Raw genomic sequence first — 127,892 nt, 5'->3', positions numbered from 1 at the left:
GGCCCCCGGCCTTGCCACCCTATAGTTACGCCACTGGTCGCATAAAAATCACGTCACGTCATGCCATATCCAAGGAACTTCTTTGGTCATATCAGAATATTGACAGAAACGTTGTCCAACGTCGAACAAATTTTTTGTTCACTGTCTATGCTGGTGCTGCATTCTAGCGTGAAAACATTGCACTAATAATATATCTTATTAGGGCAAACTGTCATATCGTTGGCAGTCACCCAAATATTTTAGCACTTTAGATTTTTTTTAAAGTACCTACAACTACGTATAATAAAAACTAAGGAAAAGTAACTCCGTCAAAAAACATGCTCCACAATACGTCTTGTCAAAAAAGTCTACCTTAGGTACACATTTCAATACATTTGCAATATTTAGGTGACCTTTGGCGGTACTAGGCTGACGTTACATGACAGATCAAAACAAACCAAATTTGAAACGGTAATAGTATGGGAGTTACGATTCCTTAGTTTTTATTATTCGTAGACCTACAAGCATTTTGTGTTGTGTGAAGTCCGAACTTTTATAATGTTGATGGATGGATGTTTTACCATACAATAATTATTTCAAAAAATGATCCTCATTATCTGTCAAACTCTTTATTAAATTGAAGGTAAAACGCACGTCATACACAATCCCTTAATCCGTCAATTATGATTACTTACATAATTTAAAGTCTCTGAGTGCGCCAGATGTGTTTGGGGGATTGTGATTTGTGGCCAAGACTTATAATGTGTTCACTTCTCAGAATAATTAAATTGATATGATCAACAGGAGAGTTTACTGTCAACAATTACTATGTAGTATATTATGTAGTGTTGTTGACATTTAACATGTCGTTTCGAACATGACATGATTACAGAACATAATTTTCGACATTAACGATATGTTATTTATGAGCCGAACAAGTGTTGTACGGCGGTAATAGGCCTCATAGCAGAGTCATTAGCGATGATGTCATAGCTGGCTGGGTCTGGGACCAAAGTATATCGGTTCGATGAAAATCGCTCGATTATATTAATTATCTTTTGAGGAAAACAGTCACAGTTAAGTTGTAGCAGAACTGGATTGTAACCGCTGTTGTTGCGGTCAAAAAGTCAAAAGATTATAAACTGGAGAGAAACAATTTAATGATTATTATGATTAAAGGTTTACCACAGACGAGAGATTAGAGGAACATGAAAGTTTAAAAACATTCGTCACTTCAGCTGATACAAAAATAATTTGCATAGAATTTATATACCGTATATTGTTGGTATAAAGAAGTCGAAACTCAAAGAGCTAAGCCAAGAGACTGCTTATACTGCCAGAACCGTGACACATTGGACGGAGCTTCATAAACAGAGTTATCATAAAGTTTTGTGTCTCGAGTCAAGTTTTTGACTACAGCAACTGTATCCGGTCCGAGATCCTCAAAGTTTGAAGCACGCGTAACTAAATTGTTTGACCCTAACCGGCAAGTTTTCGTCACCGCCATCGCTACACCGACCCGCGAAGGTCAGTGTGTTAGCGACAACAAATACACAATATTACAACTCCTCTTGTGGCGTGAGAGCCTGCTACTTGCCGACGAAATTTGTCCTTTCCTCATGAGGACACTCAAGTTGAGGTAGATCCATACTAATATTATAATGCGAAAGTGTGTCTGTCTGTTACCCCTTAACGCCTAAACCGTTTTATACGTGGGAGAGCCATGCTTAGCCATGCTAGCACGAATGGGCCGGCTCGACCGGAGAAATACCACGTTCTCACAGAAAACCAGCGTGAAACAGCGCTTGCGCTGTGTTTCGCTGAGTGAGTGAGTTTACCGGAGGCCCAATCCCTTACCCTATTCCCTTCCTTACCCTCCCCTATTTCCTTCCCTTCCCATCCCTACCCTCCCCTATTATCCTATTCCCTTAAAGTTGACGCTTGGCGCAAGTCGCAACTCTGTTGCGCCAAGCGCCGGAACCGTACATTTTCCGAGGATAAAAAGTATACTATGTCCTTTCTCGGGACTCAAACTATATCCATACCATATTTCAGCAAAATCGGTTCAGCGGTTTTTTTTAATGAAATAACACGGCAAACGAGCAAACGGGTCACCTGATGGAAAGCAACTACCGTCGCCCATGGACACTCGCAGCATCAGAAGAGCTGCAGGTGCGTTGCCGGCCTTTTAAGAGGAAATAGGGTAATAGGGGAGGGTAGGGAAGGGAAGGGAAGGGAATAGTTGAGGGAAGGGAATAGGGTAGGGGTTAGGGGATTGGGCCTCCGGTAAACTCACTCACTCGGCGAAACACAGCGCAAGCGCTGTTTCACGCCGGTTTTCTGTGAGAACGTGGTATTTATCCGGTCGAGCCGGCCCATTCGTGCCGAAGCATGGCTCTCCCACGTATAAAAAAAATGATCAAGTAGTTATAACCAGTTTGCGAATTGGACATACAAACATCACCCATATTCACAATATTACTAAGACTGAAAAAAGCAAATGCAAATGTGGATGTTTTTCCTATAATGTTGAAAAAAGCTATTGTAAATTACCTACCGATCTAAAAGAATGTTTAAATGACGAAAATGGATGTATTAAAACTCTACAATTTTTGAAAATGATAAATTTATACAAATGTATTTAAGTCTTCTGTAATGTATTCTTTGTTGTGGTCGCTAATGACCCTGATGTTAAAGCGACCTTAAATAAATAAAATAAATAAAAATTTTATAGTAGCCTGCATTTACGAGTTACGATACTTGCTTTACCAACTGTAGGATCAATAGAATTAGGAGCATCTTTGTGCAGACATGTATAATTGTTAACTACAACTACAATCACTACAAAATATGTAATATTATTACTTCGCGAACGAAATCTCCTAAACTTGTTCTAGGTACAGCACGAGTACATTGTCTGCAGAATTTTTAGCTAACACTTACATTTTTCCTGTACGTAACGCAAAAATGAAATCTCCATTCCGCGAAACGGCACGCCATTTTCCGGCGGTATAGTCCCGGCGTTAATGAAGTGGTTGACTTGGCGAGGGAAACTACTGGGTCACAAAAACACCAGCATTTTCCGAGCAAAACCGTTTACATGTGAATTCTTTGTATACTTTATCTAACGTTATTTAGACATGTCGTATTAATCAATTATACAAAAGAGTTTTTTTGTTTTAGGACATTTTGAGACCACAAAAGTGTGATCAATGGAAAGGTTTTTCGGGTACAGACAAAATCAAAATAAAATATGGCACGTTTTATTCAAAACCAACAAAACTTCGCCACCTTTATCGAAATAAAACATTGACGGAGATTTCATTTTATTCGACCTTCCTCAAAAAAGTTTCGTAATAAAAGATTCTGATAACTTCGAATTGTTATAAAATAAAATTATAATATTCTCTAGGGTAATCGCCACGGTTAAATTAGAGGTGTATATAAATATACAAACCAAACAAAGCCTAGGTAAATCCGGACAAACGTACGCAGGCTTTCCCGCGCGCACGCTGACTCACGGCGCGCGACACTCGGCCGGACCTAACCACACACATGCTGCTCGGGGCCCGATCTAGGGGGGGGGGGGGGGGGGGGCGTGCCCAGAGCGACAAAATTAACTTATTCCTATCTTCCAACCTATAGCCATCCAACTTTGAGAATTTTACCTTCCAACCTACTTCAGGTTGGATAGTGGAAATATTTAAGTAGTTTACTTAAATATTCGCCTCATCATCCCGTAACAAAATTAGCTCATGACTTATTATATGGTTTTCTGTATGAAAAGGGCGGCGAAAATGATCTTTGTCCGGAGGGACTAAATAGCTAGATCGGGCCCTGATGCTATACTGAATTGATTACCTTGGAGAATCTACCCCTATTTTCCAACCTAACTAACCTAACCTAAAAATCAGCCATACGATCCCTCTATCGAATCCCGCTATATAGTTTTATAAGTACGGAAGTATCGAATTTTTATGCGACAGCTGAAAAGGTGGGTGCAGTGAGCATAGGTCTCGGTCGAGAGGTCCTCCTTTGAGGCTTCAACATTTTAACCTTCAATCTGAAATATACCAACCTGACATAAGCTCCATAAACGCTATAGCCTGTACCACCTAAATCATAAAAGCAATAAATCTGGTAAAGTATTCTTCTAAAAGCGGACAAAAAATCTCCTTGAACTTACGTGGAGCGCGGCGCGGACAGAGGTCGACCGCTCATATCTAGTAATCATTTTCCTTTATTTGTAATTTTTTGCTGCTTCAAATCCGTGTTATATTATTATAATTGTCCGGTTATTTACCTACAGGCTACATTGAACATTTTTCCTCGCTGGTGTAAATGTAGGATTGAATTTGTAGCTTTAGTAGTTTGAAAAATAACTTTGGTATCTATACAATATATAAAAATTAAAAATGGATTTCCAATTGTGTTAGTAACGCTATAACTCGATAATGGCTGAACCGATTCTGTTAATTTTAGTCTTAAAATAATCCTTGAAGTCCGGGGAAGGTTTTCAAGTGATACGAAGTTCACCGGGACAGCTAGTAAGTAATCAATAATTTTGTGCGTGTTTAATTATTACAATCATTATTAAAGACAAGCGCTACTCATATTTTTTTTATTTTTTTTTTATGAAATAAGGGGGCAAACGAGCAAACGGGTCACCTGATGGAAAGCAACATCCGTTTCACGCATCCGTTTCGCAGCATCAGAAGAGCTGCAAGTGCTTTGCCGGCCTTTTAAGAGGGAATAGGGTAATAGGGGAGGGTAGGGAAGGGCAGGGAATAGGGGAAGGACAGGGAATAGGGGAAGGTAGGGAAGGGAAGGGAATAGGATAGGGGATTGGGCCTCCGGTAAACTCACTCACTCAGCGAAACACAGCGCAAGTGCTGTTTCACGCCGGTTTTCTGTGAGAACGTGGTATTTCTCCGGTTGAGCCGGCCCATTCGTGCTGAAGCATGGCTCTCCCACAATTAACAAATTTCTCTTGTCTTAGAGATTTTTAAACATTATTTTGATGACGCGACGTCAAACTCCACTTATTGACATAGATGAGGATATCAAATCGAACATAAAATAATATAAGAATAATAAATGATATTGTAATGATGCAAGAACAATAATTGTGTGCACAGTACAATGTGCAGTGGCCTGGGTGCACAAATCACAAGGGACACGGTGTAATTATACCTCGTTAAGAACATGGTTATTAAATTACAATAAAATAACGTAATCATTTTAATTAGTAGTTCGTAAGTAAGTAAATATTCGAAAACTGAGGAAGCAACTTGCTATTTATTTTAATGATATAGCACTATACTTATTAGTGTTTCTCCATAGGAACTGCATCAAAAATTCAAAATCTAAGTACTACTTATTATAGTAGGGGAGGTAGTGCTATCGTTTACTAAGTCATTTCATACCGATCAAATTTTTGTCCAGCGGTAGCTTAATATTTACCAATCAATATAATCAACGTCAGTCGCCGCACCCGTGGTGGAATGTTAACGGAGAGTATTTCAAAGTTGTAAAAAAAATAATTGCGAAAAGTGATTTTATACCGAATGAAAATTTTATGGATGATTATTGAGGTCATGCTTAACCAAAAATGCACCGTCAGCCGTATCACAGACGGGGGATTCAACGTCAGTCGCGTTACTGAACTATGTTAAAAAATTAAAATATAAAGTCATTTCATACCGTACAAAATTTATACAGGTGAATGTTGATTATAAAGACCACCGTCAGTCGTTAATATGCGGGTGGAAAGCCCCTCAGCCAGCGATATAAGCTATAACCAATATAGCCCTACTTCGCGCTCAATGTATCCTGGGGCGTCGCGTAGACGACATTTCCACCTGCAAATATTCAGCTGAAGGCGATTTTCGTTTGAATTAACCATAAAATTGTCTCACATAGCAATTTTAAGTAATTAATTCGATAGTCAATATTTGTGAAGAAGAATTATATACATTTTACTTTAAAAGCGCCATCTGTTGTTATATACTAAAATTAAAATAGCACCTACCAAACCTAAACGTGTATAATCTAGATATGACCTTTATTGGGTGCGAATTGGGATCTTTTTAATGTCAATTCAATACGATTTCCAACAACAACTTTGAGATACTCTCAATTTTTATTCCACCCATACTGCAGTAGCTGACGATCAAAACTCTTATGTATTAATAGAATAGTATTATTGTTACGATTTTCGCTCGGTATGAAATGATTTTTTAAAATGAGCGCGACCTCCCCTACTATTAGTTCAGGAGTTGAAATTCAGACAAACGTTCCCTGTGTTTCTATAAAATTAAATGTATAAGGTTTGGAGTTCTATTATCCTATAGTATGCTATGAAATATAGCGTTAAAAATGTATCAAAGTGTACATTTTACATTTAATTAGTACAACAATAGATCTCTACATCTCATCGTCGGCCTCGTAAGGTCGAGCCTTCGGCTTACAGTAATGAGACGAAAAAATACAACGGTAGCAGGAACTACGGGACTTAGTACAAGGTGACGTGCTACGACTGTAGACTATAATCAATAATCATTGAATGATCTTTACATGTCAATTATTATTCAAAGTAGCCAATGGCCATATACATTTTGATCGTAGATAAAACAAGTTATCAATGATGTAATAATACAATGGCTTAGATTCTAAAAATCCAATAAGATCTAGTAAAAATGTTATAGAAAGTAGTGCCCAAGTGTGTGCGCACTGTACACCGGATAACTCTATTTTTATGGCTGTAATGTTAAACGAAGTTTCTAAAGATTAGCAATCAGAATATCATTATCCTTATCAATATTATAAATGAGCGTCTGCCTATCTATCTGTTACCTCCATACGCTTAAACGTCTACATAGATTTAAATCTAATTTAAATGAAGTTTGTCACGGAGATTATTTGAGTTACGAGGAAGGGCAGGATAGTTTTTTTTTGCGTAAAATGTACGGTTTCGCGCGATAAACGAACTTCGGCGCAACTCCTTTGCGGCTGTCATGTAGCTAATACATGAATCTATAAAACCCAATGTCGCATATCGACGAGATCTTGTGATACAGTATCGCCTATGGCTCTATCTAATGATGTAATGTAGTGCACTTGGGGCGAGGTCAGGGCCGAATGCGGTTGCGGCCCCGACATGAGACACCCCGGTCGCCGGAGTATACAACTATACATAGGCCATCCATAAAGTAAGTCACACCTAAAGAACATCTTAAAATTCAAGACATAGTTTTAATTTTTAAATGGAAAATTGTAAATTTGTGACGTCACACTATGGAGGGGTCCAAAAATCATGAAAATCGTGTGACGTACTTTATGGATCTTATTAATAAAATATACATGAATCCAGTATCCACAGACGTCATCCAACGTTGTATCGTTGTCTGATACGATAGAAAAGCGGTTTAGCATACAAACAAAAAAAATGTATAACCGTATGCAAAATTCAGTATACAGAGTGTGGACCACATAATTATTATGAAGGTTAGAGGTGTGAGCAGTGACCTCGAAAATTAAAATCACAGAAAAGTTGAGACATTTTCGCATAAATTACATTATAAATATGGATGTCCTTTACAATTATTAATGAGAAATAAGAAAATTATCATTAAGTGAGTAATAAATCTGTGGTCGCATATGATATTTCGGTAACAGTAAATCTTGGAAATATATGTAGTCTCTCAAAAAAGTGAAGAAATTAAAAAGTGGCAACATCGTAGTGTCATCCCTTTCAAATCAATCTAGAAAAAAATCGGCCAAGTGCGAGTTGGACTCGCGCACGAAGGGTTCCGTACGCTTAAATTATAGAGCAATTATAGAGCAAAAATAAGAAAAATATGAGTGTTTTTGTACGGGGGCCCCCTTAAATATTAAATTTATTTTGTTTTTAGTATTAATTGTTATTATAGCGGCAACAGAAATACATAATCTGTGAAAATTTCAACTCTCTAGCTATTACCGTTCTTGAGTTAGAGCTTGAAGACAGACGGACAAACGGACAGACATCGAAGTCTCAGTGATAGGGTCGCAATTTTACCCTTTGGACACGTACAAATCCATTCCGTGCTAATTTTATAATTGCGAAAGTGTGTCTGTCTGTTCCCTCTTTACTGATATTGTATTTGATACAATGGCATCGAGATATTTCGAGTCTCGGGTAAAGAAATACAATAGTTTTAGCCCCGAAAATGTACGGTTTCAGATATTTAGAAATCATTTTTTAAGAAAGTAAAGGGGCAAACGAGCAAACTGGTATCTGATGGAAAGCGACTACTCTTGCTCGAGTAGGCAGTCTTGTAACATCAGAAGAGCTGCAGCCTGCAGGTGCCGGGAATACGCTTTCTTTTTGAAGGTTTACAGGTCGTATTGGTCCGGGAAATACTGCTAGCGAAAGTCTAATCTGTAGTTCCCTCACAGAAACGAACGTCCGCGCGACCGAAATTGCGGGTAGCATGCAGCAACGTATTTAACGTTGGGAAAACCGTCGGCTAACGAAATACCCGACCTTAAGTTTTGAAGAACACTAGGCTTTATTACTGAGAACATTACTACTAAGTAATAACATGTTTTTTAGAGTTTTGTATATTGAGGAAGCCATTAAACATAATCAAGCGCACCCATGAACAAGGCTATACATCGAAGTTAGGCCTTCTATTCGTTTACTGTCCCATATTATATTACAGTTTGTTTAGACAAGTTTGGGGACACGGCAACAAATCGTCACTCGCAAGGTGAAAGTCAAGTCTGTTAGTATGTATACTTTTATATTTTACCTCAATTGTCTTAAAAAAAAGTTAAACTCTAAATGAAGGAGAAGGACCGATTCGGACTTGTCCTCTTTCCTGTCAGAATTTGTTCTTGGAAGATGTGTTTTGTTAAAGTGTAAGTTTTATAAAGAATAAATAAAGAAAGTGATTAAATAAACATTTTTCATTCATAATTAACATGGTAGCAGAGCGTGGTTACAAGAAAAACAGTGAAAACAAAACGACTTAACAAGATTAAACAAGATTGAAAAAGTACGACGAGGACTATGGCCGCCACGATGTCCAAAGGTGATGCAGTAAATATTCCTTTATTTGATGGGGTCGATTATTCGAATTGGAAAATAAGAATCCTAAAGTTTTTGCAATTCAAAAAATGCCAAGACGTAGTCTTACGGCCTAAAGAATCGACCGATGGTGAAAAATATGACGATCGAGATGTTCAGGCAACAAATTACATTTATAGTGCCATCACCAATAAACAATTGGAATATGTTAGTAGTTTAAACTCGGCCTACGATATAATGCAAAAATTTGACCAAATGTACCTAAAGAAATCGACGGCATTACAAATCATATGCCGCCATAACCTAGAAAATATAAAACTCAATAATTATGCAGATATTTCGATTTTCTTCGACGATTTCGAGAAAGCCGTAAATGAATTAAAACAGGCAGGAGCATCACTAACTGAGGCCGAAAAGTTGAATTATATGTTAAAAGCTCTCCCACAAAACTTCAGCTATATAGGAGATTTAATAGATGTATTACCTGAAACAGAAAGGACAGTGGATTATTTAAAAAGTAAAATAAAACTAAAATGTACATCACAAAATTCTAGTGAAACATCTAATGTATTCTACACACAACCAAAGTATAAAAAATATAAATGCTTCAAATGTGGTAAAATTGGACACTTAGCAAAGGACTGCCGCACCCAGACATATGCATCTAGAGGTCGAGGACATAATTTCCAAAACAACAGATTTCAGCATAGCCAATTCCAAAGGGGCAGAGGTCATTCACACCCTCAGAATCCAAGTAACAGTTTTTATACTACCATTGCTAACAGCACAACAATTGTACCAGAGAATGTGCTAAATAAAAGTATGTCCGGTGAAATAGAATGGCTACTCGACAGCGGCTGCACCGATCATATAATAAACACTGATGAATACTTTGAAAACTGTAAAATTCTAAAGGAAACTCACGGACCTAAAAAAAATACGGACGGATCGCCATTAAGAAATGCGTGAAGCACCCTTAATAAGCCCAGGCGATCATATGTACACATCTTGCACAAACACTCGCACTGTAATAAGCCGATTGTACCGCCATTACGCAATTAGACTGCATCGCGGTGACACGTCTTTGTCATTCATAAATAAAAATAAATATGCCATCTTGTGTTGTAAAATGGTGCAAGAACAATACAACCTTGCACAAAAAACATCAAGGAATAATATTTCATAGGTAAGATAACATATTTTTAAAGTATTTTGATAAAATAATGTAAATATTAATTCAACTTCAACAGGTCAGTAATGTCCATAACAAAGTGGGGAAATTTTCCCCAAACCGGGGAAAATTTTAAATTATTTTTAAATAAAATATAATTAATTTTATTGTCTTTTATTAGTGTCATGTAAGTATTTAGCATACTATTGACCAGTAATTAGGCAGGAATACAATAATAGGGGTGTAGACAGTAAACGAAATCTAATACAAATTATTGTTTTTTTGAGAGTTTGTATTATAGAATTACCGAAAATGGACATATTTTACTTAATAACTTTATAACATTTTTTATATTTAAAAAGTGATTTTTTAAATTGAAATAAGAGTGTATTTATTTTTTATACATATTTTTAGGTGTGACAAAATACTTATGTACTATCAGAGAAGTTGATTCCTATGCAAATCGGGGACATAAGTAGTTTGGTTGCGTTACGTCAAACCCAGCCGACAGATCACAATTAACATTGAATTGACATAAGTATTCGACCAAATAACGTTGGTCTGTCAATTGCATAGGAATCAACTTCCTTGATGGTACATCTGTAAAATAAATATATTTCCTAAAAATAGTCTACACCCCTATTAATTTCTTAATTTACAAAAGTGGATATAATTGTTGTTTGACGACCTCTGTGGCTCAGTGGGTGGGCTGTCGGTGGCTCAAGCCGGGGGTCGCGGGTTCGAATCCTGCCGACGGAACAAAAAGTTTTCAAAGTTCCTGGGTCATGGGTATGTATTAAATATGTGTATCATAATATAATAAAAATCTTAAATATATGTATAGTATAACAGTATTAAATATATTTCCGTTGTCTGGTACCCGTAACACAAGTCCTTCAGGTACTTAGCATGGGGTCAGACTGACGTGGTGTGAAGCGTCCATAGATAAAATTGTTGTCTTAGATTTCCTTCAGTAGTAGGGGAGGGAAGGTGCTATTGGTGTAGTCACCCGAGCGTCATTGAGACCTAGTAGCAATGAAAATATTGAATGGACCTCTAGACCCGGAATAAATTTAACACCATGTTAGGTGATTTGATTTGACGTTAGCGCATGGTAGAACTCTCGATAGCTCTAACAGGCCGTTAACTAATTTAACAAGCCATTATTTATTTAAAATTACTTGATTGTTTGATGAAACGGGTTACGGGACTTAAGTATCTTATATCTTTTCGTATACAGGTTTCTTATATAGGTTTCGGGGGCGATAAATCTGTCTAGCTAGGAATTATTTTTAGAAAATGTCATTTTATTCGTGTTTTATCGAATACTTTTATTATTGTAAAAAAATTTATTATTGTAAATGTTTGTACATAATCATTATTACTAATAATGTTATGAAAATAATATAATTATCTGTACGTAATATGTGTTTTTTTTCTATCTATAGTGTCATAAAAATAATATTTTCATTATGACATCTTTAACAACCGCTTACATTTCTGAAGCGAAAAAACATAAAAATATGTTTAAGTATTAAAAATACATTTAACTTGTCTGAGTTTACAAAAAAAAGTAGGGAAATTTTACAAATTTATGATTTATATGGCAACCCTCATATCACGCACACGTCCTACACGGGCGGCCATAACTAGGCTTCACTCGTGATTAGAGAAGGTTACGTCCGTACTTTTTTTACGTCCGTGAGGAAACTATTAAAGTTAAGGTCGGAGACGGCAGACTATTGGAAGCGACTAAAATCGGAAATATAAGAGTAAGTTTTCCTGTCTTTGGGCAACAATCAGAAATAAACTTACAAAATGTATTCTTTGTAAATGGAATGAAGGCAAACCTGCTTAGTTATGCAAAAATTACAGATAAACATCATATCGTCTCAAAAGGAAGACTGTCAAAAATATATAACTCATATGGAACTATATTAGCAATTGCAGTCAAGGATGAAAAGTTATATAAAATGAAAAGTTACGTCGATCAAAATAGGATAGCAGCAAATGTAATCAAAAAAAGTATTATGACAGTAAAAGAGAAGTTGCATCGAACATTAGGCCACACTAATTTCAACAAATTACAGGAAATGTGCAGGAATGAATCATTAGCAGGAATTCCTAAAGAAATTGAACCTGACTATTTAAAATGTGCTACATGCATTGAAAATAAAATGCATAACTTACCTTTTCATAACAACCGAAGAAGAGCACAGGAGATTCTTGAAATTGTTCATACAGATCTGAATGGGCCTCATCAGACCATCGGAAACCAAGGTGAGAAATATTTCCTAACCTTTATAGACGACTACAGTAAACTAGTTAAAGTCTATTGTATTCAGAGAAAAGACCAGGTGTATGATTGCCTAGTACAGTATGTGAATGAAGTACATAACCTAACAAATAAAATGATAAAAGAGATAATATGTGATAATGGTACTGAATACATTAATAATAAAGTTTTTCACTTTGCAAAACAAAAAGGAATTGTAATTAAACCGTGCCCAGCATATGTACATGAACTCAACGGAACTGCGGAGAGGTATAATAGACTTCTAATGGACATGGCGAGATGCCTATTATCAGATGCCAAAGTAAATAGAAGATTCTGGCCTGAAATAATTAAAACGGCTGCCTATCTCAAAAATAGAATCCTAACAAATACTATAGAAAGAAAAACTCCATATGAAATATTCTTCAGAAGGAAACCAGAATTTAAGTTTTTAAAAATGTATGGCAGTAAAGTCTATGTAAGAATTCCAGAGGCAAGAAGAATATCAAAATGGGACAAAAAGGCTCAACCAGGAATACTATTGGGCTATAGCGACAATGGATACAGAGTGTTAATAAATAATAAAGTTATAATAGCAAGGCATTGCGACATTATAGAAGAGGGAGTTACACTATGTGGTATGGATGACGAGAAACAGGAAAATGTATATGAACAAAAGGAGGAAAGTGTTAAACAAGAAGTAAAAGAGATAAAGAGAAACAGTAACATGCCAGAAAGTGACACGATCAGTAATAAAAGTATAGAAAATGAAGGAAGAAATGATGATACCATACCAGAATATCCTGAAAGAAATATAGTAGAGTCTCGTTCAAGAAGACAAATTAAAGTTCCGAAAAGATTTGATGAAGAATTCGGGTATTACTGTATTAATGTTAATTATTGTGATGCTATGATTCCAGAAAATTTTCAGGAGGCGATAACCAGCGTAGATGCCAATAAATGGAAATCTGCTATGGACAAAGAGATGGACAGTCTAAACAAAAATAACACATGGACATTAGTGGACAAACCCAAGAACAAAAAGGTAATCGACGTCAAATGGACATTCAGAAAGAAGAATGAAAACGAGTATAAAGCAAGGTTAGTTGTTAGAGGTTTTCAGCAGACTGATTATTGTGATGATATATACTCTCCAGTAGCTAAAATGCCAACTCTTAAGATTTTACTAGCATATTGTTGTCAAAATTCATTAGAAATTCAGCAAATGGATGTAAAAACAGCTTTTCTAAATAGTAAAGTTATATCAGAAGTTTATGTAAAACAGCCCGTAGGTTATGAAGTTGACTCGGAAAAGGTTTACAAATTAAATAAGTCCCTGTACGGATTAAAAGAAAGCCCTCGTGCTTGGTATGAATGTCTTAATGAGTATCTGAGTAGCTTAAATTTTCAAAGATGCAAATATGATTATTGTCTTTATTTCAAACGAGAAAATTCTTTAGTAATTTATATTTTATTGTTTGTCGATGACTTACTAATATGTTGTACTGATATAAATGTTATTCATGAGATTAAAAGTAAATTGTCCAAGAAGTTTAAAATGAAAGATTTAGGAAAAGTTAAGAATTACATTGGAATTGACATTGATTATAACTATGAACAAGATGATAACATTTTAACTATGAGTCAGAAAAAGTACATTGAATCTTTAGCAAAGCGTTAACATTGTAAACTCTAAATTGTACAAAACTCCTATGGAGATTAATTTAAAGTTGGAAAAAGCTGAATTAAATGAAAATGTTAAATATAGAAATATCATAGGTGCATTATTATATATTAGCAGTGGCACAAGACCAGATATTTCATTCTGTGTTAACTATTTAAGTCGTTTTCAAAACTGTTGCAATAAAACACATTTTAATTATGCCCTAAGAGTGTTAAAATATTTATATTTGACAAAAGACTTGAAATTAAAGTACTTTAGAAATAATACTGATATTTTAGATTGTTATGTTGATTCAGATTGGGCAGGAGATATACTAGATAGGAAGTCAACCACAGGTTACTTAATCAGATTGTTCGGAAATGTAATTTTATGGAAATCAAAGAAACAAAACTGTGTAACTAAGTCCTCAACATTCGCAGAATACATAGCGCTCTCTGAAGCTGTAACTGAAATAAATTTTTTAATATGTTTAATAAATGATGCTTTTGAAAATGTTTGTAATCCAATTAAGTTATATGAGGATAATTCAGGAGCTGTAGCTATTGCCAAATTTGGAAATTTTACAAAAAACTCAAAGCATATAGAAGTACACTACCATTTCATTCATGAATGCGTTAAAGAAGGAATAATAAAAGTTATTAAAATTGAGTCAGAAAATAATATTGCTGATTTGTTAACTAAAGCCTTAGGAAATGTTAAATTTGTTAACTTTAGAAATAAGTTAAATTTAAGTTTATAGAGTAAACATTTAAGTTTGAAAAGTAAAAATTTAGTATTAAGAAAGCTAAAATATTATAAGTTTGAACAATGTTTGTTAAGAAAAAGGTTATTATGTTAAGTTGTTAAGTTAAATATTATGTTATGTGCAAGCAAGATATTGTATGTACCTAAGTTATATAAACATATAAGAAGTAATGTGTGTAAGTTTTGTTTGCAGCTAAAATATAAAAGTAAGGAGGCGTGTTAGTATGTATACTTTTATATTTTACCTCAATTGTCTTAAAAAAAAGTTAAACTCTAAATGAAGGAGAAGGACCGATTCGGACTTGTCCTCTTTCCTGTCAGAATTTGTTCTTGGAAGATGTGTTTTGTTAAAGTGTAAGTTTTATAAAGAATAAATAAAGAAAGTGATTAAATAAACATTTTTCATTCATAATTAACAAAGTCTGTAATCCAATAGGCTTAGGAGGTTTAGCAGGAAGATTGACAGCTAATTAGTATTAGTAACGTTGTCAAATATTCTTATACGGGTGCACGCAATCATAAATTAACCATTCAAAGCAATTTTGACGTTCATTACTGCTAGTTTTGACTTACTATACTAATTCCCAAGGTAAAGATTAAAAGAACAGATAGTAGCAAATAAACTTATTCTGTACCGAAAAATGATAATATGTAATCCTTGTGTTGTAAAACCTCACATATTATGTCCGACCTACATTCTCACCGCGATACTTGAGCCCGCACTCGAGCTCTCGACACGAGAGCGAGTTACATCAAAAATAAAAACATCACCCTCCTTACGACGGCAACAGGAAAATATAAAACCTGAGATTATTTCCTTGTGGAGAATTTACTGCTGGTTTAACCGACAATTAATGTTTAATGTCAAAGGCCCGCTGACATAAATGTGTTTAAAGTTAATCCGTTATGAAGTATCTCGTTCTCTCTTATTCTTCATAATTATATAATATTAAAGAAGGCACTAGATTTTAACACATTATTATCTACTAGCTGTTTGACCGAGCTTTGCTCGGTATTCGATAAAACACGAATGACATTTTCTAAAAATGATTTATATTGATATTCGTGTTTAAGCAACCACAAACATGCAGTAGAAATTGTATTCAGGCATTATCTGATAAAGACACCGAAAAGTGTCACCACAATGCACAAGCCGACATCGTTGATTTTTACTCACCGATACTATGTTTAAACTTTCAGTTTTTTATTTTATGTACTTGAACGAGAATAAATCAAATGAAATCAAAATCAAATCAAATCATTTAATTCGGGCATCCGAGGTCCATATAACAAATACCTTAAATCTAACATACATATAATTATATAATAAATACCTTAAAACTAACATACTTACATATTTTATATATACCAAAAACTAACAATGTCACATTTTGCCGGCGACGTGACTCGCTTCGTTCCGGAGTCTCCCCCGGAACCTCCGATAGACTACATCCATCGGCCAGAACTCCGGCGCCTCGAAAGTCGACAGAAGATTCGTCGGCACTCACACCACAAAGGAGCTAAAGTTAACCTTGTGGCGAGACTGCAGACGCTCGACCCTCAGGCGCAGTGTCGTCTTCTTCTGGATGTAGTCCACGACGTCCTCGACCTCCATGGACCAGTGCAGGCGGGATATGTACAGGGGCGTCGCGGGGACCTCGCTCAACAGACGCAGCTCAGGTATATATGGCGCGGTGCCGCGATGGTTGCGGGCGGCGGGCTTCTTCCTCCTCTCCACCAGTATGAAGCCCTCCTCATCGCACCTGCCCTCGTCCTTGCCAAGCCGAGAAGATTCCACCTTGCGGCTCTTCGTAGCCTTGCGGCTCTCAGTCTCGCGACTCTTCGGAGCCTTGCGGCTCTCATTCGCCCTATTAGTTTTCGCCCGCGGGGGAGGTGCGGGGCGACCAGCAACAGTCGCAAAGTTTTCTGAGTCGCCTGAGGACTCGGGGTCGGCGCAACCGGGAGGGGAGCGGGGGCGGGAGCGTCAGCAGCGGTGTTCGTTGACCCGTCCGATAATGCTGACGGGCTAAACGTGCTCGCTTGCGCGGCACGACGAGTAGTGACGAATGCGGCATCAGGTGACCTACATATTGAATTACCACCTTTTAATTGCGATAATTCAATATGTAAGTCACTGATCGTAGACTCTGATGCCTGCAATCTACCTCGAACTTCGGCCAGCTCCTTCTTCAGGAACCTGATGTCCTTCAGTAGGCTGACGACGTCGACGTGGTCCAACGGGACGTGGACGGGCGGCAGCTTGTGCAGCTCCTTTGCCACAAAAGCCAGCACCTCATCAGGATCTGTCTGCTTCAGCAGGGAGATGATGTCCTGCACGCTCCTTTCCGTTCCGTCTCTTCGTCGCGACGGCATATTAAATTAAAATTTAGAAAAACAAAGAACGAATCCCACAAAACATACTATAAAGAAATGAAATCTGTTGTATCGACAGCTCTATACAATGAAAAAAAGACCTACTTTAACCAGTATACGAGGGCTGCTATTTATGTATCCGGAACTGGCCACTTACAAGAACAATATTTAAAAAGTAATTACAACATTTGAAAATAGAACTCTTTGGTTGAAGAATACATTTTGTTTCATGTGACTGTCAATTATTTTTCCATTGTGGCGTCATTTTGAAAATTGCGTGTCTTCATTTGCCATGGATTTAACGCGTGAACATTTTCGTGCAATGATTTACTACGATTTTCGGCGTGGGCTAAATCAACAACAGTGCTTTATTCAACTCACCGCAACTTTTGGAGATGAAGCACCATCAAAAACCACTGTTTATCACTGGTACAGTGAGTTTAATCGTGGGCGGTCTATGCTCACGGATGAAAATAAAGAAGGTCGCCCAAAAACAGCTGTTGTCCCACAAAATATAGATGCTGTGCGGGAACTAATAATGCGTGATCGTCATGTTACATATCGCGAGATAGAGGCGTCCTTAGGCATAAGTATGACGAGCATACATAAGATATTACACGAACATTTGGCTGTAAAAAAAATATGTTCGCGTTGGATTCCGCACAACTTGACAATCGATCAAAAACGGGCTCGTGTCGATTGGTGCAAAAAAATGATAAAAAAATACAAACGTGGTACGTCAAAAGCCGTTTATAATATCTACACAGGTGATGAATCTTGGATCTATGCATATGACCCCGAAACTAAACAACAGTCAACGGTGTGGGTGTTCCAAGATGAGCCGAAACCAACAAAAGTTACTCGTGCAAAAAGTACTTTGAAGCAAATGGTCGCCTGTTTTTTTGGAATTAATGGACATGTGGCTACAGTGCCATTAGAGAATCGTAAAACGGTTAATTCTGAATGGTATACGACCATTTGTTTACCAGAAGTCTTTGAAGAAATAAGAAAGGACAACTGATAACGCAGAATCATATTACATCACGACAATGCTAGCTGTCACACCTCAGCTGAAACAACTCAGTTTTTGGAGGGTCAAAAGATCGAATTGACTGGTCATCCGCCGTACAGCCCTGATTTGGCACCTAACGATTTCTTTTTATTTCCATACGCGAAGAACAAATTACGTGGTCAACGTTTTTCGAGCCGCGAAGAGGCTGTTGATGCGTTCAAAATGCACGTTTTGGAGATACCTCAATCAGAATGGAAAAAGTGCTATGAAAATTGGTTCCAGGGTATGCAAAAGTGTGTCGATCATCGCGGCGAATATTTTGAAAAGCAATAAAACCATATTAAATGATATATGTTTGTTTCTTTTTTTAATTCCGGATACATAAATAGCAGCCCTCGTATCAATAGCAACACTGATAATCCGCAGACCCTCTGGAAGCACATTAAAGAAAATATTGTTGATTTTAATAATAAAAGTAATTCGCTACCAAGCAATTTTAGTGATCCTAATTCTATTAATAATCATTTTATGAGTTTCATCGCTTCAGTAGCATGATATTCTCTTTAAATACCGTAAATGAAAATGTGGTTCTTGATACAATTCACTCAATAAAAAGTAACGCAAAAGGAGTAGATGACATAAGTATGGAAATGATATATTTAACTCTCCCTAGAACTCTCAAACTCATAACTCATATTATCAATAAGTCTATCAAAACTTCTGTCTTCCCAGACCTATGGAAAAAGCTCTAGTTCGACCCATTCCAAAAAAATCTGAACCAACCTCACTTGCTGACCTAAGACCTATTAGTATTCTTCCGTTTTTATCAAAAGTACTAGAAAAGATTGTGTGTAAACAAATGACTGACTATTTAGAATGTAACGACATATTACCTCAGAGACAATTAGGATTTCGTAGACTACACAGCACATCAACTGCCCTACTTGACGTAGTTGATGACATCATTACAGCTTCGGATGAAGAAGATGGTACTTTACTAACTTTGTAACTGTCAACCAAATCTTTATTAAACAAAAAGCTTGTATACGAGCAATGAGTGGTGCTTGGAGATTAGACAACTGCAAGCCACTTTTTCAAAAGTATGGTATCCTACCGCTACCATGCCTTTATATATTCGAAATGTTAAAATTTATAAAGAAACATTACCATCTATTTGAGAACAATTTATCGAGCCAAAGACAAATAAGGAAGGAGAAACTACTGGTCCCTACTCAGAAAAAGAATATATTCTCTAATAGTGCATACTGTATGGCAATAAAATTATATAATAAATTACCTGATGAATTTAAAGATAAAAATTGTATACTATTTAATAAATTGACATTTAAATTACTTATAAAAAATGCTATTACACAATCAATGAATACTTTAATGATAAAGAAATGAATTGTAGTATCTAATGGAATTATTATAAAGTTATTAAAACCATAAATGCTAATTAATTTATTGACATATTAATATCTATATTAGAATATAATAATAATAATCATATCGAAATAAAATAAGATGATAATTCATGACATAAATATTGTTCATTATCTAAAATTTAAATTGTTTATGTAAAAAAAAGCACAAATTGACATAATATTATTGTATTAAGTTCTTTATAATAATTATTTAAGTATTAGAAATAGTATACTTGAAAATATAATAAGATAAAAGGATAAATAATTATAAGTAGTATTAGTATACGTAAATAAATTATAAATTAGAATGTATAAAATTTGCACGCCACCCAAAGGCAAAATAAGAGAGCTTGATCATATTACTTTAACATCATAAATTGTACCTTATTTCAGCAAATAAATGATATCTATTCTATTCTATTCTACTTATCCTTCTAGATTACTCTCGTGCCTTTGACACAATAAATAAAGATATCCTATCAAAACTAGCCTATTATGGATTTAATATATACACTATAACTATAACACAATTAAATGGTTTGAAAGTTTTTTAGTTGGTAGATCTCAACAAGTTATTACACAAAATGTTGATGGTTCGACGAATTACTCTGAATGTGTAACTCTTGACTATGGAGTACCACAAGGTGCTATATTAGCACCAAAACTATACCTTTTATATTCAGCAGACATGATCAAATGTATCCAAAATTGTAAACATCATATGTATGCGGACGATCTCCATTTGTTAACCCATTTCAAACCTCAAAACACCTTAAAAGCCGTAGAGTCCGTAAATGAAGATTTGAAAAATTTGGTGAATATTTCGAAAGATAATAGCTTGATTTTAAATCCACTCAAATCAAAATTTCAGATATTGGGAACTAAAAACCAAATTAATAATATAAAAAAATTTAATCCTATCATCAAAATCGACAACCAACCTTTAGAAAACATTGCAGTTACTCGTAATTTGGGCCTTCTCATGGATAGTCAGCTAAACTTCGAAAAACACATTCTACAGATAGTCAAAAAGTGTTTCTATCGTCTAAAAGTAATTCACCCTATCCGTCAATATCTCACCGAAGACCTTAGAATTAAAATTTGTGAAACCCTGATATTATCCAAATTAAATTATGCTGATACTGTAATTAGTGGCTGTATTCTCTCCAGAAGCAAAAGTATTCTTCAGCGTGTCCAAAATGCATGCACCCGCTTCTGTTTCTCAGTTCCTCGCCGAGCTCACGTCACCCCTTTCATCAACAAAGCCAATATTCTAAAAATGGAAAACCGACGAACACTTCACTTTGCCTCTCTACTATTTGGTGTTATCAAATCTCATAAACCTAAATATTTATACGAAAAATTAAACTTTTCTAAGCGAGATGTACGATTTTCCGACCTTTTTATATACCTGTCGTTCACTAAATCTTCTTTCCGCGGTAGTTTCAAATATATGGCTACGAAATGCTGGAACAATATTCCTCCCCCTATCAGAAGCTGCTTGTCAATGATCACGTTCAAACGCAAACTGCGCGATTACCTCTTAAACGAACAAAAATATTCCACATTATAATGTACCTAATGTCATATGTAACAAAATATAATATACTTCTCATAAAATTTAACACATTTTTTTTATTTTAGTCTTTTAATACAAATGTTGTTGTTTGTTTCTTATTACAAAAGCGGGTAGAGTATAGGCATACAATAAGTAGCTATCTGCGTATGAGCTACACTCTGAAATGTACTCTATTTATTTTTAAAATAGTTTTATGTTACAGTTTTGCTTTATAGACTTACGGCCGTTCCCAATATTTGATCTATCTCTGGTTTTGCCCTACTAGAGATAGGAATAGCCCACATTAGACATTAGAGACATATATTTTATGTCAATTGTGAGCTATTCCTATCTCTAGTAGGGCAAAACCAGAGATAGATCAAATATTGGGAATGGCCGTTAGTCAAATGCTTAGGCATAATGTTAAATATTTTTTAATTAATATTATCTTTGGTGCTTACTGAAAACCAGCGTTGCGAACAAATCGGCGCCTACTCAGCATATGTTGCGAAATATGCTGAGTAGGCGCCGATTTGGTAAGACTCGTATTTGAAATGTTATTGATTATTTGTATTGTACATATTTTACTGTTTTACCAAATAAAGTTTCTTTCTTTCTTTCATTCTTTCTTTCTTTCATTTTCGTGCTCTGTCCGAGCGTCTCGTATAGCAGCTGCTTGCCCTTGCAAATCTCCTCGCTGGAGAAGGAGGACTTGTAGATCTGCATGATGCTGACCTCGTCCATAGTGTCAATGGCGTGCTGGATAAACGCCAGCAACTCGTTGGCCACGAGCGCCATGGTCACGTGCAGCGGCAATGTGCCGCGCGATTCGCAAAAATATTACTTATGCTGCGTGTGTAACGCGGAGCACGACCGGTCGCTAACTCAACACATTACACACTGAAAGTTATATACTTTACTATATATTATACTTTTGAACGAGTGGGTATACCACTTGTTCAAAAGTATATTTGAAATAGAAGGAATGACATTTTAAATTAGCTGTAACCCATATAAAGTAATACCCACTTTCTGGGCTTTTCTGACAGAAGTTTATCTGTTAATAAGCGTTTATGATTGGCTAACGTCAATATATTAACCAAACAACAACATCGTTGAATAGATTGTTGTTGAATTGATAAGCTCAAAAATACAGAAACAAAACATTAGTCAAGGTATACAAGGGACTGACCTGCATCCCCGTCTCTAGCGCCGGGCCGCGGTGGGATCTGCGCGGGGGTCGCGGCGTGCGAGGGGGGCGGGGCGCTGGCGTTGCACGGCGCCGCCCCCGCCGGCGTGCACGGACACTCCACGCCCGCCGGACACGGACCCTGTGACGTCACGCGTTTACTACCACGGATTACCACGGACGGAAATTTTAGTCGTAGTAATGAGTAAATAATGACATAAAATTAAAAATTGTCAGCTACTACCAAAATATCGAGAAGTAAGTGAGTTGATGATGAACTACAAGTATTTACGATCATTAAAACAAAAACACAATGAAATCGGTTAATACGTTTAGTTACTTAGATGTGACTGTGACAGACACACTAAACTTTTACCCCGCTATTAACGTTTGGGTTATGAAATACTCAATATTAATACTACAATTTAACACTGACGTTGTTGGCGCAGTAGGGCTGGCAGAGTCTGCAGATGGCGCCGGAGTCGTCGTCGGCGCAGCGTTCGCAGTGCTCGCCGGTGTAGCCGGGCGGGCAGGCGCAGTACGCCGCGGCAGCGTGTAACCGCCGGCACGTGCCGCCGTTGGTGCAGGCGGCGCGCGCGCACGCGTCCTCAGCACGCTCGCACCGTGCGCCCGTCCAGCCCGCGTAGCACGTGCACTGGGGCACAGATATTTATTGTATATTTTAAGATACTACATGGAAAACTTACAGCTACAGATATTTAAAACAGAATAAAAAGAAGATGAGCCAATAAAATATTTGCAATTTTATTATTATTTATTACTACACACTGTGTGTAGTACACAGACAGACAGACAGACATACTTTCGCATTTATAATATTAGTATGGATTGTCCCTTAGCGGGTTTAGATGAAAAATTTGCTATAATCAGGTCATAAAGCTATAAATAGGCTCGGTTCACGTGTCTTCGTAACAAAAAGCAGACGATGGACATTGTAAAAATTATTTATAAGTGTATTATTAGTGTAAAAACATTCATTCATTTTGGGCTACTATTCAACGTAACCGACAGTCAATAATCGAGTCTTACCTCTAGGTCGGGTAGTGGGTCGGGGTGCACGTGCGTGTGCGGCGCGGCGGGCGCGGCGCGGCACGTGCCGTGCCCGTGGCAGTACGTGGCGCAGCGGTAGAGCTCGCAGCGCGCGCCTGCCCACTCCGCCGGACACGCGCACGCTGCGGTGTCACCGCGCAACGCGCACGCACCCGCGCCGCACGCTAGCCCGCACGACGGCGCCACGCCTCCGGTTCCACTCGACTCTTTTGGCCCCACGCACTCACGGTGTTCCTGAACGATTATAAAATTGGGGTGTTATTAGCAAGAGAGCTTATTTCTCATACATATTTTGTATGAGAAATAAGTTACTTGTTTGCAAAATTATCATTTTATATCTTACATCAGCCTTGTCCGTGGAGGGCGTCAGTCCATCGGGACAAAGGCAGGCGCGCGTACTGTAGGTGCGCACGCACAGGGCACTCGTGTGACATGCGCTGGTCGCGCACGGGTCCTCGACTGCAAGAAAATAAAGTAAGTAAATGATAGTCTTCATTATTTTTTACACCACAACTACAATACACTTTACAGAATACATATTTAATTGGTAATTTTTTACAATGGCACTGTCGCAAACTATTTAACGAGTCTGTTGGTAAAATAGGACTACGATCAGACATTTTGTGTGGGCCCTGTGTGGGTATCGCGCAATGAACAAGAACAAAATAATAATAATAATCAGAAATCGTTTTTATTACAATTCACAGAATCACACTCTTCACTTTAATAACTTCACTTAGCAGAAGTAGCACAAACGAAACTATAGACAGTTCCGGAACGTGTTGGCTAGTTGGAGGCCCAGACGAGACTGATCGCATCTTCTGGCGACTGGCACAGGCGGGGAAATTTCCCTCTCCATCTCTCTAACTCCGACATGCCCCGACTCTGTCAAAGCGCGCCACTAGATTCATAAAGATGGCGCACTTAAGTTCCGTTTCCGTTTTTGACCGGATGCGACATATTTATTAATTAATCGATTGAAACAAGCCATTTCAATCGCTAGCTGCAAACTTAAAGCAAAAAAAAAAAGTCAGATGTCATAACATTACTACTCACTGTCGTCTATGGCCAGGAAGAGCACGGGGTGCATCACGGCGAGCGCGGAGACTGCGGCGCGGTGGCGGGCGGCGGGGCGGGTGCGGGTGGCAAGCGGGGCGCGCGGGGGCCGGCGGGCCACCAGCTGCAGGCCGCGCGCGCCGCCACACCACACCCACTCCTCCCACACGCCCAGACGTGCACAGCCGCGACCGCCCACCACCTCCCATGTACTGTTTTCTGCACGAAAACATCACAAGGTAAAAAGAAACCCGCACTTTACTACCGCACTCAGAGACGAATACTAGTTACTTAAACATAATATTATGTATTTATTTTGACATAAACCCCATGCATTATCTGTACTCTCCAAACTCTCCAACTATCCATCATTAATGGTCTATTAGTGCGGAATTAAGATAAAATTCAAAATTACAATGTGGTATCACAAAACAATGTTAAAGTATATGAATGCCCAATAAATACATTCAAATGAAGATGATAAGGTAGTTACCGGTATGCGGGGGTATATGCGGCGGGAGTGCAGCGGCTGGCGGCGCGAAGAGCGCGTGCAGAGCACGCTGCGTGCCGTCGAGCGAGACGCTCTCGAGCGTGCCGTAGTAGGCGTCGTATACGTAGAGGCGACGTGACGGTGCGTGCAGCGCTAGCGCGCCCGGCCGCCGTAGTCGTCGCCGCAGCAGCGGACGCGCGTCTCCACCTGCACCGTCCGCACGCCATACGCCTGGCATGGTGCCGCGTTCACTCCAAAATATGTCGCTGTATAAAACGGAATTTAAAATTTACATTAAAGAGTTACTACTAAACTCTAAAAAAAATATAATTTTAAATATCGTTTCTTACCCGGTGTCAAGATGCAGCACGATGTCGTCGGGCTCGGCGGCGGCACGGGTCCACAGCGTGACCGCGCGACGGCCGTTGGCCTCCGCAGCCCGCACGGCGCCCTGGCCTTCGCCCGAGCCGCCTGCACCCGTCGAGTACACGACCGTCCAGTACACGCGCCCCGACACCGGGTCTACAGCCACGCCGCGGATCGTTCCTTCCTCTTTAATCTGTGATAAATTCCAATTCAGTGTGAGAAAGCCGCGCTTCGGCAAGAACAAGAATAAGTCAGCTCCAATTACTATTAATTTATTACAACCGATGTTCAAATGAAAATCTCATTGGCATGATATTATACATGTAACAAAGACACACGAAAGAATTCAACATAGTTTAAATACTAATGGTTGCTTTACTAATTACTGCTCTTTAACTGTGTTTATATATTTACTTCTATTTAGTATATTATATCAGTGTTGTTTTACTCACAATAGTCTCCGCCTTGACCATCGGGGGTAACACGTCCGGAAGGGGCGGTGTAGCGACTCGGTCGACGGCGCGCGCGGGCCGCTTAGGCGCAGGCGTGAGACGCATGCGGCGCACGCGGCCGCGCTCGTCGCCCCACCACACCCACCACGCTCCGCCCAGCGGCGCCGCCCCCACTGATACTATCTCCGTCCTGTCATTACATTAATGTAAGATGCCACTATACGCCGTGATAAAGTTGACTACAATTCGTATGACACTAAAGCGCTCCTAGTTGCAAAAGGTTGTAATACCATAAAAAATTTAGTAACTTCCTTACAGTGAATTGGCACAAATGATATTCAATACGCAAAATAAATTATGATGACTATCGCTCACAATATTACAACTCGAATCCCGAGAGCGCGACCTATTGAAAGTGTCAAGTTTTGCACTCTCAAATAGATCGTTCTATTATAACAAAACGATAGATATACGTACGTGTCGGGGGCGGGGGGCGGGGCATCGTGGTCGTGTTTGTACAGCTCGCGCAGGCGCAGCGCGCCACCGCCCGCTACTAGCGCTCGCGCCTTCTCGCCTGCGTAAAAAGTTAAAATCATGCAACAATGACAAAGAAATAGCCAAAAATACTACAGTCTTCTTTTTAGAGTCAAAATTATACTCACCGGTCGCTTCGCAGCCGAGTGTTCCGTCATGCATCTGATGCTGTCTGTATCCCGGAACACACCTAAAGAAATCTTATTAAAATCTCCTCTTCTTATTGACTACAAAAGGTATATCTTACAGAATTTGTTGAAGTTTGTTGAAGAGATATTTTTGATCTTATACTTTGTGGTTGTATTTAGATTTGAAAAACTATTTTTAGCTTTATAGATACGACTGTAGAGTTATACCCAGTGCAACACTTTTAGACCAAATTTTTATGTCAATGTGGCCTAAAGTGGCATATTTTTCAGCCACTAATCATTACAGTTTACACTCACTTGCAGGTGCGGTTGTGTCCTCGCAGCAGGCACACCTGCGGGCACGCGCTCCACGAACAAACACGATCTGCCAACACACCACGTCGCACAAATGTACTATCAGAGAATTTGATTCCTAAATCCTATGCAAATCGGGGACCTAAGTAGTTTGGTTGCGTTACGTCAAACCCAGCTGACAGGTCACAATTAACATTGAATTGACATATTCGACCAAATAACGTTGGTCTGTCAATTGCATAGGAATCAACTTCCTCGATGGTACATAAACAGCCCCCCTGTTAATGTACCATTGAGCCAAAATCTTTTCGTTTTCGCTTCGATATAGAATCGCCGATGAAAATGTATGGAATTGACATAGGCGTTCGTTAGTATGTTGTTGACGTTCGACTCGTCTTATGTCAATTCCATACATTTTGACAGCGATTCTATAACGAAGCGAAAACAAAAAAGTTTCGGCTTTAAATGGCCTGATATCGTTTTGTGACTATAATTATATATACAGGGTGCAATTAAACCTACCTGCCAAATTTTTTTTGGGGCTTAGGTATCATTAGGTGAGTCCATTAAACCAAAAAAAATAGGGTGTTAATTTTTTTACCATAACATATTTTATCCCGAAAAAGGAAAACATTTCAACACTTAAAATTTAATAAAAAGTTCATGGTTAGGCTAACACGTAAAATATATTATTTGAAGTAAACTACTTACATAATATCCAAGATATATCCACAGTCGATTAATATTCACAAGATCTTTACTCTCGTCGCATAAAGCAGGCCTTCTCAGTTCTCAATTTGAAAACAACAGAAAATAACTGACAATCACAAGTCACAACTCACAACTGCTACCCAAACAAATTAATAGGTACATGCTGCTACCGTTGATTGTGTTGGATGTTGATTATTGGTTTCATACAAAGAGAATAATATTATAATAATTACTACCGCGGGTTTCATAATCTTTGGTTCAAGTTGAGATTAGTGGATTATTGAGATTTGAGATTTTCTAATGATTTTCTTCATAGTTCATCTGTCTTCTTCTTCTTCTTTATAAATGGCCTCATTAACTGATTGCCATGACAAGAAAAAATATCGATGGAAAAAATTAGAACAAAATATACATTTATAATATGTACAATGTAATGTGATTTTATGTAATATATTTTCATTATGAGATATAAGTAAATAAGAGTTTAATAATAATTCATAATAAACGTTTCTATAATAACTTTAGTATTTATTAAGTATTTTACTTATGGCAACATTAAAATCTATATAACATAAAATGATAGGTCTATGTATCTGAGTATTGACTCTAGCAATACCGGGGTAATTGGGATAAAACATTTTGATCCTTATTTTTTCTTATAGCGCCTGATTCTGTGTGTGAAACATGCAAATATAAAAAACTATCTAATGATCAAGGATATTTTTTGATAATCTGCTGCTAAAAATAGCCATCAGATTCTGATAGATCTACATTATAAATACCTATTTAGATAAGTTTATCAAAATAGATAGTCTAATTGCCATAATAAAAATTCTGTTGTGTGTACATAGTAAAAAATCTGTTGAAAAACAACAACAAAATTATGCTGTATGGATCCTGCCATTCACCTTTATTCGAACCACAATTTAAATATACGTGAGAGAGCCATGCTTCGGCACGGATGGGCCGGCTCGACCGGAGAAATACCACGTTCTCACAGAAAACCGGCGTGAAACAGCGCTTACGCTGTGTTTCGCCGAGTGAGTGAGTTTACCGGAGGCCCAATTCCCTACCCTATTCCCTTCCCTACCCTCCCCTATTACCCTATTCCCTCAAAAGGCCGGCAACGCACCTGTAGCTCTTCTGATGCTGCGAGTGTCCATGGGCGATGGAAGTTGCTTTCCATCAGGTGACCCGTTTGCTCGTTTGCCCCCTTATTTCATAAAAAAAATTAGTTTATAAGTATTATTTCTGAGTTAATAAGTAATATTTGTGATTATTTTACGAAATGGGAAGTCCTATTGTGAACTGTCAATCCAGGATACACCGACGTTAAACTAGGGTCTAGGACTTGATAGCTTTTGTATTATTTTTTTTGTTATGCGCCTTCAAAGTTGGATATTCAAGTCGATTTTTTTTTTCAATTTTTCTTAATATTTGTATACCATTCGATAGCTTATGTAATTTAAATCAACTTTTGTTGTGAAACACTTTCATAGACGCAATAATTAATATAGCTACCGAACCAAAATCTCCCGCGATGCCTACAAGCAACTCTAAGGTGACGTCATAATCGAGTAGCATTTTGTATGGAGCATTTCGGGCAGGTCCATTTTATGAGATGTTTGAATTGTCATATCTCGGTGAATTTCTAAGCTATCAGAGTCATTCTTTCACGGACGTTTCTATTTTTTAAGGGTCTTTCAATTAGCAATAAGAAAAAAAAATAGTCATCATGCCTATTGTGTAATCGTTAATCTAATTACTTTTTGCCCAACTCTGCGCGCGGGGTGGGAGGCGGGAGGCCTGCCGCCCGCCGGTCGCCGGCGACCGTTTAGTACCACGCGCGTAGTTGTATAGCTAACACGTAATTATTTTGTTTGTCACGGCGCCCCCGGCCCCCGCGCTTTAATTAGTGTCTGTTACAATGTACCCTAACCACGATCGAGTGTTATGAAATGTGGAGGCATAGGTGGAGGTGCTACATTTTAAGTGGCGAAAGTTTACGCGGAACCCAGAGACTGTACGAGCAAGAAAGCGTTCCTCGTCTTCGTAACAGCTGATTGATGATTCTCGAATGCAGCAGCTGTACCCTGAATCTGTATCGCGAGACAATCAAAGACTCGGATTATGGACAGTTCGCACTTCGCAACACCTGCACACGCCTAGCCAGCCTCGAAGACATGCCTCTGACGAGGTTAAAAGTGACAAAGTTGTGCTTAACAAACTTTTAAAGACAATGTGCAAAACGCGCTAGACTTTGCTTAGAGCAAAACGGATTGCAGTTTGAACTCGTTTGAACTATGCTAAGTGTAGACAAGATGGAAGTAAATAAGATTTAGAGGTGGGTTGTTTTGATTTTTATTTTTTAATTAGTTGTACTGTGTACATAAGCTAATAGAATTTTTAAATACGCCTAAATGCAAAGGATGTGGTTTAGATTTATTATAAATTTCTAAAGTGCTTATTTTTCGTAATTAAAAAGTTGTAATTTTCGATTCTTTTGATGTGTATCAATTAATTTTATTCTAAACTGTAATTATTAATGTTTTAAGGCCGACTTAATCTTACGATGTAAGGCAGGCAGGAGGTAATAAAGAAAAAAAAAAACCTGTCTACGTCCTTTACATTTGACGGTCCTAAGTTCGTCAAAGTATGAAGTACTTGTACTATTATCTATTCTGTGGTATGATGGGAAAATTCGCAACTTATTATAATAACAAGAATGCAGTGACGGATTAGCCCTTAATCAAATTAAGCAATTGCCTAGGGCATCACGTCTGAGGGGGCACCAGAAGAGTAAAGGTTCAAAGGTAAGTATATATACGACTGCTGAGATGTATCACGCGGGCTCCGGCCTGACCGAGCATAACACCTCGCTCGGTCGGAAGATCTTCCTTTGGCCACCACACGCATATCCCCACACCGTCCATATTTTGTGGTGTTTGGTAGGATAACTTTCGGAGTATATTTCTCAAAATTTTAGTACTGAGTGATTATAAAAGAAGAAATACGTGTATTTTTATTTTTAACAAGGATCAATATATCCAAATTTGGCAGGAAGGTTAAATTGCACCCTGTATATAGAGTATAGTCTATTAGAATTAACATTTCAGTTATGTGTCAATATATCGAATTCCAAGTCCAAGTTGGCGCTATTTCCATTTGTACAGATAATATACACAGTTTTTTTACAGCGCGATTAGACTATAATTATGTTAGTTAGAACGTACCGTTGGCCTCGATACTAGTGTCCATAGATTCGTCGAGATCGGGAATATCCATATCCTCAAGCACTCCCCGACGCATACCTAAATAGACATTCATTTAAATTTAAAGCAGCCTCCACACGTTGGCCGTGTTTGCCGAACAGAAGAGGACGGCGCTATACTAAAGAAAGAGATTGAATTATTTGCGTCTTTCTTTCTGGTATAGCGCCGTCCCCTTCTGTTCGGCAAACACGGCCAACGTGTGGAGGCTGCTTAACATTAGTCAATAAGAAAAAAAGTTTTGAAAAACTTATTTCATGTTCTCTTTTAGTCTTATGGGTTTCCTTTTGTATAACCAGTTAATTTATTCGTCTTCCATGGTGTATACTCACATAGGTGCGGGTTCTCGTCGCTGGCGTCGCTGCAGTCGTCGTAGCCGTCGCACAGCAGGTTGGGTGGTACGCACGTGTCATTACCGCATCTATTCATATAACAATTTCATTTATTAAAGTTTGCGAAAATATACATTTCTAACTATGTCAAATATAAGGACTTAAAACTTTATTGTGGTCAAAGGGTATGTTAATTATATCAATGGAGCCTGGTGGACCCTGAAAGAATCTCCAGATAAAATCAAAGCTTCATTTACCTGAGCATAGGCGGTGGGCAGGCAGTATGAGCGCACAGTGCTGCCGCCTCGTCAGCGCCGTCGGGGCAGTCGCGGCGGCCGTCGCAGCGCCACGCGCGCGGCACGCATCGTCCGCCGCACCGCAAACGCGCTCCGCACCCGCCTTCTGCACTCGCTGTGCGCGGAAATTTGCCATAGTGAGTAAATTAATTCACTTGGCTTCTTATAAAACTATTAACACAGCGGGTTCCTTATATTTATGTAACTGTATGTATGTTATGTTACTCACAACTTATTAGACAAAAACAGCAACATTCATGGAAATGTTAATTTATTTATGTAAAGAAAACATTTTGAATGTAAAAAAAATCCTCCTAAAATTAAAATACATTTTAACTTACCGGCAGTGTTGTTGGTCCCTACAGGTGTTTCGTGTGCGTCAGCGCCGCACTGCGCCTCGTCCGCTCCGTCGCCGCAGTCCACCTCGCCGTCGCACCACCACTCCCTAGCAAAATATACATGTCAATTGCTACCCTGTTCTACGCGCAAATATATTGAACTACATCACGTTAATAAAGTTTCCTTACTCTAGCAAACACTCTCTGGAGTTCGGACACAGACGAGCGTTGGGTCCGCAGGCGGTGGCGCAGCCCGCCTCGTCCGCGCCGTCCGCACATTCGGCCGCGCCGGAGCAGCGCAACGAGCCGCGGATGCACTCGCCGTTGCCGCAGCGGAACTCGGACTCGGAGCAGTTGCGCGGCGTGCAGTCGCGCTCGTCGGAACCGTCGTAGCAGTCCTCCTCGAAGTCGCAGCGCCAGCGGCCGGGGATGCAACGCGCGTCGCCGCAGCGGAAGTACGTGGGTTCGCAGGCGCGGCACGCGGACTGCGCCTGGCCCTCGTCCTCGCGGGTGAGGCAGTCGGGCTCGCCGTCGCACAGCCACTCGCGCGGGATGCAGCGGCCCGACGCGCAGCGGAACTCGCCTCGCTCGCACTCTCGTGCCGCACACGCCGTGCCCTCGTCGGATCCGTCCGCACAGTCTGCGTCCTGGTCGCACACCCACACGCTCGGCACGCACGCGCCGTCACCACATTGGAACTGTTAATGTAAATGCAGTGAACAAATAAGTAATTCAATAACGTTGACTAGCCGTTTAATACACTCTTTGAACCTTTGTTTAGTAAAAAAAGGAAATAAAAATGATGTGCAGCATTTGTTACGTGATGGGGCGGGCAGGTAGGCGGCGGGCAGTCGCGCTCGTCGTCACCGTCGTGGCAGTCGGGCTCGCCGTCGCAGCGTGCGCCGGACGGGATGCAGCGCGCCGCTACTCCCGCCGTCACGTTGCCGCGGCACTTCCATTGCGTCGACAGACACGTAAACTAAACAAAACACATATTTGAAACAATGCCCATCTTCTATATTCTATCTATCTATCTATCTATCTATCTATCTATCTATCTATCTATCTATCTATCTATCTATCTATCTATATATATATATATATATATATATATATATATATATATATATATATATATATATATATATATATATATACTAGATGTCCCGCGCGGCTTCGCCCGCGTAAATTAGAAATTTTACAGAATCCGTAGCTACATTTTCCCATAAAAAATATTTCCCCCGTTTTTCCCACATTTTCCTGAGTTTCTTCTGTCGTATTAGTCTTAGAGTAATAATATAATATAACCTTCTCGATAAATCGACGGGTGCAAAGTAAAAAAAGTCATCTGCAATTTTGAGTTTTTCGTTTTTTTGTAGAAACTAGCTTAAAATATCATGTTCTACAACATACCAAAAACAAAAATTCAAATATCACCTTATTTTTGGTACTTTTGTCACGTAAAAGAAGACATCTACTCTTGTTTTGTGAAATTGCACGATGTAGATGCGGATAACTACCGCTGGTCGTCTATACGCGGGACGCGCGGGGGTCATGTTATGCGGCATAAGCGGCTATCTGCCATATAGCTTTTTCTACGTTGCGATTGTGATTTAGATGTCTCAATTTACTTTTGCAAATTAGTATTGTTTATTATGTTTATGAGTACCTATTTATGTTAATTCTTATTGTTAGCTATATTAATTGACTTCTAATTTGTTACTGTTATTTTTTACTGTTTTTTCATGTTCAGAAAGTCCAAAACGACTTTTTAAAGAAGTTGAAAGTTTCCAGAACATAAGTGATAGATTTATCGAGCAAAATACTGTGTTGCCCGATGAAATTATTGAACATCTTATAGAAAACCTTGATGTGTCACCGATGAAGACAAATGAATATAAGTTAACTTTGTAAGATAAGTCCCCATGATCTGAATACTCTAGGCCAGTCACACTAGTTCACTCTCAGTCTGAAATATAAAATGATTTTGAAAATTTGTCGATCTCAGCAAATTAACAAATACGCCAACACCCTCAGAATACAGTTCATCACTTCAAGTCCGCCGCGTCCATTATCAGTATTAGATCAAAATATTATATATTCTTTTTTATTAAACAGATACTTTGATCTCATATAATCTATGACCTGCTTGAGTTTATTAACTCAAGCAGGCCATCGAGTATATTGTCCCTCTCAAACTTTAAATCTTCTATAGACAACACCATTGATGCTTCTTCGGCAGTGGAGGCATCAAGTGAATGTTCTACGCCTTCCTCGTTAAACGGTAGAAAAAGACGTCAGTTAAATATTGATCTAAAGAAAAGGCGATTGAGAAATAAAGACACGTGTATTGATACGAGACGTAAATTACGACAAAGTTTAGGTAAACAATTACATCAGTCCAGAAATGGTAAATTACAACCTGCGTAACATCATATCCCGGCATTTGCAAGTTCTCGCGAAGTTTTTCTATTAACTTATCTTTGACCGGTTTTGGGATCTCTGTGATCACGAGAAGCAATTGAGAAATCGTTGAAATAAAATTTCATTTTGTGTTCTGAAAAATCGTATGCACCCCTCCGATGGTGTAAAACGTCCGGCGATGCTTATGATCTTATAATGAACCCATCATGCTTACAAGTGCCAAGTACAAAGACTTAATAAGCCTCTGCCTAAATTATAATAATTTACAACATAGTTCCTGTACTGATAATGATACTGAATAATTTTTAAATTAGTTTAAAATAATTAAAGTATTGACACAGAATTTCATTTTTGTTGTGAGAAAATACGATTTTTACGAAAGTAAATGAATGATTCCTAAGTATATCCATACTAATATTATAAATGGGAAAGTATGTTTATTTATTTATTTGTTTGTTTGTCCTTCCTTCACGCTCTAACAAAGAAACAAATCGTATTGTTTTTTGGCATAAACTTAATTGAAAGGATGAAAAGTAACATAGGCTACTTTTGGTCTTGGAAAAACATCATGTTTCTAAGGGAGCTTACGGGAATATTTGCAATTTACGCGATTTTCAAATTCCACGCGAGCGAAGCCGCGAGCAAAAGCTAGTATTTCATATTTTAACTTCCTTCTAAATCGTGTACCTTGCACCGAATCGACAACGTAGAAAAAGATATCTACGCAATTATGTTCTGAACTTGGCGTGTTTAAGATGTAAAACGTTTAACTACATATTTTAATAATATAACTTACTTGTAATAATAATATAAAGTGTTACACTTTACGTAGTTACTGATAATCGTACTAGTAATCGGTAAAAATACTTTAATAAATATAATTTTTAATTCCCACGTAGAAACGACCAAGTGGTAGTTAACTCAGTTGTCATATTTTCAAGCGCAATGTAGATGCAGACAACTACAATATCTCGTAAATTAAACATAATTAGAAGAAATTAAATATACATGTGGAGTCATAAATAAATAATGAAACAATGATGAAAATTTCAATAAATTTGATCGGAAATTGACAAAATGGGAGCATTTTTTCCTATTATGCGCTCTCCTGAAAAGTTGCTGTTTTGTAGATGACTCTTTTTACTTTGCACCCGTCGAAATGATGAGTCTTACTCGATAAATGATCTATCTAACACTGAGATAAGTTTTTGACGCGTTCAAGCAAACATACTCTTCAGGTTTATAATATTAGGTAGATATAGATTTTTTTTAATTATCGCTTGACAAACTCGAGTCTCGATCTAAAAGACTATGAAATGGTATAATATGGTAGTGATGATGATGATGATGATGATGAAGAATGTAATTTGCATAGTAGCATATGCTTTCTGTTCTTAAAACAACGCCGAAACTCCCAAACTTGTATCTATAAAGAATCAGGAATTCTCTCAGCACCTTCCGAACCACGGTATACCAGGTATATCTCGGTGCAAAATCTTACTTGTTGGTAGCATATGCTTAGAATACTTCTCACGAAACCGAAGTCACCATATGTTTCCCTATAAGTTTTGAGGAGTTCCCTCGATTACTTATGGATCCTTCATCAGATCACCACTTTTCTGAATATAATACCAAATTGGGATGATACCCTATATACCAAAAGAAAAATTTTGAAAATCGGTTAACAAACGGCGGAGTAATCGTTGAATATAAGAAAACGAACATAACACCTCCCCCATTTTGAAAGTCGGTTAAAATTGTAGCCTATGTGTTATTTATTTAATATTTTAATCAGCACATGAATTGAATAACAAAATTTTTTTCAAATTAATCGTAGCACCATCTGTCAGGACAAACTAAAATTGAAATATAATAATATTGAATGCGATGATAGCGCCGTCCGCCGGATCTAATGTAAAACATTCCAAAATCAACAACTCCTTATAAATAAGAAATTAATTGAAAAAACATTTTCCAGTAGACCAAACTGTAAATCTAAACCATTCTCGAATCTCCACGAACACACACAAAAAATTTCATCAAAATTGGTCCAGTCGTTTAGGAGGAGTTCAGTCACATACACACGCACACAAGAAATATATATATTAAGATATATATATATATATATATATATATATATATATATATATATATATATATATATATATATATATATATATATATATATATATATATATATATATATATATATGGACTGGACGGATCAGGCTGAAATTTGGCATGCAGGTAGATGTTATGACGTAGGCATCCACTAAGAAAGGATTTTGATAAATTCCAACCCCAAGGGGTTCAAATAGGGGATGAAAATTTGTATATAATAATACTTCTTAACGCGAGCGAAGCCGCGGGCAAAAGCTCGTTTCAATATATTATAATAATAGATATAAAATCAGATCATATAATTTTTTTATTTATTCGGGTAATACCTGATCGCAGTCAACTTCATCGCTGCCGTCACCGCAGTGTGATTCGCCGTCACAGATGTGCGAAGGATGCACGCAGTGGCCGTTCTCGCACTGGAACTGGCCCGGCGAGCAGTGGAATGCCGGACACGACTCCGGCTCGTCTGATCCGTCGCCGCAATCGTCCTGGTGAATTTACGGCAAGTTTAATGAAAAAGGAAGTAAATCTTACATAATATTTTTTAACATGTGTAATGTCTCTGTATTCCGTACTTCTTCTGCTAAAGACAAAATGAATTACATCGTCGAGAAGCATTAGGAAAGTTGTACTGTAGCGTGCAAAACGCTAATTAGCAACATACCTGTGTATCGCAGCGCCACCAGAACGGCACGCACTTGAGGGCAGTACTGCAGATGAACTGCGCTGACGTGCAGTTGGGCTTGCAGCTGCGGCCGTCGTCCTGCAGGACGAAGTGTTCGGGGCAGGCGCACGTAGCTTCGGCACCGTCGTCGTGCGGCCGCAGCAGGCACAGGCCGGCGCAGTCGAGGCGGGCGCACGCCGCGCTCAGTTCGGGTGCGGGCGGTTGGCGCGCGGGGTGTAATACGCGTAAGTCCATGGGCTTGTGCAGCGTGTGGACTTCCGTTCGACAGCGGTACGCACCGCCGCTCTCCGGGGGCGTGTTCTCCGATTCCTACGTAACATAAGTTACCTATTAAACAGGTATTATTTATTTATTTTATTTTACTCGTTACAGCGACCCTAAAAATACTGAAATGTGATTGGTTTGATTTTGAAGATTAGTGAATAACTTGTTATGTCTATAAAACACAATGTCGCTTGTATTGGGATGAGTGATCGGAGGTGTAAGTGATGTAAAACACGTATACATGTAATGCGATGGTAATTTGGACATGGAGGATATTGACGTTCAATTCACTTACATTATAGTGGCGATCGGGGCGGCGTCGGCAGCTCTCGATGGCGCGCGTCTCCCAGTCGCTCCAGTACAGGCGGCCCTGCCACGTCGCCAGCGCGAACACGTGGTGAAGACGCAGCCACGGCATTTTATCTAAAATAGATCACGGTTAAGGATGTAGAACTGTGTATGATTATTACGAGGTAGAAATAAAACATCCTTTGACACGATGTAGTTATATTAATTTGCCAACGTGATTAATCTATGCTGTAGCTTGAAAAGCACGATTGGTGTGCAGTTGCGTAGTAAGCCAAATACAATATACAAGTAATATAATATTCTGTGCGGTAAACAAAAAACATTTTTATACGGCGCAAATATTTGTATTTTTTTAAATTGTATCTGAACACTGACCTCTCGAAAACAGCACTCGCATATTATTTCCATCAAGATCAGCAACAGCTATAAAGTCCTCTCTCGCATCGGCAAAGTACAGCTCGTTGGAGGCGGGCGCCAGGGTGAGCGCGTTGGGCCAGCCGAGACCCGAGCCCAGCAGCACGCGCCGCCCCGACCCGTCCATGCCCGCGCGCCCGATGTGAGCCGCGGACCCCCAGTCCGACCAGTATATCCATCTACAATTTAATGTTGTTAGTTTATACGCCCTTACTAATAATAAAAATACGAATACGCTACACCATGTTTTCTCCTTGTCAAATATACTGGAAAAGTCGCGTGAAAGATAAACACAAAATCAGTACAGCTTATTCATTTACCCACCCCTTCTGCGGCAGCAGCGCGAGCGCCCGGGGCTCCGACAGTCGGTGTCGCAGCAGCACGCGGCGGTGCGAGCCATCCAGCCGCGCCACCTCGATGGTGTCGGTGCCCTTGTCGCACCAGTACACGTTCGACCCCACCCAGTCCACCGCTAACCCGTCCGGGTTCTGCAGCGACGCGCCCGCCACGAGCGCCGCCTCCTCCTTCCCCCCGCCGCTCAAGCTCTCTTCTGTCGGTTTATCATTAACAGAAGATACTATGTAGCCCAAATGCTATATTTTTGTTTGAATACCAGCGGGCCCGACAGACATTGTCCCGTCTTCACTGCGAAGATTAAATTCTCAAAAGCGCTATTTTTCTTTTCAAAATTATCATTTACAAGAACCTTCCCCCGACATTCACAAACAACTAAATAAGAATTATCGATATCGGTTCAGCTGTTCCCTCGCACTCAGCAACACATCTAGCTATTCATTTTTATTTTATAGACTAGGCAAATAATTAAACTATCATTTTATTTTTAACGAACAAACGGCTCTTTGTTTCCATGTAAGCCGAAGTGTAAACATTTTAACATAACTCTCACATTAAAATACGTACCATCGAGCGAGGGTCGACACAGGCGGCGGATGGAGGAGCCTAGGCGCGTGACGTCACTCCAGAACAAACAGCCGCTCGCCCAGTGCATGTCGAGCGCGACGGCGTTGGTGAGATTGTGCACGAGGAGCGACGTCGCGCCGCGCCCGCGCAGTGACGTGCGACGGATATAGTAGCGGTTCGTGAAAATCAGCGACGGTTTCACCGCTGTAGGCAATGTTTATCTATACTAACGCCGTTTGCACAGTGATGCCGCAAAACGCGGAAAAGGTGCGCAACAGTGGCAAGACGAGATGTAACATATCACATATTCATTTCGCGTGTGTGACAAATACATTAAATCCAATCCATTAATAGACTACCGGATTACTGGACTGAATTTGATGACATTTGAAAAAAATAATATAAAACACGGAAAAGATAAAGACAAATTTTTATAACAACAAAAAATTGGCGAATGCTTTCTTTTGTAACTTACAGGAAATAACTGCGCAGCTAGACCCGTCTTCCATCAAACGATAGCCCTCGGCGCAGGAACACACGTAACTTCCTATCGTGTTTCTGAAACAAATGTCATTGTTAACACAAAAGAGGTTTAAATTTTATTCTCTTATTATCAAAAGCCTTTGGCCAAAAACATGGTAGATTAAGAAATAGGAAAGCACTCCAAACTGTCATCTGCAGTTCTTCCATTGGGATTGGCAGTTCTTAACTCTTTACAAGTTATTTGATTTCCTTGTTTTCCCTCAAGTATTCTCCTAGATTCCTACAAGTGAATTACCGGCAGTGGTGGTCGCAGGGGTGGTCCTCGGCGCACTCGTCGACGTCGGTGCAGGCGCGGCGGTCACGCGGGTCGCGGCGCCAGCCGGGCCGGCACCAGCACGCGCGGCCCACCGGCAGGTCCGTGCAGTTGTGAGCGCACCCGCCGTTCAGAAGCACGCACTCGTTTACGTCTGCGGACGACACGAGTGTCGAGTATACCAATTCATGTCCACAAGTCACAACTTCGTTGCGCAGGTTATCATATTTTAGCGGGATAAAAACTTTTTGATTAAGATAAGATTTAAGCGAGAAAAGGTATATGACCGATTTGCATCCATTATTGATTACATGTGAGGTAGAACACAATAACTAATAGTAAACGTTACAAGGTTTGTTCAAATCATAAGGTTCAAAACATGAGTAAATGTCTGTGTTACAAAATGTTGGTTATCGTGTTCTTTAACTCACGTCTTTAACTTTAAACAGTACAGGTTCGCTTTAAAGACTTGGCAAATACATGAACACAGTTTAAGTGTTATTGCAATCATGTTTTACCCTCTCCAACACAAACTTTTATATACAAATTTGCTTCGTAAAAACTTATTGAGGAACAGCTGCAACTAATTACGTTAATAAGTATAATCTACTAACTGCATCGCCACTCGTCGGTGTAGTCGCCGCAGTGGTCGCGGCCGTCGCACAGCGCAGATAGCGGCACGCACGCGCCGTTACCGCACCGCCACGCGCCCGCACATCCATCGCCGCTCGCGACCGCCGCGCTCGCCTCCGCCTCCGTTCCGAATGCAGACGCAAAAGACGCTGCATTATAAATAATGCTATATATAGAAATTTAAAAACAACCCCTTTTAATCTTTCTTTTGTCGGGGGTCAAAAATATAAATGGTCATTGAATCGAGACGCGACAATATATGGACGCTGTTAAGAAATTTTTTTTTTTTTTTTTTTTTTTTAATCTTTTTATCTTACAGAGGCTTTTAACACTCAGTGTTAATGTCAGCCTCATAGGTGAATACAGTGTTCCCTACATAAGGGACAAATCCAAAAAACTATATAATTTTATTGCCTCTGGGGACAACGGCTCCGAAAGTACACTATTGATCCGTCCATTGTGCAGGCAGCCAAAGTCACCTAAGAGCCTTGATCTTAGCTCTGCAGTCCGAGCACACTCCAGCAAAACATGATACAGGTCTTCGGGCTTGTCGCACACATCGCAATTAGGCGAAGGCTTAATTCCAACCAAGTAGCAAAATTTATTTGCTGGAATGTGCCCAGATCGTAATCTAAAGGCTGACACCAACAACTTTCTCGATAAATTACACGAAATAAACCAAGGCTCCCATACTGGTTTATTCTGGATGGTTCCGTACCAAACTCCAACACCTCTTTGTAATTCCTCGCCGAAATGGTATTCCCATTTCTCGAGCGCCTTTTCCTTAATCTGATGACGAAGCTCATTTACAAAAGGTTTAGAACAGACCACGGGACCATCCATAACTGCACTCTTGGCAAGCGCATCCGCAGTTTCGTTTCCAATTAAACCGACATGGGCTGGAACCCATTGCAGTTTAATTGAAACTTTTCCAGAAACATGCCGGAGTAAATCCAAAGCTTCGAAGGCTATCGGAGAGCCACGTTGCTTCGTGGCGCACCGACGAAGGTGTTGGAGAGCACTTCTCGAGTCTGATAAAATAACTATACTGTTATTGTTGTTCAAGTTATTAACATAAGTTAGTGATTCCTTAATAGCAAGAAGTTCAGCAGTCATTATATTATTATCTCTATGTAATTTAAACTTCTGTGAAACGTCTAATTGGGGATCGAAGAAGGCAGCTCCGACACCTTGAGTACATTTAGAGCCATCCGTATATAACTTATTACAATCAGAATAATTATCAGATATGAATTGCAAAAAATAATTTTTAAGTTCACAATCAGATAAGCTCCGTTTTGGAGCCATGTCGCCAACTTTATGTACAATGAGTTCTTCGACATCTATTGAAGACACCCATGTGTTTAATGAATACGCCTCTAACTTTTCACTTACATATACATTAATATTACTCCATTCAGAGTTAATTTGTGCTAGAATTGGGAGATTAGTATTCCTAAAATAATTTCGTACTAAATTTAACTGATCTAAAGAATATAACAAATCGTTGCCTAGTCTAGACTTAAATTTAAGCAAGAACCTACTCGCCAACACGTACCTACGTATATGTAAGGGAGGAATGGAGAGTTCACTCTGCATAACAAACACTGGAGTGCTACGTATAAAAGAGCCACATATTCTCAACGCTCTGTTTTGTAGAATATCGAGCTTTTTAAGATGTGTTTTAGCACAACTACCATATATAAAACTAGCATAGTCAAGTCGGCTCCTTACAAGAGAAATATAAAGACGGCGAATATATTGAGGGTGAACTCCCCACGACCTACCCGATAAAACTTTTAAGACGTTCAAACATTTATAGCTTTTAGCACACAATTCATTTACATGAAGACTCCATCTTAAGGACGAGTCCAGCCATAAACCTAAGTATTTAACTTTATCCACCACGTTAAGAGATGAACCGTTAATCTCAATATCAATATAAAAACTTCTTCTAGTTCTATTAAATACACAAATATTAGATTTAGATACGGATAATTGGAGACCAATACTATCTAAATAGTTAATCACGGCCTTTATAGCTAACTTAAGAGAGCAAACTGTTTCTAGAGTATTACCATTTACAACTGTTTTGTATAACACGAAATCATCAGCGTATTGGGAGTTATAAACATTATTATTTACAATAATTCTAGAAATACCTCTAGTTGCAATATTAAATAAACTAGGAGAAAGGGGGTCCCCTTGAGCTAGTCCCTGGTTTGTACATCTAATTAATAATGCTACTACTTTACTTAGATCATCTAAAACAATTGTACAACGACGATTAGACAAAAAATTAAATAAATATTTACAAATAAAATTACCGATTCCAATTTCCTGCAAGATATGAATTAATGCAGTTATATTTACATTGTTGTAGGCATTCTCAATGTCTATGAAGCAAGCGATTGTTGGCTCTCTTCTGGCAAAACCTAATTGTATATGTGATGTAAGTAAAGCTAGGTTATCAACACAAGATTGTCCACGTCTAAAACCAGTCGACGTGCCGGGAAGGAGGCCCTGGCTTTCAATAAACCACTCCAATCTTCTTAATAGAATCAAATGGAATATCTTACACGGACAAGACATTAATGAGATAGGACGTAATGAGGAGGCAAGAGTGGGATCCCTTCCCGGTTTAAGAATAGGGACTATTTGTATGTCTCTCCACTGATCAGGTACATTACTTGACATTAAAATTAAATTGAAAATTTTTAAAAGCATACACTTAGCATTATTTGGAAGATAATAGATCATAGTATATGATATATTATCCATTCCTGGAGATGTATCTTTCTTTTTTAAACAGTTACGAAGCTCCGCGAGAGTAATGGGTGATTCTATAATGGAAGGTTGTCTTTCTGGCAAAGTTGGCTCCTGCTCGGCAACATAATCAGGGGTCAAGGAATGCAATAGCTTTTCAGCATTAAGAGGATCTACAGTATCTCTGCGTCCAGTGTTGCCTTTGATCCATCGCATCTTTCTCCACATAACGGGTGCTGATGTTTCGTGGTTGATACTGGAACAAAATTCTCTCCACGACTTAGATTTTTCTTTTCTTATAAGTAATTTGGCTTGGGATACTTTGTTTTTCCATAGAAGCAAATTAGAAGGTGTAGGATTACGCCGTAACTGCGCCAATGAAAGACGCCGTTCAGCAACTGCCTTTGAAAGATCCTTATTCCAATAATGTTTGGGTTTGAAGTTTGATGTGGGGTCTTGACAAATTTTAATCCAAGGGATGTGCTTATCAGCCAAATATTTAATTTGATTTGTAAAACTATCATAGCTCGTTTGGACATCATTCACCTCTTCATGAATAAACATTGTCGTTGCTTCTTTAGTATATTCTACCCAGTTAGCTGCTTTATAATTTCTTTTTTTAATGTATCTGTTCGTTTTATAAAAACCACAACTTAACTTTAACACTAGATGATCACTGCCTAAGGATTCATTTGTAACCTGCCAACTCATATTGACAGCAATGTCTGTGGAAGCAAATGATATATCAGGCGAGGTTTTTTGAAGGCTACCGTTAACCCACTTCACTCTAGTAGGCGCACCGTCATTAAGACATATAAAATCATTTTCAAACATAGCTTTATAAACAGCTTCACCTCTTCTATCGGACTTGCAAGACCATAGAGTGTGATGCGCATTAAAATCTCCGATTATAAGACAACCTGTTTTGAATGTATTGAAAATCGCATCCCAATCCTGTTGACTTGTAGAAATTGAAGGCGGACAATACACAGCAATCACGTGCTTTAATGTAGGTACGTTAAAAATTTCAATATTGATTATCTGGATATCAGAGTTAGAAATATTAGAAACTCGTTCAGAATAGTTTATTGATTTATGTATTATGGCGCACAAACCACCATATGAATCGTCTCTGTCTGCTCTCACTATATTATAACCAGAAAATTTCAGGCTTACACTAGATGAAAGCCACGTTTCACTCACAAAAGCCATATGTATTTTGTCTTGTGACATCAAAAGTTCAAAGTCACTGGCCTTACGTTTTAAACTGTTAGCATTCCATTGAAAAATGTTGATACCGCTGTGTAAAGAATTGATATTACTGGACATTATTGTTTCTTCCCATAAACTTAAGCACCGTCTCAAAATTCAAATATTCTTGTAAAACATCTACTACTTCGGACCAGAAAAATTCAATCAACATTTTAAACTTATCTTTTAAACTTCCTTCTGCTACAAAAACTTCTCTTATTTTATCCAAAATCCTTTCTAGCAAACGTTTCCTTTCCTTACGATTAGTACTAGAGCTAGACTTTTCAACTTGCTTATTTTCAGTATGGATTTCAGCACTAGTTATCTGAAATGTATGAAAAACATCCTCGTTATCGCGTCTGACGTCTAGACTTTTTTTCCTTGATTTATTTTTGTTCTTTTTCTTGAACTCAGTTGTGGTAGACGACTCTTGATTAGGCATCGAAGAAACACACTCATCTAATTCCATAATGTCATCATCACTATCATGTAAAGTTTCAACGGCTGCATAGTCGCCAACAGTAACATCTCTGTAAGTGGGAGCCGAAGCCCCGTCGGTCCTGGCGTGGGAAATAATAGGTTTAACAAAAAGCATCTCGGGTTCCAATCTGGTCGAAGTCTTATTCAGTGTCTCTTCCTTCATCTTATTTAATGCAAACTTATAAGAGCACATATGATTTCCCATATACATCCGAATATTTCTTTCTTTCTTAAATACAGGACAAGCAGATTTCATAAAAGATAAGTGATTCCCTTTGCAGTTAACACATCTATAACTTTTCGTTTCGCAGTTTTCATGTTTCCCGCTACACTTAGGACAAATTGGGGTCTTAGATGGACAAATCTGATTGACGTGACCGTATCGCCAACATTTAGAGCATTGAGTCACAGGATACATGTAAGAATCTACGGCCATTCGACACCCATAAGCTTTTATAAATTCTGGAAGATTTGAACCTTCGAACCCTATTCGAACGGTTTCAGACTTTATCCATTTACCATCCGAATCTTTCCGTAACAACCTCTTAATGGATAAAATCTTCGTGTCACATTCGAAAATCTCTTTCAATTCCTTATCTTCTATATCAATGTCAATATCCCGGACCACGCCATAACAGTAATGCAACTCATTAGTATTTCTACAAACCCACTCATAATCCTGTGTAATCTTATTATTCAGAAAATTGTTTGCGTCTAGCTCGGATTTAAATTTAATTAAAAGTTTGAAAGGACTTTTATATTTGATAGTTTCTATGCCCTGAATATTGTATTTAGCCAATAGTTTTGCAAACGCTAACTGCTTCGGTAGAAAATCGGTCTTGGCGGTTATAGAAACTTCAAAATTATTACGTAAATTAGCTGGCGGATTAGGTGATGCAGATGGAGGGGTTCTCTGCAGGTTCCTGCGCTTATATCTCGTGACCAGTGTAAAGCCATCATCAGCTAGCGGCTCTGGAGAACTACCTGCTAGTCGCCTTTTGTTGCCTGGCTGCAACATCGCTTCACTTCCAACATCGTCGAGATTATTATGACCTACTGACATACCTGCATCATCCCACTCTAAGTCTACCTCTCCTTCATATTCTCCAGATTCCAGCACTATTATGTTAACAGCCTCCGCAGCCATCTCATTGTGTGCAGGCTCCATCGTACCTTCTTCCTCAGGTTCACTCATAATTACAACACAATGCGGGTAGATCGAAAAAAATAATAATACGAAAGTTTGTTAAAGAAACAAAACTATTCACATAAGTTCACTTTTGATTTGATAATTATTAATAATTATAAACGAAATAATCATACTTCAGAATATTTAAACTCGGAAACAAAAAAAAACTCGCAAATATGAAATGAAAATTGACGTCACAGAGATCGTAACACGGAGCGCGTCCGAACGTGACGGGCGCAAACCCAGACTGTGTTAAGAAATTAAAATCAAAATATTTATTTCTAAATAGGTTAATAACGTTAACACTTTTAGAACGTCTACATGAGGCCTACCACTGGTTAAACATGTTTTGTTTCGTCCGAACTAATAAATACTAAACTAATAATAAACTAACTCAACAAAAAAAAAATGTGGGTTAACACACATAATATTACGTATTGAGTTTTTTTTTTTTATTTTTTTTTTATTTACATAAATATGGTACAGAGCGTGATACGATTCAAGAAGTGTTTCACATATTTTGTCGATTTATCGACGTGCAAAATGTTAGATAAATGTTAGTCAAGTTATTACAATTTACAGTTAATTCGTTAGTTTTTACATACCTATTTCTATTATATTATATTCGTATTATATTTTTAATTTTACATCATTATAATTTATATATAGTTACGCAGTCACGTTCTTTAGATCATTTAGAACAAGAGTGCATTCATAACTCAACAAAAAATTTGTGGGTTAATATTTAATTTAAGACATTGTAAACTATTGATTTTATTATTTTTAGTAGAAAACTTTGTTTTCAAATTCAACTAATATAGTTGAATTTGAAAATAAGATACAAGAAAAATTAGCTGTAAATTTTTCATGTACTATCAAAGAAGTTCATTCCTAGGCAGATGGGGGGCCTCGTCAAACCCAGCAGATCACAATTAACATTAAATTGACATGATCCGACCAAATGACGTTGGTCTGTCAACTGCCTAGGAATCGATTTCCTCGATGGTACCTTATAGTAAAATAAAAAATGAAATAGCGTGACGTCGCGTGCAATTTTCGATGTAAAAGCCCTTAAGAAAATTGATAAAATATGATAAGCGATTTATAATGATACTGGCAATTGTACCGGTGTCTAAAAGAAAATAATAATAAGTGCTTTATTAGTTATTACGTACAGCACGCCAAAGGATCCTCGTCGGACCCGGTGCCGTTGGCTTTGCCGTCCTGGCAGTGGTCGCGGCCGTCGCACACGAGCGGCTCGTCGACGCAGCGGCCGCCACAGCGCACGCCACGCGCGCACTCCGCCCCCTCCGCCGCCGCCGCTGCGCGCGCCGAGCACCCCGGCGGCTCGTCCGACCCGTCCTCGCAGTCCTTGTCCCCGTCGCAATACAATTTCTACGACGAGAATATCATACAATATGCATTATTTTTAAATAGTAAATAACTACTCGTAGTAACTACTCGTTAGGAAGGCAATTTTACCAGGTTAGATTCCGAATAATATGTTTAACTTCATCAGTTATCACAGTAGGAGCGACAAGATACTTCCTATAAGATACATGGATGTAAAGTGAAACTCAACAATCACAATTATTATTAGTGTACAGTATTACGTGATATCGTATCCGTCACTAATGTCAAAATTTGCAAAGGATAGGTTTTTTATTCTTCAACGCAAATATTTAATCGATATTTACCGTATCAAGGCAGTGCGCTGATGAGGCGCAGCGAAAGGAGCCGGAGGGGCAGGCGCAGCGGGCCTCGTCCTCCCCGCGCGGGCAGTCCGTCACGCCGTCGCAGAACGCCGTCGCCGGCACGCACGCCCCCGATGCGCCGCACCGGAACGTCTCCGGTCCGCATGATGTCGTGTTTTTGTGGCCTAATTACGTAGATCAACATTTAAATGTTACGTGAAAATGTAAGTATAATTAAGACCAAGCAAAGGCAAGGGAACGGACCATAATTAAAAAAAGTGTCCTTTTTTAGGGTAAGTAATTTATTATTATTTGTACACTTACTACAATGCAAGGTTTCGTCGGAGCCATCGGTGCAGTCGAGTCTACCGTCGCAGCGCCAGGATAGCGGGATGCACTCCACCGCGCCGCCCCCTCCGCCCCCGCCGCCGCACTCGAACTGCTCCTGCGAGCACCCCAGCAGCGGCTGCTCCTCGAACGTATCTTCTTCGCTGTTCATCGACAAACTCGTTGTAGTGTCTACGCAGAGGACGCAAAAAGCAGTGATTAGTAGCGCACATTGGATATTTATTTATTTTTAAAGACCAAATGCAGTTTTGTAAATGTAATGTCATACTCTAGAGTCTAGACTCTAGAACAAGGATGGCCAACAAGCGGCCCGCGGACCACATGCGGCCCGCCGTCTGTTACCTTGTGGCCCGCGGAGCCTAGCACATTTTTTTAAAGTTAAAAAAAGTTAATACTAAAATTACCTTACAATACCTGCTTATAAAAAGCAAACAAACACTTCTTTTCTTTTGTGTGGCTGACCTTAAAATAACGTACTGAGCTTCAGCTAGCCGCGCAAACTGAACTACTTTTTGCCTGGAGGACGTACGTACGTTTTTTTTGTTCTAAGCTCTAAGTTCTAATAGGAAAAAAATTGAAAAATTAGTATCCGATTTTGACTGTGCGCAGACTTATCTGGCGCACACTACGAGTATACAGTTAAACAAGGCTGTTTTTGAACGTGGCGAGAAAAGGAACTAACGCTTCTATCATACAAAAACGTCATTTTTGACAGTTCTCCTGTACCAGCAGCGCCCATTGACATCATTGACATATTCATATAAAGCCTTGTCGAACTGTACATAAAATTTGGTAGTACGGCCAGGAGTAAAATTCTACTTTCGAATTTTGACCCAAGTGTCGAAAAGGTTGGCCACCCTTGCTCTAGAGTAACTGTCGTACCCGCGGGGCAATCCAGTTCGTCGCTCCCGTCTGTGCAGTCGCGCAGGCGGTCGCAGCGCATGTCGGGCGCGTAGCACGCGTCACCCGAGGCGCAGCGCAACGCGCCGTCACCCAACGACGCGCAGCTCCAGTGCGGGCAGGCCACCTCGTCCGAGCCGTCCGGGCACTGGGCCGCGCCGTCGCATCGAGCCCCCGCTTCAACACACGTGCCGTCGTTGCACCTGCAATGTTTATACGATAAAAGGCAATTGCGGCCTCCACTTAATATCAAAATTATTTAGAGAACAATATGTGAGTAACATTTACTTGTAGTGTGAGTCTAGACAGTCGCAGCCGAGCTCGTCGGCGCCGTCCTCGCAGTCGGGCCGGCCGTCGCATTTAGAGGTCATTGGCAGGCACCGCCCCCCGGTGCCGCACGGAAAGTAGTTAGCCGGACAATCGCGAGACGCTATAAAATCAAACATTTTAGTTTCCATATTGAGATGACAGATAAACGATTAACACAGAATTTTATAAACTTACTGCAATAGTAGAGGTCCTCATCACTAGCGCCGATGTCGTCGCTACAGTGCGGGACGCCGTCGCACACGAGGTGCTCGGGCAGGCAAGGCCCCTCGGCGCAGGCGAAGCGCTCTGGCGGGCAGTGGTTGGGGAGCGGCGCGCCGCAAGAGCGTCCGTCACGCTGCAGCTCCCGACCCTCACCGCAGCCGCAGCTGGAGTGCCCGCTCGCGTCCAGCGTACACGTCTCCGCGCACCCACCGTTGTCCATAGCACACGGATCCGATGCGCCTGAGGAGTTCCAGAGATTTTCTATCAGAATTTAATATGCTCATTTGTAGACCTAATAAATAAATTTATAATACTGATAAACAATTCGACAAGCTCATGTATAGCTATATAAAGTATAAGATTACTCACAGTGCTGATGGTTGGGCGCGACGACGACGACGGAACAGGGGCGCATGACGTCGCGGCGTAGCGTGGCGACGCGGCCCGCGCGGTCTCCACGGAACACGGCGCGCGCCACCCAGTCCGTCCAGAACAGCCAGCCGCCACCCGCCGCCACCGCGAACGGGTGCTCCGTGGCGGAGGACCGCGTCACCACCGCGCGGTGCGAGCCGTCGTAGTGCATCCGCTCCAGCTTGTCGAGCCGCGCGTCGATCCAGTACAGCAGCCGAGAGCGGTGCTCCAGCGCCAGGCCGTTCGGCATCAGGATCTCCGTCGTCACGATCGCCTCCCGCCCCGCGCCGCTGACGAACGCCCGCTCGATCGACGGTCGCGACTCGTTCCAATTTGTCCAGTAGAGTCGCCTAAAATATGTGACATCGATGTTTCTTATGTAAATTGCAACGATTACAAATAAGCAATCTTTTAGTTATTATTTAAAAAAACAGCTCATTTTGACAAATTATAATTACATAATCGGTTTTTATTTTACTTACATCTGGCAGGGCTCGTAGTCAATACCACGCAGACGGTCCCCGGGCGTGAGAGTAAGCACGGTGCGCACGTGCGCGTTCGACGCGGCGGGCAAGCGCGTGGCGTCGGCGCGCATCGCGCGGATGTTGGCGGCCTTGATGGTGGCGGTGCTGGCGCACGTCCAGTACAGCATACCGCTATCCGCCGAGAACACCATGCCCTCCACAGAACCCGCCTCTGCGAGGTAGTTTTCATTGGAGGAACAAACACCAAAAGAGAGCGTGTACAGAGTACACAAAGTGAAACATCTGTCCCACATTGCTAAGACGTCGTGACGCATTATTATTAATTACTATTTCGACCCCCTTTTTCATAACGCCAACTTGAAATTTCAAGTATATCAAAGGAACGGTCTGGTTCGTTTGGAAGAATACTCACGTTCGAGTAGCACGCGGTGATCGCTGCCGTTGAAGTGCACCGCGTTGATGGAGCCACGCTGGATGTCGGAGTAGAAGATCGTCGTCGTGTCGTACTCGTAAGCTAGAGCTATCGCGTTGCGCATCAACGTTCTGCAAATTTTAATGTTCGCATCGATTTAATAGTCACGCATCCATACTACTATTATGAATGTGTCTGTCTTTTACCTTATTAAGCTTAAATCGCTGAACCAATGCAGATACTTGGTGTCCATTGACATAATAATATGATATTTTTTGTTGCAGAAAAATTTACAGTTCCAGCGCTATGAACGACTTTTGGCGAGCTAGTAAGTAAAATTTTATGTGAATCTACTCACTTATTTTCAATAGGCGGGTATGGGGAGTTCAAGTTTTTCTCGTCCTCAAAGTGTATGGTGTCGATTTGTGTTAGGCGGGAGTACATCAAGAAAGATTTGTACGCTGCAAACAAATATAAATTTACAGGTTTTCAAAACTTATACTGAGATACAATAATAATTATGATTTGTGAATAACATTTAATGACAAGGTATACCGACGTGTGCAATTCTTGCCATTGGGCGCGAGGTCGGCGTGCGGGCATGCGCAGCGCGCGCGTTTGCCGTCCCACAGACAGAGCGCCTCGCACCCGCCGTTGTCCACCGCGCACGCGCTCATCGCACGCCCGGCCGGCGCCTGCTGCGACTCCGAGGACCATATCTACGCATGAAGTTCCTTTATCGATCAACAATTTTTTATTTAATCGTAAGGGAGTACTAAAATATTTACAGATTGAATAACTATACAGGGCCAGGCCTGTCCCACTCGTACGTTTAGGCATCAAACTGTAAGTACCACCCGCGGGTGGCACATCATAAGGGACTCACAAGCGAGCGGTGACGCATGCGCAAGATTTTTCGTCGACTATCTACTGTATACTGATCATAGAGGAATTAAATTCATGATACTGATTTAACCGCTGTGACAAAATCGTTATAAATATTATAAAAATGAACAAATAAAAAGGCCAATGAAATATTTACTTGAATAAGGTATTTAAATACAAAAAGTACATAAAAACTATACAAACATAGCAAATAAACCAATTTCATACAAAAAATACACGAACTACACAGAAGTAAGTTACTTGTAATGTTTAAATTGTCAAAGTTTCCTGCACTATAATCGAATATAAAACTACTATAAAATATAGGTTGGGATACTAAAATTTGATATTACTATAAAAAGGTTTGCTACTCGTACCAATAGTAATTAAAAAAGATTATTTTGTTTTCTAAAAAGCGAAAACCTTGATTTCGTAAGAAAAGTTACGCGTTATGCGATAGAAAGAAAGCGCACTTGTAGGTGAATATAATAGTAGGCACTTAGCATTGCGCGGTCGGAATTTGAACTTTATAGTATCGTAGCATGAGTCGTTATTTTTTAAACGGGTTTCGGGAGTGATATTTCTGTTGTTAAACTAATATGTATTCTGTGACAGGGCCTGCTTTTTTTCTGTCTGGCGTATTGAACACGTCATAAAACAGACTAGACTGGGATTGATGCGTTGTGTAGATATTTTTTTTTTATTATGAAGAGGTTTACTTACGAGCAAATCTTTGAGACTATCGCCGACTTTATCGATGACGATTCTGTAGTCGCTCAGGTTGGTCAGCGGAGCCACCGCCACGCTGCCGTTACCGAGCATCCTGTAAATGATTTTAAAATGAATTGGAATACTCGTGTGATGAGTGATGATTGATGCTATAAAGCAAACAGCAGTGTCTTACGTGTCAAGCCAGTAGAGATGCGCACGGTGGACGGTCAGCGCGAGCGGGTAGCGTAGCGGCGCGCCCGCAAGCACTTGCGCCTGGCCCGAGCCGTCGTAGCGCATACGCCACACGCTCGGCGAGTACGTGTTCGTCCAGTACACCATGCCACCCTGCAACAACGCCACTTTTCGTATTTTTATATCATATTTCGTACCTAAATTTCTTAAAAAATATAAAGCGAATTCAGCAACATAAGCTACGTGTACGTTAGTAAAAACATTGTGCAGCCTCACCTGTACATCTAGCGCTATGTCGGACAGCGCCGTGCCGTTGTATAGCAGTTCCGGAGCGGAGGCGTCGAGCCGCGTACGCTGGATCCAACTGCCACCTGACAGGAACAACCAGCCCGCTACCGGGTCTATCGCTATGGCTGCAAACGGTCATCGTAAAATTATTACATTAATATTGATTTTTATATCTTAAGGACTTTTATAAATCGAGCGTTGACTGACCAGTGACTGGCAAGGGATCGGTGACAGCCAGCACGTAGCGGTGCGAGCCGTCGAGGCGCGCCAGCAGCAGCAGAGTGCGCGAGGGGTCGGAGCAGTAAAGGTTGCCGGCCAGCCAGTCCACCGCTAGCGCTCCGAGGGCGTCAGCGCCCGCGCCCGCCGCCGCACCGCGCACTAGCACCGCCTGGCGCGCGGAGCCGTCGCGCCGCACGCGCCACGCCGCGCCCGCCTCTCCGTCCGCCCAGTACAGCCACTCGCCCGCCGCGTAGTAGTCGATGGCCGCCGCGTTCGCGATCTGCGGGATGGGCGGCAGGGCGCTCGTGTCGCTGCCGTTCGTGGCGTTCAGCAGAAGCCCGCGCAGCTCCCAGCTCATCGAGTATATCAGCGCTTCGTCTAGAGCTGCAAGAGAATAGGAAATATATAAACGTTTTTTCTATCTGTACATTTTTTGATAAGTATTTAGTACAATGTATTGTACTCACGCAAGCAACGCAGTCCATCGCGACGGTATCCCTGTGCGCACACGCACATGCTGCGCGACTCGCTGAGCGACACGCACAAGTGCTCGCACTGCGCCGTACGGAGCGAGCACGCGCCCGCGCCACGCTGGGCGTCCGCGTCATACACACGGATTGACGTCACGCCGTCTATATTTTACAGCTTCTTATTAGTTTGCCACTTTTAGGTCTACTATTAATACAATAATGTAATTAAAGTATTAAGACAACGGTCTTCGCCGCAAGTAGCAACTAACATACATACATACTTAATACTTATAAAAAATCATATAGCGAATTAAATATAATTCACAGTCAGCTTGTATATGTTACATAATATTATGTAGTCGGACACATTGAAAAAGTCACATAACAGATGATGAGAAATATGACAAAGGCAGCAGACCTCGAATAGTACACTGCATAGACATAATTTATTAGTAACAAGGCTCATATATTAGAAAAAACATAAAAGAAAGATTCTCATAAACACCTGTATTGTTCTTATATATCCTGGGTTCACCACACTCATCCTTGTCGCACGCACGCAGCGTGGCATCGGAGTTGTCCGCCCACAGCACCTCCCCTCCGTGCACGTCGAGCGCCACCGGCCGCGCCCCCATGTGCAGCGGCAACTGTCCACGTTATATACTGTTTATATTCCGTTTGTAATCAATATTTTTTAGTGAAAATATGCGTAGTTTGATTTAAAAACATAAATCGACAGATCGGCTACGCAGTAAGCCACAAACCGTTTTTTGGGCAAAATCTATATTTCAAGGCCTACACACTACACAACCGTAAAATGCAGATTTAAAAAATATTTTATAAGAAACGAGATAGTATTTTATGTAACAAAAGACCTCCTCCGTAGTCACTGTCTAAATATATGCTGCGATAACACTTATTAATTTACGAAATAGAACTTACAGTGTGAACAGTTTCCTTTTTCAGGTCCATGTAAACAATCGCAGCGGACGCCAGGTTAACCCAGTAAAGACGATCTTTTTCAATGTCAATCGCAAAGCCTGCAATCAATATAAACTATGAAGTAAACTATCAATTTATATAATTTAAGCAAAAGACACGGAGGTAAATTTTTTTCATAATTATGATGTTATATTTTGTGACAGAAGAATAATAAATTGATACATACTAGTCACGCCGGCAACATGCATACTGTCTTTGAGGAGGACGTGGCGGCCGCTGCCGTCACCGTTCGCAGTTTCGATGCGCTCCTCGCCGTCATCGTTCGTGGCCCAATACAATTTTCCCCTAGAACACATTCAGGTTCGTTACACTTCACTGTAATAACCGCGGCAACTGTCCAGTTATCAACAAAGGTATCGATATTACCACGTTATTTGAGCAAGATGATGGGAAATAAAACGTCCTTTACATCATTTTGTTTACCTAAGCGGATGCACCTGCAGCGCTGAGACGTGAGTTGGTGCGTCGCGACGCAGCGTGGCGGTGCGATCGCCGCGCAGGCCGCTGACGGCGAGCACGCCACCACCGCACACGTACAGCAGACGCGCCGACCAATCCAGAGCGAGCGCGCGTGCGCCCGCCAGTGCACTGTCTGCCACCGACTCCGCGCCACCTCCACGCACGTCCGCCCGCTTTATTTCGTACGTCTGCCACACGACCACAATAAATAAAATTAATTTTTCACCAATAGGTTGAAAAATTAAGATTAATTCGTAAGAAATAATATCACAATGTTGTCACAACAGTAATCTTATACCTCTCAATCGTCTGGTTCAAATCATTATCAGAGCCTTAAATTTGTCAAACTTTAAAAAATACAACATAATATAAGAGGTACACAGATAAAAGTGCAATAAGACACTCACGTCCATATCAATCCAGAAGATGGCGTACTCAGCTGGCAGGGCGTGGAGCGCGGCGGGGGAGGAGACGAGGGCGCCGGAGACGGTCGGCATCATCAGCTCGGCCGCCTGCTCCAGCGCCAGACCGCGCACCTCGCCCGCGCGCGCCACCACCAGCATGCGCTCGTGAACTACAAACACAATTTTGTACCATTGAAGAAATTGATTCATAGGCAGTTAACAGACCTACGTCAGTTGGTCGGGTTATGTCAATTTAATATTAGTCGTGAGCTGGGTTTGACGTAACGCGACCAAACTATGTAGGTCCGCCAAATGCCTATGAATCAACGTTTCTGATAGTACAGTACAATCACATTTATGATAAAGTTAAAAACAGTCTCAATACAATCTGGCAAAAACTAACAGTTGAGTAGCTACAAAGCAACAGTGACATGTTATGTCCAGTTTTCAACGTGGGTTTACAATTTACATTAAAGACAATTTTAATAATATGCTACTGACTAATTGCACTATTGCACTATTGCTAATATATTGAAAAGGTAAACTGTCAATGACGGATAGCTCCCTAAATAAATATGCAAATTCAAATTTAAATTTATTTATTTGCCAAGAATATGGTACAGTAGATGGTTACATTTTTATGAGTTCAGACATATTCTACACAGCACATACCTTCGCACGTGCGGCCGTCAGCAGCGAGCCGCATGAGGTGCGGACACGCGCACACGCGCTCCGTCGCCGAGTCGATGAGGCAGAGATGCGAGCAGCCGCCGTTTTGTTCACAGGGGTTTGTTGTGCCTCGCGGCTGGCGACTGGGATGTATGACCTGAGTGGATTATGACACGATATACACTTATTTCTCACATTTAGGTAGATGAATTAATTTCAGTAAATATTATAAAACTTTCCTACTGTTTATGTGCGCTGTTAGTTGTTATTAACAAGCGTCTTACCTTCAAATCGAAGGGCTGCGTGAGCGTGCGCTGCACCACCGCGACGGAGCTGCCGTTCCACTTGTTGGCGCGTACGACGCTGTTGCTGCGCCAGTCGGTCCAGTACACGTGCGACTCGAACACGGTGACCGCGAACGGGTGCGACACCGCGTCGTGGCCGCGCAGCAGCTCGCGTCGATCGCCACCGTCGTAGTCGGCCGTGTGGACTGAGTCAGAGCGTGCGTCTACCCAGTATAAACGGCGTGCGGGATGATCGAGAGCCAGGCCGTTAGGCCACGCCCCAGCGCCGTCCGCATCCGCACGCAGCAGCCGCACGCGCCGCCGCCCCGCTAGCGACGCGCGCTCGATGCGCGGCAGCGTCGGTTCCCAGTCCGTCCAGAACACGTAGCCTAGCATTCAATCGGTTGACATAAGATATATACATGACTCGGCATCGGCAATTTCGATGAATTCCGACTAAAATAAACAATCAAATAATATTTGGCAGAGACATCTTTACTTCTATTGAACAAATAATCAGTAGAATACATACCAAGTCGGGGATCTACGGCGATGGCACGCGGGCTGTCCAGCTCCCCGGTAATCAGAGTGCGTCGATATTTTCCATCAAGACGTGCCACCTAAATTTAAAAAAAGAAAATATTAAAGTGTACTTTTTTAATCAATTTATTATTATTCAACTTTTAGAGACTTTGCATACCTCAATCTGATGCAGGCTGCTCTCGACCCAGTATAGGTTTCCGGCGATCCAGTCCACGGCTAGGCCTTCGGCGGTGGAGAGGCCCTGCTGCACCACTGGCTCGATGCCGCTGACCACCTCGCCCAGCAGCGTGCCGCGGTAGATGGCGTCGTCGACCACGTCCGTCCAGTACAGCTGCAGCACGCCGTTGTCGCGTCGCCAGTCAAGCGCGATCGTGTTCTTGAGCGAGGACACGAGCGCGCGAGACCGCAACGACGGCAATTCCATGCCGCGAATCTCGTGTCGATTACTGAATACTAGTAGTGGCGCTGTACTCTCTGCAATCAATGTTTCATTTTTTTTAACAAATCCATTTTATTCATACTTGAGAAAACGGTATTTACGATTACGGACGTTCTGTTATCAATAAGAAGGTGGTATTAATCTTACCAGTGCTCTTACAGGTGAATCCATCATCAGCGAGACGATAGCCCTCGTAGCAGGTGCATTTGTGACGGTTTTTGTATGGCTGACACGTCTGCGAAAAATACACTCAGATTAATGTTATACCCCACGTAATTTGACTTTTTTTTATAGAGGCTTAACACTCACTGTTAATGTCAGCCTCATGTAATTTGACTTATAAAACTAAATTAGTCAACCTGTAGTGTCCTTGATTAACTACTACTCCTTTTACTTGATAAATGAAACGATAGACTTGATATACCGTTATTTGATTTATTGATTGATACTTGATGATCAAAAGACCCGGGTGTGCGAGCACGCGCGATCGCCTTGATTGATCGATGCGAACTGATTTTAATAAAATAATTCCGCGAGCGCGTCCTAAACGCTGACTCCTTAAAAACCCTAAAAATGTGCGATATGGATCGTACACAACCGTTTCGAAGCCTTCTCACCAGACTGCGCTAGAAGTTTATCCCCCCCCCCCCCCCCCCCATATTAATAAGATAATAGAATATCTGTGCATAATTTTAACAAATAGTGTGAACCTGTGAGCATATTCCCCATTCGCCGCAGACGTCGGCGGGTGCGCAACTGAAGCCGTCAGGGCGCAGGCGCATCGTGGGCGGGCACGCGCACGCCGGCCCGCGCGGCGTCGGCGCGCACACGTGCGAGCACGCAGCCACCAGACACATCGGCTCACCTGCGTCAAACATAGTGGCTTTAGAAGGCAGACTCTTGCTAATAATACAAATATGAAAGTGTGTCCGTTCTTCAGTTACCACTAGCTATTTGACCGAGGTCTCACTTTGCTCGGTACGAGGGCTGCTATTTATGTATCCGGAACTGGCCACTTACAAGAACAATATTTAAAAAGTAATTACAACATTTGAAAATAGAACTCTTTGGTTGAAGAATACATTTTGTTTCATGTGACTGTCAATTATTTTTCCATTGTGGCGTCATTTTGAAAATTGCGTGTCTTCATTTGCCATGGATTTAACGCGTGAACATTTTCGTGCAATGATTTACTACGATTTTCGGCGTGGGCTAAATCAACAACAGTGCTTTATTCAACTCACCGCAACTTTTGGAGATGAAGCACCATCAAAAACCACTGTTTATCACTGGTACAGTGAGTTTAATCGTGGGCGGTCTATGCTCACGGATGAAAATAAAGAAGGTCGCCCAAAAACAGCTGTTGTCCCACAAAATATAGATGCTGTGCGGGAACTAATAATGCGTGATCGTCATGTTACATATCGCGAGATAGAGGCGTCCTTAGGCATAAGTATGACGAGCATACATAAGATATTACACGAACATTTGGCTGTAAAAAAAATATGTTCGCGTTGGATTCCGCACAACTTGACAATCGATCAAAAACGGGCTCGTGTCGATTGGTGCAAAAAAATGATAAAAAAATACAACCGTGGTACGTCAAAAGCCGTTTATAATATCTACACAGGTGATGAATCTTGGATCTATGCATATGACCCCGAAACTAAACAACAGTCAACGGTGTGGGTGTTCCAAGATGAGCCGAAACCAACAAAAGTTACTCGTGCAAAAAGTACTTTGAAGCAAATGGTCGCCTGTTTTTTGGAATTAATGGACATGTGGCTAAAGTGCCATTAGAGAATCGTAAAACGGTTAATTCTGAATGGTATACGACCATTTGTTTACCAGAAGTCTTTGAAGAAATAAGAAAGGACAACCGACAACGCAGAATCATATTACATCACGACAATGCTAGCTGTCACACCTCAGCTGAAACAACTCAGTTTTTGGAGGGTCAAAAGATCGAATTGACTGGTCATCCGCCGTACAGCCCTGATTTGGCACCTAACGATTTCTTTTTATTTCCATACGCGAAGAAAAAATTACGTGGTCAACGTTTTTCGAGCCGCGAAGAGGCTGTTGATGCGTTCAAAATGCACGTTTTGGAGATACCTCAATCAGAATGGAAAAAGTGCTATGAAAATTGGTTCCAGCGTATGCAAAAGTGTGTCGATCATCGCGGCGAATATTTTGAAAAGCAATAAAACCATATTAAATGATATATGTTTGTTTCTTTTTTTAATTCCGGATACATAAATAGCAGACCTCGTATTCGATAAACCACAAATAAAATTTTCTAAAAATGGTTCCTAGCTAGATCGATTTATAGAAGTGTTTTTGCGAAAAAATGTACGGGTCCCGTAAGATATACTAATTTCCGCGCAACAGAGCTAAAGGTGTTATCTAGTAATATATAAAAATGATTCATCAAGTTATTTCATAGCCCCCCCACAAGAGTTTCATACCTAAACGTGGAGCGGAGAGAGTTGCGGGATTGAATGCCTCCCGCATTCAATTCCCCCCCAAGACCTATAGCCCCCCATATAAAGAATCCTGACTACGCCCATGTTACATGCAAAAAGTGACTATCCAATCCAATCGAACCACCGAAAGAAAATTGTCAGCATCAAAACATGACACAGACGGTGTTAGTGCGCGGACTCACCACACCTGTCGGCCTCGTCGGCGCCGTCCGCGCAGTCGGCGGTGTTGTCGCACAGCTGCGGCAGCGGCACGCAGCGGGTGCCGTTGTCACAGCGCAGCGCGGGCGGCTCGCACGTATCCACGGGCGGCGCGGTTGTGGTGCTAGTGGTAGTCGTCCGAGCCGCCTCGCAGTTCTCCTCGTCCGAGCGGTCCAGGCAGTCCTCGCGGAGATCGCAGCGGAACTCCTGGATGAGAATTAATATAATGCTGTTAATTCAATAAACAGTATAGTATAGTATTGTATTTTGTTACAATGTAAACAAGAAATTTATATCGATCAAAGCTTTTTCGCCTTTAGAGCTTACGTTTGCCAGCATTGTAGTGCCTTAGTGTTTTTTAGGATTCTTTCTTTAGGAATCTAAACATATTATAACAGTTGATTAGAATAGACAGGTAAAAAGATACTATAAACTTACCAAACGTATGCACTCGCCGTCTGTACACTGGAACTCGTGTTCTTCGCACAGGCCGTGTTTAAGTGTTTCGTTGTGATGGACCCTGTATGCGAAAGTGGAGATTGAAATCATTTCTACTTATTTGTAGATCAGTCGTAACACGAAGTTGATCTTTCACTATCAGTTGCTTGAATTTCTCTACCAGTCACCATAGATAGAGTATCTTTCTACAGAGGAATAGACAAATTCCCAAAAAAGATCTGTCATTTTTTCCCGAAGATATGTCAGTATTTCTAATATTTCGCATTAATGCTGTAGTCATTGTAGTGTTTTAGTACTAACGTGGGTCTACGTCTCGGCGCAGGCGCGGTGGGCGTGGAGGGGGCGGGGCGGCAGGCGGCCTCGTCACTGACGTCCGCGCAGTCGGCGTGCCCGTCGCAGTAGTACTCGTACGGCACGCAACCGCCACTCGCGCACTTGAACATCGTGTTGCTGCACTCCAAGGTCTCTGCAACAATTATTGAATAAAAAATCATTATTTTACTCAAGTGGATGTCGTCCCATTTTACTTCATTATTCAAAAACCAAATATCGTACCATTAAGTAGTCGAAAGTTAGACCGAGTCGTGAATTTTATTTTCGACAACATTTTACATCGCAAAAAACAAAAGTATTAAAAACAATTTTCTCGTCAAGGCAAATGTAGATACTCACTGCACCCCTCCTCGTCGGAGTGGTCTTTGGGTCCGCAGTCGTGTCCGCCGTCGCAGCGCCACGCGGCGGGCAAGCAGCGGCGCGACGTCGCGCACGCCCACTGCGCCGCCCCGCATGCGGTACGCGCGCACACGGCGCCCGACTCGTCCGCACCGTCCGAGCAGTCTAACAATGTAATAATAATAATAATTAAACATTTAATCCCTGGTATTCTGTGGATCCTATAGTAGTTATCAGGCGATTGACAGACAACAAGCAGTATTTTAAATAAATAATACTTAAATAAATATAAATAATGTCATATTTATTAGAGATAAACCCCTGGATGTTACTAACACGAGCCGATTAGTGAATTTGTGGTCTTACCTTTGAGTCCATCACATATCCAGCTCTTGGGTATACATCGATGGATGTCACACTGCATGAAATCCTCGCTGCAAGTTACATTAGCTGTGGACAATTAATCTTTAATAAGCATCTTATTTATTTGAAAATTGCCGACATTATGCGCGGAATACTCACCACAATGTCCGTTTGCGTCCTCGTCGGAGCCGTCCGGGCAGTCAATATCTCCATCACATACGTACGTCGTGTCTATGCACAGTCTGTAATGATTTGTATTATTAAAACATTAGTACATATTCATATACATTGAAATAAAAATACTCAGTATAGGTCAGTTTTTTAACTTTTTTGTAGCAATAATGAAATAACATGAACAAAATATAATTTGGAGTCCTCTTATTAAAAACTCAAACGTCGATTACCACTGTGACTTTACAGAAAAAACTGAGGGATATTGAGATAGAAGGCATTTGGTATGTGTAGAACATACCCGCGTCCGCAATGAAAGCGATCCGGCGGGCACTGGTGGGCGGGCACGGCGGCGGACGGGACGCACGTGCGGCCGTCCGCCCGCAGTCCCGCGACGCACTCGCAGCTGTGCACGCCCGCGCCTGTCGCCAGGCAAAGCTGCGCGCACCCGCCGTTGTTGTTCGAGCACGAGTTTTTGCCTGCACACACGTATACAAGTTTCACTCATGAATGAATAAAATCCTGCTTTCTGTTTTAAATATTGAAAAATGAAAATAGATTTTTGACATTTAATGTGATTCTAAAGTCAATGGCGGACCTACATAATTTGCTCGGGATGTAGGTCCAACATTTGACAATGAATTTCCCAATATTTGACAATGAATTTCTCTGAAGTAGCTAAGAAACGCGACCAAATGTACATACCGGCACGAGCGGAGGCAACGACGAGTGTGAGCGAGTAGAGCGGCGGCGGGAATGAGCGCAGCGTGCTCACCGAGCCGTTGGCCGCGAGTCGCCGAACCAGACCAGAGCCGTGTTCGCTCCAAATAACTTCACCTGCGTAACATATTTTTGGGTGAAACAAAACCAAAATCAAGCTCATGAATTTAAAATTCACACCTTACACGTCTATGTCGCCCTTAGTAATAAAATATTTATACAATACATACGCTAAAGTAAATACATATTAAAAAAATATCAGTCCATCAATCCGTGGGTTAGACGATCAGTTTTCCGTCAATCTTTACCAGACTGATGGATCAGATTGATGAATTTATCGTGTAACCTACGTCATAAAACGCATCCTCCTTGTCAAATTTTAGATAGAAAAGTCACTTGACAGACAGGACATAGGACACCTAGTATAGAATTAAAGTCGAGTTGTATAACTTTTCTATTATTAACGAGGCTTATACACTTGCGTGCAAAAAAACCGACCCACCCCGCGCATTTCTGTTCAAGTCGCTATATCTTAAAAAGTTATAGTTATTTATTATTTCTTTTTATTAATAATGCGAGTTAATATGATAGGGAATGTGTACGTTTACTCTACATTTTCTAAAACCAACATGCTTGACTACAAACGACACAAATCACTAAGCACCCCCATCACTCAGTTTTTTAATCGTTAATGGAACGGTTTTGTTCTGTATGAAAAATCAGTCAAATCTTATTGTTTTTGTTTTGTCTTGATTTTTATTGATTTATTGTTTATTAAACTTCATTTTAAACGTAATTTCTTTGTGGCAAAATGGATATTACTCCGAATAAAGCCTCTCAAGCAGGGGCTTTGCTAAGAGCTGAATTTAGACAACGAGTTGTAGCTAGAAGTCTTAATTTAAGTCGAACTTCGGTTACAAGAGTATACCGAAGTATTCTAGAGACTCTAAACTTTACCATGCGACCATGTTCAGGAAGACATTGGGCTACATTTGAACGTGATGACCGTTTTAAGGTGTCAACGTCCTTGCGGAATCGACATCTCATTTCAGTTCAAGTGCAACAACGGCCAAGAGAAGTCCGATGAGTTATAGTAATTGAGTAGACTGTACGACGAAGACTTGCAGGCAGCTGTTTGACTTCACAAAAACTCGCTAACGGTCCAAAATTAGCCCCAGCACACAGTCAAGCGCAGCTTAGTTTCGCACGTTCTCATGTTGATTTTTCGTTGGAGCAACGGCGGGTCATGCTCTTTTCTGATGAAAGCTAAATCAGTCTTTATGGTAACGATGGTCGCATAAAAGCATACCGTAGATAAGGAGAATGATTTGCGCAGGCGTGCATTGACGAAAGGCTACCATTTGGTAGGTGTTCGGGGACTGTATGGGGCGAGATTTCGGGGACTGTATGGGGCGAGATTTCTTTTGATGCATAAACCAATCTTGAGTTCGTAACCGGGCCGCGCCTTGGCACTTTGAGTACCTATCGCTACATTCAGGGCGTACTGGGACAACTTACGGTGCCATGTGCTGGTTTTGTTGACGAAGGTTTCATATTGATGTAGAACAATGCTCGACCGCACGTTGCTGCGAAAGTTCGTCAATATCTCTCCGACGTCGAAATTTCGGGTTTGGACTGGCCAGCAAGGACTCCTAACCTTAATCCTATTGAGCACCCATGGGGAGAACTCAAAAGGAGGGTCAGGGCCCGGACTCTTGCCGCAGATACCCTTCAGGACCATCGGGTGGCTGTACAAGAAGATCGGCATAGTATCGCTCAGGAGTTCATCATAACTTTGATAAGGTCAAGGAAAACCCGGATGGAAACCTAAATTAGGGTAATGGGTGGCACTACGAGCTATTGAAATCAATTTGTTAGTGTTTTTTACAAGAAAGATGTCATTAATCGGCTACTGAAATGTTATGCCAAACTGACCGGTTTTTGTTTTAAGGCTGTAGAATTAGTAAACGATTTACAGTTACAATAACTATAGCATTAATTAAATCCTTAATATACTACCTTTAAAACGATACCAACATTTATTTAATACTAATTATATTTCTTGAGTTATTACCGTTTGAATCATAAGGAGAGAGGTGGGTCGATTTTTTTGCACGCAAGTGTACTTAAAACCATTGGTTCTCAAAGCGATCAAGGTAAGCATCTTCCGTTAAACATCTTTCAAAGACTGACCTTCATATATAGCGAGTCCGTAGGGCTTGGATATGGGCGTATCGGGGCCGTCCTTGATGATGAGTTCGCGTGTTGCGCCGGGCATGATGCTGCCGTCGCTCGTCACCTGGATACGCTCCACCCGGTTCAGGTATGTGTCGCACCTGTACATTAAAAACTCCGTGAGGCTGTTAGATGAAGCTCGTATCGACGTGAAAGGAAATTGTTAAAAATTCAATGTATCAATATTGTAACGTGCTAGGATTCGAAGGATTTGGAGAGAAAGACCTGCTGACTCTCTTGAAGACTTTATTCACTAAGTCTAGGTCACACAAGCACACACTAGGTCACAACACTTAGCACTAAGTCCAAACACTAATCACTAGGTCCAATCACTAAGCACTATCACTTAATAAGGCGAACTCATCCTCCGCAAGTGAACGACTCCAAGCATCATGGGAGAACAAAAAAGAGGATGAGAAAGAGAGAGATAAAAATGAAATTAAGAAGTCTCTAAACTCAACGGCCAAATTAAAAGCGTTTGTGGGCTCCATCAAAAAAGTACTTCATCGTGAAAGAATGATCGAGGATAAAAACACCCTTTCTCGGATCAAGGCTTCGTCACAAACAAATCGGCAGGCTTTAGCAATGGAGGCGTTTTTGAGGGAACCATCTACAAAAACACCGGCAAATAAAAACAAAAAATATAGGGCCGATCTCGGGCAAGTGCTCCCGCCAAAACTCAGACTGGTCCAGAACCCCGAAGATCATATAATAAATGCCTTCCTCGAGTTCCAGGCGATAATAAGAGCAAATAAGACCATAAAGCTCTTGACCTGCAATAAGATCATGCAGGCCTATCAGCGGAAAAATCAAAAGCTGTTAGAAGTGAGACTCGAGGATGCAAAAGCTGCCATATACGACAATGTCACCTCCACAATAATTGCCGGGGCGATGACAGGGCAGTATATGGCGGCATTAAGTGCCGACTGCGGATTCGTGGTTCTGGACGAGGATGAGACAAAACGCACGGGAACACTCAAATTTATCACAAAATCTGAGGATCCAATAGTGGTAATAGCGGAATGTACCAGAATAATGCTCGAAGACAGGATACTAGAAATGGCAGAAGTCCTATCTGGGGACCCCGAATCCAGCATGGACTGGGATATATTCGCGAAACCTATCAACTACTCGTGGGTCAATGGGGTTCCTGGATGTGGGAAGACAACTTGGATCATTTATAACTTCAATGAGGAAACAGACGTTATAATAACAACGACAGGATCTAAAGCAAAGGCTATCGCTACGAACTGGCAACAAAGTTAAAGATAAAGTTCGTACCATGGCCTCTTTGCTGGTAAATGGGACAAAAGAAACCTACAAAAGGTTGATAGTTGACGAGGCCCTCATGAACTATTTCGGCTCAATCGTCATGGCGAATCAGTTAACAGGCGCCAACGATGTCATCCTCATTGGAGATATTAACCAACTCCCGTTTATAGAGCGTGAAAACCTCTTTAAACTTAATTACACTCGTCCAAATCTGGTAACCAGTGTAGCGATATTTGTTATATGTACGACAAAATCGCTACGCTTATCGCTTCCGCGCGGCGCGTGTCCGTCTCCCTTACAACCGGTCGCCGAGCGCGCCGGCTTCCAGAAACGACGAGCGCACACGCCACTCCGCTGTAGGCTCTCATACGCACCGCCTGTGTCCCTTGTACTTAGACATTTAGCTTACGTAGTTCGATCATTTTGTCATTTCTCATAATTTCACTTCATATTTTCATTTGTGCTTTTCCATACTGTTTTTCTGTGCTATTTCTTTAACTTCTCATTTCACTGTGCTTGATCTTTACTGTGTATTCATCCTCATAATAAATTTCATTCTGTAAGTACTTCATCTTGTTTCCTTTCATCTTTCATATTCATTTAGTGTTAAGCGCTTCACGCAATATATACCTATCCTCCTTATTATTGCTTACATATCGGGTTCGAATCCCGATAGCAGAGTATATTTTATAGTTATATGTAAGCCGTAGGGGATAAATATTATCAGACATACAGACCGACAACTTTAGTTCCGAACTTAAGTACAGACAGACAGATCGACAGTTAGGTGGGGTAAATATTCTTTAGGATATTTGCCTCAAACCTACAGTGGTGACCTTCCGACGATACGCAAGGACATGCAGGACGAAGCGGGCGCAAGCGACAAGATGGCGGGCGAACAAGGTACCGCGACCGACAGAATGGCCTGCGGACACATTAACTCGGGCGAAGTTTATCGAGTGGGCGTACGCATTCCACCATTTTGGCCTGAAGAACCTGAAGTGTGGTTTGCGCAGGTGGAATCGCAATTCACGATATCTGGCGTAAGTAGTGATGCTACTAAATTTAATTTTATAACAAGCCAGCTGGATCAAGAGCATGCCAGAATTGTTAAGGATATTATTGTAGATCCACCGTCCAGCAATAAATATGAGAAACTGAAGTGTGAATTAATTAAAAGAATTTCACAATCGCGCGAGAAAAAAATCTTGCGTTTGCTCCAGCACGAGGAATTAGGTGATAGGACACCCAGCCAATTTCTTCGGCATTTAAAAAGTTTGGCGGGACCTGATATTCCGAACGATGTTTTGCTCACGCTTTGGTCGAGTAGGCTGCCACCACACGTTCAGGCTATTGTTGCGTCACAGCGGAAACATGATTTAGAGGAGGTAGCGGATCTGGCAGACCGAGTCAACGACATAGTACAACCACAGGTCGCTAGTGCTTCTGCCGCTTCACCGAGCTCCCTGGCGTTGAAGGTTGAGGCCCTGACTAAACGCTTGGAGAGGTTAACGCACAGTAGCAGATTCTCGCCACGTTCTCGTTCACAGCATCGCCATCGCAGCCACTCACGCCATCGCTCACGATCCCGAGAACGCCCCGACGGTCATCCCCATTGCTGGTACCATTTTTCTTTTGGCCCTAAAGCTAGAAAATGCAAATCCCCGTGCACTTTCAATTCGGGAAACGCCAAAAGCAGTCACTAGAGGCCGTCAGCGGCTGCTACCAACAACAAGGCCGTCTCTTCATTACTGATCGGAAGTCCAAGGTACAGTACCTCATTGATACCGGGTCTGACTTGTGTGTCTTCCCAAGATCAGCTGTTCGAGCGCCTGCTAACACCAAGTCAACCTACGAGCTGTTTGCTGCGAATGGTACAGTAATTTCGACGTATGGATTTATTAATCTCAAGCTCGATCTCGGACTTCATCGTGCATTCGAATGGTGGTTCACTATTGCTGACGTCACTAGGGCTATTATCGGAGTCGACTTTTTAAGTTTTTACAACTTGCTTGTCGACTGCCGTAACCAGAGACTGGTAGATGGACTCACATCTCTTTCTGTGTCCTCCCCTCATCAACCTAGCAACGACAACATTGCGTCAGTACGTACCGTTTACGACGACTCTGCTTACCACCAGTTGCTTCGTGAGTTCCCCAATATAACTCGTCCAGCTGGTAAAGACAGAGTTATCAAGCACAATACCGTCCACCACATCAGGACTACTCCGGGACCACCTGTATGCAGCCACCCTCGTCGTTTGGATCCTGAACGACTTGCTATCGCCAAGAAGCAGTTTGAGGAGATGGTGCAGAATGGTACAGCACGACCTTCACAGAGTTCATGGTCTTCTCCGCTACACTTAGCCAAGAAGAAGGATGATGGATGGAGACCATGCGGCGACTACCGGGCTCTGAATGCCCGCACCATACCAGATTGCTACCCTGTTAGGCACATACAAGACTTTGCCTACCACCTGGCTGGGAAGCGCATCTTCAGCACCATCGATCTGGTAAAGGCTTTCAATCAGCTGCCCGTCTGTGAAGAGGATATCCCGAAGACAGCCATCACCACACCGTTCGGAATGTTTGAATTCCCGTATATGACCTTCGGTCTCCGAAATGCGGCTCAAACATTCCAACGGTTCATCGATGAAGTTCTCCAGAATCTCGATTTTACTTACGGATTCATCGACGATATCCTGGTGTTCTCCGAGACTGAGGAGCAGCACAAACAGCATCTGAAGCAGTTGTTCCAGAGGCTCGAGGACTATGCTGTCCTTATCAACACATCGAAATGTGTATTTGGGCAGTCAAAAGTTACTTTTCTCGGCTACACAGTTTCTGCAGAAGGCATTAGCCCACACGCGACAAAGGTGCAGGCTATTCAAGATTTCCCTCAGCCGAAAACTGTGAAGGAGCTTCGACGATTCCTGGGGATGGTAAATTTTTACCGTCGCTTTATCCCCAAAGCAGGAGCTTTTCAAGCACCGCTAAACGCTCTTCTAGCGGGCCCCAAGGTCAAAGGTTCGCAACCCATCAACTTCACTGCTGATCAGCTGCAAGCTTTTGAACTCTGCAAGAAGAGTTTGTCAGAGGCTGCCATCCTGTCATATCCAGATCCAAAGCTCGAGCTGGCTATTCAAACCGACGCTTCAGATAAAGCCATTGGAGCTGTACTGCAGCAGAAGTCGGAGAAAGGCTGGCAACCAATAGCTTTCTTCTCTAAGAAGTTGAGCCCAGTGCAGACCAAGTATAGCCCGTATGACCGCGAACTGCTGGCAATATATCAGGCCATACGGCATTTCAGGCACATGGTGGAAGCAAGGACGTTTACAATTTACACGGACCACAAGCCACTTACCTTCGCTTTCACTACACGCCGTGACAACTGTTCTCCTCGCCAGTTCCGGTACCTCGACTATATCAGCCAATTTTCCACTGACATCAGATTCATCGGTGGAACGGAGAACTGCGTGGCTGACACCCTCTCGCGGATAGAAGAGGTGGGACTGACTCTTGTCGACTACAGGTCGTTGGCGAGAGATCAAGAAAGCGACCCGGAACTCCAAACCTTGCTGCAGTCTGGATCATCGCTTCGTCTGGAGAAGATGAACGTGCCTGGCACTGATGTCGTCGTTTATTGCGACACGTCAACTCCACTTCCTCGGCCCTACATCACACCATCGCAGCGACGTCATGTATTCAAGACCTTGCACTGCTTGAGCCACCCAGGAACTAAGGCGAGTGTCCGCCTCGTCACGGAGAGGTTTGTTTGGCCTGGGGTCAAGAAGGACTGTCGGCAGTGGTGTCAAGAATGCCATGAGTGCCAATCTAATAAGGTTGGACGGCACACCTCTGCTCCTCTCAAGCAGTTTAGTTTACCGACAGCACGTTTTCGCCATATTCACATGGACATCATTTCCATGCCGCTGAAGAATGACTTCAGATACTGTCTGACAATTGTCGACAGGTTCACGCGTTGGCCAGAGGCTTACCCACTACGTGACATCACCGCGGAATCCTGCGCAGCTGCATTCATAGCTGGCTGGGTCTCCCGTTTTGGATGTCCCGAGAGAATCACGACTGACAGAGGGCGTCAGTTCGAGAGTAGCCTATTCAAGAATTTGGCAAATCTCCTAGGAGCTACTCATCACACCACGACGGCGTATCACCCCGCTGCCAACGGACTCGTCGAGCGTCTTCATCGACAGCTGAAATCGGCGATATCTTGCCACTCTACGACCAACTGGGTCGAAACTTTGCCGATAGTGCTTCTGGGCATTCGGACCGCCTGGAAGGAAGATCTGCGTGCGTCATGCGCAGAGCTGGTTTACGGAGAACCTCTTCGCTTGCCGGGAGAATTCTTCGCAACGAGCAACTCCAGCACCTTGGAAGACCTATCGGAATTTGGAAATCGTTTACGCAACCACTTCAGCAGATTGAGCCCTCAAGCAACATCATGGCACGGGAACCGTACATTTTACGTACCGAAGAACTTGAAGGATGCTACCTACGTCTATCTTCGCCAAGGTCCGGAACGCAAGACTCTGCAACCAGCTTACCTTGGTCCCTTCAAGGTCGTAAGAAGAGGTAGTAAGGCGTACGTCATCGAAGTTCAGGGACAAGAGCAGACCGTGACCATCGATCGCCTCAAACCGGCCTACGTGACATCGGAGGGGTCAACACCTTCAGAGAAAACGTCATCTCCAGCTGAAGACACCACACCGATGACCACGACGACTCCGGAGCCAAAACGCACCAGAAGCGGTCGAAGGGTTAGATTCCCAGACTACTATCGTCCGTAGTCAACGGACTCAGCCGGGGAGTACTGTAGCGATATTTGTTATATGTACGACAAAATCGCTACGCTTATCGCTTCCGCGCGGCGCGTGTCCGTCTCCCTTACAACCGGTCGCCGAGCGCGCCGGCTTCCAGAAACGACGAGCGCACACGCCACTCCGCTGTAGGCTCTCATACGCACCGCCTGTGTCCCTTGTACTTAGACATTTAGCTTACGTAGTTCGATCATTTTGTCATTTCTCATAATTTCACTTCATATTTTCATTTGTGCTTTTCCATACTGTTTTTTTCTGTGCTATTTCTTTAACTTCTCATTTCACTGTGCTTGATCTTTACTGTGTATTCATCCTCATAATAAATTTCATTCTGTAAGTACTTCATCTTGTTTCCTTTCATCTTTCATATTCATTTAGTGTTAAGCGCTTCACGCAATATATACCTATCCTTCTTATTATTGCTTACATATCGGGTTCGAATCCCGATAGCGGAGTATATTTTATAGTTATATGTAAGCCGTAGGGGATAAATATTATCAGACATACAGACCGACAACTTTAGTTCCGAACTTAAGTACAGACAGACAGATCGACAGTTAGGTGGGGTAAATATTCTTTAGGATATTTGCCTCAAACCTACACCAGCATCACCCAGGAGTTGTCTTGCACACACAGGAGCCCTATGGATGTGGCATACGCCTTAAGCATGGTCTATAATAACATCTATTCATCGAAGGAAATTGTGCGGTCCCTAAAGCTAATGAAGTATACAGGAGCGAGAATACCTAAAACCGATCTAAATACCCTGTATCTTGTCCACACACAAGAGGAGAAAGCAGCCCTCACTAATACAGGCTATGGATCGGGAACGGACTCTCGCGTCCTCACAATCCATGAAGCTCAGGGATTAACGAGTCCCTCGGTGATCATCATACAGACCAAGTCCCGAAAGCTGGCAATCCATGACAGCGTTCCTCATGCAGTTGTAGCCATATCCCGGCACACTAACACCTGTGTCTATTACACTGAGACTGATGGAGACGCTGTGGCAAGCTTCATAAAAAGAGCCACGGAGGTGTCAACCGAACACATAGGGGTTAGGGGATTGGGCCTCCGGTAAACTCACTCACTCAGCGAAACACAGCGCAAGCGCTGTTTCACGCCGGTTTTCTGTGAGAACGTGGTATTTATCCGGTCCAGCCGGCCCATTCGTGCCGAAGCATGGCTCTCCCACGTATAATTTATTCCTCAATCCTTTTCATCCTTGCCATCTGGGTCTTCTTCTGCGGGCAGTTTAGCTGAAGATGGCCCCTCTCACCACACCTATAGCACATGGCTTCAAATCTTTTCCTCGTAGGAGCCTTAGCTTCTTTGACTTCCTCAAAGACCTTACGGATCTTATGGGGCTGCCGTATGTCATGGCGAACAGCCTCGACCTCCAAAGCGTGTGCCAACGCTTCCTTCAGCGAGGTATGATGACCAAGCCTTACTGCAGCTCTGACCTCTAGGTCTTTGATTCCGTCGACAAATCTTTGAACAATATTCGTGTCGACCATCTTGGTGTCAGCTCCTGGGTATGCCTTCCTGACGAGTTTTTCAATTTCCAACGCCCATTGTTGAAGCCCTTCTTCTGAGCGCTGAACTCTGTCACGCAGTTGGGCACGGAACACGTGCTCCAAGTGTCGCTCCCCGTATCTGGATTCCAGTGCCTCTATCAAGTCTTTGAACCCATTTCCCGTATGTGGCAGTGCCTCCAGGACCGACAAAGCTTGCCCTCTGAGTGCAACGGTGAGAGCGGTCAGACATTGCTCCTCCGTCCATCCGTTTGCGGTAGCAACAGTCTGAAATTGCCGACGATAAGCGTTCCAAGAAGTAGTGCCGTCGTATGGCGGTACTTTCACGCTTGGTCCCTGCACCACCTACACTACTCCGGTAGTTCCACTAGACACCCCAACTCCTGTAGTTTCAAGGCGCACTACTCTCTTCTGCAGTTCAGTGAAACCGGTTTTCAAATTTTCCACAACCAACTCTAACCCAGTAACTCGTTCTTTCATTACGTCGACATCTTTACGAAGCTTAGTCACCGTGTCACTGACATCCTTTATAACCAGAAGCGCTTTCTCTTGGAGGTCCTTTTGTTGCTCTTGTGACTCTTGCAAAGCGCCGAGCTTGCGGTCTTGTGACTCTTGTAAAGCGCCGAGCTTGCTGTCTTGTGACTCTTGCAAAGCGTGAATTTCAGCTGTTTGAGAATCTTGTAAAGCGCCGAGCTTGCGGTCTTGTGACTCTTGCAATGCATGAATTAATTCAATTAGGCTTTCTAATTGAAGAGCCACTTGAGGGGTCGCAGAAGCTACGGGCGAGTCGAGGTGGGTAGAGCCAGTGGCCGGGGCTTGAGCAGGCGGGCCCCGGTGGGCGGGGCCTGTGGGCCACGCCCAAAGTGGGCGGAGCTTGAGGGGCGTGGCCAGTGGGCGGGTCCCGGCGGGCGGAGCCAGTTGGCGTGGCTTCACCCAAAGTGGGCGGAGCCTGGTGGGCGTGATCAGTGGGCGGGGCCGGTGGGTGGGGCCTGTCCCTAAGTGGGCGGAGCATGGTCCCCAGTGGGTGTGGCCTCCGCAACTCCTCTCTCGGAGTCAATGGCAGCAGCTCGCTGCGCCCTTGTCCTGACACTCCCCTTGAAGTCCTCTCTCGGAGTCAATGGCATCTCCAAATCCCACTTCTGACACCAGTTGTTACGTGCTAGGGTTCGAAGGATTTGGAGAGAAAGACCTGCTGACTCTCTTGAAGACTTTATTCACTAAGTCTAGGTCACACAAGCACACACTAGGTCACAACACTTAGCACTAAGTCCAAACACTAATCACTAGGTCCAATCACTAAGCACTATCACTGTCCTAGGTCGTAGCCAAGTCGAAGGTTTCACTGGTTCACTCACTATTGATCACTTGTCGTCGCTCCGAAATCGCCTTGATGATCGCTCGAACCGAACTGAACTCCGGGCCGTCTACCTGCGGCTTTTTATATGGCGAGACGAATTCCAGAAAGTTCCCGATACACGTAAACAAGTAAACAAGTTTGGGAACTTTCTAGGAGGCTCGAGCATGTACCACAATAAACAAACAACTAAGCACGTAAACACGTAAACAAAATAAACCGGTAAACACGTAAACAAATGTTGGACTTTTCTAGAAGGTTCGAGTTGCGCACCTCATGCCATCTAGTATTGAGTAGGGGATTTATGTTGTCGGTGTTCCCTCGATAAGTTTCGCTGGTTTGACGCTAGATGGCATGGCGATCCGTGACAATATGACACACGTGTGTTGAATTCAGCAAACCTTTTCTGGAAATTACTATCAGTATGCTAAGTTACAAACTATCCGAAAAGAAATATAGCAACTGTTTTATCTTCTTTTATCCCCATTGGTCACTCGAAAGACATAACATTGTATATCGTTTAACATTTAGGTGGTGTGTGTGGTCGGGATTAGATGCTTGAAAGCTTCAACTTATTCCACACTATCGAAAACTTATTATTGGCATGTTGCTGTTTAATATGTATTACTGTTGTTTTTATATGCTGTAAGTTTTCGCCTATAAATAAAAATAGTTTCTCCCTATGGGGTATTTACCAATACAGATGGTGTCTAGTCATATCGAGCGCCAGGCCGTTGGGCCAGTGCAGGTCTGTGTCGAGCAGCGTGCGGCGCCGCGACGCGTCCATGCGCGCCGACTCGATGCGTCCGCGCGCCGCCGTCGCCGACGCCCACACCGACCAGTACATCACGCTGGAAATTAAACGAGAGAACTGAATCTTTAGTATTTAAAGCTATTATGTCTTTAAACTGTCTTCTATATTACTGTTGATAAGATTAAATGTGTGTATTGGTTAATTAGGCCTGATTTCTAAAATTGTTTAAACTTAACCCTGGAATAAAGACTGCGTTATCATGAAAGAAAAGGCGTACTTTAACACAATTTTTACTTAAACTTGGATTGGCGCAAGTAGGCCTCACTTACGTTATTTTGTCGGGTTAAATCTATCAACGGGTAAAACTTGATCTATCATCTGTATTTGATATAACCCGACAATAATAAAAATAAATAAATAAAATAAATCACGCAGGTCTGCTATCCGCCTATTATCTGATCATTTACCCGTTGTCAGGGTCGAGGGTGATGGCGCGGGGGTTGAAGTTGGGTTCGCGCACGAGCACGCGGCGGTCGCGTGTGTCCAGCCGCGCCACGTTGATCTGACCCAACGCGTCGTCCGTCCAGAACAGGTTACCGCCTGACAACAAAACGCTTAGTTATAGCACGATAGACATAACGAACTAGTAGGCCGACTACAAACAAGCTGACAAACGTAACGTACGACATACTATGAACGGCTCAGCATCGCATTAACAAGGCGCGGGTTTATCCACTCACGTATTCAATTCTTGTACGAATAATCCCAATTCTTATACGTTTTTAATTTCACCCATGTGTCGAAACTATAGTGTCGGAATAGTCTTAAAAATAATATGTTGTTACCCATCCAGTCGATCGCCAGCCCCTCGCAGTTGTCGACGTCGTCACCGATGAACACCTCCCGCCCCGACCCGTCCAGCTTCTGACGGACTATTTCGTATCTGCGACAAATATATGAACGTGTAAAATTAATCTGGCACTTCTAATCTACTACTTGATATGTAGTATTCATATATTTTCAGCCGATATATATATATATATATATATATATATATATATATATATATATATATATATATATATACAGGGTGTAACAAAAATAAGTGATAATACTTTAGGGTGTGTACGTGTTCCTTGTAGAGAGTTCACTGTGAAAGTAGCAGCGCTGAATGACCAAATTTTTTTTTCACTTTTGTATGGGGAAACTCGTGGCGCTCGGGCCTTTGCCCATACAAAAGTGAAAAAAAATGTTCGTCTTTCAGCGCTGCTACTTTCACAGTGAACTCTCTACAAGGAACACGTACACACCCTAAAGTATTATCACTTATTTTTATTACACACTGTATATATATATATATATACAGGGTGGTCCAATTAGTGACGTCAACAATTTTTTTTAGATTCCTTGCACCTGGGGGTATCCGAAAATACCCGATGTATGTTCAGCGATTTTTCTTAGTTTTCGAGTTATAATTTTTTTTATGTATTTTTAATGATTTCTGCCAGCGAGGTTTCAAAAATTCATATCTTTTTTCGTAGTAGGTATTTTGCAGTCTTTTTTGTGACATGATTTGTCTTGAATGCTGTTTTTAATTAAAAAAAATAACTCAGCTTCCTGAAATTACTTAGTTACTCAAAAAAGGCTTGAAAGTCAGAATTTTAGTTTTTAGTAGGATTTGCTCAAACATTCAACTTCAATTTAAAAATACAAAAAGGAGTTTCCATAGCTTCTGGCTAAGTTTAAAAACTCCGCATGCTTCTAAACTACAAAAATCATAAAAAAAATAATACTCTATTGGCCTATTTTTGTTGTAATTGGCCTTCGAAGGCGGATAGGTTAAAAATCATTGAAACACGATTAAAGCATTTAAAATTATTTTATCTACTTTTTATAATTGTTATGGTAAATTAAAGTTAAAAATGTAATTTTAAATTAAATTTCATTGAAATTCCTGTAAAATAACTGTAGCATGTGTAATTTAATAATTTTGGTTCACCACTAAGGATTTAAAATGTGAGCAAGAATAAAAATGCTAGTTGGGAAATTACCTGCTTTTTTGATAACAATTAAAAAGCACAAATTACTGAAAAATAACTATTTATTATAGTAAATTTTCAAAAGTCCTTCCTCCAACCTGAAAACATAATCGACAACGTCTTAAAAAGTTACGTTTTAATTGTCTGAAGCTACTTGAATGCTCTTGCTTTATTTTTCTTTCCGCTTCTGTAAGTTTTTGCCTCAATTCTTGTTCGCTGTTGCTTTCCTTCGCGTACACCAGCTCTTTGTAAAATCCCCAAATAAAAAAATCGATGGGGTTGAGGTCTGGCGAACGCGCAGGCCATTCGATCGGCCCTGCACGCCCGATCCATCTTTCGGGATATGTGGTGTTCAAATGCTCTCTTACTCGTGCCGCATAGTGACAGGGCGCGCCATCTTGTTGAAAAATCATCCTTTGTCGGGTCTGGAGATTGACATTTTCTAACAATCCAATGAGATTATTTTGTAAAAAATGTAAGTAACTGTTTCCATCCAACCTGGCCGACAATTCAAATGGGCCAATTAATTCTCCATTTAGGACCCCAGACCAAAGGTTGACACTAAAGCGTGTTTGAAAATTTGACGCCCTTGCCAAATGTGGGTTTTCTATGGCCCAGCTATGGTAATTATGCATATTGAATACTCCAGTCCTTTCAAATCGGGACTCGTCGGTCCACAGTATTTTGTTAAAAAAATCAGGGTCTTCTTCAGATCGTTGCAACATTGTTTGACAAAAAGCTACTCTTCTCGGGTAATCAGTTTCTTGGAGCTGCTGGACGCGCTGGATGTGGTATGCATGGTACCCTTCTGCAAACAAAAAACATTGTTAAGTACCCAACACAGGTTAATTGGTTACAGCGCGGTCTGTACAAAATGGGTTTGGGAGAAAGAGACAATTACCTAGAACAGAGATAGGCTTACTACTAAGACGACGCTTACATAAAAACAAACTAAATTAAACCTTCCTTTTTTTACAACACAATTAAAAGTTTTTATGGCTCACCACTCACCTTCCTTAAGAATTCTTAAAACCGTAGTCCGTGGAATCCCGGTTCGCCTAGTTATTTTCCTCGAACTTGTAGACGGGTCTCTTTGAATTTCTTCCACTTGATCCGGATCCTGGGGTACAGCTCCGCGAGGTTGATTTCGCCCGGGGATACGTCCAGCCATCAAAGTGTTATGTGTATTAATAAAAACTCTGTGATCCGGGTAATGCTCCATTACTTCTCCTCGCCTCACCAATGCCTCTCGATAAAGCCTCGCAGCTTCACTACCGTTGCCTTGGGCCACGCCATAATAATAATGCGTCTCTGCGTACTGACTTAGAGAATAACTCATGGTACTGCACAAGAACAATCCAAATCACTGAGTAACAAGCACAGGTTGTTCTTTAGGTAAATTAAGATCCAAATCTCAAGCACAAGTAGTTCGTAAGGCAAATCAGAGTCCGAAACACAAGCAAAGGTAATCGTGAGACAAATCAGAGTCCAGTTAACACAGCGTAAGTAGTTCAACGGAGAGAAAATAATGTAAACGAGAGCAGTCTTAACACGCGCGATGGCAAGAAACGACTACTATTACGACGTCACAGTCTAATTTCTCGATGCTAGGAGTACTGCGCGCTCACTCGCACTTACAGTTCTAACCGACCTAAGGGGCGAGTTATGGAGCAGGTAAAAACCGGTCTCATTGCCACGGCCTTGAAATTTAGTGGCATGTCAGCAACCCGTTTCTCAAAGATCACAATTTGAAAGATTAGTGATGAAACCGAAATTAATGTAAAATTAAATTACACAATATGCTTAAGTTATTTTACAGGAAATTCAATGAAATTTAATTTAAAATTACATTTTGAAGTTTAATTTACCATAACAATGATAAAATGTAGATAAAATAATTTTAAATGCTTTAATCGTGTTTTTAGCCTATCCGCCTTCGAAGGCCAATTACAACAAAAATAGGCCAATAGAGTATTATTTTTTTTATGATTTTTGTAGTTTAGAAGCATGCGGAGTTTTTAAACTTAGCCAGAAGCTATGGAAACTCCTTTTTGTATTTTTAAATTGAAGTTGAATGTTTGAGCAAATCCTACTAAAAACTAAAATTCTGACTTTCAAGCCTTTTTTGAGTAACTTTAAGTAATTTCAGGAAGCTGAGTTATTTTTTTTAATTAAAAACAGCATTCAAGACAAATCATGTCACAAAAAAGACTGCAAAATACCTACTACGAAAAAAGATATGAATTTTTGAAACCTCGCTGGCAGAAATCATTAAAATTACATAAAAAAAATTATAACTCGAAAACTAAGAAAAATCGCTGAACATACATCGGGTATTTTCGGATACCCCCAGGTGCAAGGAATCTAAAAAAAATTTGTTGACGTCACTAATTGGACCACCCTGTATATATATTTAAATCGCCGAAGACTTGTTGCGTCTTTTCAAAGTCGAACCGTATGGCGTCTACCATTTCCAATGACTTTTTAATTGTTATTCGTGCGAATATAGTTACATTGCTGTCATGTGAATTCTATTGTCGACGAGAAATTTTGTTTACGTACGAAAATTAGATATTCAATTTCAAATAATTCTCGCTGGTTTTTTGCTTCCGTTCTCGATGGAGATCATGTGACACATTGTATATTTTTGTATTCGTTCCATGCATTTAATCGTTTTTCCTACATCCATTTAAATGTATGGATATATTGATACCGTATATTGTACTATATTAATTCCATGCATTCTACTAATTAAATGACTCCTTACTATATTTGAGATTATATCGGTACCGTATATTATTTTTGTATGTACGCCATAAACTGTTGAGTTTGTTGCTTCCTCCTAACCTTATATGTTATATCGATACATACATAGGTACCTATATAATAGATCCCAATAAATTCATTGCGTGATGTGGTCTCTGTCTACCCCAATGAGGAGTGACGATATGTATGTATGAATAGAGAATCATCCCTCTTTATGAAGTCGATTAAAATGAATTACTTATTTCTATAACTTGGAGTACATAACAGACATTAAAAACAAGTTATCCCTATATTACATAGATTAATTAAATTTTAAATTATAATTAGGTAAGTCCGCTAGGCTAACTAAAAAATATTAAGGATAATTATGATAGATATGATGTGGGAGCATTTTATTTATGTGAGCGTGTTTCTTCTGAACTTAAGTATGAACACAAAATAAAACAATTGTTTCGGTAGTAGGTATTTTTAAGTTTTATTGTTTAAAATCAAGTAGGTACAACAATAAACCCATAGTCATAATAATCAAAGTGTCGGACAAATTAAATACACCGAAATAGGAACATAAAAGTAATTTAAGAAATTAACAATTTTAAGAACGACCAGTTGAGCTAGAGGCTAATTTACTGTGACATTGACTATAATTAACTTGTGTATGTAAGCAATACTAGTTTTCAATTTTGGCTCTGCCCACGTGACAAGTTGTTAAAATTTAACAAATTGAAATTCGTTATTAGCCGTTTAGGCGTTAAAAAAATAAAACAAAAATGCTTAGAAAAATATTAACCTGAAGAATCACATATCAGACATACCTATCAGTACAAAGTCTCAAAAAAAGGCCCTTTAGGCGTCGAAAAGAAACCTATCAAAAATAAGATAAATCAGTCCAAAATCTCAAAAAATTACACAACTACACAAAAATTACACAACAATATATATACTTTGTTTGTAAATTTAAATTATGGTTATTATCTATAATAGTACCTATTATTTCTGTTTATTTGTTTTGTACAAAAAGAGGACGGTATTTGATTATAATACAAGTTCACAATAATAATAAATTTTTTCGTAAGTAGTAGGTTAACGCGCGCGCGTAAACAAACACGACGCGACGTTGCGTTCTGTGCTGTGATAGTCATAGTCAATCATGGTTGTCGTGATTGATGTAGATCGTTTCGATCGTTTTTTGTACCTATTGTTTATTGTATCAAGTTTGATTAATTTTAAACATTGATTTGATTTGTTATCTAATTTTAATTGCCTGAAATGTAAAATCAGCGATATGCGATCAGTAGTTGGGAAAGGGTCCGGTGGCTTTAATACAGTTTATACTGTAACCTAGCTAAGCTGCCGGTTGCGATCTTAACATTCTAATATAAAAAACCATTGAAAATAAAATAAGTTGCATGTTGTAATTGTCTAGATTAAGGTTTTTATGTTATCGAGCTGAATAAAAGTACATTATTATTATTATAAGTATGCCATCACAGTTACTATAAATCTTTTCAAGGGTGTCGATTTATGAATGAAGAAAGTCACCAAGTCAAGATTTAAAAAAAATCTCAGAACACTGTACAGTGTACAGCCTAGCCCATGACCCGGTAACCACTTGACGTTGAGTTTCGATGCACTTGTTTGGGCTATTTCACTTCTCATTACCGTGGCTTTCTAATAGCGAAAGAATTATTTAAATTGGTTCAGTAGTCTCGTAACTCGTAAGTTAAATAGTAATAAGCAAACGATTAAATATTTCGTCTCTACAATATTAGTAAGTATAGATATTTAAAAATACATTAGTCCCAACCCAATTCGCAGTCTAAACTCAGTCACTGATGGGCTTTTATTTAAAATATACAATAGGTAAGTACTTATCAAAGAAAATCATATACGTAGGTATGTAGGTAGGGACATAGTAGTTAATACAATCGATCCAAAATACTTTTAGACAGGTAAGTATCTATATAAACAGTTCAACAACAAACAGGACACTCGACGTCAGGATAATGATCGTAAATTGCATATTTACAAATGCTGCACCAGAAAAATGAAGATTTATAAAGCGATTTTATGTTCTTTCGTTTCATAGGTAGAACAAAATGATTTATAATAATATTGATATTATTCTTGGTCGTTGCACCACAATTAAAACATTTTTTTTGTATTACAAAATGGGTCGACGGCCATTTTATTTTGTCTTTAAAATAGTTTTTATAATCACTTCTTTTAAAAAAACGATCTACATCAATCACGACAACCATGATTGACTATGACTATCACAGCACAGAACGCAACGTCGCGTCGTGTTTGTTTACGCGCGCGCGTTAACCTACTACTTACGAAAAAATTTATTATTATTGTGAACTTGTATTATAATCAAATACCGTCCTCTTTTTGTACAAAACAAATAAACAGAAATAATAGGTACTATTATAGATAATAACCAAAATTTAAATTTACAAACCAAGTATAAATTAAAACCTAGTAGGTTTTAATTTATACTTGGTTTGTAAATTTAAATTTTGGTTATTATCTATAATAGTACCTATTATTTCTGTTTATTTGTTTTGTACAAAAAGAGGACGGTATTTGATTATAATACAAGTTCACAATAATAAATAATAATATAATCAGCACGAATATGGATAAGATTTTTTAAATAATCATTATTCTCAACAAATTGTCATTATTCTCAGTAAACACGTCATTTTCCACAAATTTTGTCATTATCATGAACAACAGTTTTTACTTAATATTAAATATCTCTTAAATTATTTAATTTTTTTTCGTATATATTAATATTTCGTATATATTAAATATAATCAGCACGAATATGGATAAGATTTTTTAAATAATCATTATTCTCAACAAATTGTCATTATTCTCAGTAAACACGTCATTTTCCACAAATTTTGTCATTATCATGAACAACAGTTTTTACTTAATATTAAATATCTCTTAAATTATTTAAATTTTTTTCGTGACTCTTACAGAAAGGGAATTCTATTTCGGTGTCTTTTAACACCAGAAACATTCAGAGCAATATGTAAGGGTTTTTTAAAAAAACACAATTTTTGGCCTAAAATAACATTTTGAGTAGATTCACCCAGTGGAAGTAAAATAACAGGCACAATAAAAAGAAGTGCTAGGATACTCTCATTAGTAAGTAAGTATCCCATTAAGTATATTAAAAATAATGAATAGGTATTAATATTCATTATAATATTATTATAATGAATATTAATACCTATTCATTATTATTAATATTCATTATATTATTTATAATATTCATTATTTTTAATATACTTAATGGGATACTTACTTACTAATGAGAGTATCCTAGCACTTCTTTTTATTGTGCCTGTTATTTTACTTCCACTGGGTGAATCTACTCAAAATGTTATTTTAGGCCAAAAATTGTGTTTTTTTAAAAAACCCTTACATATTGCTCTGAATGTTTCTGGTGTTAAAAGACACCGAAATAGAATTCCCTTTCTGTAAGAGTCACGAAAAAAATTTAAATAATTTAAGAGATATTTAATATTAAGTAAAAACTGTTGTTCATGATAATGACAAAATTTGTGGAAAATGACGTGTTTACTGAGAATAATGACAATTTGTTGAGAATAATGATTATTTAAAAAATCTTATCCATATTCGTGCTGATTATATTATTATTATAAACGCCTCCGTTGTCCAGTGGTCCAGAGCGTGACTCTTGACTCAGAGGTTTGATTCCCGCGTTGGAAACATATTTTTAATTGTTATTTCCAAGTTTAGTAAGGACTTAGGATATTGCAAGCTGATCACCTGATTGTCTGACACTCAGAATAGGAAAATAAGGTCTGACAAGTAAGATGATCCATGCGTCGGATCACGGATGGGCATGTAAAAGTCGGTCCTGCGCATCTCTCGCCAGTCGTGTCGGTCGTCCGTCCCACTGGGTTATGAGAGTTAAAAGGAATAGAGAGTGCTCATGTGTACTGCGCACACACTTGGGCACTATAAAATTACTCCTGCGTAACTGGCCTGGTTTCAATGAAACCAGCCACCGTCACCGAAACCGGTGTGGGGGTTATTATTATTATAAGTAAAAAATAGGATTTTCAATAAAACTTGTATGTTAGTAAAAGTGTTGATTTATTATAAAAATGTATTTCCTAAAATATAGCTAATACCAAAATCTGCCTTTAAAAAAAAATATTCTACCTTTTCGAGTCACCTGCAATAAAAAATGTGCACCTGTTAAATAATAATAATTCTGATACCTATTTATTATTTCTCAAATAATATTTTATTATCAAACGTTCCGCGCGGCTTCGCTCGCGTAAATTAGATATTTCACAGACAAATAAGGGCACAAAAAATAGCCTATGATCCTTCACGTGGTCAATTTCTTAATTCTTATCAGTTATCTGTACCAAATAACAGAAAAATTGCTCCAGTAGCTCGTGAGATAAGCCCCTTCAAATAATTTCCCCCGTTTTTTCCTCTATTTCTTAGCTCCTATTAGTCTTAGCGTAAAAAAATATAGCATATGGCCTTCCTCGATAAATGGGCTATCTAACACTGAAAGAATCTTTCAAATCGGACCAGTAGTTCCTGAGATTAGTGTGTTCAAATAAGCCCTCTTTCAAATAATTTCCCCCGGTTTTTTCCACATTTTCCTCTATTTCTTCGCTCCTATTATTCTTGGCGTGATAAAATATTCCTTATAGCCTTCCTCGATAAATGGGCTATCTAACACTGAAAGAATTTTTCAAATCGGACACTGGTCCGATTTGAAAAATTCTTTCAGTGTCTTTCTTATCTCAGGAACTACTGAGTTCCTGAGATAAGCGCGTTCAAATAAGCCCTTTCAAATAATTTCCCTCCGTTTTTTTCCACATTTTCCTCTATTTCTTCGCTCCTATTATTCTTAGCGTAATAAAATATTGCTCGATAAATGGGCTATCTAACACTGAAATAATTTTTCAAATCGGACTAGTAGTTCCTGAGATTAACGCGTTCAAACAAACAAACAACCTCTCCTGCTTTATAATATTGAAGTGTAGATAACATTTTTACTACTTTTCTTACTATTCTACTACTATTTTTCGAAAATGTGTCAAATAACTACCTAATTGTAATATCGACATTGCATCGATTCGATATATTTGTCCCTGTTTTCCTGAAATACAGTTACAGATTTGATCATTATTCTGAATGATCGTCATTATGTTTTTAGGGCTATTCAGGAAAAAGACGTTCAGGAAAATGAGGAATTCACTAAATTCGTTTATAATTAAGTAGTGATATAAAGAAAACTAAGAAAATTATTAAGAACTTAGAAATGTTGCGGGCCTTTATAACTTGGTATAAAAAAAAGTAGTGAAAAACAGACAAATGTTGGCACACATCGAGAAATGTAAATGACGTCTTATTTGGAATTTTTTTAAGAACGTATTTCAAAGACTCATCTGCATAAAACGAAGACCTCTATCCACACCAAAGCACTGCGATCAAATAAAGTGAGCCAGCAGATTTTATCGCAAAATAGGTTTCAACCCGTCACGTTGAGTATATCGGCAAGGCATTCAAAACAAACAATGCGCAGGACAATGCCGCGAATTTTATGAACATTTTAAAAATATAATTTTTAGTTATTTAATGTAACTTGATGTGTTATTTGTTGGTATCGGATAGTTTATTAGTTCTTTATCTTCAAATTAACATTAAATTTTTAATCCTTTCTAGCTCATTTTTTTATAAATAATAAATTGTAAGCGGCAGTAACAAAACGACACGCAAAAATTTCATAATTTGGTACTTTTTTTTATAATAACTTTTGAAATATTAACTCTACTTTCAAATAGTCTTAGCAGCATTTTCGTAAGTTAATTAGACATTGAAATGTGTAATGTTACATCAAATTTACGAAGGCGTTTTGAACCCAACTACGAAGACATGAATTTAGTCTCTCTCAAATATTCGCCCCACTACACAATATTTATACCACAAGCGTCATTACGTCCGCGCTGGCCGGCAAAAAATATAAACAAAAACATTGCCCTTGCATGTCGCGTGCGAACTCCGCCCCCTCGCCTCTGTCACCCCCGCGTCTCCTCTGGGACGATGTAGTTTTGTGGGACGTAATTAAATCACACATTAGAATTGATAAAAACTTTTATTATATACAGGAATCCACATTATCGGCGTGTTATACGTAAACAAAGTATCGAATATACGCCACTGATATACGGCGCACAGTAGCGACCTCCAAAATTCGCGCGCCAAATAGCGGAACTAAGAAATACGCCGAAAAGCACTCCGGTGACAAAACAACGTCCATGCCAATATTTCACCCAGCCATTGTACTAACCTTAACACTACTTCTGGCTGAATTTGAGAGATGGTCAATCTTGCGTCCGTATACAGGATGCAACAAGTCAGTCGGACGCAATATCATCGGTAAAAACCGCCATGTAGGACGTAATATCAACTCCGGGGTGGAAATATATATATATATATATATATATATATATATATATATATATATATATATATATATATTCGAGTGTATGTGTTTACTTACTTTAGAGCTTGCGATTGTTGCTACATTAATTTATTTTTTATTTATTTATTTATTTAACTGATTTAAATCTTGGACCTTAAACCTTAAACCTTAGACTAACATACATAACATTATACTACATTAACTATAGACTAACATACATAACATTTATACTAAAACTAACACTAAGCAACACGTATTGTCTGCGACGTAGGGCGCGACGTATTCGGAAGTCGTCCTCGGAACCTCCTGTAGACAACTCCAATCGGCCAGAACTCCTCCTTCTCGAAGGTCGGTAGATGATGCGTCGGATTTTAGTCGTGATATTAACAATGTATCATATTCAATTATCAAAACAGTCAAGAGATAAGCTTTAAATTTTCGTATTTACAGTCTAGTTTTTAAATTGTAAGGATATACATACCTATGCACGTCACAATAGTAGAGCATCTGCCCGCGCACGTCGACGTCGGCGGCGGCGGGGCGAGCGGCGTGCGCGGCGGGCGCGAACGGCTCGTGCGTGCGCTGCAGCGACACGCCCGCCACCAGCGGCGGCGTACCGCGCGCTAACGCCAAGTACACGTCCTCCGACACCACTATGTATGTACGGTTTATTAGTATTGTTAATATTTTCATAAAAAATTACAGACTACAACATCTCTCGCAACTTATATTATAGATTTTTAAAACATAATTTACTGTTTGAAATAATTGTCACGCGTATCTTTTATATTTTTCTTCGATAACTATTTTTAAGGCTAGACGACTAATGAATATAGACTTAAAGCCTTAAAATACTTATCTTTCGTTTCTTATAGATTGTTAATCATTTATTGTATTCGAAAGATTTGTAATTACTTTTCATGAATGTCATTTATAAATTTACAATTAATAAAGACTATTATCTCAATTTAATTTAAAAATCAATAGATGTATACTCACGTTCGCAATCGCCATGTCCGACGAGGCGGTACCCGTGTCGGCAGGCGCAGTGCGCGTGCGGCGCGCCGTTGCGGTAGTCCGTCAGACACAGGTGCGCGCACCCGCCCTTGTGCACGCTGCACGGGTGAGACACTGCAACAATGTGTTTACGTCAAACACCTTCAAAGTAAGAACACCTAATGTGAAGACTAGAATATAACCTGGAATTTACATTTTGTACAGCATCATTACTACAGCGGTTTAAGGACGATCAAAGAATTTAGCGATAAAAAATATACATGCCGAAGTGGTTTGCAATTTAAACTTTTAAGATTCCCAATCCCAGGTAAAATCGTTTTGCTGACTGATTTCTTGTTCCTAACTAGGTATACTACAAATATTATACCTATAGGCTGCCGCTGTCGATGGTATACGAGCACTGAGGTCGGTCGGGCGTCGAGGTGCAGCGTGCGGCGCGACCGCTGGCGGCTGAAGCGCGACACGGCCGACACGCTGCGGTTGGCCCACACCGGCAGGTACAGCGTGTCCTCCAGCAGCGATATGTGCTGCAGCTTCTGTGTCTGGAATGGCAGATGTTGGTTAGATATACGCACTGATATTTTAGCAATAATATGTTAGAAGTTATAGTTTCCGGTCAAAAATAAGCCATTTATAAAAATAAAATCTTCAAATATTACCTAATATTTCTTACCGTTAGCCGGCGCCGGGGTTAGTGCATGCCAAAAACCACCAAAACGTGATAGAACGAGATGCGGTATGTTACCGCATTACCATTTGAGTGTGGGACGGTAGATTTAAATAAGCTGCTTCATAGTTGTTTATTGCAAGCAGCAACGCAATAAAACTTGTAGCACTATATTTACTGATCTTGTAGTTACCGAGTAAGCGCGCCGCACGGTGTGTCGATTGGTGCCGTCGTAGTTGACCCGCTCTATACACTCGAGGTAGGCGTCGGCCCAGTAAAGCACGCGCGCCGCCGGGTCCGTCGCCAGCGCGCCGGGGTACACGAGCCGCGCACCCGCCAGTGACACCGCGCCACCGCCGCGCAGACGCCCCGCCCACACGCCCGCCGCCGCCCCGCCCCACGCCGACCAGAACATTAATCTGACAAGGAAAATTTATTAAGATACTAAATTCTGTGTGTACCATTCAAGCAGCTCAAACAAGACAATTGTTAAATTTACAAATAACGCATCAAGCTGGAGACAAACTATAGGATGTAAGCGACGGACGCAGGCGACAGCCGCGATTGTTGATACGCACAGTTTTTTGGGACTTGTCTGAATGAAATTAAGGTTACGTCCCACTGTTACGTCCACGACTTCAGTCTAATAGTTTGTACAGCCCACATTACATACCTACAAGTTGCAGTTGTCAGCAACGTCCGACAGTTTGTTTGCAGCACGCGGCTCTTCTCACGTTTCATAGAACTGACGTTATGTATCACGTTGCGTCACTGCCGCGTAGTGTGGCTTATTTCATACAAATAACATTTGTTCGTGACGTGTCGTGTCACTCCGCTGCATCATAATGTCTCCACTACCTTTAGGAGCACTTACCCGGCAATAGGGTCGATGGCGAACCCGCGCAGCTTGCTGAGCCCCTCGTCGACGAGCATGCGGCAGTTGTGCAGCGTCACGTCGCACGCGTACACCACCTCGCGCGCCTCGTCGCCGAAGTACCAGTTGTTCGCGATCCAGTCTACGGCCAGGTGCGACACCGCTACACACAAACATTTAAATTAGAGCTTGTTTGTAAAAACAGGCGACAAACAAGCAAAGATCAGCTGATGTAAATGATTATTTTGCTCACACTCATCATCAAAGTTGTTGCAAGTGCGTTGTCGACCTTTTAGGGGTACGCTCTTTTCTTAAAGGCTTGCAAGTCTTGATAGTCTGATAACCGTCTCATTCTCATCATTGGCAATATATTTCATTCGTGCACAAAAATATAGCTCTCGGACCTTTTAAAATATGACAACAGCCAGACGTTACTTCGACCAATTATTAAAACAAAAAAAAACTTGACGCTCGGCGTTCGTTTATCGTTTTCATAGATAAACAAAGATGGCCGAGAGTCATCAGCAAATTAACTCGTTACTTACAATCCAGGTCCGGAAACAGGTTGGGCATCGGTAGCAGCGTGCGGCGCGAGAAGTCGTCCGCTTGCACGCACACCAGACCCGCGCGGCTCATGTTGTGGTGGATGTAGCACACCGTCCTGTCGCAACATATTGTGGATAAGTCGTTATAAGGAGCTATAAAGCTTTAAGTCTTAAGACCTTGTGCTGAATGTGAATTTGTATTTATCGTGAGAAAAGTTACCTACGTATGCCGCCAGCACTGTTTCGACGCCATAAAAATCGTAGTAAACTAACGATGGCAGAAAAATTATTCAAGAACTGGCCAAAATCGTAAAGTAGGATAGGTTGGCATAAAATTGGGCGACACAATTTCGCGTACGTCACAGCAGGACAACGTTGTCATAACCAACTTCGGCAACAAATATTTGTTCGAAAATAGCAAAACACATGATATAGCATTTATACTAAAAACACTGTACCTGTTAGTGTAATGGAAGTCGATGGCGCGCACGTTGAGCGCGGGCAGGGAGTGGTTGCCGGGCGGGGGGCGGGAGTCGGGCCACAGGCGCTGCACGCTCGCCTGCGTCACCACCAGCAGCGACGCGGGCGCACCCACGGGGTCGTTGACCGCTGCGCACGCGTGCCCGTCCGCCGCCAACGTGTAGCCCGCCGCGCACCCGCACCGGTACGAGCCAGCCGAGTTTTCGCAGCGCTGAGAGCACGCCCCTTCCCACGTACACTCGTCGCTGTCTGAAGGGATTAAACCGATTACTCTACTAAGCTTGTTACAAAATGGACGAGCTGCATATTCTGTTCTTGTCTTTCAAATCACCTTTTTCAATGTAACAGACGAGGACACACGCTTTAATTGGGACAATTTAATACGGCCGCGCAGCTAAAGAGATACTATCTCTTATGTATGGGATTCTTATAACAACTCCATATTACTGATACTGCATAAACAATTCTTACCGACACAAGTCCCGTTCTTATACTCATATCCCTGTTGGCAGTAGCAGGCGATACCCTCGTGCGTCGGCCGGCACGCGTCGCAGCCATGCTCCGGGCACTGTTTTTCTGTAACTATTACAACAATATTTAAAATTATCAAATTACACTTAGGAATAAACGTAGTCAATTAGAAGTATTACGTCAAGGGTTTCAATTCTTATTAGAAAAATAAGAAACTGGGTAAAACAAGTAAAATATGTCACAGGCTCAATGAATGTCAACATAGGTCTTAATAAACTCATCGGTAGTACTAGTAACATAATGGGCCTCCCCAAAAATGTATCCTTGTGTAAGGCTTTTGGCCAGCAGTGAGGCAGCATATAGGCTCTTAAAAAGTATTTAATTAAGTCTTTTAAAGTGAAGGTGGTGTGCTCACAGTTGTCGCAGATGTCCCACTCGTCGCTGCCGTCGAGACAGTGTCGCACGCCGTCGCAGAAGCGCGCGACGGGCACGCACGCGAACTGCCCGTCCTCCGGCGTCGCGCACCGCGCCATGCCGCCCCAGCACTTGAAGTACTTCTCGCCTGGTAGCATATTACAAACATGTAACATGAAAAACGTTTGTATTTAATTTCTTTTTTTAAGAAAACTAATAGTGGTAATATTATTTCTCCAAACTAATGCGTAGACTATTCTGGTGCGTAGGAAAGATTCCCCTTTCCTTCATTGCGCGACAAAAATGAATCCTGCTGATTCGATTTCACATCTTCCGCCATTCGGGAGTGCGACTCGTTGTTTTCTGGTTTCCAAACATTCGCATCTTCCTATAATATTCAACGGTTGGGAATTCGGAGGCTTTACGATAGTTTCTTAGAATTTATTTTACGTTTTACATCAGCAGCTTGCGGAAAATGTTTGCCCTAACGGCTCTTTACAATAATTAAATGTTCAATAACACTAAATAGAGCCACTGTATTTTTACTCTATAGCACTGAAACGCAACTTCGTATCAATGAATATAAAGGAAAGGAACGCGTAACAGGATCCGCCGTCCCGCGGTAACCGCACCGGGGCCGGGGTTGACTGTAACAGTTACACGCGGCTCCCGTTACCGCGCGTCACGCCGCACGCGTGTGGTCCGCCGTCCGCAACCTTGCGTAATTCGCGCACTTCCTATGAGCTTGAGGAAGTGAACGTTACTTGGTCAAGTTGCATTCGACAGTTTCGACATAAAAGAGAATATTCTCAAACTTGGGTGGTGAATGTTTAATGGCTAGGTTGGAAAATAGGAATAAGTGAATTTTGCCGCCTCTCATTTTTCGCCGCTCTGGGCAAATGCCCGACTCGCCCCTCTTTAGATCGGGTCCTGCAGCTAAGTTAGGTATCCAAAATGGGAGTGACTTAATATAAAGCCTCGCTGAGCCTGGGGATTCAGCACTGAACCCCTTCAATTTATTTTAAGTACTAGTCTTTACGATGACTCTACTCTTGTTTAGTCATATACTCCCACCATTTCGTCAAACATTTTTCCTTATTATTAAATCTATAAGGGTCGTACACATGTAGGGGTCCTCGTCGGAGGCGTCGTGCGGGCCGCAGTCGGCGTCGCCGTCGCAGCGCCACGCGGCCGCGATGCACACGCCGCTGCGCGTGCACTTGAACTGCCCCACGCTGCACGTCGTGTTCCACACTGCAACACAAAACATTTATTAGCTACCCTTAACTTTTGGAAATGATTTTTGTAAATAAAAAGCCCGCTGTACACCTTAAACATTGGACCAACGCATTGAGTCAACATGTAGAGTATGGAATGTGCTTCTTTTACCAAATATGTACAGCGGGATTAAAAGATCAATCGTCTACGTTAATTTGCTTTTCTAATTGATGGCCTTCAACGATGGTAGCTTTTTCAACACCATAAATAAACGACCAAGTTGATGATAAAGTTTACAACGAAATTGATCTCGCGTGTACGCTAAAGCCAAGTAGGGAGCTTGTAACCAGGTCTTGTACCATGAAACTGTTTTGAGACTCAAACAATCGGACGAGAATGACGCGTCTTGCTCTAACAAACGTGAAATGACGTTGTTAGAGCAGGACGCGGCATTCTCGTCCGATTGTTTGAGTCTCAAAACAGTTTCGTAGTAGGCCTACAGGGCTCGGAAACCTGGTTAATCTTCGTGATCCTGTTCGTTAGAAACGCCATACATTTCCAAAGGAGCGTTTTCATTTCGATTCCGCTCTGAACGGACCGAAATTATTTCTGGTTTTGTTCTAAGAGCAAAATGAAATTGCTCACTGCTCAAAATACCGGTTAGAACCGTTCGCGGTTGTCGCCCCGCCCACTCACACACACCACGACCATCACCCATTGTCCACACATAAACAAGTTATGGCCTATTGGCTATTAGATGGTGCACTAGAAAGGGATAAAAGATATCACTGCACTAGTTACTTTCCGCGAGAAATTAACCAGGTAAATTTCAGAAGCAATACCGCTCGCATCTCTATTTCGCTCCGAACGAACACTTATCCAAAAACCTGGTTTAAGAGCGTTTTAACCTGGTTAAAAAAATACCGGTTCCGAGCCCTGCTTGTAACATTTAAAGTGAGGCTATTAGTTCCAGTTCCCGTCAGACTCTACTTGGCATAACCAGACTACTGACCGCAGTTGAGCTCGTCGGAGGCGTCGGGGCAGTGCGGGCGCGCGTCGCAGCGCCAGGCGACGGGCACGCATCGCGAGCCGTCAGCGCAGCGCCATTGCCCGTCCTCGCAGTGCGACACGCCCCCGCCCGACCACTCCTCGCCCGGCACCCCGCCTGTAACACATATCCGTTCAGAACTAACCACAAAAAGAACTAGAAAAATCAAGGAAATTACAAGTGTTTGAGGCTTTAATTATATTAGCTTTGTTGTCGTTAAGCGATAATTGACAGATAAGAATATACACTACTATACACCGCACCCTCTTTTTGTGAGGAGAATATCTATTATTTATTTTCCATCAACCATCCGCATATAAATAAATAATAACATGGGTGATTAAGAGTTAACAGTATAGAGACTAAGGGCCTGTATTCACTGTGATTAGTGCGAGTGCAGGTGATCAGTTCAAGTGATTAGTGATTAGGAGAAATGAGAGGACTGGCACTAATCAGTCGCTGTCCACACTCGCTTTCTCCTGATTACTAATCACCTACCGTATCACTTGCACTTATCACTAATCAAAGTGAATACGGCCTAAGGGCCTTTTTCACCACTCACTGATAAGTACCGGATAGGCTATGCACATTGCACACAGCACAACTTATTTGACAGAAGATCAAACTCCTCTATCTGTCAAATATATGTCACTTGTCAGATAGCCTATCTGGCACTTATTGTGAAACAGGCACTTAGGTTTCGACTTTCGAACATAACAGCCATAATAAACTTAAAACTTAATACTATCTTTTGCAAAGAAATTACTTTTTCAACTAACAACACAAAGCAACATGGATAAGCCCTGTTTTCGTTTATCAAAATAACCTGTAAAAATCAGAAGTTTTCCAACTAATAAGGCGACGTAGAGAACTGTTTAAAATATTTAATCTTCGTTTAATAATGAATCTGTCTCTGTCAGGAGGCATACATGATACAACGCGAAGCGATTAAAGAACCCCAGTAGCAATACCATAACACCATGTCGGAGGCACTCCTGCTATAAATAGTCATCACATACGCCCGCCCTTCACGCCGCGCACCGCGCATGTCATACATATAAACAAACCCAATTACAATTCATCTACGACTGCTCTGTTGTAATGTATTAGATTGGAATTGATGAGAATATCACCAGTCATTAAGTAATGACAGCAGAGGAAGGACAGGGTGACTGCAAACACCATAGATTTGCTCTGGTTGCAATTGCTTCCTTAAAAATAATGCAATAAGACAAAAGAATTTATAAGGCGAGCTTTATTCGATTTGAAATTTTTGTGTCTCTTTTAGACCCAGAGTGGACAATGGATCCATTCCTCGCTAACGTGACAAACACGCGAGCGCTGTAACCTGTAAGCATCTCGGGCTTGTCTTTTCTTGGCAGTTCCATCTCGATTTTTATTAGGCTAATAACTAAACTTAACCACTTACTTGAAAACAATATTTAGGTGGGCAATAGACATATCTTAACGTGAACAGACCACCCATCGTTATCGCGGGCATGGCGAGGGCAGCCGCACGTCCCGGAGACGTATCTTATCGCAGGGCAAAGGTGGCGTTAACTGGCAGCTCTTTGTTTTGATCATCAACTACTTTCTTCCAAGAAAACAACCAAGGTTGTTGGTTAAAAGAACGTCTTAGTTGTACAAAGCATAAAACTATAAAGCAAGTACGGCATATAAGTAGCTTTTTGTACTGTAAAAAGTTTTCAATGAGTCTAGTATTCAAATAAAGCTGCTAAAATCACCACCTCGGTAATCAAACTTCTCTTCCAAACTCTGCATGTTAGGATTTCAACAAAAACTCTGTTTGGCAACATCTAGGTATAAACGTAAGCTGGAGAGCACATATGCGTTATGTAAGGCGTATAGCCGTGACCCCGGCGCCGGCGCAATGTCGAGGCTGCGAGGGGAGTCGTCTTGAGCCGAGATTGGATAATAGGCGCTAACTCCACACCAAATTAACTGTTTCTTTGAAACGATAGCGGTTAGGTTCGCGAAAATCAGTCTCTACAATTTGAAGATCCTTTAATCTTGGTAATTGGTATGTTTTACATAATTTTCCTTAACATCATTCAAGGTTTATGGAGATAGTACGGCTAGTGTTATGACTTATGACACACAGATGCTATACAGATGCATGATAGCTGACGACACGAGCTTCTGTATCACATTAACTACCGACAACTAGAGCTAGTGAATGGTATCTGTTTACGCCAATTAGAAGGCACGTCGGCGCCTGGCGGACGCAAACACTGCGCGCGCGCACGCCACTTGAGTTCGTTTGTGCATCCTGCGGGCCCGCATTGAGCCAATCGCGTCCAATCACATTAATATCACGCACCGTGATCCCCGGGTCAACGGATCGTTCGATCGCTCCATTACAACGAGCTGGAACGTCCCTGGCCCCTGCGGCATTCAGTGACCGATCAGTCTAGCCTAGCCAGTAGCCCCTTTAAAAATCCATGCGAAAGTGTGTCTGTCTGTCTATCTGTTACCTCTTCACGCTTAGACCGCTAGATAGATTTTAATGGAGTTTTGTATGGAGTTAGTTTGATACCCGGGAAAGGTCATAGAATACTTTTTTCCGTGTCCATTGTATTCGATATAAGTATTATTATTTTGTCGCACGAGTCTATACAATGTTTGGTCCTTGTCTGATACATTGGAGGAGTCGCTGAAAAGAGCAAGACAAAACATTGTATGGCTTATTCGTAGCATAACTTTTTTAGTAATAGGGGAGTCCATAAATTGCGTGAGATGTTTTCGACGTTTCTTTTTTCACCCACTCACGTAATTCGAGTAGAGTCTTGGACTGATGGGCTATTATCTTGTCTAGACTTTAAAGTATAGACTTAAGATAACTCGTTCACTGATTCATCGATATTTTATCGTTCAGCTCGAACGTAGAAAAAGACAATAGAACGCAAAATACTACGAATTTCATCGAATCTTCTCTACTCTTCAGTCTTCGAATACGTTCAGATTGAAATCCATACTAATATTATAAATGCGAAAGTCTGTCTGCCTGTTTGTACTTTGTTTGCTGAAAGGTATGGAGATACTCCGAGTCCAGAGACAGGACGTAGGATACTTTTATCCCGAAAAAATGTACAGTTCCACGCGATAAACGAATTTTGGCGCAACGGAGTTGCGAGCGTCATGTTCTTAATATTATATCTTCAGGACGCAAATGCCACAAATATATTTGGGTACAATAATTCATTAAAAGTTGAACAAAGGATGAGAATTTATAACATGTGAATGAGGTAGCATTTAGTTTTTGCCGCACCAGTGGTAATTACAATCCATTATTGTCGGGGCGGGATGGTTTAATGTTACAAACATGTTTTCAGAGAATTCCACCTCGCTGCAATTAGTGACATCTGGTCATTTTTTAAGCCCTTCACCTACAGGCTACACCAATACTAATGTAGAGACTAGAGAAAAGATCTTATTGTTTGTTAACATCGATGAGGCTTCAAAACTACTGGACCGATTGTTAAAATTTATCACAGCTGTATGTAGAGTAGACCATGAAAAGGACAAAGAGTCTTTACTCTTTATCATTTTTTTCGCGGAAAAATGTACGATACTCGCAAGATTCTACTTGGCGCAAAGTTGTGATAAACACCCTTCCCAACACATATTATTTAGTCTCTATATCATCCTCTATATATAGATATTTTAGTCGGATCTAGGAGTGTTTTAGCAACTCCTCCCAATGGAAACCGCAATAAAAGGATAGGAAATGATTGATGGAATATCAGAAATATATCCTTAACTAATCAGTACTTTGATGTGGCTTTCACGGCCAATGACATGACAATATGGGTGCCCAAGGAACTGCAGCGCTCACACCCTGTCTAGGACACTTGCTGCATTACCGTCTAAAAGCGTTGACGACCTTTCAAAAGGCGTAGGCTCTATGTAACAAGTAACAACATAGTAGGACCAAATGACCGGTGTTACGAGTCGCACGGGCGCACTGCGGGCCGCGCTGCGCCGCCGGCGCACGCAGGACGACCGGTTTAGCGAGAAAAAACACCCAGGGCCGCCTGTTGGCTGCCCTGGGAGTTACAGGTATTCAATAACACAGTAAACTTTCGACAGGATTATTTAGAAAAGCTCAACTGCTAGCGGTACTTTTTAATGTCCCCGGGGCAATTACGTATATTTTAAATGAAGAAGACACATTTATACCTCAGAAGTCAGATGTAACAGTCATCATAATACTAGAGGACTTCAACTCCGTTGCGCCAAATTCTTTTATTACGCGGGAACCGTACACTTTTCCGGTATAAAAATTGTGTCATTTCCCGGGACTCAAGTATATTGTAGCAAAATCGTTTTAGCGGCTTAGGCGTGAAGAGGTAACAGACAGACAGACACACTTTCGCATTTATAATATTAAGTACTAGCTGTCCCGGTGAACTTCGTGTCACTTTAAAACCTTCCCTGGACTTCTACGAATATTTTAAGACTAAAATTAGCCCAATCCGTTCAGCCGTTTTCGAGTTTTAGCGTTAGGTACTAACACAATTGAAAATCCATTTTTATATATATTATAGATAAGTTATAACTTATAACTGAAGGTCTGCGGAGGCCGGGGAACACTTTCTGACGATAGAAAGCATGGTGTATGGCCGCCATAACAAATACAGACCGTATAATATATTATACAGTGTGTCAGCCCTGCCGGGCGATAAGACCGCATACAAGTTTCGCCCGCCGCGCTGCTCGTTTTTTATTTCTTCAGCGAATCTCTCTGGTTCAACATGTATCGGTACTGTTACATTACTCCTCCTAGACAACATCTAGAGTTCGCTCATCATGGGCAGTCTGCATCCAGCAACATGAACCTTTAAGGAGAGAGCCTGTTCCCTCTTAAAAAGCCGGCAACGCACCTGCAACTATTCTGATGTTGCGAGTGTTCATGGGCGACGGTGACTGCTTTCCATCAGAGGGTCACCTCGGGGGTTTGCTCGTTTGCCCCTTGTTAATCTTTTTTTTATTAAAATGACAAGGGCGAGATGGGATAATGATGGGCAGATAGCGGACCTACGTAATTCGGTCAGGTCAAGTCAAGTCCTGTGTCTGTTGGCTGGGCTTGACAGCGACCAAGTTACCTAGGTTCTTCATCTATGAAACAATTTCTGTGATAGTACATCATATTGTTTCCTCCCAGCCGCGTCGCCCTTCGCCAAAAGTGTTTAAAATTATCGTGTCGAAAAATCTTGCTTCACAACTTTATATTACTCCTGCCTTCATTATTTTCCTTCCGTATTCGAAACAATATTCCAGCCCAACAGCCACCCTCGTCGATTCTTTTGTAGGCTTCTAGTAACCAACCCTTCTCCCTTGCGAATTCGTGGCCCTTTGATTACCGATCGCGAGCCCTGCGCCTAAAAACTGAAGTACCATACGTCGAAATACCGGAACTTTTTCGTGCAAAAAAACGCAGGAAAATTGGCTCGGCGGTAAAGTTTGTTGGGCGTTCCGAACCGTAAACCAGTGGCGGTTCAATATAGCTCGTTAGTACAAAGTACAAACTCTCTGTTTGCCTGCGGTTCGGCCTCCCCCCAACCCCCGGCCCGCGGCCCTGTGCAGACCTCAAACGAACGAGTTTACAGCTCGATATTCGGTTTATAAACACACAAAAAGTCCGAGAGTGCAATTAGCAAGTTGTTTCGTTTGCATAGAAGACATTATTTTTAACTTGATGACGCCCACAGCTCCGTTCCGCGAACGCGCGGAATTTACGGTACATTTCCCGTGATAAAAAGTATCCTTTCTCCAATGTCCTTCCTATTTTACTATCTGCACTAGCTGTTTGACCGAGCTTGGCTCGGTATCCGATGAAAATGACATTTTCTAAAAATGATTCCCAGCTAGATCGATTTATCGCCCCCGAAACCCCTTATAGGTATACTAAATTTCATGAAAATCGTTGGAGTCGATTCCGAGATTCCAATTATATATATATATATATATATATATGTCGCAGGGAAAAGAAGATATCAGGGATATCCCGAAATCCCTAGGGATATCACGAAATCGCGGTAGATACCGAATATTCTTGTTTCTTACGTCTTCTTACTAAACAAATCTAGTGATATGTCATTTCACTAAACTAAATCTAGTGAAATGTCAGAAAAGCGGATACCGCCGAATAAAAATCGAGCTACGCATTTCTCTCGCTCGCTCTAATACCCACACGGGCACTAGTGGGAGTGAAACAAATGCGTCGCTTGAGCTGGCGCGGCTCGTGTGATTTTAGTCGTTAAATTATTACGTGCGATTTTCTAAATATCACCTTTTACGACTCTCGAGTTTCAACATTTTTTAATATTTTCCAGACTTACGCGCCAGTTACTTGCATCGTTCGATAGCCTGTTAAATGTATATTTTGGGGATATTAATAACTCAATACCGATAATAAGATCCCTTCACGCTGATAATGCCCCATTCGCGTTAAGAGGGCGACTAACGCAAAAAATCGTCCTAATCTCTTCACACTCACGCCCGTCTTTCATATGCCAGGTGAAAAAGGACGACGCGGATTCATTTAAATAAAAAGAAAATTATTTTTTTCCTAATAACTCGATAAATATGTAACATTTAAAAAATCCGCTACGTCAGTTCCTCAATGATAGAATTTTATACAATGTGTTAAAATATTAACTTAGTTTAATGCACGGTTATGGCAATATATGATAAATTCGTGAAAATTAGATGCATCTTTGTGATCGAGAAAATTTTAAGATATCGTGTTTTTGCTAGGTCTGATTCTCGGAAATATAATGTAGTATCTATGTCTACAAAATGAAACAATTCGGGGCTTATTTTCAAGTATAAAAATGAATTATAAAATCGTCAATTTAGGGCTAGTCGCCCCCATAAGATAGTGATAGGGTATTAGAGCGAGCGAGAGAAATGCGTAGCTCGATTTTTATTCGGCGGTATCCGCTTTTCTGACATTTCACTAGATTTAGTTTAGTGAAATGACATATCACTAGATTTGTGTAGTAAGACGACGTAAGAAACAAGAATATTCGGTATCTACCGCGATTTCGTGATATCCCTAGGGATTTCGGGATATCCCTGATATCTTCTTTTCCCTGCGACATATATACAAGAATTGCTCGTTTAAAGATATAAGATAAGATACCATTTCAGCAAAATTCTGCGGTTTGGGCGTGAAGAGGTAACAGTCAGACACGCTTTCGCATTTATAACATTAACTTATGGGTTAAGTTAAAAGTTTTTTAAAAGTACTTTGGCAAGCCAACATTTACAAAAAGTGAACTCATTAAGTTGGTTCCGCCGGTTTTCCCGCGGGCCGCAATTATAGCTCTGTCATCTGTGCCATTCCATACATAAAATAATATAAAGATACTAAAATCGAAATTACATTTTAAACTTTTGAATGGGTGTTCGGGCCATAAATATATATTTATAAATTTCGTTTTTAGTATTTCTCGTTATAGCAGCAAAAGAAGAAGACAAATTGAGAAATTTGTAGCTATTGTGGTTCCTGAAATGCAGCCATGTGATAGGCAGATGGACGGAAGGCCAGCAAAGTCTTAGAAACAGGGTCCCATTTTTTCCCTTTGGGTAGTCTAAAAACTACCTTGATTGCTGTACATTTCTTTTAAACAACTGTGTTAAGATGTATTTGTTTGAAAATTGTTTTTAGCGTGGGGGACCCCAGGGACATGAGTCCCCTAAAAATCACGGCTAATTTCGGGACAACGCGTATAGTAATATTATTACTCTTTAGCATTTTCTGTGCAGTTATTAACAGACATAGAAAACCGCAAATGGGCGAATTAAATTAATTTTGGTATGGAGGTAGGTACTTTGAGTCAGCAGATGACATAGTGTTTATTTCGGAATGTATGTATGGTTTCTACGGGATATAATAGTAATTGCAGGTGATGATGATTGCCTGCAATCCATTTATCTAGTAGTAAGATTATAATATATAACATCAATTCGCATATTATTTTTTTGTTTCTGCATGTGAGTAGGAGCTTCTTGGCCTCCTATTATTTGAGGAACTTATTAAATTTGGTGGAACTCTTAATTCTTGTTGTCATGCAAAAGTCGATATTACATGCAAAGGTTGTCTGGTAGAAACTGCTGTTTAAGCAGTAAGACCACCTATTTGTATATCATACTTTTCTCTATTGTTTTAAATTTAGTGTTATTTAGTTGCATGGGCGTACCCAAAACAATACCAGCGTTGCCAGACATCCCGATTTTGGCGGGACGTCCCGATTTTTTCATCGAAATTAAATGTCCCGCGCGGGACAGGCTCAGTCCCGCTTTTCGGGGAAAGCCCGAACGTACGTGCAGCTTTGGCTACTTTTGCTATCTATTGTCCCGTAAACGCTATTTAACGCAAATAAAATGATAAAAATTAAAAAAAACTTTCGATTTTATACCTTTTTTAAGAATCCCGCTTTTTCACTCAAAAAGTTCCAAAGTCACGACTTGGCACAAAAAAATCTGGCAACGCTGAACAATGCCCAATTTTCTCAAAAAAAAATTCTTTGAAACATTACATAATATATGTAATATTGCTTATTATTAAAATACTGGTTACTATCAATTTGCAGCAAAAAACGCATTTTTTCAATTATTCTACTTAATCTCGAAAATCGCGAAAATCTTGATACGCGACCGAGATCTCAACCCGAATCTCAACAAGATCTCGAACTGACCAATCTTGATTCAGAAAAAAGACGCCAAGATCTTGAGTAGTCAATCTTGGTCCAAGATTGCATTCCCTAGGTGTAACTATACTGCGAACATTAGGCCGAGTAGAGGCAAGGACAGTGCCCTTGGAGCCCATCCATTATAAACATACCAAGCGCTCAGCCGAGAGCACTGTTTCTCCACTCTACTGTGTAAGTTAATCAGGCCCTTAGGTATCCCATCTTGCCCCAAAATCTGTATCTTACCTAAATGTCCTAAATAAACATTTAAAAATCAAGCCATTTACCTAGTATAGTCAAAATTTGCAGTATAAAGAATATCAAAGTTGATATTTTCTTTATGGTGAATTTATAATTATTGTTCAATATATATTGACTGCTAAATGAAAAAATATCTCTGTGTTGGGGATTCAGATTTAAACTCAATTTCACCAACGTCTGTTAAAGTTAATGCTTGAATTAGTATCACATTATCTCTCTCTCTCTCGTTTTTCATGCTTACGAAAGAGAAGACATGACATTTTAACAAGCCGTTAACACTAACAGACGTTGGTGAAATTAGGACTTAACCCAACAAGCCCCATAAGTTCACCGGTGAGGGAGATACAATAGAATAACAATAGATTTCCAAGAATCCACGATCGAAGGTTAATCCTTCGATCGTGGATTCTTACAATATTATACTTGGCTAGATAACTGGATGTGTACCTATTTCTTGTAAATTGCTTTCTTAACAAGAAACATTCTGACTGGTAGCATTCTACTCCTTATAAATATAGCACAGTAATCAGTTTAAATATCATTTAACAGTCTCTTTGTGCCGTTTAATAGACTCTTTGTGTTTATTATGGCAAAACAGCTGATTTCCCATGTTGAACAATGGCCAAAGTTTTTGCCCTGTCAGCTTGTATATGTAATTCAAAACCTCAAAGCCAGGTACCTGACTTCGATTAATAAGAAAATAATTAATACTTACTTAAATTAAATATTTCCTCGGCAATTATAATAATAATCTTATTTGTCAAGAGTAAACCATGGAATCCTATTCAAAATCTTATCTCGAAGACTGTGGACGGTTTTGGTAAAGAAAGAATCTGGAATTATCGACTCGAGGGCCGGAACTTACCCAGCTTGATGTCAAAATTGTCCCCGAGGGCTGCGGCGACCAGCAGCAGCCCCAGGACCGCGGAGACCGCGGGAGACCGCATGCTGTCCTCTATTCGGACCACATCCACATCTTCCCCGGCTCACTCCACAATTAAACTCGCCGATTTAAATTGCGCCGAGTATATTTGTAACAAAGCGCTTCAGTAAGCCGGTGCGCAGTCGGGAGCTTTGCGAAATAATTAATGTTTTTATTTTCAAATAAAGGCTTTTACACTATAAGACCAGAGTGAAATAAGTAAAGCCGTAGCGCATATTAGAAGTTATTTTAAAATGTCTATGTACACAGTAAATTTAATTTTAATTTGCACCGAAAATATTACTCTTGGGCAGTCGCGTCTCGCGAGTCGCGTCGCCCACGCCGAGCAAAAAACTAACCGGCACAGATTACTAGTAAGTAGTATATTTTTTTTTTTTTTTTAATTTATTGGGAGCTGGAAACGAGTCCTTTGCTCCAAAAAAAATACAATAATAATACAAAATACAACAGATTAAAATTAAAAAAAAGGAATGTCTTTCTTCTATGTTGGTTCTCACCACAGGCTCTCACCAATGTTCACACTAAGCACTATTTACAAAAAAAAAAAAAAAAAACAAAACACTACGGTACCTATTTACAATTATTTTTAAACTTTTTCCATCGTTGAGCATATATAACGGTATAAACATTTGAAGAAATTGTAATTAGACAGTAAATCTTCTGGGCGGCGGGGTACACTTATATCTTCATCTTTACAAATTTTATCTATTTCAGAGCAGAGTAAAATTCTGTCCAGACCTAGTGCTTTGCAATCAAAGATTATATGTTTGAGGTCAGCATCATTTTCTAAGCATTTGGGGCATTTTGCATCATCTAAAATTCTTAATTTATGGAGGTGGGAGGGGACCAAGCAATGTCCAAATCTCATCCTTGTTATTACTGATGTGAATTTTCTTGATTCAAACTGTACAGTGTAATACCATGGGATTGAAAAATCTTTCTTTATGTCACTGTACCATTTACCCTTATTAACCTTTACTATATTCCAGATTCTTTTCCATAGCTCAAACATTTCATCTTTGACAGTCAAAAAGAGGTCTGTAAATGGCACTTTTATGATGTCCTTATGATCCTCATCTGGTGGTCCTCTAGAGGCTGTATCCGCCCTCTCATTTCCAGCAATTCCTCTGTGGGAGGGAACCCATAGAAATTCAATATTAAAGTTATTACTGACTAATTCATGTAGAATGTTTTTGATCTTAAAAATTAAATAATTACTTTTGAAACTTAAATTACTATTATCTAGAGCTACTAACACACTTTTACTATCTGATATTACAAGAAAATTATTTACATATGACAAAGTTTTTATATATTGTAATGCCATATAAACAGCATAACATTCGGCTGTGTAGATAGAACACATATTACTGATTATAAAACATTTGGTAACATCCAGAAATTCATCATAATAAGCCGATTTAACCTCATCTATAGTTTTCGACCCATCTGTATAGATTTTGTAAAAGTCTGTTTTCTTTTCTATAAAACTGAGAAAGTCGGTCTTACCATAGATGTCTCCAGTTGTTACCAAATATTTTTTCTCTAGAGAACCTTCAAAGTTGTCATAAATTGGCCATAGATCACTAGAATAAATGTCATTTGTCATATTTAAAACCAACTGTAACAAAGTCGGCATCTGTGGCAAAATCCTTGTAGAAATAATTTGTGATGTTATTACAGAAGAATCTAATAAACTAGTTATTTCCTCAGATACTTTAAGTTTTCTTACAGGAAGTGAGGACTTAATTGCAATCATCTTAACAAAGTATTTCTTAGCTAACATGAGTCGTCTCAAGAATAAAGGAGGAATATAAGTTTCAACTTCCATTGAGTTTATAGGGGTGGATTTCATCGCACCAGTTATAATGCGCAGTGCTTGATTTTGAATGATATCTAACTTTTTTAGAAGACTAGCGCTAGCATTAATATATGCTAAGCAACTATAGTCAAAGTGGCTCCTAACTAAACTTTTATACAACATTGAGAGAATTTTTGGATCAGCACCCCAAAAAACTCCTGCTAAACATCTCAATATATTGAGTCGCTTGTAAGCTTTATTACATATATAATCTATATGTACATTAAATTTAAGTTTGTTATCTAAAACTATACCTAGAAATTTATGTTCATTTACTAGTGAGATGATTTCATTATTACATTTAACTTGAACATTACATTGACTTTTACCAAAAGTCATAACTGAGCTTTTTGAAGAATTAATATTTAGTTTTAGTTTGTTATTATAATAATTTAACAGTTGCTTAAGAGCTAAATTAATATTACAATTGGCCGAGCGTAGTAGACGATTAATACAATAGATAACTATATCATCAGCATATTGTAGAACATTAACACCTAATACTTTTACATATTTACAAATTTGTGATGTATATAAATTATACAGGATTGGAGACAATATCGCTCCTTGCATTAAGCCTTTATGTGCAAATTTTGGACCATGTAGTATATCATTAAATTTCACATAGACAAGACGGTGATTTAAGAATCTATATATCCAATTTAAAAACCTACCAGGAATCCCCAATTCACTTAAAACCTTAATAAGTACAGACAAATTAACATTATCATATGCACCTTGCACATCTAAAAATACACAAATTGCATTTGAATGAGCCATTATAGAATTCTTAATATCATTTATAAATGAAACAAAGCCATCAACTGTACTTTTTCCTTTACGGAAACCTAACTGAAAATCTGGTAATATTGAATTAGTTTCTGTAAAATAGTCTAACCTAACTTTTATCATATTTTCAAAAACTTTTCCAATGCATGAAGTGAGTGATATTGGACGGTAAGAATTATGATCATGGATTGGCTTATCTTTTTTCAGAATGGGCAAAACACACTGAGTTTTCCACTCGTCGGGAATAACTTGTTTGGACCATAGGTGATTGTAGATATTAAGAAGAACTGCTTGTGCATTTTTGTGTAAGTTTTTAATCATTAAATATGGAAAATTATCCAGTCCAGGAGTAGAATCTCTTCTTGACATTAAGGAACTATAAAATTCATCCCAGCTAAAATCTTTCATAAAGAAGTTGAAATATTCACTATCATTATTACTTTTAAATATATCTTCTAATGAACTTTCACATTCTTCATCATTTGTAAATTTGTCTAAAAATTCTGGTACAAAACTATCACATTTACTATGTATGCTAGAACCTACACGCTTATATTTTTTGATAAAATTCCAAATATTCGTGACTGGGGTGTATCTATTAAATGTAGAGCATAAATTTTGCCAACTTTTTCTCTTTTCCTCTTTTATAATCCTTTTTTTGAGTGCATCTAATCTCTTATAATTTATATAATTTTCCATACTTAAATTACTTCTATATTTTTCCAAAGCTTCTCTACAATCCTTTACAGCCCTATCACAAATATCATTCCACCACGGAGCAGGTACCTTTTTTTTAAATTTTTTAGATGAATTAGTTATTATAATTTTTGGAACACATTCATCTCTTAAAGTGTTTAGTAGATCACAGAAATGATTATAACTTTCTAAAGGATTTTGTAAATTATATTCAAAATCTTGAAATAGATCTTTTGACATATTAAAGAACTTATCCCAGTTAGCTTTTTTGAATAAATACTTATTTACATTTTTATTTATGTCATATTGCATAGGAGAAGTATTAAGTTTTGTAAAAGTTGGAAAGTGATAACTTCCCAACGGATCGTCACCGACATGCCATTCACAATAGGGAGCCAACTCTGGACTCACTAGTGTAACATCAATTGCAGAAGTGTTATTGTTTGGTCTGCCTACTGTAGTAGCACAACCTGTATTTAAAATACATAAATTATATTCATCTATAACTTCATACAAGTCTCGTCCTCTTGTATTATTTATTGTACAACCAAAAGCTATGTGATGGGCGTTACAATCACCCGATATGATAATAGGTTTAGGAAGATTATTAATTATTCTTTTTAATTTTGTTTTATTAATTTTGTTTCTAGGTGGACTGTAAATGCAAAGGATTGTAATGGAACCTATACCTGTTTCTATGGTTATGGCAATAGTCTGTATATCTTGATAATTTGGAGTCGGATGCTGCACATACTTTATAGAATTCCTAATAATTATTGCCACTCCTCCGTGTTCATTTGTAGCATTTTTATAAATGAAATTATACCCAGGGAAATGAACCCGAGGACTTGAAGTTTTAAGCCATGTTTCATTTAATAAAGCTATATCTATTTCTTTATCTATTAAGAGTGATTGAAGTAAAGGTTTTTTATTATTTAAACTCTGGATGTTATGCTGTACAATATTAATACTATCCATTACTTATTAAAGTTTTTAATGAATGTTTCTTTAATATGTGTTGTAGTCTTAATCTCATTAGAATTTCCTATACTTACAATAGTGCTTATTATGGCTTCTAAAATTTTTTGGTTATTAATAATGTCCTGGGCTGATATCTTTTCTGGAACAATTTTAACATTTTGAGGATTAGCTTTTGTAAGAGGTGGGAAAGATGTTAAATTATTTGTTATGTCTGCATAAGTAGAATTATTAACTCTCAAAGATATGTTTTTCTTAATTTTAGAAGCCTTAATTGGGCACTCCTTAGAAATAGCTAGGTGATTACCTCCACAGTTTTTACATTTTAAAACTTCTGATGTGCATTCTTTATAAGAATGATTCTCTGCACATTTAGAACATGCTTGTTCATTAAAACAATATTTTGCAGAGTGATTGAAAAGTAAGCATTTAAAACATTGTAAAACTGGAGGTATATAATTATGAACCTTATATCTCCATCCATCTAAGAAAATGCATTGTGGTAATACAGTGCCAGAAAAAGTAACAGTAATAGTATTTAACGGAACAAATGTATTATTTTCTTTTTTCATAAATCTACGTATACCAATTATGTCAATATCGCTACTTATTTTTTCAAACAAATCCCTATTACTAATTTCCTTAGGAATGTACCTAACTACCCCAACCCTTTCCACAGAGGCTGCTGGGATATATGCTCTTAGATTGTTTTCTTGAATAAATGATGCATTGAGGAAATCATTAGCTAATGCCGCTTGTTTGAAAGTTATTTTTATTTTGCGGGCGCTTATTCTAGCTCTTTCATAAACTCCTTTTGCGTTTTTGAAAATTTTCGAAAGGCTAAGGGGGTTCATGTTTCCTATTTTTGTATCCTTATTACAATGTTCGACAAATACAATAAAATCTCCGTTGTAATTATTGTCAGGATATTTTCTTGAATATGAAGGTTTAAGAAAGGGTTTGTACTTATCGCCTGAGTTTTCAATTATTTTCCTTTTCTTCGATGACGAAGATTTATAGTTAGGATCATCTCCGTCGCTCTCGTCCTGCATATTATTTACTTTTAACTTACTTTTAATGTATAAAAACTATAAATATAATTTTTTGCAAATTGTTATTCAAAAAAGGCGCCTTCCTCTTCCCGCCAAAAAGAGCAAGTCCTAAGTAGTATATATCTAACCGGTGTTGCCACTTGCGACTACGCAGAAGTGCCATACTTTTAAATTTTAATCAATTTTTATATACAATTTTGTTACACAATTTCAATAAATTATTACATATAGTCCGTCAAGAACGTTTTCCCGCCTGTCATGAGGCGGGAAAATTTTCTAAACGTAATCACGCTTATAAGGTGTATTTTTTTCTTTGTATTTTCACAGAGAACGCTTAATACATTTTTTAATCCATTTCAATATTTTGTAATCCATTTAAAAAAAAATCCCGCCTGTCTGCTGTCATGAATATTTCTTGACAGACTTGTATATGTATAAACGTATATAATTTTTGTACAAAATAGACATTTATCACTTGGCAACACTGACTCTGAAATGTCATAATAAAATTATGGATATATATGGAATGAGGCATATATATGGATATTTATATACCTATGGATATAAACCGGGGTGAATAGAATTGAAGGGGGTAAAAGGAAAAAATCTTAAGATAAGTTTTATTAATGTTTTTTATGGCAAACTCGGTATTGGGGATACCGAGTTTGCCATAAAACCCGCAATAAATTTGTTGATATCATTCTCCTTAGTCTGGCAATTTTTTATGTGTGGCTACATCTACAAAACTGCCAAAATCTAATTTCAAAGTTGACAACAAAACAAGTCGTAAACGAGCGAGTTTGAACCTCCGTATTTCGGTGAATTTTAGTCATAATAGTTTATGGTTTTCTTTAAATTGCGGTCAGTGCTGTTATAATATATTTTGATATAGTTATTAAGGTAAGAATATGCAGTAAGTATACAAAATTGTTCTTATTCCGTAGTGTAGTGTACATTAAGACCTTCTTCAGCACCTCTCGAATTGTCTATTAATGTCAACAACTATTATTGTCATACCTTTTCATACTGACAAATATGTACAATAATTTATTTGGAATAAAACCAAATATTCCTTGGTTTTGTCTTTAATTTCATAACAATTTATTCCAAATAAAAAATATCATCTGCGATGTCTACAATTGCGCAACTACTAAAGCCAGATAAGTTCGAAGTCGAACCCGGCACTCCGGATGCTGAATTAAAGTATGAACACTGGAAAACGACATTCTCAAACTATCTTAGCGAAGGCATGGGAAAAGAAACTTTTTCGGAAGAAACCAAGCTAAGGTTACTATTAAACAATTTATCTTACAATGTTTATATTCACGTTCGTGAAGCGAAAGATTATGTTTCGGCCATTGAACTATTAGACAAACTTTATATTAAAGAAAAGAATAAGGTTCATGCCAGATATATACTGTTAAGATCTGTACAAAAACCAGATGAGAGCATTTCAGATTTCTTGCGCACGCTCCAGCAACGCGCCCAAAGTTGCTGTTTTAAAGCTGTAGATGCTCAAACTCACAAAAGTGAATACATACGTGACGCATTTATTGCTGGGATTAATTCAAATGAGATCAGACAACAATTATTGCAAAGTTTAGATATAAATTTAGATCAGGCCGTTAATAAAGCCCTTTCCATTGAACTGGCAAACAATAACTCTAAAGACTACAAAATTACTAGTATGGATTTCAATAATATTGAGAGAACGACGACTACCTTTCACCAAAAGAAATGTTTTTTTTGCGGTGGCCATGTCCACCAACGCATAAAATGCCCCGCATTAAATGTCACATGCACCAATTGCAACAAGAAGGGCCATTATGCCAAAGTATGCAAGGGTGAAAGAGTCGGGACTTCGTCTAATGCCGTATCGGAAAATGAACTACTAGGAGCTATATCTGCCGCCTCTCCTATGAGCTTGAAAAAGACTACTATAGTTGTTTCTATCAATAATCACAGAGCCGATGCTCTCATAGATAGCGGAAGCTCTACTAGCTTTATAGACGAGAACCTCGTTCAAGAACTGAAATTAAAACGCATTCCCTGGAACGAAAATGTAACTTTAGCCTCCAAAAATAACACTTCGTGTGTAAAGGGGATGTGCTTCGTAGATCTTAAAATGAATGAACATTTCTACAGACGTAAACCTCTTTATATTCTTAACTCACTTTGCTCTGATATTATAATTGGACATGATATCTTAAGCGACCACTCGTCAGTCGAACTTACCTTTGGAGGTACAAAGAAACCTCTTAAAATATGCAATGTCATAGCAGCTTCTGTTCCTGAAGTCTCACTTTTTGCTAACCTCTCTGAAAATGTGAAGCCCATAGCAATTAAATCTAGGAAACACTCAGAAGCTGATACAATATTTATTGAAAATGAAATCGAGAAACTTTTGAAGGATGGCGTGATCGAGCCAACTAATTCTCCTTGGCGAGCACAAGTGTTGGTTACTACAAGTACTACTCATCGTAAACGTCTCGTGATAGACTATTCACTGACGATTAATCGATTCACTGAATTAGATGCGTATCCTCTACCTAATATAGAATTGATCGTATCTAAAGTTGCTCAACACAAAGTTTTTAGTCAGATCGATCTAAAAAGTGCTTACCATCAAGTTCCTATATTAAAAACAGAGAGATTATATACTGCATTTGAGGCATGCGGGAACCTTTATCAATTTACTCGTATACCGTTTGGCGTTACTAATGGAGTTGCAGCTTTTCAGAGAACACTAAATTTTATCATCACCGAAGAAAAGCTAATGGGTACGTATGCATATCTTGATGACGTAACTATCTGTGGCAAAACAATTGAAGAACACGATACAAATCTTAAACGATTTAGAGACGCCGTCCATAAATACAACCTGACGTTAAACGAAGAAAAGTGTGTATATAGACAATCATCTATTAAACTACTAGGATACAAAATTAAAAATAACTCAATTCAACCGGACGAGGATCGTGTCGGTCCTTTAATGAACTTACCTGTTCCAAATGATTCTCCATCTCTAAAAAGAGCTCTTGGAATGTTTGCTCACTATGCTAAGTGGATAAGAAACTTTTCCGAGAAGATCCACTCACTCGCTAGAACTACACAGTTTCCACTTAGTAAAGAACAAATTGAATCTTTTCAAAGGATTAAAGCAGATATACGGAAATCAATTCTCAATGCCGTAGATCCAAATGCAAAATTTACTGTTGAAACAGATGCCTCTGAACATTCTCTTGCTGCTTCTCTTTCGCAGGATGGTCGACCACTAGCTTTCTTTTCGAGGTCTTTAAATGATTCTGAACGACGCCATTCTTCTGTCGAAAAAGAAGCTTGTGCCATTGTTGAATCCTTAAGAAAGTGGCGACATTATTTAACTGGGCGACACTTTAGACTCATCACCGATCAGCGATCTGTGTCGTTTATGTTCAATCAATCACATAAGAGTAAGATAAAGAACGAAAAAATAGAAAGATGGCGTCTGGAGTTACCTAATTATAAATACGATGTAGTCTATCGTCCAGGTAGGGAGAACGTTATAGCTGACACTCTATCTCGGGTGTGCTCAAGCGTCACGACTAACAAACTTTATGAATTGCATAATACAATGGGTCATCCTGGTATTGTACGCATGACTCACTGGATTCGGTCAAAGAACTTGCCTTATACTTCCGAAGATGTTAAGAATATGACTGCGGGATGCCGCATTTGTGCTGAGATCAAGCCCCGCTTTGCAAGAATAAATGGAAATCTTATTAAGGCTACTGCACCTTTCGAAAGACTCAATGTTGATTTTAAAGGCCCTTTACCTACTCATAGTAAAAATCGTTTTATTTTGACTATTATTGATGAGTACTCAAGATTTCCTTTTGCATACATCACTAAAGACGTATCCGCTACGACTGTAATAGGATGTTTTAAGGATTTATTTCAGATGTATGGGACACCACATTATATCCATTCGGATAGAGGTGCAGCGTTTATGTCGAAAGAACTGAGAGATTTCTTAGTGATGAATGGTGTAGCGTGTAGTCGTTCTACTCCATACAATCCTCAAGGGAATGGACAAGTCGAGCGGTTAAATGGAACATTATGGAAGACGATAAGACTGATCCTGAAGTCGAAACAAATGGATATTGGCCATTGGGAACACGTTCTTCCTAACGCTTTACATTCCATTCGATCACTACTGTGTACGTCCACAAACATGACCCCCCACGAGAGGTTCTTTAAACACCCTCGGCGGAGTGCTAACGGTGAATCTCTTCCAACGTGGCTCCTAAACCCTGGCCCTGTTTTAAAGAAGAATTATACAAAACACTCTAAATATGACCCAGACGTAGAAGAAGTGGAATTGATCGAAGCTAATCCTCAGTATTCTTACGTAAGACTAGCAGACGGGCGGGAGGCTACTATATCTAACAAACATTTAGCACCACTTCCTCAAACTCCAATAACCGTCCTGGAACCACAACTAGAAACGGAGACGAGACCATTGAGTTCAAATGGTAATGCCGAAGTTGACGAAGTACGGATGGAAGCAGATTCATCACACCAGAACACGGAGGATTTTGATTCTGATTCACCACGCCAAGATGAAGAAGTACTTCAAGAAGCTCCTTCTTTGCACCCGGGAATTAGTTCAGAGGAAACTATAACTGGCAATGAGGAGAGAGATCGGACAAGAAGATCTGGAAGACAAAGAAAAACTCCAGATTATCTCAAGCACTATGTTCCTCGTTAATTCTAAAGGCCGGATGAATGTAGTGTACATTAAGACCTTCTTCAGCACCTCTCGAATTGTCTATTAATGTCAACAACTATTATTGTCATACCTTTTCATACTGACAAATATGTACAATAATTTATTTGGAATAAAACCAAATATTCCTTGGTTTTGTCTTTAATTTCATAACACGTAGGCCATACAAAGATGAAAAAAAGAGTAACTTTTTTTCATCTTTGTATGGAAAAATTCATGACGCACAGGCGTTTGCCCATACAAATCACAAAAAACTGCTACTTTTACCGGTAGAAGGAACTCATACACACCCTAAAGAATTATCACTTATATAGTTTTATTACACCTTGTAAAGTGTAAACATCGTACTCGAAAATTTATCGAGTAGCAATAGTCGATACTTGATAAGTTGATACACAACACTAGTAAGTAAAAATTAAAAAAAAGTAGTAAGAAAGAGTGTGTTCCTAAACTCAAGCAATATGCTTTAACCTCTGCTATCTAACTCGTGGCTGCCAATCAAATATCGTCCTTGCCATACTTTGTCCGATAACAATGAAGGAAAAAATCAAGCTGGTTTTAGAATACACCTAAAATCTTCTGTCATTTGCATTTGTCAATGTCACTGGAAATATAATTTGTGTTGAAAAATTTTGTAAATAAATTGATTGCAACCTATTCTTTTTCTGCTAGATTTATAATAAACGGTTTGTAAATTACTGAAATATGGAATTATAATTTAATTTAACTAGTAGGAGTCCCTTACTACAAAAACCATTTTGCTCAATATTCGCGGACAAAACCATTTTGTGGTTATGTAACCTTAATGTTGTTTAAATTGCCTGTAAATTATTTGTTTTAGATGGGCGGGCACGGGCACGGTCCTCCGTATGTTGTTACCAAAGCCAGTGATTACTCAATTAAAGGAATATGGGAGCTGGAAGAGCTAGAAAAAGCCCTCGCTCGCAAAGGCTTAAAAGACCCATGGATCAGGTAAACACGTTTGTATAAAATGGGTAAAGCTCGGCTGCTTTCATGTCTCCAGATTCATATTATACAAACTTATTTCTTCTATTCTATATTATTATAAATAGATCATTGTTTCTGACTTTTCTAATCTATTAAAAAAACCACAAACATAAACGTACCACAATTAAAGTTAAGTATTTTTAATTCATCAAGCCCTATGCGGTTCACTGGTGAATGACACAATAGAATATCTATTGTGTCTCGTTTTCCCACAATCGATGGGTTAAGTTTATCATGTTATTGATCAGTAGACAATAATAATATAAATATTACAGAAACGAAGCCTGGCGGTACAGCCCAGCATTTGGAACAAAATGGATGCGAGCTCGTAAGCTGTTCTTCCGCGGCTTCCCCCTGGGGCTGGGGCTGGCCATAGCTACTGTAGCCCTCGGCAAGTTGTCTGGAGATGATCATCATGGACATGGACATGAGGGCCACTAAACCATTTAAGTTATAAATATAGTCTGTTAATATAATAGAACTTGTTTTCAATAATAAATGAAAAAAATAAAAAAAAATTTAGCACATCCATCATGGGTATCGCAGACATAGCTGGGCACCGTTAATGAAATAGTTAACTTTGTTAATCATTAATCCATTAAAAAAAATGTTAGCTTCGTTAAACGTTACATTTCGGACGAATTAACGCAAGTTAACGTTAATCCGTTAATATGTAATATGGCCTTGTTGTAACTTTTTTTTTAATGAAATAAGGGAGCAAACGGGTCACCTGATGGAAAGCAACTTCCGTCGCCCATGGACACTCGCAGCATCAGAAGAGCTGCAGGTGCGTTGCCGGCCTTTTAGAGGGAATAGGGTAATAGGGGAGGGTAGGAAAGGGAATAGGGTAGGGGATTGGGCCTCCGGTATTCTCACTCACTCGGCGAAACACAGCACAAGTGCTGTTTCACGCTGGTTTTCTGTGAGAACGTGGTATTTCTCCGGTCGAGCCGGCCCATTCGTGCCGAAGCATGGCTCTCCCAAGTATAACTTATATCATTGCGTTAGTGTACATACAAAACCTGTTGATTTAAGGTTTTGGAAGTTAAAATGTTAGGGACAAAACAAAATACTTCTATAATTATTGTATTCTACCTAACTAAATTATATTGCACTCTTCTTTATCAACATGCAAAATATGACTTATAATAACAATAAACAAATCACTCTCTCTATAAGCACTGGCACTGAGCAATGAAATTTTTCATACTGTCTGAACATGTTTTCGCGCCGCGCCGCGGTGGCGTGCAGTATAGTATAGTAGGCATTGGATTAACGATTAACGCACTTCTGCATATTAACGGAAGTTAACGAGTCCGTTAATATTTTTAAAAGTTAACTAAAAGTTAATCCGTTAATCAAAATGTTAACTTCGTTAATTAACAATTAACGGATTAACGAGTTAATGCCCAGCTATGATAGCAGACTCAATAGATTTTCAATTGTTATGAGAGTTATGCGGCTGCCGGCTGCAACTTGGGGATCAATGGATTAATTATAATAATTTTACCATGATTTGAGTTGCTCTATTTGAGAAACTTGATCTAGTTTAGCACAGCCAAAACTGCTTGATTAAATTTAATGTGAACATAGTAGTAATTTGTGTGTGGTAAACATTTAGATAGATCTAAGTAAACATAAATATTTACACCACAGTTTTTAGACCCAAAGAGAAAAAAGTGTAGGTAGAACAAAGTCAACATTTTATTTAAAAATATATGTATTAAGTTTAATAAAAAAGGATGTTGTAATGCTATGTAGTTCTGGGCTTACAGTCGTCGTAGCATGGCCTCAGGTATATGAAGTTCTTTTTGGCAGGATTGCAGTGCTCGTGACCCTGGAAACAAGATAATTTATTGATAGGGTGAATTTTTAAAACTTTGGATTTGAGGTACCATGCCGTTTCAAAACTATAATATTGGTACATACTTATTTAAAATCATCTATCAATTGGATTTTGTTATAATTACATATTTTGATCATTCAATATGGTGCTTCAATAAATGTTGAATCATGCAAAAGATTGGTAATAAACTATGTAATAAATAAAATATAAATTATGTGCATATTATGCAAATATTTCAGCTGATATCTACTTTTGAAGTAATAATACTCCCCACACCAATTTCGGTGACGGTGGCCAGTTTCATTGAAACCAGGCCAGGTACGCAGGAGTAATTTTATCTCTCTCAAGAGCACTCTCTATTCCTTCACTCTTATAACCCAGTGGGACGGAAGACACGACTGGCGAGAGATCAGGCGCAAGACTGACTTTTTACATGCCCATCCGACGCATGGATCATCTTACTTGTCAGACAATCAGGTGATCAGCCTGCATTGTCCTAACCAAACTTGGAAATAACACGTTTCCAATGCGGGAATCGAACCCACGACCTCCGAGTCGAGAGCCACGCTCTTAACCACTAGACCATGGATGCGTAACTTTTGAAGTATGATTATTATTACTAGCTGTTTGTAACTGCTGGGCAAAAAAGCACAAATCAAAACAATAATAGGTTAAAATATCATACTTCATGGAGAATAAGGTAAAGGAGGTAGAAAACTAACCTTGGACCAATCATATCCGGCAGCATATGCGAAGATCTGTCCATTGTGGTTAAAAGCGCACTTGGTGAGCGGCTGGTCCAGCAGCTCGGAGGATTTGAGCTTTGTGCGCGCGTCCTTGTCCCAGAAAGAGAACGAGCCGTCTGAGCCGACAGTCGCCAGCGTGCCATGCACCGGGTGGAACGCTATGTCGTTGACTGCGTAGATATCCTGAAAATTAAAAGTATTTCAGTGTAAAGCAAGTTTCACGTCAAATGGAATGGTGCAAGTTGCAACCCTGCACCTTTGGGTGCCATTAAATAAGAAAAATTTTCAGTAGCGGTTTGCTACGAAGTTGTGCTTCAAAAACCAAATAACAGTGAAGCCATTAGGTAACGCAGATATCGGCGAATTTTAAGCTTTTTATAATGGGTTAAAATGTTTTTGCCGCTGATTTTAAAGCTTCTCAATCCATACTAATATTATTATTTATTATAAACGCGAAAGTGTGTGTGTCTGTTTGTTACCTCTTCACGCCCAAACCGCTGAACCGATTTTAAAATTTTGTACGGAGACTTTGAGTCCTGCGAAAGGTCATACTTAGGATACTTTCTATCCCGGGAAAATGTACGATTCCCGCGCGATAAACGATTTTTGGTGTAATGGCGATGGCTGGCTGGCGCATCTAGTAACATGGTGTACCTGATATCCGCCAGGAGTGCCGGCAGATCTGTGGCACTTGAAGGTGAAGTTGTCCTTGGGGTTGGTGGGGTTGACGTACTGTATCGCCACCCTGCCCTCTACGCTGCCCAGCGCGTACCCCGTCGGCTGCTTCGTCTTCTTGTCCTTGAAGATGGTGATGCAGCGGTGCTGGTACTTGAGCGGGGACTCCACCCGCTTGTACTCTGTGGGCTTGCCCTCCAGCGTGTAGAGGCAGATGCCGCGGTCCGCTGTGCCCACTACTGCCATAGGGTAGTCCTGGAATACATTAATGTAAACTAACCAGTTTTTTTTTTAAATTACCTCAAATTTCAAATCACAGGCTTCAAGCCTTTGAAAAACAATAATAACAATAAAACTAATATTACAACTAAAGAATTCACCACATTTTTGACTTAACAGCAATAACAAAATTTACGAAATCTAAATGAATACTTACAACATCTGCACAGTAACACCTCTCAGACAGATTCATCGTCATTATTGGTACAGCACTTCGAGTATCCCAGAACTGCAACATTATTATAGTTAAAATTAGAAGTAGGCAGTTAAAATCTTACAAAATGGATAAGAGACATAAGGAATGTCACCCCAACTTGAAACAACTTGGATCTTAGGCTCAATGCGGCGGTGCGCAGAATGGAATGGAAGCGTCAATCTCGCCTAATGCGTGGAAACTGACACCGTCACATACTGTTGACTTAAAGTTCATTGTGCTATGTACAGTTACGTTGCAAAAAATCAGTTCCATTCCATTCCGCGCCGGTTTAAATTGAGCCTTAGTCTAAAACATATGGCTTTCCAGACATTACAGCCACAAGGATTAGCATAATATTACATGTGGAGCTAACATTTTTTCTAAAGTTTAACTTAGATGCTTAAATTAAAATCCGTAAGCAATAAAATATCTCCAGAGAGAGATCTAGGATTTACCTTGAGTGTTTTATCCCAGGATGCTGTCATGAGACAGGTGTAGTTCGGTGCTTTGATCCAGTGGCATGTTTTTACAGGAGCATCATGTGCAGCCACCTGCAAAATTACAAAAGCAAATTCATATTTCATTACATCACCATGGTACTTTGTTTAAAAGAAATCACAATGAGCTTTAAGTGGCGTAAGGGCTCATAAATAGAAACAACATTTCGGATAGATAATAGACAGGGACTAAAAAAATTTAATTGTAATAAATATTTGTGTATTTTTTCTTAAAAAATACAAATATTTATTATAATTGGAATAAAGTACCTGGGCCTAATACTTAATGCACTATTCAAATTGAATTCAAAAACTTTAACAGTCAATAAAATATGCTTACTACTTAGCATTGACCAATAACAGAAACAGCTGAACCTCAACAATGGTTAGTGGTGTTCATGAGTTCCTCTCACCTGCATAGTCTGATTAGCAGCCAGGTCCCAGCACTTGACGCTCTTGTCTGTCGAGGCCATGAATACCTTGGACCCATCCTAGACAAACATCACATTTTTTTATTTATTTATTATTTATTATTATTTTTTTAGTTATTGATTAAAAAAAAAGGAGGAGGCTGCTCATCAAAGGAGCAGCCTAAAATATGTAATGAATAATGATATATTTTATAAAAAAGACTCTTACATCATGCCATGCGACATCTAGAATTGGTCCGTCCATGCCCTGAGCTGCTTTTGGCACTGTCTTCCCGGAAGCTTCTACCTCCCAACATCTTACCTGAAAAAATAAAAGCTCTAACAATAAACTGCCTTCTCATAAAAATACTACTTATCTATATTGGAATATAATATTCTTTCTCATTGAATTTAGCAATTTACTAGTAAAACTGTACACTTTACTGTACAGTCCAGGGACATGAGAGAATGTGAACTAAAACACCTTGGTGTTACATTGTACATTTCACTGCACAGTTTGATACATTATATTACAACTAGCTGTTGCCCGCGACTTCGTCCGCGTGGACTTCAGTTTATAGCGCGCGATGTCAACAAAATTGGTGTCAAAAGCTTTTATAAAAAAACCCTGGTACCCCTTAAATAAATACAGCTGTGCAGTGTGCAAACAATAAGTACTTCATTTTTGTATGTTAAACTTTATATATTATGCCAAATTTTAATGCTTATTTAGCCCCCCAATTACACAACTTTACCCATAAACTATTTATCATTGATAGGTTTAGCCCCAATTTCACCAACGTCTGTTAGTGTTAACAGCTTGTTAAAATATCCTATCTTCTCTTTCATTCATATGAAAAACGAAACAGCTAACGTGATACTAATTCGAGCATTAACTTTAACAGTCGTTGGTGAAATTTGGTCTTAAGGTTACGTCACTGCCTGCACAGATAAAGTACTGAGTTATTTAATACCGTAGAATAGATATAACAATCGAAAAAAATCGAGACTTAAATGTAAGATGATACCACCTCTTATAGAAAGACTTTTGAGCAAGCGTCAGCGCGATGTAGAAGACGCACGGCGCCATCTATTATGAACTTTTTGAACAAATTTACGACTCTTACAACCCTTTTTTCCAGTAAAAAAGTAGCCTATGTCCTTTCTCAGGCTTTAGACTATCAGTATACAAAATTTCATTACAATCGGTTCGGTAGTTTTGGCGTTTGGCGTGAAAGCGAGACTGACAGACAGACAGACAGACAGAGATACTTTCGCATTCATAATATTAGTACAGATTATGTGCACACTGCACAGCTGTTTTTGGGTATTTTGATTAATTAAGGGCCGCGCTACACCGGAATGGCAGCGGCGAGGCGAGCACTTTCAGCGCTGCCATTCCGGTGTAGCGCGCTGCGCGGCCCTAAGAGGGGTACCACTTACCAGGGTTTTAAAAAGTTTTTAAATTTGACACAAATTTTGTTGACACCGCGCGCTATAAACTAAAGTCCACGCGGACGAAGTCGCGGGCAACAGCTAGTTATGAATAAAAACAATAATATAATAAAGTAGGTATGATTAGTTCTGTTATAATAATGAAGTAAAAATAAAGCGCCATCTGTTTTCATATATTAGAATTAAAATGTAAAAATATTTTCTGGATGGAATATAGGCCAACACAACACACTCGAACTCCTTAGAAATGCAGTAGGAGTTCTATAAGATCAGATAGATTGATTATTATTATAGCAAGTGATAATATTATTAAACATAATATTCTAACGTATTAAAAACTATAAACAAAAACATAATAACTAATAAGTATGATTAGTTCTATGTTACAACGAAGTAAAAAAAAGCGCCATCTGTTGAATCGTATTAGAACTAAAATGTTCATTGCATCGCGTCGATATATTTCTGGATTTTTTATAATATTATACATAAAATATATTTAAGATTTTTGAAATATTATTTTAATACACATCCAAGACCCAGGAACATTGAAAACTTTTTGTTCCGCCTGCGGGACTCGAACCCAGGACCCCCGGGATGAGCGCTGGCCACGCGCAATGCGAAGTAATTTTCATCGATATTTTCATGGAAATAAGATATTTTCCCACATCAAAATGTAGCCTATGTCCTTTCTCAGACTCTAGAATAACTGTGTACAAAATTTCATTGCAATCGGTTCAGTAGTTTTGGCGTGAAAGCGAGACAGACAGACAGACAGACAGACAGACAGACAGACAGACAGAGATACTTTCGCATTTATAATATTAGTATAGATATAGTGAACTCAAAACTGCACAGTTTACCTAAGACTGCACAGGTAGCAATATTAGCCATACAGTTAACATAAACTAGGTACTTCCTATGTATAATTCATATTGATCTATGTAAAGTGGCTATTACTATATCATGTGAGAGGCTATTATTATATCATAATAATATGATCCCTGCCTCAAAATTTAGAGGTTGGATCGACACCTGCTACTGGTATTTTCTCAGAAGACTGATGACAAGGAATAAGGTGTTGAATTACCCGGCAGTCCCAGCTCCCGGCTATAAGGAAGGTCTGTGGCACAGAAGGCGGCGAGAACTCCAGAGCCGAAACTGTGTCTTCAGGTGGTGAGGCCACTTCCAGGTCCTTGTTCGGGTTGCCGCCCGCGGCGCCGATTTGATTGAACATTTCCTCTGATCTTTACTTTTCCTGACTGTTGTAGATAAAAGTTGCAAAGGTTAAAAAGTAAAAACATAAACCAAACACGGTTAGCGGCTTGCAATTGTTTTGGAATTAATAAAATATAATATATACGGTCTTTGGCGCGACTTTCTAGTTAAAGATACTGAAAGATGATTTTAATCGTTATTTTAGAAATTTATGTTTAAATAACAACAAAAATATTCAAATGCCGCACTGCACGCACAGGTGACCACAGATTACTAGTATATATTTGCAGGTGACACTTGACAGGTCCAAAAAAATCGTGTTCTTTGACAGTTTTGACACTGACATTGACAACAACCTTTTTTTTTCATTTTTAATGCCGCTGAGGCTGAATACAAGTATAACAAGGCGATTTAAAAACAAAATTCTCGTACAAATCCAGCATCGTTTCATCACAAGCCCAAAATCACCGAGTCAAAGGTATGAATCGTCAGTGCAGGCAATGTGTCATGACTCTTTAGTTTACTTTAACAATTAACTTATTCATTTTATGCTGTCACTTCACATGGCTATTTGTATTTTTGTAATTTGCTATTGGCCATTTGTTGCATTTGGCAAGCAAACAAAGCCAAATATAGTATGTCAAAAAAGTGAATAAATTAAAAAGTGGCAACATCGTAATGTCATCCCTTAGGAATGGCCAAGAAGTTTACATTAGGGTGTAAACTTCTTGGGAATGGCCGTGTTCGTCGGCGAATCTAGTTATTGCGCATGTCCAAATCATGTCATGCCATGGCAACGACAACTGTTTACGACTTGACATTTAACCCAATTGCAATTTGTTGGTGGCGTTGCAATGAACAAACCTAGTGGGAGAGCCATGCTTTGGCACGAATGGGCCGGCTCGACCGGAGAAATACCACGCTCTCACAGAAAACCTGTGTGAAACAGCGCTTGCGCTGTGTTTCACCGAGTGAGTGAGTTTACCGGAGGCCCAATCCCCTACCCTATTCCCTTCCCTACCTTCCCCTATTCCCTTGCCTTCCCATCCCTACCCTCCCCTGTTACCCTATTCCCTCTTAAAAGGCCAGCAACGCACCTGCATCTCTTCTGATGCTACAAGTGTCCATGGGTGACAGAAGTTGCTTTCCATCAGGTGACCCGTTTGCTCGTTTGCCCTGTTATTTCATAAAAAAAAAACAATTAAATTTTTCTAAGTGATCCATATCCATATTTTCCAAAATAAAATAATCAAACACTATCATAGTGTTAAATAAATTATTTGTGCGGCTGTTAGACAATTTAGGGTTATGTATTTATGTTTAGCTTTTATTATTTTAATCATGTTTAAACAATTAAGACGTTGTTTACGACTTGACCAGCAACTTGTTATGGCGTTGCCATGACATCTTAAGGACATGCGCAATAAAAGGTTTGTCCAAAAATACGCCGACGAACACGTGAAAGGGATGACCATTGAGGTATTTTAAACTGTAGAGAGCCTTATATAGGTGTATAAGCGTTAAAAGCGTGTAATGTTATGTCCTACTTACTAGGACATAACAAAGGAGTCGGTCTGCATATTTATGGCATATTTCATGTAATAAAAGTGTTAATAAAGGTTTTTAGTGAACATTTACTGCTACACATTATTGAGTTTTGTGGTTTCGCTAAATAATAAACCATAAGAATGGCCAAAGAATGCCTCAAAACACGTGGATTTAACATTAAATACGTAAGTTTTGAACAACGTTTTTTGGGCTGTTCAATCGGTATTTTTGTGAGCAAAAAAGATAATTATAAGTTTATTAATCCCTTATTCGTGCTATATAAGGCATTAGTGCTAAAAATGACTTAATGACTATAAAAGTCACATCAATTAATAATTTGGCTATAAAAATTGCATAGCTTTTTACGTGTGTTTACGGATTCTCATCACTTGAACTATAGTTAATCGATATCATGAACTAATGACTTTCTTTCCTGTATCATAATGTGCTTCCAAATAATCGACAAATAGAAATATTTAAGAAAATAAACGCACACTACTTGTATGAAAATAAGCACAAAATGGCCACGCGATGACGGGCTAAGACTCAGTTCAGTTCAGAAATTTATGTTTTGTAAAATTTCTACAAAGTTCAGGTACTGTTATATTTGTTTGTTTTAGACATTAATTTTCGAAAATTATTTATTAATTATTTAATTTTTAATTCCCGAAAATAATACCTACCTAAGATTTATTCTACAGTAAAAACATAAAATCATCGGAAAGGAACGGAATTTAGGGAATAAAAAATCAATTGGTAAAGGTTATAAGATTAAGGAAAAAAAATCTACAGGTTAACAAAAGTGTAATTTTCTTTTTATAGGTTGTCTATGATTTTTCTTGATAAGCTATTCATACGTAGTGGTTATATACTCTTTGAGCTATTGTCTATGTCTCGAAAGTTCAGGCACTGTTAGAGGGCCCATTCACGGCAGGACAGCACGGCAGTCCTGTGAATGGACGTTTTTATTATATTTCGGATATTGAATTAAAAAGAGTTTAATTTTTTTTCCCAATCTGCACAACATAGTTTTCAATAATTTTTTTCTGACATGAGTTTGAAGTACTTAATTATTATTTTTTATTCTTATTCTCATTCTGTATGTATGTTTTCATCATCATTCATCATAATAAAATACTTTTTTGTTTCTATCTATATAAATATATTATTTTGTATCATTGTTTTACGTTCACCAAAGCCTAAATTAGTTCAGCTAAAAAGTAACACGACATTCAATTGACTGTTAGGCGGTACGAAGTTCGCCGGGTCAGCTAGTAATAAAATAAAGTATTACGAAGACCATACAACTGTACATTTCACTCTGGCAAATAAATGATATTATTATTATTATTAAAGTAGGATTAATTATATTGCATGGCAAAAGCCCTTATTAAAATAAAGATTTTTAAAAAATCTCTTTGTCGCGGGACAGAAAACCGACAACAATCGGGGAACGGGCCGCGAAGTGCGAAACATGCGAATCGGATCTCTCACTCATGCTTCGCAGGAATTTCGTGGCGCCGCGGCGTTGCGCACGGTTCGCGCGCGAGTGTGGATGCGGTCGGGGAACCAGCCGCGAAGTGCGAAAAATATGCGAATCGGACTCACGTTTCGCGGAAATTCCGCGGCGTCGCGCGCGCTTCGCGCGCATGTGGGGATGGGGCCTTAACTGCTAGATCAGCTGATTGTCAAATGTCAACTGAAGACTGAGTTGCCTCAAAATTCTAAATACCGTACTGGCTTTTGCTAGTTATTATTTTACAAAAGCTTTTATATTAATAATTTATGTTCCTGTTAGGTAGTAACCAAACCTAAATCAGTTTTGATTTTAATAAAACTGAACTGTTAGGCGTGGAAAATGAATACTACGGAATATGTTCAAATAAAGGACCTGAAGCCCGGACTGAAGAACATCAACGCCGTTTTTATAGTCCTGGACGTGGGGCCGCCGACGCTGACGAAGGAGGCGCGCGAGGTGCGCACGTTGCGGGTGGCGGACGCGTCGGCGTGCGTGAACCTGTCGGTGTGGGACGAGCCGGGCGCGCTGCTGCAGCCGGGCGACATCGTGCGCCTCACGCGCGGCTACGCGTCCCTCTGGCGTTCCGCCCTCACGCTGTACTCCGGCAAGTCCGGGGACATACAGAAAGTTGGGGAATTTTGCATGTTGTTCAATGAGCAGGTCAACATGAGCGAGCCGCAGCCCACGCCGCCGCCGCCCGCCAACCCGCCGCAGGACAGGAGCAACGGGACGCACCAGCCGCCCCGGAATCTTTCCCAGTCGCAGACTCCCCCTACCGGACCCTCCTTAGCCCCGAAGAACGAGAGATTCACCCAAAACAATCAGGAGCATGGAAACAAGCATCAGCACAAAACATATGTGCGGGGCCGGGGCCATCAGCGGGGGAACAACAGGAGATAGCTGACTTCTAGGATATTATATTAATATTATACTCTATGATAGGTATATATATATATATACTATGATATTAGGTTTTGAAGTTGGGAGAGATTAAGATATAATATGTATATTAACAACAATTATTTTTTCATCAGTGTTCCGCCTTTGTTATGTCAATGACAGGGCCGAGCTGCCTTATGTGCGAAGTGTGCGGCGCAAACAATAGGGGCGCCGAGGCGTAGCCAGTTTCGGTCAAATTTTAATAAATAAGAAGTTGAAACATTATGATTCGAGAAAAAGAGGTGCTTCACAGATTTCGTACACTGGAGCTGTGGGGAGCGGCCCTGGTCAATAAATATTGAATACAGAAGCACCTTAGGGTGAAGCCAAATGAGTGTAATTTTGTGAGTCATGATCAGTATGAAAAATAATTTACGCGACCGAAATTCTGCGACTCAAAACTCATACAAATAAGCTTATTTGGCTGCACCCTTAAGCAATGTGCTCCAAGTTCTATGTTATACATTTTCAATTTTCGATAGATTTGCAGTAATCCCTAGAACTTTTTAATGATTCTGATAGTAATTATGATTATTCTGTTAAATATCCTTTAAATTGTAAAATAACAATATTATGAAGTTCAATAAGTATCATTGTATAGATACATATAATATTTTTAGATATTGTATGTAAGTATGTAACTTTAAATTGAGTTGAAAGGAGAAACTGTAAACTTTCTCATAATAATTATTACTAAATATTAATATCTAAACTTAAACATAGTTAAGTATACTTAATATTTTTACTAATACAAAAATAATGCAATCTTACATTTTATACATTGTATGAAAGCAAATTTCTATGTGTGTACTGATTGTGTGTGTGTGTGACTTGATTTTTTGTAGTGTTACCGAAGCTCAAAAAGATTTATACCCAAACCTAAAGAAAGCATTTATTTCTCTCATATACAATGTGTCCCGACACCGGTGTCCGATCCTTTAATGTCGTGATCTATGGCGTATTTTATCGACAAATTGGCCCTCAAATTTTTTCTCTCTCTCATGATTGTAAAATGGCAGCCATTTTAGTTTTTCTCGGGTTTTCACACTAATCTGACCAGAATCTGCTCTTGTAAATATCCTATGAAGATAAAAAAGGTCTCATTTGATAGCTAAATTTGTGGACTACGCTTACACAGGCAATATGTAATAAATTTCGTGGAATTAAACATAGAAAAACCCAAGTTTAAGAAAAAAAAATTGTGTATTTTTTATTAATGGCTTTTTGTAAAAAATCTAGCACATTAAACTGGTTCTTTTTTATTTTCAAAAGATAGAGAAAGTTTTCATCTTCTAAAATTCTTTTACCTCAATGTTACAACAAATTGGCTTTAAAATTTTTTCTCTCTCTCATGGTTGTACAATGGCAGCCATTTTAATTTTTCTCGGGCTTTCACACTAATCTGACCAGTACTTCACATGTAAATATCCTATGAAGATAAAAAAAGGTCTCATTAATATCAAAAATATGTGTATTTTTTATTAATGGCTTTTGTGGAAAATCTAGCAAATTAAACTGGTTCCTTTTTATTTTAAAATAGATAGAGGAAGTTTTCATCTTCTAAAATTCTTTTACTTCAATGCTCTAAGTCAGATAGTTTAGAAGTTATAACGATTTTTTTATGATGAGGTGGTCAGATTAGTATAAAGCCAGAGAAACAAATTTTTTTTCAAAGGTTGGAGAACAAAATAATTTGAAAGCCAATTTATCACTAATATAAGCCATACATCATGAGTTCAAAAATTTTTTCTCCAACTTTAAAAAAAAAACTTTTCCTCTGACTTCATACTAATCTGACCACCTCATCATAAGAAAATCGTTATAACTTCTAAACTATCTGACTTAGAGCATTGAAGTAAAATAATTTTAGAAGATGAAAACTTCCTCTATCTATTTTAAAATAAAAAGGAACCAGTTTAATTTGCTAGATTTTCCACAAAAGCCTTTAATAAAAAATACACATATTTTTGATATTAATGAGACCTTTTTTATCTTCATAGGATATTTACATGTGAAGTACTGGTCAGATTAGTGTGAAAGCCCGAGAAAAATTAAAATGGCTGCCATTGTACAACCATGAGAGAGAGAAAAATTTTTAAAGCCAATTTGTCGATAAAATATGGCACAAGGAGAATCTATAAACTCTACACATTAGTCAAAATCGGTGGCCTGGCCATTTATCATTACTGTATATTTTAGTTTAGTTTAGTATTAAGTTCAAAGCCCTGGCGAATAACAAAATGGCCAAGCCACCGATTTTGACTAATGTGTAGAGTTTTTAGATTCTTCTCGTGCGGCTGACACATTATAATATTATTATCAAATATTTTAAAATTAAGGTTTTTAGATTTAGGGTTGAGTATGTAAGGTTAGAAACTTGGCTCTACATGAGATCTCACAACTTTTTGACACGACGAACTATAATATTATGTTCTCATCTTGGCAACATTTTTACATGAAAATGTTTTTGGTGGGATTTCATTTCTTTTTGTAAGCTGGTTTACGTTGTTTTTTCTTTTGGTAAATTTTTTAGGGTTCCGTACCCATAGGGTAGAAACGGGACCCTATTACTGAGACTTCGATGTCTGTCCGTCTGTCTGTCTCCAGGCTGTAACTTAAGAACGGTAATAGCTAGAGAGTTGAAATTTTCACAGATTATGTATATAACAACAAATACTAAAAACAAAATGAAATTTATATTTAAGGGGGGCTCCCATACAACAAACGTGATTTTTTTGGCCTTTTTTGCTCTATATAAATAATGGCAACAGGTAGGTACTTGATTTTTTCTCAAAGTCCTTAGTTATATGTCTACTTTAATATTTAATAATAATATTAAAATAAAATAAAAAATTAAGGGGGGCTCCCATACAAAAAACACAAATTTTTGCCTAATTTTGCTCTATAATGGTACGGATATAGGTTAAGTTGGGTTTGATAATTTTATGTTGTTTCAGTACT

The 127,892-nt window shown here is 39.8% G+C and overlaps 6 protein-coding genes across 6 annotated transcripts; 2 read left to right on the top strand and 4 right to left on the bottom strand.

The window, feature by feature from the left end:
* Positions 1–22,294: 22,294 nt before the first annotated feature.
* Positions 22,295–102,765, bottom strand: LOC121729708 (low-density lipoprotein receptor-related protein 1). The gene is made up of 78 exons (XM_042118312.1): positions 102,377–102,765; positions 92,495–92,647; positions 91,387–91,518; positions 90,266–90,412; positions 89,851–89,961; positions 89,358–89,628; positions 88,900–89,015; positions 88,355–88,517; positions 87,674–87,899; positions 87,181–87,355; positions 86,796–86,927; positions 86,278–86,449; positions 75,344–75,441; positions 74,966–75,098; positions 74,440–74,595; positions 64,705–64,847; positions 62,497–62,628; positions 62,093–62,270; positions 61,780–61,862; positions 61,624–61,707; positions 61,258–61,422; positions 60,886–61,051; positions 60,565–60,646; positions 60,111–60,333; positions 58,153–58,307; positions 57,590–57,677; positions 57,161–57,477; positions 56,993–57,080; positions 56,461–56,849; positions 56,180–56,333; positions 55,511–55,677; positions 55,068–55,291; positions 54,811–54,929; positions 54,585–54,682; positions 54,148–54,289; positions 53,640–53,804; positions 53,161–53,556; positions 52,942–53,078; positions 52,667–52,818; positions 52,486–52,585; positions 51,437–51,596; positions 51,236–51,338; positions 50,878–51,008; positions 50,463–50,676; positions 49,939–50,330; positions 49,543–49,809; positions 49,327–49,468; positions 49,021–49,241; positions 48,115–48,309; positions 47,794–47,975; positions 47,272–47,491; positions 40,392–40,559; positions 39,760–39,931; positions 39,457–39,539; positions 38,982–39,185; positions 38,385–38,610; positions 38,022–38,239; positions 37,633–37,760; positions 37,053–37,382; positions 36,715–36,876; positions 32,664–32,822; positions 32,033–32,541; positions 31,847–31,950; positions 31,467–31,620; positions 31,210–31,298; positions 30,842–30,919; positions 26,901–26,967; positions 26,583–26,644; positions 26,398–26,494; positions 25,921–26,110; positions 25,453–25,661; positions 25,106–25,368; positions 24,613–24,831; positions 23,900–24,015; positions 23,536–23,790; positions 22,922–23,140; positions 22,489–22,627; positions 22,295–22,353 (listed from the first exon to the last, which is right to left on the bottom strand). Exons 1-78 carry the CDS (start codon positions 102,456–102,458, stop codon positions 22,295–22,297), a joined length of 13,320 nt encoding a protein of 4,439 aa, XP_041974246.1. The 5' UTR covers positions 102,459–102,765.
* A 352-nt stretch (positions 102,766–103,117) lies between these two features.
* On the bottom strand, positions 103,118–104,700 carry LOC121728874. The gene is made up of 2 exons (XM_042117201.1): positions 103,749–104,700; positions 103,118–103,581 (listed from the first exon to the last, which is right to left on the bottom strand). Exons 1-2 carry the CDS (start codon positions 104,652–104,654, stop codon positions 103,564–103,566), a joined length of 924 nt encoding a protein of 307 aa, XP_041973135.1. The 5' UTR covers positions 104,655–104,700; the 3' UTR covers positions 103,118–103,563.
* Positions 104,701–106,602: 1,902 nt separating this feature from the next.
* LOC121728866 lies at positions 106,603–107,932 on the bottom strand. Its single transcript, XM_042117190.1, has one exon. The coding sequence runs from the start codon at positions 107,828–107,830 to the stop codon at positions 106,778–106,780; it is 1,053 nt and encodes a 350-aa protein (XP_041973124.1). The 5' UTR covers positions 107,831–107,932; the 3' UTR covers positions 106,603–106,777.
* A 5,251-nt stretch (positions 107,933–113,183) lies between these two features.
* LOC121728737 (NADH dehydrogenase [ubiquinone] 1 beta subcomplex subunit 3) lies at positions 113,184–114,080 on the top strand. Its single transcript, XM_042116980.1, has 3 exons — positions 113,184–113,284; positions 113,440–113,570; positions 113,882–114,080. The coding sequence occupies exons 2-3, from the start codon at positions 113,440–113,442 to the stop codon at positions 114,045–114,047; spliced, it is 297 nt and encodes a 98-aa protein (XP_041972914.1). The 5' UTR covers positions 113,184–113,284; the 3' UTR covers positions 114,048–114,080.
* A 1,232-nt stretch (positions 114,081–115,312) lies between these two features.
* LOC121728726 (protein Rae1) lies at positions 115,313–121,188 on the bottom strand. The gene is made up of 8 exons (XM_042116968.1): positions 120,798–121,188; positions 118,485–118,577; positions 118,259–118,336; positions 117,804–117,899; positions 117,310–117,381; positions 116,853–117,128; positions 116,175–116,381; positions 115,313–115,443 (listed from the first exon to the last, which is right to left on the bottom strand). Exons 1-8 carry the CDS (start codon positions 120,942–120,944, stop codon positions 115,360–115,362), a joined length of 1,053 nt encoding a protein of 350 aa, XP_041972902.1. The 5' UTR covers positions 120,945–121,188; the 3' UTR covers positions 115,313–115,359.
* A 3,001-nt stretch (positions 121,189–124,189) lies between these two features.
* LOC121740481 (SOSS complex subunit B homolog) lies at positions 124,190–125,513 on the top strand. Its single transcript, XM_042133181.1, has one exon. It carries the CDS (start codon positions 124,332–124,334, stop codon positions 124,890–124,892), a length of 561 nt encoding a protein of 186 aa, XP_041989115.1. The 5' UTR covers positions 124,190–124,331; the 3' UTR covers positions 124,893–125,513.
* The last annotated feature ends 2,379 nt before the right edge of the window (positions 125,514–127,892 follow it).

The sequence above is a fragment of the Aricia agestis genome, chromosome 1, assembly GCF_905147365.1.
Source record: "Aricia agestis chromosome 1, ilAriAges1.1, whole genome shotgun sequence".
Taxonomy (NCBI): Eukaryota; Metazoa; Arthropoda; class Insecta; order Lepidoptera; family Lycaenidae; genus Aricia; species Aricia agestis.
This window is presented reverse-complemented; position numbering and strand designations above follow the sequence as displayed.

What these genes read in the sequence shown, in the direction of transcription:
- LOC121729708 (XM_042118312.1), bottom strand. Translation starts at nt 102,458, where the DNA reads ATGCGGTCTCCCGCGGTCTCCGCGGTCCTGGGGCTGCTGCTGGTCGCC. An exon ending in CGTTGCCTCCGCTCGTGCCG is followed by an intron (nt 62,271 to 62,496) that starts GTATGTACATTT and finishes ACGTGTGTGCAG; the next exon opens with GCAAAAACTCGTGCTCGAAC. An exon ending in GCATGTTGCCGGCGTGACTA is followed by an intron (nt 54,683 to 54,810) that starts GTATGTATCAAT and finishes TATTGATTGCAG; the next exon opens with GCTTTGCGATTGACATTGAA.
- LOC121728874 (XM_042117201.1), bottom strand. Translation starts at nt 104,654, where the DNA reads ATGACTTTTGGTAAAAGTCAATGTAATGTTCAAGTTAAATGTAATAAT.
- LOC121728866 (XM_042117190.1), bottom strand. Translation starts at nt 107,830, where the DNA reads ATGCAGGACGAGAGCGACGGAGATGATCCTAACTATAAATCTTCGTCA.
- LOC121728737 (XM_042116980.1), top strand. Translation starts at nt 113,440, where the DNA reads ATGGGCGGGCACGGGCACGGTCCTCCGTATGTTGTTACCAAAGCCAGT. An exon ending in TTAAAAGACCCATGGATCAG is followed by an intron (nt 113,571 to 113,881) that starts GTAAACACGTTT and finishes TAAATATTACAG; the next exon opens with AAACGAAGCCTGGCGGTACA.
- LOC121728726 (XM_042116968.1), bottom strand. Translation starts at nt 120,944, where the DNA reads ATGTTCAATCAAATCGGCGCCGCGGGCGGCAACCCGAACAAGGACCTG. An exon ending in CTGCTAATCAGACTATGCAG is followed by an intron (nt 117,900 to 118,258) that starts GTGAGAGGAACT and finishes GTAATTTTGCAG; the next exon opens with GTGGCTGCACATGATGCTCC. An exon ending in CCTGGGATAAAACACTCAAG is followed by an intron (nt 117,382 to 117,803) that starts GTAAATCCTAGA and finishes ATAATGTTGCAG; the next exon opens with TTCTGGGATACTCGAAGTGC.
- LOC121740481 (XM_042133181.1), top strand. Translation starts at nt 124,332, where the DNA reads ATGAATACTACGGAATATGTTCAAATAAAGGACCTGAAGCCCGGACTG.